Source organism: Mercenaria mercenaria, chromosome 4 (genome assembly GCF_021730395.1).
Source record: "Mercenaria mercenaria strain notata chromosome 4, MADL_Memer_1, whole genome shotgun sequence".
In the NCBI taxonomy this organism is placed as follows: Eukaryota; Metazoa; Mollusca; class Bivalvia; order Venerida; family Veneridae; genus Mercenaria; species Mercenaria mercenaria.
In genome coordinates, this window is record NC_069364.1 from 49501339 (window position 1) to 49645517 (window position 144179).

Consider the following 144179-nt stretch of genomic DNA (forward strand, 5'->3'; position numbering starts at 1 on the left):
AGTGGAACAGGCGTACAGAGAGGCTCAGTTGTTAGAGGAGATGGAGTGGGATACCGATTCGGTTGAGGAATATACATCGGAAGTGAGTAAAATAGGTGCAAATGTTAAAATGAAGCTAAAATATTTCCTTTCTTAGTGCATTCCTTTTCTATCTCAGAAGTTACCAGTGTTTCATTTGTTTAAACAAATGTGTTTAAAAATGTGTAAAGGAACTTTGCAAAACTAGATTTTTCTCATCGATCGACTTTGTTTATTTAGATTCGTCACGAATAAAAAAAATGTATTAAACTTAAATAAACAATCTTTTCTAGATGCTAGTCAGATTTGGGTACATGATCACATATTTAACCAAGAGTGATCATAAAGTACGATTTCGTTCAGTTAATTGCCTTATCTATTAAATTTCTTTTTTATGTCGTTTTAATATGTTTTAGGAGGAGCCAATCTACTGGGAGTTTGTCAAACACCTTGTTAAGAACACTGACGGCAGGATAATACAGGACCTTGAACAGGAAGAGAATTATATGATTGCACGTTTCGATTTTCATTAGACATTTGTTTTCCTTTTTGATGAACATTGATCAAATTAAAGTTTTGTCTGAATGTCTAATGGCTCATTTTTCCGAATCCTAGCAATATGTAGAATCTAGTGTTTGTTTATTTTGGGTTTAACGCCGTTTTTCAACAGTATTTCAGTCATGTAACGGCGGGCAGTTAACCTAACTAGTGTTCCTGGATTCTGTACCAGTACAAACCTGTTCTCCGCAAGTAACTGCCAACTTCCCCACATGAATCAGAGGTGGAGGACTAATGATTTCAGAATCTAGTGTTTTGAATTTCAAACTCGCTGAAACAGTAGCAAGAAAGTAGAATCGCAAAAAGTATTAACCGACTTACCTGTCCGCTTGCCCCCTTCCCACGAGTCTCCCAAACTAAGAACAGAGTAACCAAAGCTATAAAATCAACATTTGGGATTCCATTGTAATCTGTCTTTTCTGGACTGCGTTATTATGAAGCAAACTCAGTGGCGCTTCGTAATAACATAAACGTACTGCCAAGGACTTTTGACATGTTGCGAAGTCCAAATATCATGATTGTCCAAATGAACTAAAGATTTTTCAGGTAAAGAAATAAACATAATATTTTCTACACTTTAAATGAAGAGAACACTGGACGCGTTCATCTGTATTCAATTTTGGAACACTACGTGTTATCTAGATTTCATATCCGTTTATTGTCTTTTATTAATATCACGGTGTGTTAATACTGAACTCATGGTCGGTGACGTGTTAGGCATTCCCCCGTTTTGACTCATCCAAATCCCAGGGACATTCCCACAAAGCAGCTGATACAAAGTATATATGGTTGACCTTACTTACGCCGTACACCATTAACTCCACGCCTGACTAATTTCAAAAATTGACTGCACAAAAATCAATTTGCTCAGTAGGGAGAGCGTTGGTCTACGGATCGCGGGGTCGCGAGTTCGATCCTCGGGCGGGGCGTATATTCTCCGTGACGATTTGATAAGACATTGTGTCTGAAATCATTCGTCCTCTACCTCTTACAATTCATGTGGGGAAGTTGGCAGTTACTTGCGGAGAACAGGTATGTACTGGTACAGAATCCAGGAACACTTGTTAGGCTAACTGCCCGCCGTTACATGACTAAAATACTGTTGAAAAACGGCGTTAAACCCAAAACAAACAAACAAAAAACAAAATGGCGGTTTTAAATATATAGATAAAGGAATCAGACTTCCTATACGTATGACCCTAACTACTCCTTAATAACAGTTACCCTACAACGTAAAACACAGCAGCGCAGACACTCACGTACAAAAGACACACACGCACATACACATGCTCTAACACGCACACAAAGCAGACACACCAGGACAAAACAAATAAAGGAACACAGTGGGGCACCGCCTTGGAACGGTTAGTGGCAAAACCACCATTGTAGAGTTTAAACCGGTTTATGGTGCGCAGCCAGTTCCACTCTTACCCCTCCCATCATGTTCCAAAGGCACGGGACGATGTAGCTATAATGTCTGCCTGCGATGCAATTATAATGTATGCTTGCGTCTCTGGAGAAAGGTTCAACATAAAGTTAATTTCATAACAATATAAAAACAAATCTGCGACAAGGGGTGCACAATCATGGTAATACTGTTCCCAAACCTGATGTAAATGTTCAATAAACAGAAAAGGGCTTTTTTTGGAAAGACTAACAATACAGTGGCGACAATTCCAACTCAGTATTACAAAACTTATCAGATTATTTGTCTTTATGAAGACCCACCTGATTCACTTCTTGCTTTTTCAAAGCTACCATAAATGCAAAAAAAAAAACAGCGGGACACTACCCAAGGCACACACGCGCGCGCGCACACATAAGCATGCACTCATAAGCAAAAAACAAAACAAAAAACAGTTGGGCACCGCATAAGAACGGCCGGCGGTCAAAGTAATGGTGGGCACGATACCTCACTTTGAAGACTGGGTGCAAATGCAATGGTGGGGATTGGGGAGCGAGGAGGAAGAGGAAATGAACGCTAACAACAAACAAGACAACGCAACACAAAATACGAGACGGACAGAAAAGAAGTTGAAAACAGGGGCACCGCCATGGAACGGTCAGTATAAAAGAAACTGGGTTTAAACGTGTTAAGGGCATGCAAACCTCGCACTTACCCTATTTTCAACAAGTTAGACAAGAGTGACAATGTGGGGATGGGGCAGCGAGTGACAAAAAAACCCAGATGAAATAAAGTAAAACATAAAACTTAGGGTAACCCAACCGCTCATCTCAATAGGTAAGAGCGTTGGTCTACGGATCGCGGGGTCGTGAGTTCGATCCTCGGGCGGGGCGTATGTTCTCCGTGACTATTTGATAAAAGACATTGTGTCTCAAATCATTAGTCCTCCACTTCTGATTCATCTGGGGAAGTTGGCAGTTACTTGCGGGGAACAGGTTTGTACTGGTACAGAATCCAGGAACACTGGTTAAGTTAACTGTCCGCCGTTACATGACTGAAATGCTGTTGAAAAACGACGTTAAACCCAAAAACAAACAAACCAATCTTAGGTATAATTACACCAATGTTCACAACAACTTGTTTGAAGTCAGAGCACCAAGAACCTAACTTTTAAGGACACGACTAAGCAAGCTGCAAGAGAAAATTCTACTCCCTCCGTCTGTTTATTGGAGGATTTAGAAGAGCATCAAGGAGTCTTACACTTTATTAGTCATCGCAACATCAAATAGGAAAGCGTAGCGACTAAATGCAGAAGGGCTAGTCACCAAACATGCACTGTGCTTAACGATTTTCGGATTGTATCCTCTTCTGATAATTTGTTAACATAATTTACGAATATGTGATTAAAGTAAGCATTATGTTTAATTTTCCGAATTTTATAAACTACATCGCAATACTATACCGGGGATGTAAGACCGAGTTTAAAGTGTTTTAAGGTTTGTGTTATTTTTCTTTAACCCTTACCCTGCTAAATTTCTATAATGGACTGGTCCATCTTTCAATTTGGACAGTACCATTTATCATTTGAAGGGGTGTTTACTGAAAATTTACAGACTGAATAGCGAACAGTGCAGACCATGATCAGACTGCACGGATGTGCAGGCTGATCTTGGTCTGCACTGGTCGCAAAGGCAGAATCATCTGCCGCCAGCAGGCTAAGGGTTAAAAGTTAGAACGATCTGTAGTAAACATTAGTGAAAGCTTTCCGTAGTTTATGATACCAGTTACCTTGTTATAATGATTTTTGGTAATATGCATTTGAGCAAGCTCGTGCAAAAAAAAAATGTTTCGAAATATAGACACCGTATGATGTCGCTCGAGAGATCCCGCCCGCTTAGCTCTGTAGGTAGAGCGTTGGTCTACGGATCGCGGGGTCTCGAGTTCGATCCCCGGGCAGGCGTATATTCTCCGTGACGATTTGATAAAAGACATCGTGTCTAAAATCATTCGTCCCCCACCTCTGATAATTCATGTGGTGAAGTTGGCAGTTACTTGCGGAGAACATGTTTGTTCTGTACAAACCTGGTACAGAATCCAGGAACACTGGTTAGATTAACTGCCCGCCGTTACATGACTGAAATACTGTTGAAAAACGGCGTTAAACCCAAAACAAACAAACTTTTTCATCAAGGTGAAGAAAAAAAAAAGAATGATATAAATCAGACGGCGATGGAAAAGATATAACATTTAATACCTTAGGTTATATTTATGTAATTGAGGGAAGACTATATATGTCATAGGTTTTCTCCTTACGGTGTTGATATTTTTCTAAATGTTACCATTGTAACTGAGATTTGGTTATAAGATTTAATTGTGAATTAACGAGAAGATATATCAAAACCTGTTTTTGAATGGGATGTTTTTTGCAACTTCGTAAGAATTTGCATTTGGTTGAATCATAAAATGTTACATTAAAGAGGTTATGCCCAAACTGTTTAGAAACACACCGCATTTAAAATTTAGTGTTCAACACGTTTACAACTGGACGCTACACTTTTCTCTTTGACTGTGTCTTTGACAGGTGGATGACTCAATAGTAGGAAGTTTTTAAATCCCACTGGGTCTGAGCAGTTTTGATACCTCTTTTCTCGGGCCCTATAGTGTGTACCTCTTGATGCTCTGTCTTCTGCAAAACATTGATAAGGTTTGCTTTTTAAATAAATTCACAGATTTTTATTTTACTTGCCATCCCTTCTATTGCCACTTTTTGGAGGCATGGCTCTACTTGTTGTATATTTATTCTTGTTTTTAGTCATTGTACGGAAGGTTTATAACCCAATTCCAACAAGCTTACCGTTGAGTTAACCCGTTAGCAGTTCCAGTTTCAACATTACCGGCAATCAGCAATATATTTGCCTTTCACCATTTTTGGAAGAGCCATATTTTTCTTCAACATGATGACGAAAATGTTTGACGGACACAGTTCACTTCGAAATATCACATATGCAATCCAAGTTATATATTGTATTGATACCGGGATAATCTAAAGGTTCAAAATACTCTCTCCTCCCCACTGTCACTCCCACCCGCGACTCTGTATTTCTTACAGGTTATCAGGTGGCTGGGGGAGGATTTGTTACGCTTTCTTCGTTGTTTTGTTTGCACGGCATTAACCTACGATTCACTTTTCATTTATTATCTTTTTAATCCCCCACCAGGAGTGGTGGTGGAGGTGGGGGTGGGGAGGTATAGGAATGGTCTCCGTCTTCCGTCCGTCCGTCCTTAACATATCGTGTCCGTTCTGTATCTCCTACATCCCTTGAAGGATTTTCATGAAACTTGGTTCAAATGATCACCTCATCAAGACGATGTGCCGAACCCATGGGTTTTGAGCCTTCCATTTATGTCTGCTCTGTACTTCCTAAACCCCTTGAAGGATTTTCATGAAACTTTGGTCAAATGGTCACCTCATCAAGACGATATGCAGAGCTTATGAGTCAGCCAGTCGGCTCAAGGCTGGGTCACAACTCGGGGTCAAATGTTTGAGCCTTCCAGTTTTTTGTCTGTTCTGTATCTCCTAAACCCCATGAAGGATTTTCATGAAACTCTGGTCAATTGATCACCTCATCAAGAGTGTGCAGAACTCATGAGTCAGCCAAGTTGCCTCAATGTCAAGGTCACAACTCAAGGTAAAAGTTTTGAACCTTCCATTTATGTCTGCTCTGTATCTCCTAAACCCCTTGAAGGATATTAATATGACTTGGCTGTAATATTCCCCTTAACAAGACAATGTGCAGAATTCAAAATTCACCCTTTCCAGCTTATGGTCAATGTCACAACCCGAATGTTTAATGATTCCACCCAATACCATCAACCCTTTCACTATCCATAACAGTGATGGGGGTGTAGCTGTCTTTCAGACTGCCTTGTTATGATTAAAGCTCACCGTCAAATGATTAATCCCAGCTACTGTTTATATTGTTTAAAATCACTGTTCACTGTCGCTGTCACAGCATTTTATTAATTTTCATCCATTTCATCACGAGGCCTCAAATGTAGTTGAATGCATTTACTGATGGGGCAATAACTACTAAGTTAGGGAGCCAACAATCCTTTGCAGGACATGCCTTTTCTTCATTCTTTTTGTACCTTATTCTTTATTAAATCTTCATTCTGTGACATCTTGTGGTTGAGTTATCAGACATAGTAAACAGTTTACACTGCATCAAAGTCGTGTGGCTCTACTTTGAACATGTTCGATATTTATTTTTTTTTTTTTAATTTCATTTTATTTTATTTTTATTTATTTTTTTTTGTTTTGGACTCCAAATAACTGCAGCACGTTCCAAATGTCTATTGAAATATTTATAAAACATGAAAACCATGTTACCAACGCGCATGGGTAGCCATTATAAGAGCTAGTTCGCTCTGAAAAGTGAACTGGAGTGATATATAGTAAAGAGCAGGCTTTTACATCTACATATTTCTCCCGAGCAATCGTTCCCGATTAAAGTCTGGTTATGTGCAGAGTTAAAACGGCATATGGAGCAGTATACAGTTTGCTAAAAGAATGATATAAAGTTTCCTTTTAAAAAGGAAATGCTTGACTGGTTTTGGCATAGTCTACATAACTGGACAAGTGGGGGTAGAAGTCATTACATAAGATTCTATGCAAAACATGATTGCGATTTTCTACTGGGAACGCCAGTCTTAACTTTAGAGGCAATGGAATTGAACAATTCTTGGCGTTTTTGGTTTTGAACTACTGGTGTCCAACCTCCATATAAAATTTTAAGGCTAGCGCAAAGCGTTCTAGTTATCGGGAGGAAACCAGTTCCCTTTACTAGGCCCCTGTTACTTTGACCCAGTGACCGCAAAAACAATAGGGGTTCTCTACTCAGTGAGACCAATTGAAGACTATGGGTTAAATGGTTCTATAGTTACCAGGCTGAAAGGTTATGGTCTATGAACCGTCCGACTGTCCAACTGACATGTGCAAAGCAATATACCCCCCTCATCTTTGATGGGGGTGGGGGGGGGCATAATAAGAATACACAAAACTCTAAGCCTTATGGTTTTGAAGGTTTTTAAAATTTTTACTTTTGTGGAAGAAATTATGGTTACCAATGCGTGGAGAGTTCGGCACAAGATTTTCATTACGTATGTACGGACGGAGGGCAGAAAAAGTTGACTTAACTGTTAGCTAGTTTCAACTGTTTTATTTAAATTTTCTATTCTGTGGTAAACAATCTTGTGTTGAAGATGGTAATCATATTTGTTTATTTATCTATTGTAAAAGATGGCAATAGTTAGTAGGTTTAATCAGAAATAAGTGTAACTGAAACTTTGTACGAGGGTGATACAAAAAATTCTAATAATGACTTTTCTGCTTGAACATGAAGAGATATATCGAATAGAAGGGCAATTAAAGCTATTGCAATGCATTGCATCCCTGCATTTTCACCAAAACTCACGTTACCTTGATGTGTTTTAGCCCGCAAAGAAAGCATTATGTTTTCCTTTGCGAATTGTGCCTTAAAATGAACTTAAAAGTCACTCAAACCTGTCCCGAAGCACTTCTTCTGCTCTTCTAAGGGTATGGTCTATTCCTTACAAAAGGGTGCACGTACGAAAAACAACCCAGATTTGCCGTGGCATTCACCAGCAGTTACAATACGAACACAGAAATATAAACACTGATATACAAAATACGGTGGTATTGTGAAAAAAACTGGTTTATTATACCTTGCAGAGCTACTTCCTTAACTTGTTTTAATAACACCCCTATAACAATAATCGAACCAACCATAATAGTCCTGTCAAAAATTGGCGGCAAAATGTCTTTTGAGACACCTTTTGGCAGGTTACATCCTTTCAGGGGGTGTTCTCTAACAAATTCACAACTGCCCGTTAAATCTTTTTAACAATTACTACAATGGATAAATGTAAACTCAATCATGAATAATGTAAACGTCAAAATTGAGAAGTTGTCAGTTTATCGTACAGACTTACGTTTTATAGTTATATTCATATTGCTGTATACCCCCATTTTAATAATAGACAAACAAAAGAGCAACTGCAAGGCTGATCACTACAAAATAGAATGTAAGCCTCCGCGGGTCTAGTCACAAGTAGTCCAAATATAAATAGTACTAATCTTTTTTCCTTTCCTAGTGCATTTTCTCGACAGCAACATGCTTACTTTTAGCGTACCGCGTTTCAGTATGTATCACTTTGCATTCTCTTGAAATCGGCATGTTCCTATCGCATGCTAGGTAAAAATGGCGGCGTAAGAATTTAATGTCTCGAAAAGAGTAATTGAAAGAAGCGAAAAGTAGTAAATTCAGCGGGTTGTATTTAACGCACTGTAGTTTTCTTATATAACAGTTAACACTCCCTTTTCTTTTTGTTTTTGTAAAGTTGCGATCTAGTTCTTTATGGGAATATAAGTCTCAGAAAATCTGATATGCTAGAAAATGTCGAAAAACCGTTATGAAGTAAGTGGATTTTATATGAAATAAAGAACAGCTGGATTTAGTGGTGTTCAGCTGGTAAGGGGCAATACATGGTATTTTGTCAAACTCCTCGAAAATCAATGAAAATGCCATTAATCTATTCTTTTTGATGTAAAACGGTGACAAATGGCTGAAAACTCTTGAATTTCTTGTGATTTTGGAATTTAGATCGAATTTTCGACCAGGTGGCTCTATTTTGGTCCGTTTAAGGACCTAGTAAATGTCTTCCTCGCATTTTAGCACTACAATTGTCTAAATATTATTGAAATTAGCATGTTTCTGTATGAAAAGGACAAACATCGTAACAATTAAATGGATCTTGAATGAAAATTCGACTAATGGTAAAATAAATGGAAAAATTGCTTGCACAGGGCTAAATTCCGCGTATTTTTAGGGATGGGGTGACCTGTAATGAATTGTCATTTCTTTATATTTTCTCAAAATTTTGCAACAAAACTGAGCAGAATCATTGTAAAATAGGTGTACCTTGAGAATGAATGCAAATTCATGGAAAAATCAAACAAAAATTTTTTCTTATAGGCTGATCACTACCAGATAGAATGTAAGCCTCCGCTGGTCTAGTCACAAGTAGTCCAAATATAAATAGTACTAATCTTTTTTCCTTTCCTAGTGCATTTTCTCGACAGCAAAGTGCTTACTTTTACCCTACCGCGTTTCAGTATGTATCACTTTGCATTCTCTTGAAATCGGCATGTTCCTATCGCATGCTATGTAAAAATGGCGGCGTAAGAATTTAATGTCTCGAAAAGAGTAATTGAAAGAAGCGAAAAGTAGTAAATTCAGCGGGTTGTATTTAACGCACTGTAGTTTTCTTATATAAAAGTTAACACCCCCATTTCTTTTTGTTTTTGTAAAGTAGCGATCTAGTTCTTTATGGGAATATAAGTCTCAGAAAATCTGATTTGCTAGAAAATGTCGAAAAACCGTTGTGAAGTATGTGGATTTTATATGAAATAAAGAACAGCTGGATTAAGTGGTGTTCAGCCTGCAATCGGAAAACTTCCAATATTTCCGCATTGTGCAGCTTACGTCACAGGTCACTCGTTCCTGTAACCAATCACTGAATTCGTAACATATTGATCTTGGTTTGCGGCAGCTTCCCGGCTTTTCGTATCATACTGTCACACACTTGGGTACCAAAAAAAAACAAAACAAAGACAATACATAGGCACAAGCCCGTTTAGCTTAGTAGGGAGAGCGTTGGTCTACGGATCGCGGGGATCGTATACGGATCGTATGTTCTCCGTGACGATTTGATAAAAGACATTGTGTCTGACATCATTCGCCCTCAACCTCTGATAATGCATATGGGGAAGTTGGCAGTTACTTGCGGAGAACAGGTTTGTACTGGTACAGAATCCAGGAACACTGGTTAGGTGCCCGCCGGTACATAACTGAAACTGTTGAAAAATGGCGTTAAACCCAAAACATACAAACAGAGGTGTCATAAGCTGCTGTCTGACCTATTTATTGTTTGTTTTGACATTTCGTTTTATGAAGCTAAATGAATATTTGTCCTTTTAGCTCACCTGAGCAATGCTTAGGTGAGTTTTTGTGACCGCTCGATGTCTGTCGTCTGTTTGTCAACATTAAGCTTGTGTATGCGATAGAGGCTGTATTTTTCAATTGGTCTTAATGAAATTTTGTCAGAATGATCACCTTGATGAAATCTGGGCCGAGTTCGAGAATGGGTCATCTGGGTTCAAAAACTAGGTCACTAGGTCAAATCAAAGAAAAACCTTGTGTATGCGATAGAGGTTGTATTTTTCAATTGATCTTCATGATTTTTTGTCAGAATGATTATCTTGATGAAATTTAGGCCAAGTTCGAATATGGGTCATCTGCGGTTAAAAACTAGGTCACTAGGTCAAATCAAAGAAAAACCTTGTGTATGCGATAGAGGCTGTATTTTTCAACTGATCTTCATGAAATTTTGTCAGAATGATAACATTGATGAAATGTAGGCCGAGTTTGAATATGGGTTAAAAAACTAGGTCACTAGGTCAAATCAAGGTTAAACCTTGTGTATGCAATCGAGGCTGCATTTTACACTGGATTTTCATTTATTCTTCATGAATTTTGATCACAATGATTGCCTTGATGAAATGTAGGCCGAGTTTGAAAATGGGTCATCTGAGTTCAAAAACTAGGTCACTAGGTCAAATCAAAGTAAAACCTTTTGTATGCGATAGAGGCTGTATTTTTCAATTAATCTTCATGAATTTTGGTCAGAATGATTGCCTTGATAAAATCTAGGTCATTTGGGGTCAAAAAGTAGGTCACTAGGTCAAATCAAAGGAAAAGCTTGTGTATGCGATAGAGGCTGTATTTTTCAGTCGATCTTCATGAAATTTTGTCAGAATAATTGCCATGATAAAAGCTAGGTCAAGTTCGAATATGGGTCATCTGGGGTCAAAAAATAGGTCACTAGATGAAATCAAAGAAAAACCTTGTGTATGCGATAGAGGATGTATTTTTCAACTGATCTTCATGAAATTTTGTCAGAATGATAACCTTGATGAAATGTAGGCCGAGTTTGAATATGGGTTCAAAAACTAGGTCACTAGGTCAAATCAAGGTTAAACCTTGTGTATGCAATAGAGGCTGCATTTTACACTGGATTTTCATAAAATTTGGTCGGAATAGTTGCCTTGATGAAATCTAGGTCAAGTTCGAATATGGGAAGTCTTTGGTCAAAAACTAGGTCAAATCAAAGAAAAACCTTTTGTATCCGATAGAGGCTGTATTTTCAACTGATCTGCATGAAATTTGGTCAGAATGATAGCCTAGGGCCATCTTGGCCCTCTTGTTTGTTATATTGCTTAATTTTTGGGTCCAATTTTTATCTTCTGCGGTTGCAATCCTGGTCAGATGTTATTAATACCCGCCCGCTTAGCTCAGTAGGTAGGGGCCTCCGTGGCCGAGTGGTTAACTTCAAATCACTTGCCCCTCATCGATGTGGGTTCGAGCCTCACTCGGGGCGTCCAAATCTTCATGTGAGGAAGCCATCCAGCTGGCTTACGGAAGGCCGGTGGTTCTACCCAGGTGCCCGCTCGTGATGAAATAATGCACGGAAGGGCACCTGGGGTCTTCCTCCACCATTAAAAGCTGGAAAGTCGCCATATGACCTCTCATGTGTCGGTGCGACGTTAAATCCAACAACAAAAAAAGCTCAGTAGGTAGAGCGTTGGTCTACGGATCGCGGGGTCGTGAGTTCGATCCTCGGGCGGGGCGTATGTTTTTCGGGACGATTTGATAAAAGACACTGTGTCTGAAATCATTCGTCCTCCACCTCTGATTCGTTTGAAGAAGTTGGTAGTTACTTGCGGAGACCAGGTTTGTACTGGTACAGAATCCAGAATCCTAATCAGCTGTGTTTTGACATGAATACATGTTGTAAGGGGGTAATAGCCTCATTTCTATCAAAGAATGTCAGGAAGTTTGAGACTATAATGTACTTCACGAGCTTTGACGAAATACAGATACTGGTCGGTAATTGTTAGGTATAGCCTTTGGATCTTTCCTATAGGCTTATAGATAGTCTTACTGTTGATTTATAACTTTAGCGATGTGATATGGATCTAGAAATCCAGAGTTTGAGCCATTGAAGGGACCTAAGAATTTTCTTCTCCTTTTTTACTTTAGTGTAAATAGTTTAATGTGTTGGTCATTAAACGTCTGGGTAAAGTACAAGTTGAAAATCACTTTTCAGTCGAATTCGATTATTTAAAAGGAGAGTATCATACCAAGAACGTAAACATCAATTTACGTTCTTATGCATAAGCAGCATTTTGATATTTTTTAGAATTTACAATAATTTGATTAGGAAAGGGGTAGCAATTTACAGGTGAGCACACTGTTATAATTTGATAATTCATATATTATCTCATACAGTGTTGAACACTAAACACGCGATGTGTCTCTATACATATCTATTCATGTTGATAGTGTTTATAATTGTTTCATTGTTTTTTGTTTTTTGTTGTTGTTGTTGTTGTTGTTTTTTCAATCGTCATCATCTTCAGTAATCGCCTCACTCTAAAAGAGTATACTCGCGATTTGTAGTATACTCGCAGCTGGTTGTAAAGCGTAGAAGAGCGTATGTTTATTGTAGTCTTACCGACTCAAAATAAATCTTATCTTTAGCTTATCTTATCTTGTTTTAGCTTATCAAGGTATTCTGTATATATCAAAGTGGTATCATTCTCTTTCAATTTAGAACGTTTGTTTGATATGCTCTTGTGGCAGGAACGGTAAGAACAGAATTCCTTCTGTAGCAGTATGTCCCTACTTCCTGTGTGGAAAGAACTAGATTCTGAAATGAACGAAATGTTGATGCCAATATATGATATCTGTATTAAAAATACTCATAAAGAAAACAACCATCTTACATTAATACTATGGGATTACATAGAGCACTTACTATACTTAGTCATATCATTAATCTTTCTGCTTAAAACACATTGGATTAATTATGTCTCTCACCACACAGTGGTGTGGGAGACATATTGATTTACTCCAGTCTGTGTGTCTGTCTGTCACAAAGCTTGTCCGCACTCTAAGTAGAACATTTCTCATCCGATCTTCACCAAACTTCAACAAAATGTGTCTGCCAATAAGTGCTCGGCCAAGTTCGATAACTAGCCAAATCGGCCTAGGCACTTCGGAATTATGGCCCTTGAATTACCAAAAACACTCAGATTTCTTGCGCAGCTTTGCCCCCAAACCGGCGCCTATACTACTAGTAGTATAGGCGTCCTTTTGGCGTCAAGAAAGCGCATGCACATGTGGATTAAGTAAACAGTATATAAAGACTGACTTACTTTTTAGATGATTAGGCAGTTGTGGGAGACATGCGCTTTTCTCAAAAGCATCTCTAGTTTGTAAATGTTAAGCTACATGTTCGCATTATTTTAAAACTGCCTGTCCCCAGCGGAACGCACAACCACGGATGCCGGCCCCCTCAAACACGTAACGCACTGCCTTCCATAAAGTCTGTTCAAAATCAACCACGAAACCCTCTACAACGCACTGGCCTTTCAATATTCGACCCACAGCCAGAAGAATACAAAACCAATTACTGAAAGATAACTGTATTTTTTTTTGCTCACTAAACTATACCATCTTCAATTCTTCATATATTTATCTGTAAACATGTAATAATCAAAAACGATTATTAAAAGATAACTGTATAAAGAATGAACCATACCATTTTTATATATTTATATTGTTTATTTCCAAATATCTTACCTGATTAAGAACCTTGACGTAGTCAGCTGTTGATCTCCGTGACATGAATATGTAGACAAGGGGGACATGTTTGCTGCAATCAACACGGCGCACAAACGCATGTATCCATGTTCTATTTCATTCAAAATAAGTATGGTCATAATTTTTGTTGAATAAATTTTGCTTTATTTAGTTATTCAGTGAAAAAAATAATCATGTAACACTAAAATGAGTGTTTGTTGAACTATATAGGTAAACATTATAACTAAAGAACAAGCGGAAAAGTCCAACAGGAGAAGCCACATTCAAAGAACACAGCTGCACATAAAGCACTGCACATGAAAAAGTTGCATTTGTAAATTTAAATACATTCACATCGACTAAGCACTTGTGAAAAAGTACACAGTGTCTTACGGTAAGGGTCAGTGTTGATATATCTGCTGGTCCTTCGGGAGCATGGGGTACATACAATTTTATAATTATGGTAGAATCACAATTCAGCCGATATATTCGGCTTTATCGGTGTTGCGCGTTTCATTATCTCTCGTGAACGGACCAGTCAAACTAATTCTACTATAATTTTACTTCGTTGCTTTCTATGCTTCAAAACATTTTATGCTATCAATACGAGTCTTGATACCAGTCTCGAAATGACAACTTGTCGTCGGTGTATGTGTCATGAAGGAGATCAGACCAAACCGACAAATGCATATTCAGTTTTGTAAACCCAGGCTCTGATCATTCTTACCAAGCGTATCAGAAAACTTCCTAAGATCTTCTACCAACATATCTTTCACCTCCTCATCGCTATGACAACCAATGCCAGCTTCTTCTGATACCATCTTGCTAGTCCTCTAACGAATTTGTTGACTATTGCCGGGCATTTGAACATATTGATGAGCATATCATCCACAAATACGTACCAACACAAATGGTAATGCACCCTAAAATTTAAGACAAAATTCACCTGATTGTTTGTTTCCGTGTTCAGTTTGTTTACCCTGAGACCAATAAACATGCGTCTGTTCTGGTGCTTATGTTGCAGAGAATCAAAGTATAATCACCTGCTAAATTATTTAATCTGTTATTTGCAGATAGTTTACGTCACATTAAGATTAGATAAATTATCCTGCGCATTAACGGCTACCTACTGTTCTTCATCAACCTTGCCAAATAGTTTAATGCAGATTTCTAAATTTCGATGTCATGGAATGTAGAACAATATCATTTCTCTACAAAAAAGAGCTGCATTAAAATACGAGTATTCACAAAAGACGAAGCATTTGAAGAAATGTATTCATTACAATTATAACATGATGGCTTACCAGTATGTGTGTTCCTCAAGCCATGTCTGTATCTCAGTAGCCTTTTCCTTGTCCTCCATGGGTAGATGTTCATTCAAATCCTTATTCCATATTCCCGATAAGTACTTTATAATCATCTGTGAGCCAGCCATCCTCTTACCGTTGTATTCTATCCAAGGTAAACACGATTTATTGTCTGGTCCATTTTCATGATTTTCATCCAACTAGAGAGTAAATAATGAATACTATATGGTCTTTCATATATTGTTTCATTAGAACGTTAATACATTTTCAACAGTAAACGCGAGTTCTATAGGCTGATGTGTTTTTTTCCCATCGAAGCCACTCCTGTACCATTTAATTCAATAATATGTATTCCCTCTTTCGCGTGTGGAATTGGAATAAAAACAGTTTTATAATTGTAAGAATACCAAACATAAAAAGAAAAGTTATATAAACAGTAGAAGGTTGGTTTTTCCCTGAAAGCATATTCGAACAGCGAATCAATTACAAAAACAGATGTTGTAAGTGAATGATGGAACATGACAAAATGCCATTGTGAAACTGGACTTAGAAAGAGCATCATATTTAATACGCTTATTTACTAGAATTGTTCATGCTATCACCCGTATCCAATTTTGACTTGTGACACGTTCTGGTCGGGAGTTCTATTCCCGGCAGGATCTATTATCATCAGAATCACTTTACAACTATGTAGCCAGTTGTTTTAGACCTGTTTAACGGGCAATTTAAACCTAGATATTGTTGCAATATCCTTAACTTTGATACTATTAGTGGAGAATAATACATATGTAGTGTAATAAAATTTTACATTACCAGATATGGAATTTGGTTAATTCTAAGGTATGTCTCTAGCTTCATGGAGAATGGATCCATGTTTGGGACAAATTTCACGCGTGGCCATGTGTGAAGAATAACCGTATTGTATGGATAGTCAACGCCACATACCCTGTGTAATGAATAAATTCTAATTATTAATATTAAAATGTAATATATGAAATACGACTTACTCGTAACTTGCTTGTAAAAGGCTTTTTTTTTTGTCTATAAGCACTGTTATTGTCTGTGTTTGCTTTGGCTTGTCAATTGTATATTCCTTACATATCTTACATATCTTAAGCAGTGTTTCCAAAATTGACAATCCATAAAATAAACAGCGATGGAATCGTTCTTTTTTTTAATCATCTTTATTTAGTTTTATTTGAATTATTTAGAGTGGCTCACATATTAAAATGAATAAAAAGAGTAAAAATATAACTGATATAGCTCCGACCATATATGAGTTTTACAATTTTAAATGACCTATTGTGTTTATAGCTCGTATATCATGTGTTTTGTGTCATATAGTGGATACCGTTGTGTTTCAATGTAAGTTCGAAATATCGTTCTCTAGTGATCGTCAAGTGCAATGTTTTTAAGTATGATACCAGTGACAAACAAATTTCATTGAGGTAACGTAAAATTCATTTCACTATGTCCAATTATTTGTTGAAATATGTAGTAAATAATCATATTCATTGTGACCACTTTACCAACAAAAATTATTAATATGTCACATTCTTGAATTAGTTTCCACTAACTGATAGAGTTGTGTGCTATTAGACTTAATGTAAACTATATGTACTTTGATGGACACGCTCTATGCTCCATTACCTTTACCATGCTTATTACTGAAAACTTGTTTATGTTTTAGTGTATACAAAATATATAGTAATGTTTCGAGGTCAGCGATGTTTTTGTACTTGAGTGTTCTTTTGTATGATAGTGATTTTTTCCTAAATAAATCATGCTGTTTCCCTAATTGGCAGACGAGTCTATAAATTCAACTCTCAAGCGTGAAAATCAAACTAGCGTCAAATTTAGTTAATTGTCCTGCTTTTGGGTTAACATTGTTGTTAAACATTATTTGTAAACACATCGGAGACTTTCCTGGCCCCTTTCATCTGGAAATTATTGTGTAGACATCAACTTTTAAAGAAATTTGTTGATATGTCTCATTCAGCAGAAAGTTTAATTTACTAGGAAATAATAGTAATTATTATTGTCATACCCGCTTTTAGTTCACCATTGCGGAGCATTACAAACAGTCACAAGCGTGTAGTTTAATCTATTTTTAGCCATGTTGTAGTAGTTTTTACACTATCATGGTATTGATAGTCGCAGATTTCTTATGCTTATAGTTACGGAAAATAATCTTTGGTTTACGTAAGTATTTCAACAAAATTGTTCTGTCGCAACTTCCATGGTTGAACTGTCGCGATAAAAGAACGTCATCATCAAAGGTACTTTTCAGAATACTTAAAGTTATCTAATTTATTCTTAGTTTGTGGTCTTAACGATGTTTGCAAGATGATTTAGCGATGAACAGGCTTTTCATTATGAAAGCAGTTTCATTGTCACATGTTTGCAACGTAACTGATATCAATAAGTAAAACCGAGTAGGCGTAAGATAGCTGTAGGGTATACAATGTATTTGAAACTAAAATTTGTACCATAAATGGTTTGGAAGTGGAAATATATATTTTTTTTATTTTACTTTTAGAGACAGGTAAATGAAGTCAGATCCTACTCCAATGTATATATTATTACTCTTCTCGTTTCTTCGTAGCTAAGTTAAACATAAACGTTTTTAAAAAGTGGACTTTTTCTTAAACATCCTCTATAAAAAATTGGAAAGTAGATTTACACAAATTAATTTCACAAATAACAGACTATTTTTCTCTACATGATTATGTAAACATATACCTATTTTTGTACACGTGAAGCAAAACTTGAGAAAAAAAATGTTTTCAAATTCCTATAAAATGTATAAAATTTATACCTGTTAGGCCAGCATTACAAATAAGTAACTCTGTGTAAGGCTGACCGAACAAACATTTTGAATGACATGAAAAATATTTAAAACCGTTCGACATATCTAACATTAGCACATATTAACAAAATTGCATTCTACTGGTCCAAAATTGTTTGAAAAACAACACAGTAAAAGACAATCTTGAATATCAAATATCGCTTTATTCTCGAAAATATTCAAACGTATGCATCAAATATAAAACTTATTCTGTCAGCCTAAAGACTTCAGTATCACTTATCTCCATACAACAAACTTTTGAATTAGTTTGAAGCCAAATGAGTGAGGCTATTTCTAACAAGTACAAAAGTTGCTGCAAGATGCAGCAAAAGGAAACACCGCGCCAAACAAAGCAGTGTATGTAGTACTGATAGAACAGAAGATGATATAACGATACTTGTGTTTTTCTTGCAGACCCTAGACAAACAGACATTCTGATGAGGTTTCATAAATGTTGGAGAAAAACATTGTCTTTATAGTTTGTGCCGGATTATTATTGTTGTATTTAGTGACCTAAATATTGACTAATCATGACCCATATACGAAACTGACACCTAATTTTTTGTATATGGAATCAGACAGGTCTAATACGTATCAGTTGTTCGAGATGGAATGAAATGTATTGTATACACAAGGCTGTGCTTAATTCAGACTTACGTAGTTGTTCATCCGGAGTTTGAGTTTCAAACTTCTCTCAGATGTTATCAAGACCATTATTCTGATAAATGTCTAATCAGGAATGTGGGCTCTATAGGATACTTTTAAGTTAAAAAATTAGGAAAGACTAAGATGTACAATGAATGAAACACAACAAACATCATTTTATCCCGCCTAGGGGCGTGAAACTAACAGTTTAATAGGACCCAAAAAATTATAACACAAGTGTTATATGTTGATGATTACGTTGTTGTATTTACATATATGATATTGTTGCTGTTGTTGTTTTCTTCACCTCCTCCTTTGGAGAACAGTTTCTGGATACGCAGCAATGAATATTGACTAAACATTTCGCTACTTTAAACACCTTTACAGTCATATACTGATCAACTAGTATTTTTGGAAAGACAAACGGTCAGTGTTGTGCAATCCGCCACCTCTCAAGAAAGACCATTGTTCTAATATTGCTAAAGAACCTACACTGAGATAATAGAGCAAGGATACTTTAAAATGCAGGTCACCTTGGTTCAAAGGCCAGTGTTTTGCCTTATTGTTAGATGACATTTGTTAAAGGTTTTACTATGATTACACGTATCAAACATCAAACACATAAATGCTTAACTTGAAAAAATAATCAAAGTAGATCTATAAAACTAAAATTCTAATATGCTTTTCTCTGTTAAAACACACTTACGCTACAATGGCGTCACGTTAACGTGCGGTAACGTCAGTGTTTTTGTTGCGACCAAGAAAGAACGCTTCTATATTTTATCTACTGTTTTAGATTAAGGGCATATTAGAATCCAAATAATTTATAGCAAAATCGTGTTTTAATACTCGGGTGGTATACGTCGTACAAATAATTTCACTCGGACTGCGCCCTCGTGAAATTATTACGCCCAACGCATAACCGCCTATCGTGCATAAATACTGTTAAAACACTTTATTTTGCTGTATAAATTGTGTCTTAGAAATAAGACACTGTTTATGGATGTATGTGTTCCAAATGTACCTACTGTGTAATAAGGTTGTTGTTCATTACCGGAAGAGTAAGGTTAAAAATTCTAGTTGATAGTAACAAACAGTATAAATTCGATCGCGTGTTTTGAGCCGTGACTAATTTATGCAGGACAATTGATTAGCCAAAAAAGGGTAAGAACATAATTTATGTAATACATAGTAATTTATAAAGCGGTACAAGTTATCGATGAACGTAATCGAATGCATGGCCCAAAGGATATGGCGATGGCTTAACAAACTTGCTTTCCGAGGTTCGAGCCTTGACCAGTAAGTTCATACTTTTTATTTTTTTTTAATCTTTTGTTTCAATAAACATTGCACGAGAAAGCCGTGCAGTTCATTGAATCAATTAGTTAATTATGTGCTAGCCAGTCAAAAATACTTGCCTGTTAGTCTTAGTTACCTTGTAATGGCTTCAACACGTTACAAATATAGTGATGATTAAAAATATAGAAACAATGAAAAAATAAGTCAGACATTATTATTAAAATATATAAATTGGTTTTCAAAATGAGTCTTCAAAGATTCTTGACTAAAATAAAATAAAAGTAATGTATACTAAAGAAAAACTATGGCAGTAATATGGGCTTGAACTCGCACCTCAACCATTGTAAACGCTCTACCAACTGCGCCAGCGATATATCAAGTTCAATGAAAACAAAACATATATATCTCACTAATGGGAATTGATTGAAACTTAATACAATTGTTCACTGTCATGATCTGACAATCGGTGCACATGTTCCATAACTGTACTTTGCATTTTTACAAAATTATGCCCCTTTTTAGCTTAGCAGTGTTTTTGGTTAAGTGTTTGTATATAAGCTCAGGTATCTTAGTACCCACTTATGGGAATGGATTGAAACTTCACACAGTTTTACATTTGCATGAGCTGATATGCATTGTACAGGTTCCGTAACCCTGTTTTGCAATTTTACAAAAGTATGCCGCTTTTTTTACTTTAATATTCATTCATTTGACAAGGCTGTCGAATAGTCGAGCATTGCTGTCCTCCGACAGCTCTGGTTAACTTTATTTGGTCACAGATAGATTCAAAATTTCCGTACAGCATCTTATATTCAAAATTTTCCTACAGCATCTATCTGCAGCTAGTCACAGATGGATTCGCAGTTTCCTCATGCTTTTTTATTTTATGTAAGTAACCTTTTTAAGTTATGTCAACATAAAAGGATTTTAATAGTTTTATGTCGGCGACTTAGTCATCTTACTAAATATAAAGTTTTAGAATAAGTAAATGTGTCTCTTATATTTCTGTATAGAAAGGCATACGTATTTTTAAAATATTGCAATATTGTAATGTTTTATTATGCGATACGTATGAAGAGACATAAAGAAACTATTTGACTTGACTTGACTATCAACTTACTCTGTAGAGATTTTTCATCCAGATATGGACCGAATACCGATTTAACCCAATTGAAAAAGTGTAGCTCAAAACACGCGGTGGAACTATACATTACTAATATTCAATTGTTGTTAAATAGCGCATTTTAATATCCCTTTTCGTTTTACGTTTGTTAAGTTTAATAACGGTCCATCCGCCCTAGCAATACCATGAAGACTACGGTTCAGTTCAGTTCAGTTGTTTAAGTTTAATTACGGTCCATCCGCCCTTTCAGTCACAATGAAGCATATAAATGCCACGTAGAGTATAGACCGCGAACATGCCCCTTTTCATGTTCTTAAAGTGTGTTTTGGTTCTAATTTAGGGGTATTGATTACCACTAACCAGGAACCGCATACGCATCGTAGAAGCCACACCTGTCGCGGTCGTTGATGGAGCCCCTTGTCTTCGGTCTGTTCTGTGTCTACCAGATTTCACCCTCCCCTCTAAGAGACGCACGTTGAGCGTATCTTCTCTTTTGAGGCTTGGGCCGCCGTCTGTTTGGCATCTATCTCAGTCCACGGCAGGTGTGGTTGTGTTATTGCCACTTGTAGATCACACAAACGTCCCATCCGGAGCCACTCGTTTTGGAATTTGGAAAATGGTCTAAATTGTATGCCAAATGAGAAGAAGATTTTACTAAAAAAGTTGCCAAAATTTGAAGTACAGTAGATAATTCATATATATATATGAGATAGATATATTTATACTAAAAAGTTGCCAAATATTTATATATATATATATATATATACTTAAAATTTACTTAAAATTTACTAATATGTATTTACAAGATATGAAGAAAACCGAAGACAACACAAGAACTGAGCTTGAAACAAAAATTTAATTGGATTTATTTTATGTTCTGAAGTGAATAGGAGCCTGTTTTAATCTATCAATGAATGGTGTATTTTCTTTTATTTTTCCTTATCCCAGGTGTTTTTGTAATGTCAGGGCTATTGCCAAATAGTTATAGTGTATAAACAGATTGTAGCACCTGCACTTTTTCTATATTGCCTACCATTTTTCTTCTTTGCGTTGCAGTTTGACCAAAATTTTGTAACGACAGGCTGTATTTGGATAGCTATTTATTTCATATATGCTTTTATATAGGCTCCATTTTTGATTTTTGCAATATCAGAGTATTTAACTTTCGTAATTTGCTCTTAATATTATTATACATCGTTTTGTCTTTTGGTGACAGGTATGCATTTTCTTCTTTTTGTTACAAAAATGATCTAAATTTCTTTCAATGACCTACTTTCTGAAATATTCTGCTACTGTCTTCTGATTGGCTGAAAAAATTACTGCCTTAATTTGATTGGTTCTTACTATTGCTTCAGTACTGTGTGTCTTCTTTACATTAAATCGTTATTAAAATAAGTTATATACAACATAGGCTTGGCAAGATGATACTCTACTGGGTATTTGTTATAGGTGCCTTTAATTGTACCTTAAAGGGAGCAAACAGTCCATGGTGAGAGCCCAGTTTCATATCATCTATAATGTTCAGTCAGTATCCAGCTCATAAGTGGGTTTTTAAAGCTAAGGGGCAGGGTATCACTGTCACAGTGGCACTTTTCCATATTGTCCTTCAACTGACTGAACATCTGCTTCACCTGTTTTATCTTGCTGTAAAAAATAAAGTATTTACTCGGTGCAGTCAGACAAGTTAATCTAAATTACATCAAGTATTCTGGTCGGGAGGTACGCCACATGGTTGGGTTTTGTTGCCATTTTTACTTGGTTCGGGTTATCCTGCAGACCTATGGAAACCATGTATTGTACCATCCATCATATGCATCTGGCATCCAGCTCATACGGAGAGGATCAGGGAACTTTGTTTATTATGAATTATTGGTCTGGGCGATATGCTTGGGACTTTATGGCATATTAACAGACCTGTCTTTCAGCCAGATGCATACTTGACCTTACTTGGTATATTACTTATGCTATGTTAAATATTGTGTGTGTGTGTGTGTGTGTTTGTGTGTGTGTGTGTGTGTTGAGTTTGTTTATAGTCGCCACCGGTTGATACCATATGGGCGACTGGTTCTACAATTATTTCCCTCCTCCTTCGTAACATCGTCTTTTCTTCACTCCCGTTAGTTGTATCTACGTAATTATGTGGACTACAATTATGTTGTGACATCTGTTATGTGGTGCCTTCTTATGTTGAAATCTGCGTTGTTATGTTGAAATCTGCGTTGTTATGTTGAAATCTACGTTGAAATCTGCGTTGTTATGTTGAAATCTGCGTTGTTATGTTGAAATCTACGTTGTTATCTTTCTACAATTCAGACCTCCTTCCTTTTATGCTATATTAAACGTATGGTCATCCAGTCTGCATCCTGTCGCTATGATCTGTAGTATGCCTCGGTCGTCCGCATCATCAGTCGTCTTAGTGCCCCTCTCGAGTCCCTGTTGAGTCGACAAGCCCGCCTACTTCTGGTCCCGTGCCGGGTATCCGTCAAGAGCCAAACTTGACAACAACAAGAAGTACAACCAGTGTCAGATCCGGTAGGTTGGTTAAAGACAGTGTAAAAACAAGATAAAAACATGCTGTCGACGTAGATATCCAAATGCATAAGTCCCAGTTGGGTGCAAACTCTTCTGGTTCTCAAGTCGTGGCGCGGCTCATCATGTAGACCATCGACGAATACGTTGTACACATCGGCAGGATGCATTCCGGATGATTGTTGTTCCCTTTTTACGGCCACACTCCCCGGTTTTAGTCATGTGGCGCTAGCTAGGTCGACAATATACAGACATTATACATGACCCAGTTAGCGCCATATGTGCCCTCTCCACGACGTGCACGCACCGGGGAGCTCGGAGAAGTGTTAAATATTAGTTTTGATTTAATCTTTTATTCTGTTTTCTTATATCGTGTTGTAAAAACGAGTTGAGCTAAGGCCAAAAAACGGATAGTAAATCTACAAATCACGACAAAGATGACAAGATTATTTGCCATGTTTGGCTTGAAAATGTAAACAATCTGGTAAAATAAACTTGGTACTTTGATCACGTTTTTTGTTATAGTATATTGATCAATTCCATCAATATTTTATTTTCACAATGTGAGAGGACTTTCTTATCGAATAAGTCCTTTGAATATTATTACCCGTGTCTGGATATGCCAGACCGGTATGCCATTTTCTTCATTTCGTTTAGTGCATTCTTTTTGTAGACTTAAACTAAAAAGCTAATATTTATTGTATGGAGTCATGAAAGTTCATTTTCTTTTTTTCAATTACTTTCTGCACCTTTCATATTATGAAATATTTGCATGTTTTACCACCAATTCGATGGTTTTGGTAATTTAGCTGAAAAAAATAGGTTTTTGGTCGGATGATACTAGGCTAGGTGGGGTGTTGTTGCCATTATTTGAGGGAGGGGATGCCTTTAGTCCTCTGGGACCTTGCTTTGTATCATCCTTGGTATGCATCCAACACCCAGCTCATATTGTGATCTATTTTTAGATTGGTAAGGGATATATTAGGCTGTTGGCAAAGTGTGGGGCCTGTCTTTTCTGTTGGATGCATACTTGACCGTACCTTATTAATTTTCCTTTCTTCGAATTGTTTGTATTTATATAATTTGCAAAGAAAATCTAATTAATATTCTATATAGTATGCTGCTGCCCTTTACCTTAGTACGTTGAGCTTAAGCCGAAAAACGGATAGTAAACATATCAATCACGACAGAAGAGACAATCAGAGATCTCTTTCCATCTGCCGTGTTCGGTATGATAATGTAAACATTGGAGATAGAATTGCGTCTAAATCTGGGTATCATTATATCGGTCAATTTAGATTGTAGTATTTGATTGATTCCACTAATATTTCAAATATTCATTGTCTGTGTGTTTTTCTACTAGGATCACTTACTAAATAGTTATTCTTACAGCTAATTTAGCCAAACTGATACCCTTTTTTCTTCTTTCTGTTCATTTTTCGTTGTACATATCTGTACATTTTAGGGATTGCACAGACAGCTTGATGTAACTGTCTTATGTCTTTATGCCATTATTAAACTAGTATTGTTTGTTTGGTCTTATAAATAAACAAAATTTTAAGTTATTACATAGTTTTGAGGGTTTTTTTCAGTAAAAAAGTAAGGTTTGGTCGGATAATATTCGGCTAGGTCGGTTAACATACTACCATTATTTGAGGGGTGAGCTGTCCGGGCTTTTGGAGACCAAACCTCATATTATCCATGGTATGCATCAAACATCCGGCTCATAGGGGGGATGGGCAGGGATCTATTTAATTGTGGGGTTGGGGTGGTTGATAGGCAGTAGACTGTTGGCAGTTTGTATTAGACCTGTCCTTCAGTTTGATGCATACTGACCATTCCTATATTATTATTGCTATAGTTTTACATAAACAATCCAGAAACAATTTATTCTCTGTTCAGCAAGAGATGTTTGGAAACCAGAATGACCTACTTTGAACATTTTACATAACGTTCGATTTTCATTGGTCGCTGAAAAAGCAGGTGCGCGCAGGTGCGCGCTAACTATGAATCCGTGTCGAATCTTAAACGAAAGCCCAACTTTAACTTTTATATATTTTCTTGTATCTTTTATGCACCCCCACCCTTTATTACCTACAACACTGTAGCTATTTCGATCTGGAAAAATGAGCACATGATATTGATAACGCCTGTGAAAGAAGAGATCATATACCCAAAATTCTTGTTTTCGTTCAATTGCACCTAAATGTGCATATTGTCAGTAAGTGAAGTTTTTCGTGGTCTTTGTTTTTACCACTGCCCCATTCCGAAATGTTATTAATGTAACTTGTGTAAAAAAATGTACGAGCAGATATATAGTTTCGTATAATTGTATACGATTTTCTTGAATTTTGATTCATTTGGATTGTTTATTATCCACCCGAAATCTACCCTATTCTGGCCTTTTTTATCCGTATACGTTTTCTTTATGTACTGGAAATATTAAGTTTTCCAATTAATTTATAAAATACTTGTGCAGATTGACAAGTATGCTTTTAATAGAAATATAGATTGTATGATTTCTAATTACATTCTACTAGTGACCCGATTGCTTGTGTTTTGTTCATCCTGGCAGTTGTTAGTTAAGGCCATATTTTGTATTCATTGTATTGTAATACTATATATCTATGTGTAACTGAGGAGGCAATTCTCATAAAACCTATACAAGTAATAGAGATTGGGGTTTATTATTGTAACTTGTGTTACTGACGCCCTTTACCCTGAGAGTATATTGCTCCTAGCGTAATATACCAGTGCTGTTTGCCTTACATGGTATCCTCCTACTGGGAGGTGCAGATAGGAACTTAACCCTCCTGGTTCTTGACGTTTATCGATAATTTCTACTGTTTATAGGATGTTAAGCTACATTAGATAGGAGTGGGTAGTGCTCGCACATGCATCACCTCCATCCGGTCCGCGCTTTTGCTGTTATTGCAAGAAGGTCAATCCGATTTTGAGCTGTAGTTCCTTTATATACCACCGAAGTAGGTCAATCCGAAAAGTTTCTCCAAATGTGTGTGAGAAAACAGAAAGTGGTTGTAGATATTTGAATACAGCCACTATCTTATAAGTTCACTTGATCTGTAGAATTAATTATTTATTCAGATATAAGGTTAAGAAGTTTATTATAATTATAATATTTTAGCTTTAACTTATAGTTTTAATAAGTGTGAAGTGAAGTGGGAATACACAGATTTTGCCGTATAAAGCTTCAGTACATAACAATATAGCTTTTTAAAACATGAGCACACAAAATTTTTAGATTTAATCTTTGTGTGGGATACTTTCCCACCTTATTCTCAATCAACTTCCAGCCTATCGACTGGTATTTAGATTGAGAATTATGGTACACACCTTAAGCACATAACAGCATGATGAAAAAAAAATAGAGAGAAAAATAGAATATATTAGTGTATAATTGTTAGTTATGCTCGCCCATATGGGAATACCCGGTGGCGAGGGTAAATAAACGCAAACACACACACACACAATCCGAAAAGTTGCAATTTTTGGGCGCGGACCGGATGGAAATAAGTCAGGTGCTCTTTACAGCTATGAACAGATATGATGTTTTACTTTAGAATTTCCAAAATTTGAAATTACTGCCCTGAGTTCATTATTGAATATTTTCCGGTGAAATTTTTCAACATTATTTGCTTTGGACCAGTAGGGTTATATTGGTATATCAAAGTTTGCCGAAAGTCAAGGGATCTCCAAGCCTCCTTATTTTTTGCAGGGGCTGTTTTTTTGTACAATTTCATCAAAATAAAGTGCTTATTAGCGCGTTTTTTTTTTGTTATAATAATTAAATGGATGTTCTAGAGCTTTGGATTTCTTTTTGTCAGTCTGCTCTAGTGTTCTGCCTTGTGGAATGTTTACTTATTTTTGTTCCTTTTTCTTTTGTTTTCGATTAGGGCAAGTTTGTTCAGTCCACGTTGGGTCTATTTTTTTTTTTTTTGGCCGATTTTTTCCTATTGGTATGTCTTTATGAGAATTACCTCCCTTTGTTAAAATATACATACGTTATTTATGCGTTACATATTAGATATTTACATGCAATTTCTTGTATATACAACAAAGTTATATAGAAAACAATAATAAATGCTATTTACAACGTATTTGGGAGGCTTCACTGGTGCGGGACTCCTGTTTTAAAGCTATTTAGTATTCTTTGCTCCCATTTAAATGAAGGTCCCCACCTATTTTCCGCTCTGTCTGTTATTTCCTCTCCTCCTATCTAGCTCATTATTCATTTAAAAACAGAGTTAAGTTCGGACCCGAAAACCAGGCATCTCCGATTAATATAGGTAGTTTAGTTGCATGTTTTAATTCTGAATTGTCAATACCGGTAACCGGGTGATCAAAGCCAAAAGGCAGCCGGACAGCACGGCCTGGCAAAAGGATTCGCCCCGTCCTTAAGGGTTCGGGATAGCCATGATTAGCTTTTCCTCCGCCCGTCCACGCCGCCACACCGCCCCAAGGGTGTAGTACTGTAGTCGACACATCCGGTTGGATTCACCCCGGACCTTAAGGGTCCGGGATAGCCATGATTAGCTTTTCCTCCATTTGATATCGCCCCAGTACCACCCCGACGCCCCCCCCCCCGCCAGCCGGTATATTTTAGCCTAACCTTTAATTATTCAGTTTATATTTTGCCTAAGTACCCAATTTTTTTAATATAATCAAATAGAGCTGTCCTAATCTGACTTGCTTTCTCTATGGGGGGATCTAGTAGAGTGTTAGTGGTAATATTGTTTTGACCTAGTCTTAATAGTTCACTTTCAAGGTCAGACCTCTGAGTAATGAATCTGGGACATCGAAATATTACATGTTCGAATGTCTCCGGTGATAGGCATTGATCACAGTTTTTATATGGACAGGTGACCATCTGTTTTAAGTTTATATTCATGTAGTACTGCATTTTGACCTCTACTTTGATATGCTATCATGCCCAGACCAGTGATAATTTTTTGCGGATCTTTACTGCCATCAGTATAGAACTGCGTGCAATCATAGTAGTGTTGTAAAATGTGCAAGTTTGCTGTAATAAGACTGTCTTGTTTATCATCAGTTTTATTTATTTTCTTTGTGAGACTGATATCTATGGGGATGGGTGTAACCTTTTGTATTGTGTCGTAATAGGGCTGTTCAATCTGAATATTGTTCAAATTATATTCGTTTTTCAATTTTAATATTTCCTGTGCGTATGGTAGTTTGAAGTTGGGTTTACGATGTGTTCGGTGTTCATAAGCTGGGTCTTCAACAGTGTCATTGTTGATTGGTAACCTGATTTTTTTGTCTTGATGACCGGGCCCAGTACTTTAACATGTTTTTCTCCCGCTGTAGATTTAGTGGTAGTACCGCTGTTTCTACATATAATGGTACTGTTGGTGTGCCCTTATAGCATCCAGTGATGAGTCTTAGTGCTGTGTTTTGTATGACCTGTAGTTTTTTTTAACCTGGTGTCAGTAGCTGAATTGTATATAATGCTGCCATAATTGATTTTGCTTAGGATAAGGGCCTGGTAGATTTTTTTCAAACAAGATTTATCTGTTCCCCAACTTTTACTTCTTATAGCTCTAATGACATTTAGATCCTTTTGACAGCGGGCAATTAAATCTAAAATATGTTCCTCCCATGTCAAGAATTTATCAAAAATCATGCCTAGAAACTTGGCTGTTGGTTTGTATTGAAGTTGATGGTTATTAAATGTGAGTTTTGGAAAATCTGCCTTGTTTTCGGGTATTCTGGTTCTTTGTTTATGTACTAATAGAACCTGTGTTTTTTGCGGATTGACTATAAATCCCCAATCTTTGCTCCATTTATTGATTGCATCAAGAACCAATTGTGTTTTATTGACTGCTTCTTTAGCAGTTCCCGAGATTACCCAAGTGGCGGAATCATCTACGAACTGAGAGATATTAGCATGATTAGTGCTATGTCTAGAATTGAGTTTCTTTATGCAATCATCAAACGTGTTCATCAATAAGCTGAAAATTATGGGGCTTAATACGCTACCCTGAGGACAGCCATTAACCGTTTCTACTATTTCTGAAAAGGTTCCGTTAAATTTGACTTTTATTAATCTGTTTTGTAGGAAGTCTTTAACCCATCTAAGCATTCTACCCCTTATGTTAATTGATTTGAGATATGTAAGAGCCCCTCCATTCCATAATTTATCGAATGCGTTGCTTAGATCGAGGAACACTGCTAGTAAATATTTGCCTTGTATTTGGGCCCGCTTGCAGTCTGCTTCTAATCTGGTCAAGTTGTCTTCACATGAGTGATTGGCCCTGCAACCAGATTGGTAGGGGAAAGAACGTTTTCTTTTTCTAGGTAAGAGCACAGACGTGGTTTTATCATTTTTTGCATTAATTTTGTAAAAGTTGACGTGAGTGATATTGGTCTGTACGAGGCCGGGTCATTTTTATCTTTGTTAGGGTTAAGAAGTGGTATAATGATTGCTTCGCTCCAACTACTGGGTGTTTTACCCTCTTTCCAGGATTGGTTAAATAGTTGTAGCAGTGCAGCCTTTGATTCCGTTGGGAGATTTTTAAGGATTTTATAGGGAATAAGGTCTTCCCCCGGGGCCCCAGATTTACAGTTAGTTAGTGCTCTTTCCAGTTCAAATAACGTGAAATCTGCATGATAGTGTATATCTGTGAATTGTGGTTCCTTCTCTATAAGTTTATAGATGACCTTATCTTCAACTTGCTTTCTATTAATGAAGGTTTGACTGTACCCTTCATTACTACTTGCCTTAGCATATTGATTGACCAGAGCTTCTGCTTTTCTTTTGGGTCAGTTATAACCGTGTTATTGATCATGAAAGCAGGGCATGATTTCGGTTCACTGCCTTTGACTTTTCTTGTAAAACCCCATAGTTCCTTTGAATTAGTTTTGTGGGTTATTTTACTACAGAATTCTTCCCAAGATTCTCGTTTAGCTATTTTAATAGTATTTTTGGCATCACGTCTGGCTGTCCTCCATAGTTCATATTTAAGGGGGGTTTTGTCTGCTTTATAGTTCCGCCTGCATTTTTCCCTGTGTTTAATTGCCTGAGTGCAGTCGGGATTCCACCAATTTTTCGGCGTTTTAGACTTGACCGTTTTGGATTTTGATTTTGGGATAGTTTTGATTAAGATTCGTTGTAGTTTAGTTAAAAATTCGTTAAAATTATCATCTATGGGAATGTCTAGAATGTTATAGCTTAATTCTTGTAAGCAGAGATGCCTGAATTCCGACCATTGATTGTCCTTCGCCTTATCTACTAACCATTTTTCAAGTAATATTATATTTTCCGGTTGTAATTTAGCCTTTATTTCTGTGATTATTGGTAGATGGTCACTGCCAAATGTGTTATCTACCACTAGAAATTCAGATTTATGGTGCAAATGTGCTGAAATTATTGATAAATCTAATGCTGAATCTAGTTGGTTTGCACATTCTGCTATTCTTGTTATTTGTCCATCATTTAGAAAGTTTAGATCATTATCATTCATGAAATCTATTAGATCGTCCGCCTCAGCATCACTTCTGTAATCACCTTCTGGGTTCCAGCAAGTGTGTTTTAAGTTAAAATCTCCCGTAATTATCGTGTTTTCATCTAGATTAGTAAATAAATTTGACATATCGGTATACTTGTTACTTCCGCTGTTTTTAGCGTAATAATTGTAAATATGATATTTTTCGTTTTTGCCTATAATAGTGATTGCTAGTGTTTCCGCTGATGCACTATATCTAGTTGATTTTTCTTTAAATGTGATTCCATTTCTCACGTAAATGCACAGACCTCCTGCTGCTGAGTCTTCTGCGCCCGGACGTAATTTATTGATTGGTTTCTGGTACCCCTTAAATTTGAAAGGCTTACTTTTTGTTTTTAGTTTTGTTTCCTGAATACATACCACATGTATCGGATTTTCTAAAGAGTCTAAATAATTTTGTAATTGATTGCATTTCACAGAGTGGTCGGTTATTATACCCCTGATATTCCAAGACATGATGCTGAGGCGGGATTTGTTACTTCTGTTTATTTGTCTGTTTGCCTCAACATCATTTACCGCCATTATTAATACTTAGTTACAGTGTACGGTTTATTTATATGAATTTATTGTATCAATATTCTAGTTATTATTGTTGAATTTCCTTGCCCACTCGCGTCTTTCATTTACTATGAAGGGGTCAGGAAGTAGAATCACCCTGCCTGATTGATAGACAGGTTTAAATCCATAGGGCGGTGGTATAGGTGGTGACTGCCTTTTCTTATGATGATTATGCCTAACTTGCTTTGTTTCAGGTTTAGTGTGTTGTGCCTTATTGTGTGGTTGTGCAGTTACTTCAGGCTGATTGGTAGATTCATCGCCTTGTTGTTCCAAAGATGGCTCATCAGCAGTCACCTGTTGCTGATTGGCCGATTCGGTCGTTTTTGTTATGGTCAATTTTTTTTTCTTAGAATTTCTTTGACTTCATTCTCAGTTTTGTTTGCTAATTTTGGAGCTAATTTGGATATGAAGTCCTCTGTGTTGTTATTGGTATTGATCGTCATAGGTGTTGGTTTGTCATGCTTAATCTTGGATTGGTACTGAGCATTAATGTGGGAATTTGTCTTATTAATTTTAAAAGTATAATTTCTGTATACTGGACAGTTTTTGCTGCTTGCCCAGTGCATTTCTGTGCAATTAACACACCTTTGCATGTCCTTGTTACAGTTTGTAATATCATGCGGTCCTGAGCATTTAACACATTTTGTCTGATTTTTGCATTTATTTACTTTTTATGTGCCCGTGCATTTGACAGTTTGTGCACCTTACCGGGAATAAGAATGATGGCGATATCTGCACTGGTACCCCACTGGCGTTAATTCTGATTGGAGTTTGAGCCTTATGAAAAACTATTGTAACTTGTTTATTATTTCTATTGTTTATCATTGGTAGAACTTCATTGACCTCCGGATTTGATAGAAGTAGGGTTTTGAAGTCAAGGTATGACATGTTATCCGGTATTTCTGCTCGGCCTCGGGCATTGTTGTTAAGTTTGGATTTTGCCTGTTTCCTTTCTGTAATTCTTATTGCATATTTTCCCGAGTCAAAGTTCGTGGCCATTAGCTTTTTATTATCTGGAATGGTTATAAATGCATATATTCCCCTTTTCTTCCCTAATGTCCTTACAGAAAGATTGTCCTAACTGTCTTACAAAGGCCCTCCCTATTTCCTGCATTTTTGCCTTGGCAATGCCCCCACCCATGGCACTTATGATCATGGTGATCCAAACTATCCCCATTGCATCCGTTTTTTTTTGTTTGGTTTTCCCGGGCTGACCGGTACTTCCTGGTGTTCAGTGTCTTTTTTAACTTTCTTTGTTTTTTCCACTGTTTTCCAGTTTCCCGGCTCTTCCGGTACCGCTGGACCCTTTTTTCCATCTGATTTCCGGTCCGTTGGCCCTGTTTCCGGTCTCCCCCATACTTCCGGTAGACTCCCATCTAACAGTACAGACTCATTCACCGTGCCGGTGTATTAGGTCCCGGAAGATTCATCCTCACTGGAGGATACGTTAACCAATGTTGTAGGATGTCTGTCTATTGGGGTCTTATCTAATTTTATAACTGAAATTTCTTGGCTTTGATCAAGAGATATTTCCTCTGCGAGGAAATGGCTCTGCTCTGTTAATGGCGATTTGCCTGACTTTTTTTCGGCGAACGCCGTCTAAATTCGTTTTCGTTACCTATGCCACGTGACTTCAGTTTGCAAATCAAACTACTTGATAAAGCATTGTAGATAATTTATCAAAATGGAAGACTTATGCAACACTCTGCCTGATTGGACGAGAGTGTCAATTTCTTTCACTCTGTTGATTGTGCTACGCTGAGTGAAATGTAGACAGAGCGTTTATCCTAAATGACGCTGTTCACAGTTTTAAAGCTAACTTTGGCTCAGTATATTTAGCAGGAATATTGATATATTTCAAAATGATAAGTACGTTTAATAAATATGATAAAAACTTGTTCAAATACCAACATATATCAAATTAAAGAAAGAGCTGAATACGGTCTGCGTATCACATGAATAAGGGTGTGATAAGAGTCTTTTATGTAGAGAAGTGCTTTTTAAAAGATTTTCCTTGTTACAATTGTCGTCTGTATATGAAAAGGTTTCTTGCTTTTGTGACTTATTCAGATTGCATATTAAAATGAGTACTTGTTTGCTTTGATATATTTGTTATAAATTATCTAACTGATTTATTATATATGAATATTTTTCTTTAGTAAGGTATGCAAATATTGAACTCAGTTGAAATCTATTTTATTATATATATGCTATATAATGACTGAATCTCATTACACTGAAATGAATGAACGCTGCATACAGTTTATATATGTGATATGACTACGGTCAAACTTTACTTATGAACTTTGTTCAGCTGGGACATTTGACCCTTTTAGGGGCCGCTAGAGCTAAATCTAGAAATGCCTTTATACAGCGTCTCATGAACAGCTTGGTGGATCTTTGTCATACCTGGTCTGGAGCATCATTATAAGGTCCTCTTCCAAATTTATTTATATAGGAACTTGGGCCCTATTAGGGACCACTATAGCTAAAAGTAGATATGCCTTTCTTCGCATTAACAACTAAAATGTAATGGATTTTTATCAAACTCAATGTGTAACAATATCGTAAGGTCTCCTGCTATTTTGTTACAAATAGGGATAGGGACCAATTTAGCTAAAAATATAAACACGTTTAATGACCTCTTCTTATGAACCGCTTCATGAATCTTCATCAAACTACTGCTGTAATTATTCGTCTAATGATAAACGAAACAAAATTGCAACCCTGCGAAACCTTTGCGAAAACTTAAAAGAGAACCATTTAAATTGTTAAAGTGCGGTTAAAGTTTTGCAATTTGGAAAATGTTAGATGAAAGATGAATGTTAAATGAAAAATTCATAAACTTATTTCCTTATTACAATTCGCCGACCATCATTTTTAAAGATATTTCTTGTTGTCCTTATGTTTTTGTTTCCTTCTAGGAGGTAGTATTGGTGTGCTTGTTACCGGAGGGTTCATTTTGTGGTTCAGACCTAAGGATATCTATGACTATTGATCTATATGAAGTGATTTTCTGTTAGAGTAATATTTGATCAGTCTATTCCAATTTATAATATTTATCGAACAGGTTTTTCTTATATTCGGTCAGCGTTAATTTTTTGTTTAATGCCAATCCTGGTATTGTTGCAAAACCGGATTGACCTACTTTATTTTGTAAACAATAAATATTATTAGCCAATCACAGGATAGCAGGTGCCCGCGAGGAGATTCGAACCCTTTTAGATTTATTACTTATCCGATCTGGTCTAAACTAAATATCTGAAAGTACTTTCACTTATGAATAAAGGTTATATGGAATGGACTGATCTTGTATTAGTGTATATAATTTGTAATTTACCTTGCCCTTTTCTTAGTTCTTTTCTTGATCTTGACCTTTTTCTTATTTTCCATGTACTAATAAATTTTGATAATGTGGCAGTTGACCCCAACACAATCAACATTGGTTATTTTCCAATACAGGTAAATCCAACGACTGCTTTACAATAGATCTGTGACGGATTATCTTTGAACACCCCTGGACTTATTGGACTCAACTGCCACATTATCAAAGCTTATTAGTAGACTACGTTTCATAAGCAAAGTTGACCGTAGTCATATCACGTAGATAAGCTGTATGCAGCGGACCTTCGGACCATGTAGACTACGGCGAGAGTAGTTGATTTTATACCAGTAAATCAATACAAAAACACACAGGTCTCCTTGATCTTATTTCTTCCTGTTAATTTTCATTTTCTAGCTATGATAATTATATTTAACGAAGATTCAAGACTAACATAAATAATAGATACAGTTTTTCAAATAAACAATTCAGATACTTCATTGCTTAATTACTTCCCTTTATTCTTTTTTTTAATAAGAGTTTTCTTGTGGAAACCTATAACTATCTATGTAGTGCATGTTTTTAAAAACCTGCTCCAGTCCTACCTTTTAACCTTAAATTGTCACAGAAAAAGCATGAAAATCCTGAATGAACAGTGACGCCTGTTACGATAGAGTCTATTTTGTATAAAATTCTAAATAAAATACATGTGGTTTTGCCTGCTAACGTGCGGCGCGTGGCCGTTAGCTGTTACCTATTGTAATCATGGGTCGCATACACATAACAGAATTTGAATAGCCAGGGAGCAGGGCTTTAAGTAGAAAGTATGTACCCTAATTATGACGAGTCTACTTCGATTGTATTGTTTTAGTAAACGTCACTTCCGTGATTGCATATAACGTTACTTATGTATTTGTTAGCCCGAATAATTGCATAATATGTAGTCTAAGAATAGTGTATGTGTCTTGATAAAGGCCACGGGGCGAAGCGTTGTCGCAATTAATGATAATAAAAATTATGATAAATGATTCCCAAAGTTTAGTGTAAACTAATTTACTAATATATAATATCAATTAAGATAAGACAATAGAAAAGTTTAAAAATTAACATAAATTAACTTTAAAAAGCAGTAATCCGGAACTTGGTTAGAATAAAAGCTCTATACCTCCTATCATAGATAATTAATGTGGCAAAAACAATATCACCAATATAATAAATCAATATTAAAAATAAAATAGAAAGTTCAATTATTACACACGAAAAAGGAAACCTTCTTTCTGGCGCATTCATCAAACTGAAAACGAAAGGAATTTCCAAAGTGATGCCACAAATTGCTTTCTTTTCCGCACTTTGATTTCTTTCCTGCTTCTTTATTCTTGCGAAACGTATTTTTCCCGTTTGCGTTGTTAAATCTTATTCCATATACATGTATATTGGCCAGAGCAGACATTTAAATAAAAAATTGAAATTTTGCAAATCGAAAGGAAAAAATCTTGATTTACGACATACATTGCCCACTGCCCTCAAATACTGCACTTTTTAATTTGGTAAGTTACACTTGACTGAGCAGCTGACCTAGAAACCTGATGTAATATTACAATAGAAAGCTGATGTAATATTTCAAGCTGTTCAATCAAACTCCTTGATCTTGGAATACTTACAGGATTGACCAGGTCAATGTCTTATTGCCGTATTTACTCAACTGAAAGTGGTAACGGATTTACTTTGTTGTTGGATTCAACAATTTATGTTAAATAACTAGCGTAAGTACTTACTTGACATTTTTTGGCATTATAAAACAATTTAACATAGTTCTTTTTCAAAATTTTAGATTTTTTTGTATTTTGGTACAGAAATAAACGCACCCTTAGTCGACGAAATGCCCCACCTGGAATGAATGGAACAACTTATTTATTATCCTATTTACCTCCCCAGCATCCAGTCTAGACCGATACTGTTGGAAACAGTACCAAGTAAATTAAATAACACAGCACTGAACACCAGTCGGGTTATTAGCCACAACTGGGAATCGATCCGGATGTGGGAATCGAACCCGGATCGCTGTTGTTGTAGTCCAAACTGCTAACCAATGCGCCACTGATTCCTTGATTAAACAGGGGGAATACGGAATGTCAATAAGGTAGAATGGTCTTGTCCTTGTGTCAGATCCTGGGGTTCCACACACTGATGACCAACAGACCTTGCAACAAAAATTTTACAAGATGATCATTATATATTTATATAAATGTGCCCTAGAAGACCTTTCTAACGTAAACGTAATTACGAAACGGAATACTGAATTCGTAAAATTTTAGGCTAATTTGTGGTCTAGGGGAGACAATTTCATCCAATAGTAATACAATAGTATCTCCCTTAGACCATTATTTGAAAATAATATTTACGAATTCAGTATTCCGTTTCCGATTTACGTTTACGTTAGAAAGGTCTAGTAGGAACTTTTGCTATGCTTTAATTTGTATGAGCTTACGAGTCATCAATATGTAATATATCTAGCACTGTTACCGTAAACTCGGTTTATAGTTTACAATACAATTACACCTGAATCAGACTTTGTCGAAATACCGATGATTGTTTAAACGTGTTTCTATTTATACTGATAAGTATATGCGTTTAAAGATTTGGCAAAACTTTTCAAAATGAATATCTTTCTGTACTTTCGTAACAAAATCACTAAGATTATAATTGTTACATTTGTTTATGTTAAATGCGCATGCGTGAATGCCCCTACATATTCTGAGAGCGCTTCCCGCGCTAGTCAGTCGGCCGCGATCATTTTGAATAGGACAAGTATATTCGCGCTGGGGAAAATATTTCATGATGGACCTGTGAATTCTTTACTTGTGGGTGAAACAGGTCTCATAAGCGTAAATACGACTAGCTTCTACTGATTATAAAACATACCGTACGATTTGTTGTGAATTAACTGTTGTTGTACTTTTAGTAGTTCAACCGCCACCCTTGTTTAAGAGCAACATTTAAAAAACACGTTTTTTTTTTCAATCCTCAAGTAATAAGTAAGTAGACTCGCCCAGTTTAATCAATCTAGACGCATACATAGAGCGCTTACTTCACCTGATTTACATTCGGAACATTTTCACGCGTTTAGGGCTTTATCGTATGTTTAACATGGGATTTTTGAACCGTCCAAAGATGTTGGAAATGTTTGTCTGATTGTTTATTATTTTTTTAATAAAAATGTTACAGCTTTCATTTTCTACCACTTTTTTTCCACCCTTGCCTGAAAAAACAGTAATGAGTTTGTACACTGTTCAGACAATTGTGCTCTGTTGAAATTTAACCAAACACAAGTTTACCTGCATAAACAGAAAGCATGATATGTCACCATGCGCGGATCCAGGGGGGAGGCGGGGACCGGGGGGGGGGGGGGGGGGGTTCGTACCCCCTCTGGAAAATCTTTAAAAAAGGAAAGAAGACAAAAAGGAAAGAAAATGTTTTTCGAAAAAGGCAACATTAGGACTGCATGTAAAGTATATGCGGCTGCTGCTACATACGACCCCGACATAATTCACATTATTTATCTAAAAGAAACTAAGAATTTTGCCTTCAAGAAAGCTTGATTTTATCATTTTTCCCAAATTTAACAGGTTAGTCCATAAAACTGTCCCAGAATGCAAAAAATGAAGTGCTAAATTTCAAAATTTCCAGGGTGGGGGTGTGGGGGTGGGGGGGGGGGGGGCAGGGGATTGGACCCCCTCTGAGAAAATTGGCTGTGTCCGTGCATGGTCACTATACCTGTCCAGTACTGGACATTATGGTAAACGCTTCTTTCCTGCACAAATGACAATTTCGCAACTTCTGTCCGGTTTGTACAAATTTCTGGCCGCGATAAACCATTTGACTTGTTACAGTAAATAGTATAGAGTAGTTGTGTTCTGATCTCTCTCCCACGAACTGTGGACATATCCTAATAACGAAACAAAAATCAAAGTACAGAAAGTTCAAGACTGCTACTGCAATTATTAAACATTTAAACATTACCATTACGGGTCCACAATCTTAATATACCCTGAATTCTAATATGCTTGTCTCTGTTAAAACACGCTTACGCTAGAATGACGTCACTTTAACGTGCGGTAACGTCAAAGTTTTTGTTGCGACCAAGAAAGAGCGCTACTATATTTTATCTACTGTTTTAGATTAAAGGCGTATTACAATTGAAATAATTCATAGCAAAACCGTGTTTTAACACTATTGATACACTCGGGTGTAGACTAGCTCCTAGACTATGATATATCTTTTTTTACATTTTTATGATTAAATGTAGTGAACTGAGCCAGTCTATATTCTATGTCCAATATCATAGTCTAGTACAATCCGAAAATTCACAAACCTGATTTTAGGTTTGTTATCAATCAATGTCAAGAACTGACCACAGCCTTACTGATAGAGATCAGTGGTTTACTGCCACATGTTTATGTAACTCATTGATACCAACTGGTAGCAGGGATTTACAACTGCAGGGGTCAGCTGAGTTGAAATTTTATGAGAAATGAATTTCATTTCTCTGTGCTTGGTACTTTAAGTGAGATTGGAAAATCTGAAAGATACACATTTCCTATGGCTTTTGCAGTTTTGATAAACCTTTTTTTTACTAGCAATATTATTAAACATTATACAATGTGGACCTGTGACGAAGTTTGTAAAGCTCTTTCCTTTTTATTGAACAACATTTACATCAGGTTTGGGAATGCAGTTTTTAGACAAGTAGTTGGTATTCCCATGGGAACAAATTGTGCACCCCTTGTCGCAGATTTGTTTTTATATTGTTACGAAAGAGACTTTATGTTGACCCTTTCTCCAGATACGCAGGCAGATATTATAACTGCATTTAATAATACATCACGCTATCTGGATGATATTCTTAATATGGATAATCCGTTTTTTGGTCAATTGGTGGGTACTATTTATCCTAGGGAGCTTCAGTTAATTAAAACTAACAATTCGGATACTGATGCTTCGTTTTTAGATTTACATCTCACTATTTATGACAATATTATACATACCAAAATTTATGACAAGAGGGATGATTTTAACTTTAGTATTGTAAATTTTCCCCATTTGGATGGGGATGTACCTCAGGCTACATCTTATGGGGTATATATTTCTCAATTAATTCGGTTTGCCAGAGCGTGTAGTCATGTCAAGCATTTCAATGAACGTAATCTATATATTACAAGTAAACTTCTTCAGCAAGGCTACCTTTATTACAAATTGCGTAAATATTTTGCTAAATTTTACTATCGTAATTCTGATTTAGTTTTAAAATTCAATAGTAATTTAAAGACACTTCTGCGAGAAGGTATTTCTAAACCCGTTTTTTTTTTTTGGGGGGGGGGGGGGGGGGGGGGTGGTTTACAAACTTCGTAAGATCTTGGGTCATGGTAATTTTCCAAATGTATTTGGTAAAATTATAAAACGTTTTATTAAAAGAGGTTACGACCCAACTGTTTTGAGACATACCGCATGTTTAGTGTTCAACCCGTTTACAGTTGGACACTACGCTTCCCTCTTTGATTGTGTCTGACGGAAGAGGGGGAGGATTCTATGATAAGCAGTTTTTAAATACTACCAGACTGAACTGTTTTGATATCTGTCTTCTGGCTTGTTTCGTCGGGCCCTTAAGTGTGTTTCTCTTGTTGCTCTGTCTTCTGAAAAGGCATTGAGTACATACGTTTTTGGTTCTAAAGGTTTGCTTTTTATATTTTTATACACGAGCATTTTTGTGTTTTACATGCCATGCCTTTTTGTTTCCATTACGTGTGTTAGAGATTCACCTGGAGGGGATTACTTTTATTTACACTGTCCCGTGTCTTTGGAACATGGTGGGGGTAAGAGTGAGGTTGGGTGCGCACCATAAACCGGTTTAAGCTCCCCAGTGGTGTTTTTGCCACTGACCGTTCCAAGGCGGTGCCCCACTGTGTTCCTTTGTTTGTTCGTTTTGTCCTCTTGTGTAGGCTTTGTGTGTGCGCGCGTGTATGTGTGTGTGTGTTCCTTTGTTTGTTCGTTTTGTCCTCGTGTGTTGGCTTTGTGTGTGTGCACGTGTGTATATGTGTGTGTGTGTTTGTGGTGTGCACGTCTGCGTGCTGTGGGTTTCGTTTTGGGGAGGCTGCGGTTTTGGTGCATGGCATTCCCTGTTTGATATTTGTCTCTGTTTTTTTGTCATAAAATGGATATATGGAATTAACTGTAATTGAACAATAAAGGAGTAAAACAGATGCCCCCACCCCCGAAACTGCTAGCGGGAAAGTTAGCATTTGTGATATTTGTATGTTAAAAGACGGGATAAACATATAATATAGTGGTATCACCTCTTGGTGCATAAATGAATATCCAGGTTCAGGGCTAAATAAATGCATATTAAAGTGTTGTATTTGAAGGACAGTGAAACAAAAGTACAGACACATAAATCTGCAGTCTTGCTCTGAGAATATTCGGACAGAATGCTTTCATTTCTTTTTATCCTGTATTCTGTTAGTTAGAAGGTATGTGGCTTTTCTGAATCATCTGGTGCTAGAAAATGTTTACTTATTTGTGCACAAAAAAAGTAATAAGTAACGTACGGATTTGATATGATTCAGACATTTTTCAGAACCAAAACTTATATGACTTGTTTTAGCTTTCTAAATCATACTCAACATAAGTGTTTTCGATTTACGAATTCATGTGGTGGTATTTCATCTGTTATTTATTCGCTGCCGAATAAGTAACAAGTAACGTGCGGGTTCAATATATATTCAGACATTTTCAAAATCGTTTGTATAGGACAAGTTAAGGGCTCCTAATTCATGCTGATCATAAGATTTTGGACTGCATTGGGTGCTTGTACATGTTTTACTTATTCGTGCACAAGTAAGTAATAAGTAACGTACGATTTGGATATAATTCAGACATGTTCAGAAACAAATTTATATGACTTTTTATAGGTTACTTAATCATGGTCAACATAAGTGTGTTCATATCTACGAAAATGTCAGAGAAGGTTACTGAAATCTAGCAGGGGCTTATCAGCTAGGCAAATAACCTGTAACTGTTAATATCCCATAAATCTCCATGGCCTGCTGTGCTGCTCGACATCCTCTCATTAATTGGCTGCTGTTTGACCTTATCTTGACCATATGTTTTATATCATTTTACTAATCATAGCAGAAACAGGTCCAATATTTTAGGGATCCTGGAAAACCTGGGATGGGCTCATGGGATGGGCTCGTGGGATGGGATGGGCTCATGGACATGGGCTGAACTTATTTGCCCCTAACATTTTCTCAGATTCTCGAAGGTTTCTAAGGTGAACAGTTCTCTATAAAATAAATGATACTCCTGGCAATTCATGCCATACTGTCAATAAGATCTGGTCGAGAGTAACAAAATGGGTTAATGTCTAATTCTATAGGCTAATAACAGTAAATGCATTTTCTTATTATTGTTATCATTATTATTGTTAATTATCTTGATCCAGTCAGTAGTGCACTTAATAAAACAGTAATAATTTTAAAGTAATATTATGAAAAATAAAAACAGCTAGAACAGTAATAATTTTAAAGTCATATTATTAAAATTAAAAAATATATACTTCTTGCATGTGTATTTATAAGTGATACTTTTATGAAATACAAGTAGACTTATATGGTAGAAGAAATGTATTTGAATATAAAAACAAAACAATTCGGTAGAATGAAGAATTATGAAGATAAAGGGTAGAATTACATGTATATATGTCACAGGGAGAAAAATGATGAAGTCAGCAGTTGACCTCTAACCCAAGTCAGAGAATGAATCTATAACATTAATTTGTTTGATGAAAATTAATTTTGAGAGAAAATATTAAATGGAACTTATGATAAATCATTTCTGAAAAAAAAGTTACTGAAAATAAAAAGAAAACAATAATTGACAAATTTCAATATAAAAGGATGACAGAAATGAATTTAATATAATCATTAGACATATTATAACATATAAAAAGGGAGATTCTCAAACATATGGCAATTTTCAATTTACTGGTAATAGATTTTGATGTTTACATTAACACAAAGTGGAAAATAAATGACCATATTTTGTTCTAAATATTTGATTTTTAGTTCTATCTATTATATTCTTGAAACAAAATGTATCTTGCTAGACAATTGGCAGCACAGTTATTTTCGAGGATGTTTTTTTAATACGTGTACAATAAATCTAATAAAATTAGTATTTGTCTCTACCGGTTTAACCAGAGGGTTTTATAGTTTTAAAACTTCCATTCGTCTGTCTGTCAATGCTTTAATACGAATGGATTAGTGCTTATGTTGTTACCGGAGACAATACATAATCAATTCCCTAATCCTTATTATGTGACTTAAACTTCTGTTAGTTGACCCGCCAGAACGTTCGTCAAATTATTTCAATAAGTGTACAAAAATGGATAATGCAATAGCTTGAACTTGTTTGATGAAACTTTTTATATTATATTAAAAAAAAACATCAGGTGATAATGCAATGACATTTTGTTTTTGCCTACTTATGCAAATGTATGAAACTATATCCTGAAATGACTTAAAAAGTATATTGTAGGTTATTGTAACTTGCTACACTAATCAGAGGCACGACATTTAATTTTTGCAATTGCTGTGCCTTGTCAAGAGAAAACTTTAATAAAAGAGCTCTTGCAATAAATTGAAAAACATTTGAGGTAGATCAATTAAGGGACCTTTGTTTACAGATTGGTACACACGTAAGGCATTTGACCATTCCTGTGGGAAAATTATGAAATTTGACAAAGGATCATGCGAAGATTTTAAAAGTATTTTTTGTTGTGTATATATATATATATATATATATATATAGTTAGGAGATATTGAGAAGATAGTGGCTATAAGGATCTTACTGTTTGTGTTAGACCAGTTTTCCCTACCCGAGGGTCAGTGTGGAATGAAAAGAACAAGTGTTAGCGAGTTTTTTTACCAAAACCGTCCAGAGGGTGGGAAAACAGCTGTCTTACACAGGCAGCATGCAAAATCATTTTTCTTGCCTATCACATTCAAAATAGATCGTTGTGACAGGTAGGTTGGGGTATTTCGTTGCATTATTTTTATAGTTTTTGACTTCGTAATAATGCCAGTACTATGTGACGTAACAAAGTGCACGCTATTTAGACAACGTTTTTCCCAGGGAAAGACAGGATATTTATCCCTGGCGCGTACTCAGACAAATGTATACTTTCCCGCTTTGTTGGCAAGAAATTTGAAGGTCCACTTTTCGAAGAAAAGAAAAAGAAAGAGCTTTCTACTCATCTGAACGTAGGCATCGCGTCACTGTAATGTTTTGCATAAAGTTGTGCGTGTAAGTTCAGGTAATTGGTCGAAAGTTCACACATGTCTTAAGTGTCATTATGTTAGGTACTGGCAAAGTCCCAGAACTGTTAGCTGTATATCAGCAAATTTATGCCCTTTTTTGTACTTTGCAAGTACATATCTCTGTAACTACTAAAGATACTTTCAGTACCGCAATATTTACATACTGATGAGAGTATGTGCCAATATCCACCAGTTTTATGACATAAATATTATTTAATGCAGCTTTCAAAGAAAATACTGGAAAAGCAATTATAGTATTATATCGAAGATTTTAACTTAGTGTCCAATCAAATTATATTGGTATTAAACGCATGCAAAAACTTATGGTCTAATGCTGTAATTTGTCTATAAATGTTTCTTCTCCACTTCCTTACAACATGCTTTTTGGTTGATCACTACTACAAAATAATAGGGAACCGATCCTACCGATCCTACCAATCCTTCTACAGTAGCATGCGATGTACAGAGTGAGATATAGTATCGAGTTAGAAAAAGTGTACTTCCGTAACGCGCACAGAAAGTCTGATTTTGGATTTTTTGGAAGTATACGTTTTTTTCATGTGCCTAATAAGTATCCACATTACTTGTCTGAACCGCAACGTATTGCATATTAGTACAAATATTGGCAGTGTTGTTTTTATTCCAAAAATCTACCCTTAAATTGACAAGGAACCGATCCTGGGTGAAACGTTGGAAATCAGGTTTGATCCCTCTACGGTAACATGCAATATACCGAATGAGATATTTACTATTGACTTGAAAAATGTGTCCTACGGTCCTTGCCATCATTAGACAGTTCTTTTCAAATGGTATCGGATGAGTTGAAGTCGGATCGATCCCCGATTTAGGCAGTGCTCTTTTTCATATTATCTTAACATGATTGTTTTCTTTTTTAAAGGTCCAGTTACACTTAGAATGAACTTACAGAACATTATTTGTTGTTAATAGTTTAAAAATAAAACTATGTTTTATTTTACTCTTAAACATGTTACCATATTTTTTTGTGGCATTTTACTTGTTTCTACATTGAAAACGGAAGACATTTCAGTATTCTTTTTTTTTTGTAATATCATTGAAAAGATACTGTCCTATATTTCTGTTGTATAATTTCAACTTAAAAAGTTACACTGTGATTATCTTCTGAGGAAGCTTGCTAATTTTTTTGTTACTTATTCGCTTTTGAATAAGGAATAAGTAACAAAATGAAACCAGTTACTTATTCCTTATTCGAGTTTTTTCATTTCTCGGAGAAAACAATATGACATGAGTTCAGAACACGTTTAGTAGGTCTTAAACTGAATAATTAGATCATGCTGAAGAAATAGTGAAAGCGATGACACTTTATTTTGCTGTAAATTTGTCTGTTACTTATTCGCGTTTGAATAAGGAATAAGTAACAAAATGAATCCAGTTACTTATTCCTTATTCGAAGTATATCAGCTCTCGGCGAAAACGATATGACATGTGTTCAGAACACGTTTTGTAGGTGTTATAGTGAGTAATAAAATCAAGTTGAAGAAATGATGAACGAGATGAGGTGTTATCTTAAGTTCATTCATCTTTTACTTTTCCAGTTCTAATTATTCGACTTCTGCAATTTTCTGATGAAAGAAAAATGTCATGTGTTCGGAACACGTTTTCTGGTTTGAAAAGTGTGTTATTAAATCATATTGAAAAAAAAGGTGAACGTGATAAGACTTAATCTGGTGTTTATTTTTCTGTTACTTATTCGCGTTTGAATAAGGAATAAGGAATAAGTAACAAAATGAAACCAGTTACTTATTCCTTATTCGACTTATAATATTTCTTGGCGAAAAAAGACATGGCATGTGTTCAGAACACGTTTTGTAGGTGTTATAGTGAGTAATAAAATCAAGTTGAAGAAATGATGAACGAGATTAGGTGTTATCTTAAGTTCATTCATCTTTTACTTTTTCCAGTTCTAATTATTCGACTTCTGCAATTTTCTGATGAAAGAAAAATGTCATTGTTTCGGAACACGTTTTGTAGGTTGAAAAGTGTGTTACTAAAACATATTGAAAAACTGATAAAAACTGGTGAACGTGATGAGACTTAATCTGGTGTTTATTTCTCTGTTACTTATTCGCGTTTGAATAAGGAATAAGTAACAAAATGAAACAAGTTACTTATTCCTTATTCGTCTTATAATATTTCTATGCGGAAAAAGACATTGCATGTGTTCAGAACACGTTTTGTATGTCTTATAGTGAGTACTTAAATCATGTTGAAGAAATAGTGAACGCGATGAGACTTTTTGTTGTTAATTTGTCTGTTACTTATTCGCATTTGAATAAGGAATAAGTAACAAAATGAATCCAGTTACTTATTCCTTATTCGACGTAAATCAGTTCTCGGCGGAAACGATATGACATGTGTTCAGAACACTTTTTGTAGGTGTTATAGTGAGTAATAAAATCAAGTTGAAGAAATGATGAACGAGATGAGGTGTTATCTTCAGTTAGTTCATCTTTTACTTTTTCCAGTTCTAATTATCCGACTTCTGCAATTTTCTGATGAAAGAAAAATGTCATGTGTTCGGAACACGTTTTGTAGGTTGAAAAGTGTGTTACTAAAACATATTGAAAAAATGGTGAACGTGATGAGACTTTTTTTGTTGTTAATTTGTCTGTTACTTATTCGCGTTTGAATAAGGAATAAGTAACAAAATGAATCCAGTTACTTATTCCTTATTCGAACTATATCAGTTCCCGACGGAAACGATATGACATGTGTTCAGAACACGTTTTGTAGGTGTTATAGTGAGTAATAAAATCAAGCTGAAAAAATGATGAACGAGATGAGATGTTATCTTAAGTTCATTCATCTTTTGCTTTTTCCAGTTCTAATTATTCGGCTTCTGCAATTTTCTGATGAAAGAAAAATGTCATGTGTTCGGAACACGTTTTATGGTTTGAAAAGTGTGTTACTAAATCATATTGAAAAAAAAGGTGAACGTGATAAGACTTAATCTGGTGTTTATTTCTCTGTTACTTATTCGCGTTTGAATAAGGAATAAGGAATAAGTAACAAAATGAAACCAGTTACTTATTCCTTATTCGACTTATAATTTTTCTAGGCGAAAAAAGACATGGCATGTGTTCAAAACACGTTTTGTAGGTGTTATAGTGAGTAATAAAATCAAGTTGAAGAAATGATGAACGAGATGAGGTGTTATCTTAAGTTCATTCATCTTTTACTTTTTCCAGTTCTAATTATTCGACTTCTGCAATTTTCTGATGAAAGAAAAATGTCATGTGTTGGGAACACGTTTTCTGGTTTGAATAGTGTGTAACTAAATCATATTGAAAAAAATGATGAACGTGATAAGACTTAATCTGGTGTTTATTTCTCTGTTACTTATCCGCGTTTGAATAAGGAATAAGGAATAAGTAACAAAATGAAACCAGTTACTTATTCCTTATTCGACTTATAATATTTCTAGGCGAAAAAAGACATGGCATGTGTTCAGAACACGTTTTGTAGTTCTTAAAGTGAGTAATTAAATCATGTTGAAGAAATAGTGAACGCGAAGAGATTTTTTTGTTGTTAATTTGTCTGTTACTTATTCGCGTTTGAATAAGGAATAAGTAACAAAATGATTCCAGTTACTTATTCCTTATTCGATGTATATCACTTCTCGGCGAAAACGATACGACATGTGATCAGAACACGTTTTGTAGGTCTTATAGTGAGTAATTAAATCATTTTTTAAAAAATAGTGAACGCAATGAGACTTTTTTGTTGTTAATTTGTGTGTTACTTATTCACGTTTGAATAAGGAATAAGTAACAAAATGAATCCAGTTACTTATTCCTTATTCGACGTATATCACTTCTCGGCGAAAACGATATGACATGTGTTCACAACACGTTTTGTAGGTATTATAGTGAATAATTAAATCATATTGAAGAAATGGTGAACGAGATGAGACTTTATATGGTATTAATTTGTGTGTTACTTATTCGCGTTTGAATAAGGAATAAGTAACAAAATGAATTCAGTTACTTATTCCTTATTCGACTTTTGTCATTGCTTTGCGAAATAAATATGAGATGTGTTCAGAACACTTTTTTGTAGGAGATGAGACTTTATCTGGTGGTAATCTGTCTGTTACTTATTCGCATTTGAATAAGGAATAAGTAACAAAAAGTACCTAGTTACTTATTCCTTATTCGAAAAAGGAATAAGGAATAAGGAATAAGTAACCATCTTTCTCGTCATTCCTTCCTGCACAGTTTTAATTCAGTGTTTTGTGGTAGCCAGCTTTTCTGTACTTTCAGTACTTTGATTAATTAGCTCTGACAGTGTTCTTTAAGAAAATGTAGATTAAGCAACCCTTGTGAGTTCTAGAATGGATGAATTTTCTCCCAGCTTGTGAAGTAATATTTCGCACATGCATACTCTACGTAGGGCAAAAGACCTGACCGCAGAATATTGTAAACTACCACATTTCAATCAATTCAGTCAGTATGGGTCTGTATTATATATAAATTACCAGTGCACGACAAAGAAAAAGAATATTATGTATTGCTTTGCAGATCCAGAATTACCTTGCTTTGGCTAATGCGCTTATTATAACTGATAATAAGGGATTCATAATGAACAGGCAATAAACTATGATTCAGCCTTATTGGCCTCTCATTTGGCGAAGTTTAGGTTAAGAAAATGAGAAATTGATACAATCCATCATTTTTAAGGACATTTCCTAACACGATCTGACAGATTTCAACCTGTTGCAATTAGCTTACATGAAAATATCATTTAAAAGTCGCACTTTAATTGATACTATGCAAATCTTACGAATTTAGATTTTTTTTCAATATGAATACCATTTTAAAATGCTCATTAAAGTTCCAAAGGATCTTCTTATATAATAGAGTTTATTTACAATTTTCGGTATCGCGGTGGTATGTTTATTTTTGACTGAAGGGGAAAAGTCAGAAAGTCACATCTTGGATGCTTCAGTAACTTTTAAGACCTGGTCCAATAATTAAGGTGACACCCTCGAAATCACAAGCAATTTTATGTACGGTGTTCCGTTAGGACCATCGAGATTTTTATTCCTGTACCCCATACCTCAAAAGTCGAAATCACGAATCTACGATGATAAAAGTCAAAACCAGGATGGTGAAAGTCGAAATCACGAAACCACGATGGTGAAAACGCGATATCATTTCAGATTTCCACCATCGTGGTTTTTACCATTGGACTTTCGATTTTCGACTTTCATCATTCTAATTCGACTTTCATCAACCTAATTCGACTTTCATCATCCCTAATTCGACTTTCACCATCGTAATTTCGACTTTCAACAGCGTGATTTCGACATCATCATGCTTTCGACTTTCGATGGGTCGAAACCTTGATGATAAAGTCGAAACTACAATGTTGAAAGTCTAAATTACGATGACGAAAGTCACGAAAGTTTTTTATCATTGTGGTTTCATGATTTCGACTTTCACCATCGTAGCTCCAAGTTTTTACTATCGTGTTTTCGACTTCGATGGCGTTCAGAAATAAAAATATCGATGGTCCAAACGGAACACCGTAGTTATTGTCTTCATCACCAAGGTAGTAATTATGTAATAAATTCCGTATATTCCTAAAGTCAGCAACTTCAGTGACAAACGCGTCCGTTAAAAATTCGTAATAAATTATCATTCAAATCGGAGAAAAATATATGCTACAGCTATCTAAAGAAAGAATCTCTTCTGATAGATAAAACAAGACCTATCACTAATGGTGATGAATATCCCAAGACAGCAGCTTATTGTCAGAGGAACAGGGGTATTGAAAATATGATACATTGCATTTGTATAATGTACAAAAGATGCACACAAAATATATTGTGTAAAACTGTATAAGATCTCCAGATTTCATTGCTGTACCTTAAAAAGAGGAAAGTAGGTCAGTATGTCAAAAACAAGGTCACTGAAAGTCAGTTTTGAGATGTGTGTTCAAAACTGTACAAGTGGTCAAAATTTTATCGCAATATCTTAAAAAAGAAGACAGTAGGTCAGTAGATCAATGGAATAGTCAAAGGACCATGTAATCACTAAAGGGTCATCAACTAGTTATTATGTAACTTAAAGCATGTGAAATATGTTAGAAAATTATTGAAGTTTTTTTTCCCCAATGTAACTCTACTGTATTCATATTTGAAAACAAATAAAGGACCATAACTTCGTGAAAAATCATTCAACGTCCTTCGCACATGCAAAACTGCACTTAGTATCGATGATAATAATAACAAGGTTTGATAAAAGTCTGGCAAACAATGACTGAGAATTAGGCGGACAATTTTTTTCCATATACATATGAAGAAAAAAATAATAAAGGACAATAAATATGTGAAAATCATTCAAATGAAACGTGCACAACTAGGCTTGGTACTGATAATAATTACAAGGTTTGATGGAAATCCAGCAAATAATCGCTGAGAATTAGCGCGGACATTTTTTTTCCATATACATATAAAGAAAAAAAATAACAAAGGACCGTTACTAAGTGAAAAATTATCCAAATGGAACCCGCTTCGCACATGCACAACTTGGCTTGGTACTGATAATAATAACAAGGTTTGATAGAAATCCGGCAAATAATTGCTGAGAAATAGCCCGGACAAATTCGGTCTACAGACGGAGGGACCAACGGACGTACGGACCGGAATCCAGTATAGCCCCATAATACTATTATATGGGGTATAGTGAAAGACAATGTGACATTTTCAAATGTAAGGAACAAGTTTTATACCTGTTTTGTGAGTGGATCTAGTTTTTTTTAGAATGCTTGAGGACGGACCAAAAAAAAAAAAGAAAAAATGCGGAATCAGGTAAGATATAATTAATGACATATCCATCTTTAATCAAGGCTTTCTGTACAATAAATTAAGTGATCAAAACTTTTTTATTGTGGCAATACAATAATGATGTTTTAATGTAGATTTACTAATTATTGTTGAGCGGTCTTTTTGCCACACGCAAAATATGTATGCGCATTAAAATAAAAACACCCAGTTGAACAATAGGACAACCAACAGTATTGTAATTCTGTCTATAAGATGACGTTTATATGCCTACAGAAACTGCTGATACAGGGTAGGTAAAAAATGGCTTGCGATCGGCAATTATTTGCTTTTGATTACTTCCCTTAGATATTTCCTCAGTGAAATGTAATATTTGCTTATATTCTTTTTTAATTTTTATATTTGTCCACAAGTTTGATAGGAAAAATGACTGTATAAAAGTCTTCAGATTTTATACTTACACACAAACTGATTTAATATGTATTTCTGACACTAAGAAAACTACAGCAAAAAAGTTCAAATCGATAAGACTAGTATTCGCAAACAGTTATAAATTCTGATTTTGTTTTTAGGACCGTTTTAACCAATAATGTGACCAAAACGCTTGAAATAAACTACGAATTTATATCTGATTTTTTGTTTTACATTTCGCATTGAGAATTGCTCTAAATGTTTTTTTTTCTTCTTCATAATTTACTTCATAAAAACTACTGTTTTATGTATAAGTTTTACTTGAAGGCTCGAATCGGTAATTTATACTTGATCGGAGCCTTTAAATTTTGTATGGACTGTCTGTTCGCACTAATTCATATTAATTTGGTTCTTTATCTCAAACAGCCTATAATAATCATGAGAGATATGATCCATTTAAAATAAAATCTATTAAGATATTAAAATACTTGGTTACGCCTAAGTTTTCTGATAGAGATTAAAGAACTCTTCAAATAAATGGAAATGAAGTTTTAGTTAATCTGGCCCACTAAGGATAGCGAATTGGTTAAATTTACTAATTTTGGTACAACTTAGTATCACACTTTCTAATATTTTCGTTGTTGATTTTCATTCAAGACGGCTTAATCGGCTTTTAATCTGCGTTTACAACTTAAGAATATTATATATCATCATTAAGATAAGTTATGTTAAATAGCTGCTAGACGGTAAAACTATTTTGATTTTTCAAAGTTGGTACATTTTTTAAATGTGAAGGAAAAATTCTGAGTTTTTTTTTTTTTTTCGTGGCTTTTTTTTGTGTGAAACGGATACATTCTATAATAAATATTTTATATTACTATCGCAATTATTGGCGCACGTTTGTTTAATTAATACAAGTTGAATAATTAACAGTATCGCCAAATTTAGCGGATATTTGGAATAGTGAGAAAATAGGAATAATTGTATAGGATATATAGCGCGTGCTGAGTGACATCGATTTAGTGCCAACCTATCGATTATATTATTCTCATATTGGAAACTGGAACAAATATGGCAGTCACGTGTTTTCTGGGGAGCAAAATATAGCATATTGGTTTAATATTCTTTGTGCATTTTTTGTAAGAAGAAATTACGAGGGATTACGAGGAATTAATAAAATGCATGCACGTTCTGGCACGCCAACAAATGGAGATAGCTTTACTAATTCCAATTTCTAAACATATGCGCTGCCAGAAAACGTCTGAGAAATCGTTAAGTAATGTAGTAAACATGTTCTGTTGTTAGCAGTTGTAGCAGTATTTTATTTTCTTGTTAAAAAGATTGCAGGAGTGACACATCGTGTGGTTTTTAGAGTGTATTTCACCATTTATTCGAAAATTTTATGTGATTTAAACCTGTGTGCTTCAAAATATTGTGTTTTAGCGTTTTAGAAATGAGTCATTTGTGAGTAACATAACAACGAAAACATTGAAAAGAATGGATGTAACGTACTCGTTTTCAAAGGCCCCGTCATGGGGTAACAATGCACGTGCATTCCTGTCTCAGTTTTCGGACGTGTTTAGCGCTTTTGGGAAGTACATTGCACCCTCATACAAACATGACCGATGTGAAAGGTAAGTTGCAAATGAACAATTCTTGTGAATTTTTGATACAGTACGACCTCTGTATAGCAGCATGTATAGGCGGTAGACTGAAACCCAGTTGTACTAGTAAGAAACAAGGTATCTGCTTTTATTTGGCGACAGTGTGGTGTCTTTAATAGAGGTTGAACTGTAAATATACCCTCAGTATTGTATTAAGTCCAGTCAGGGTAACCTTTGGTTATCCTTTAGGACCACATCGCTGGAGAAGCAAATTTTAGTCATTTTAGAGTTTCAAATACTACATATTGGTGTCACGTGAATTTAAGATGCATTTTACCGACTATAACCGTTGGCCTACTTATAAATGGAGGCGTGGGAGTCTAACTCGCGACTACTGGTCTCGTAGTGAAGTCCGGTGCTACTAACCCACTCATAGACACCAACTCTCTGGACGACATTTACCGTAACCATTATATATGCATATATTTACCCCCACCCCCTCCCCCCCCACACACACCCTTTAGGATTATCAACTATATATGCATTGAATTGCACGCATGCTTATAACCAATTTGTTTAGTAGGACTACGTAAATGGACTTAATATCCGCTCTAACACTGAATGGAGGGTTTGGTCATTATTGATCTTTCTATTATGTTCATCAGTGTACATGCTGCATCTAGATGTACATTATTACCAGTATGCCTGCAGTGTAATATGTCACAAAACTTGGAAGTAGCTATAAGAGAATACAAACTAAAGATCATACTCAGGTACCCGAAAGCTATTTATCTGCGAGAATCAGGTTACCTGTAGATTTAAAATGACGACGACTATATTAACTTATACAGTCAAACCTGTCTATAAAGACCATCCTTGGGAGAGCCAAAATGTGGTCTTTATTGGGAGGTGGTCTTTATTCACAGGTTAAAATACACTGTAAAAGTTAAAATGGGAAACAAAACATGTGGTCTTTAGAGCCAGTTGGTCTCTGTTCAGAGGTGGTCTTTAACACAGGTTTGACTTAAATTTAAGGCGTGCGCAGTGATCGCTCCCGGCCTCGTGTATACCTTTGTTCCGCTTTAGTACCAGTAGAATCTGTCACCAAATTAATGTTCAATCACCAAACCATAGCCTATGCAGAAATATTTTGAGAAGGAAAGTACGTGATTTAACTCTCCATATAAAAGGCGACGAATGAAATTATTTGCTAGGTTGGGTAAATGTCGAATAGTAATTTTTTGCCCAAATACCAGTACCCGGCCGTTACCCAATATATATTGCAAATAAATTTATTTGTTCGCAGTTCCCTTCACCTTTGTGCTTTAGAACATATCTGCAAAAACCGGTCCGCGATAGCCATCTAAATATTATATGTAGGCGTATGCGAAAATGCATTGCAAACTCTTACTTGTCTCCAATTTGAACGACCTTGTGATATGCAGCCCATGTATTGTTTTTACTATGAATTAAATTGTAATCCAATGCAAGTAAACATTTTGTGCTAGGATGTTTTTGTTACACACGATGGGCCTCGAGGCATACAGTCACTAAATAGGAAAATGGCGCGAAAAAGAAATGGTAGCATGATGACGGATTCAAATAATCCTCAGTTTCTATCTATCTACTTTTGCCCTGTAGGGCTATTTTCCTTATTTCCTTTGCAATATTTTGCTGAAATCACATGACAGATATATGCTTGACATGTAGGTAGATTCTAGCATTTTCATAATGAAATAATAACATGACAGAATACACTACCTCTACAATTTGGGGTCTCATTTTTAGCTGATTTTGCAGTTTGTGTGTTTGACTGAAAATATTTTTCATGCATCAAACATGACCCCAACTTTTCTTTTGATTTTTATTCAGCACTAACTATATTCTGAATGAAAATATCAGTTACAGACATTTAAAATGGGTCCTGATGTGTGCTGCGGCCAATGGAAATATGTCAATTTTATAGTGAATGAAAAAACAACAGCTATTTAGTGCGTTGTAACCGCGAGATACTAACCATTTTCACGTTACTAATATTATTATGATAACACCGTTTCAAATAGATTGGTACCCAAAATATTTACCTGAGTACAAACAAATTACAATTAAACATTGTAAAGCGGTCAAAATGATAAACGTCATCTGATTTCGTCGTAAATCAAAACATAAACAATTGTGAAACGAATGATTTTGACAATATTCTGCTGAGTTAGTTATCAGGATGGGCTCAGATATTGAACAGTAATACATTTTCCTTGGAAACTTGCTATTGTCATTTGTATTAACTACTGAGAGTTTGCAATTGTCAGATAAATAGTTCCATTTTTGTACCCAAGTCTGTTCGTACCCATATCAGTCATTAAGATAGAAATAGGCAGAGGTCGTTTAGTTTATACACAGGAACCTTAAATTCTATCCATAAGCCACCGCAAGTCTATATATTATAAAAAAGAACCCCCTTTTAGCTTATTCTACTCACCCTGGCGTCGGCTTCAGGCTCAGCGTCGCACCATGGTTAAAGTTTTACATGCAAGTACATATGGCTATCATTTAAAGGCTTTGAAACTTCGTTTTTCTAGGTCAATTACCAACCTCACTGGGTCAAGTCCCATAACTTTGACCAAAGAAGTATAAAATACACAGAATGGCAACTGGCTGTAATCTCGCGTGATCTCGTGTCAGAGCGTGAATCGGCGTTATCTTAGTAAAAACAAACATCGGCGAGCATGGAGTTACAATTTGTACTTTTAAAACTACATTTAAAATACATGTTAGCTTCTAAAACAACATGAGTTTAATGTGAAATAGTCTTAAGACACCAAGTACTCGTTTCTTACCATCCAAAGAAGCGTGGTCAAACGATGATAATTAATTTACTGATGAATTATTGCTTTCGCATACAAAATGGCGCGTGGAGAACGCGTCACTTCCGGTAAACGAGATCTCATTCAGTTGTCACGTTTTTTTGGTGAGATTTGCTCTATATGCCTTGCAAGTTGCCGATCTATTTATTTTTATAGCTCTTTGCTTTGACATGTAATTTGGCCGAATTATGCGCCCTTTTGGACTTAGAAAATCCTGGACCTGGTTAAAGGTTTACATACAAGTTTCTAGCTCCAAGACTAATGCAGATATAGAATTGAAACTTTACATTTGTCTTCGGGGTTATGAAACTAGATGATAGTATCAAGTCCCATAACTCTGACATGCATTTTGGCCAAATTATGCCCCCTTCTGGACTTAGAAAATCCTGGTTAAAGTTTTGCATGCAAGTACATATAGCCAAAGAGCTATAAAAATAAATAGATTGGCAACTTGAAAGGCATATAGAGCAAATCTCGCCAACCTCCCGTGACAAAAAAACGAGATCTCGTTTACCGGAAGTGGCGCTTTCTCCGCGCGCCATTTTGTATGCGAAAGCAATTATTCATCGGTAAAATAAATATCACCGTATGACCACGCTTCTTTCGGTGGCAAAAAAAAAAACGTGTACTTCGTGTCTTAAGACCATTTCACATTAAACTAATTTTGTTTTAGAAGCTAACATGTATTTTAAATGTAGTTTTAAAGGTACAAATTGTAACTCCATGCTCGCCGATGTTTGTTTTTAGTAAGATAACGCCGAATCACGCTCTGACACGAGCTCACGCGAGATTACAGCCAGTTGCCATTCTGTGTATTTTATACTTCTTTGATATAGCTAATAAAAGGAGAGATCGCCGTGACGTCACGTGTTAACATCTGTTTATCTGGTGGTTGGCAAAACAAATGTTTTTAACACCGTTTGCGTATTGAATCAGAATTTTTAATTTTTAATAACTTTTTTGTTCATTTATGGATTTTCAAAATTCAAAAAGATTTGAAATACTAACAATCTTCATATTTTTGTCTCCAAATATCTTTTTTCAATGAATAACCGTTTTAAATGACATATAATTTTAAAAGCGGCATGGTGATTTTCACAACCTTTAGAAAAACAGTGCAAGTTAAGCGTTCATAATTAATCCATTTTTATTTCAAAATAACAATTAAAAGTAATCAATAAATTGCTTGTTTTATAACCTTTCCATTGATCAAAAAATTATTTATGTAATTTGTGTTTTAAGAAAGTTTAGACCATTAGAAAAACATCACTGTTTACAAAAAACATGGACAATCGGCTTCTGCCCACCCGATCACTGTCTTACCAGTTCTAAAAATAGAAAATACACCGGATTTGTATACAAACACGATCTCTCCTATACTTAAAGGCATATAGATTTGAAACTTATTTTTTCTTTTTCTAGGTCAGTTACCAAACCACACTGGGTCAAGTCCCATAACTCTGACATGTATTTTTAGCTGTTAAATAAAGCCCCCTTTTGGCCTTAGAAAACTCTGGTTAAAGTTTTGCATGCAAGTTTCTACCTCCAAACAAATGCAGATATTGAATTGAAACTTCACATGTGTCTTCGGGGTTATGAAACTAGTTGATAGCATCAAGTCCCATAACTCTGACATGCATTTTGGTAAAATTATGCCTCCTTTTGGACTTAGAAAATCCTGGTTAAAGTTTTGCATGCAAGTATTACTTAAAGGCATATAGATTTGAAACTTATTTTTTTCTTTTTCTAGGTCAATTACCAACCTCACTGGATCAAGTTCCATAACTCTGACATGTATTTTGGCCAAATTATGCCCCCTTTTGGACATAGAAAATTCTGGAAAAAGTTTTACATGCTACAAGTTCTGGAAAAAGTGTTATATGCTACGAGTTCCTATCTCCAGAACTAATGCAGATATTGAATTGAAACTTCACATGTGTCTTCGGGGTTATGAAACTAGGTGATAGCATTAAGTCCCATAACTCTGATGTCAACATGCAATTTGGCCAAATTATGCCCCCTTTGTGACTCAGAAAATTCTTGTTAAAGTTTTGCGTGCAGTTACTGTCTGCAAAACAAATGCAGATATTAAATTGAAATTTCACATGACTTGTGCCTTTGGGGTTATAAAACTAGTTGATTGCATCAAGTCCCATAACTCTGACATGCATTTTGGCCATATTATGTCCCCTTTTGCAATTAAAACTTATGGTTAAAGTTTTGCATGCAAGTTAATATCTCCAAAAATAATGCAGATACTGGATTGAAACTCTATAGAAATTTTAACATTTAGGGTAATATTCCTGCTTCTGGAACAGTGATTCGAATAGTCGAGCAGTTGCAGTCTTACGGGCAGCTCTTGTTTATACAGGGGGTCTTTTTTATAAGGCATGCCTCGTTTGCTCACCTGAGCACAAGGTGAGCTTTTGTGATCGCCCTGTGTCCGTCGTCATCAGTCGTCCGTCGTCAGCAATTTGACTGTTCACACTCTAGAGGTCACAATTTTAGCCCAGTCTTAATGAAACTTGGTCAGAATGTTACCCTCAAAATCTTGGACAAGTTCGATATTGGGTCATCTGGGGTCAGAAACTATGTCACCAGGTCAAATCAAAGGAAAAGCTTGTTAACACTCTAGAGGTCACAATTTTGGCCCAATCTTAATGAAACTTGGTCAGAATGTTACCCTCAATGAAATCTTGGACGGTTTTGATATTGGGTTATCTGGGGTCAAAAACTAGTTTGCCAGGTCAAATCAAAGGAAAAGCTTGTTAACACTCTAGAGGTCACAATTTTGGCCCAATCTTAATAAAACTTGGTCAGAATGTTACCCTCAATAAAATCTTGGACGAGTTTAATATTGGGTCATCTATGGTCAAAAACTAGGTCACCAGGTCAGATCAAAAGAAAAGCTTGTTAACACTCTAGAGGTGACAATTTTGGCCCAATCTTAATGAAACTTAGTCAGAATGTTAACCTCATTAAAATCTTGGACGAATTTGATATTGGGTCATCTGGGATCAAAAAACTAGGTCACAAGGTCAAATCAAAGGAAAAGCTTGTTAACACTCTAGAGGTCACATTTATGACTGTATCTTCATGAAACTTGGTCAGAATGTTAACCTTGATGATCTTTAGGTCAAGTTCGAATCTGGGTCATGTGGGGTCAAAACTAGGTCACTAGGTCAAATCAAAGGAAAAGCTAGTTAACTCTCTAGAGGCCACATTTATGACCGTATCTTAATGAAACTTGGTCAAAATGCTTTAGGTAATCTTTAAGGTAAGTTTGAATCTGGGTCATCTGGGGTCAAAAAGTAGGTCACCAGGTCAAATCAAAGGAAAAGCTTGTTAACACTCTAGAGGCCACATTTATGACCATAGCTTAATGAAGTTTGGTCAGAATGTTAATCTTGATGACCTCTAGGTCAAGATCGAATCTGGATCATGTTGGTCCTGTTGGATCAAAAACTAGGTCACCAGGTCAAAAAATCAAAGGAAAAACTTGTTAACACTCAAGAGGTCACATTTATGATTGTATCTTCATGAATCTTGGTCAGAATGTTAACCTTGATGATGTTTAGGTCAAGTTCGAATCTGGGTCATGTGGGGTCAAAACTAGGTACATGTAGTACCTAGGTCAAATCAAAGGAAAAGCTAGTTAACTCTCTAGAGGCCACATTTATGAAGTATCTTAATGAAACTTAGTCAGAATGTTTATCTTAATGATCTAAAGGTCAAGTTCCAATCTGGGTCATGTGGGTCAAAAACTAGGTCACCAGGTAAAATCAAAGGTAAAGCTTGTTAACAATCTAGAGGCCACATTTATGATTGTATCTTCATGAAACTTGATCAGAATGTTAATCTTTAAGATCTTTAGGTCAAGTTCAAATCTGGGTCATGTGGGGTCAAAAACTAGGTCACCCGGTCAAATCAAAGGAAAAGCTAGTTAACACTTTAGAGGCAGCATTTATGACCATATCTTAATGAAACTTGGTCAGAATGTTAATCTTGATGATCTGATCTGTAGGACCATAGGTCAGGTGAGCGGTACAGGACCTTCATGGCCCTCTTGTGATAAATAGACTTGTGGATAGAATTTCAGGTTCCTATCGTTTATGCATTAATTTATTTTGGGTTAGATGTGTCGTATAAAAGACATGAAAATTGGTACCAGTAGCTTCCACAGCATTAAAAGAGAAACTGGCTTCTCTTCTCCTATACCCTTGTGGTGAAGGATTCCATCAGGAATGAGATGTTGAGAGTGACTGATATAAGTTGAGCACCTACATATCCATATGATAAAAAATCCTACCGATACAACAAAAATTTGTTTTGGTGGGGGCTCCAAAACAACAAATGTGAAGTTTCATTTAGGCACATTCAAAGGACAAAATCACGCCAGAACAACAAGAAAGCATGCTGGTAGTCAAGTCAGTTGTTTTTCATAAATTGTTCTGGCATAACAGTGCTTTTCATACAAGCCAACAAATCAGAACAAAATAGCAGAAATCAGCCACCATGATAAAAGTGGCATAACATGCATTCTTCATGTACAAACAAATATGCTTTCCATTCAAAGTGTCATCTTTAGTTGCTGATAGTCTTTTTCCTGGAATGAGTCACAAGAGTAATGGTAAAAATACTAAATAGTTTCCATAAAAAACATATATATATATATCATGTATATAGTTAACAAATCCTGGCATTACGTTTAGCAGTCAACAACTTACCATTAGAACAGTAATGGAAACATGTGCACAGCTGTCAGCTAGTACTGACAGATTTTCAATAATCTGTTGCAGATATCAGCATTTTGTGGCACCTGCAGAAATACAAACATTTTTACATTTCTTGAAATGGCTTGCTGTCACTGAAAGTGAAGATTGGGGAAAAGTTTCTAGTAAATCAATGAGCATGCACTGAGGCAGTTTTCTTTGTAAATTATGCAGTAAGATGTGATGACTTTACTGTCCTATTTTTGTCACTTAACCGTTCCTAGTTAGCTTAGTAATAACAGTATAAGATTAGAAATTGGTAGGTTGCCAGTTACGATTGACAGTCAATATAAAAATCCTTGGCACTTTGATAGAAAATATTATAATAATTATATATTTATGAGTAATTTTTCATTCATCTCTGATTCTTGTGGGAAAGTTGTCAGCTACTTGTAAAGAAATTTGAGCACCCGGGTGTGAATCTCAGAAACACCAGAACTCAAGGTTAACTTAGCACAGTAAATATGTGGTAAACTGAAATACTGCTGAAAGACACATTAAGCCATGTTCAACAATTTATAACTCATTAACTGGTTCAGTTGTGTTGCAGCTATCACAAATTTCCTGTGTTAATTGATAAAACTAATGATTTATATATGCAAACTAAGGTTTTGATGATATATTAAATTATCTTAAAATTAACATTCTTTTACTTTTCATACCTATTGAATTGATGAAAAGAAAATGCAGTCTGGATATCAATGTAGCTGATTGGCTTCTTTCAGTTTGTTATAATTTACTGTGAAATCATTAATATTCGTGGGGGACTAATTTTCGTGGATTTCGTGGTTGAGTGAATCCACGAAATTTAATCCCAACGAACAAGTAAAATTCCTTTTTATTTTATGTTCAAAAGTTGAAATCCACGAATTCATGTCCCCACGAAATTGCCGTTTTGACTAAAACCACGAAATTTCATGCCCACGAAATTAAATGATTTCACAGTATATAATTGACTAATGAGATAAATTTTAAAACTTACAAAGCAGGAACATTGGATAGGCTTATAAGTAGTGCTTTTGACTAGGTTAGATTTGAATGTAAGCATACATGTGTAAGTATATTTTTGTTTTCAGATCAGTTCAGATGAGGCTGTATTCCCTCAACAAGCGGCAGTTTGTGATGGTGTTTTTCATTTTCTTCATATGCTTTGGAATCACGGTGCTCATTGGAATTGCAGGTGAGAGATAGTTGTGGAGAAGTTGTTCGAACTGAGTAAGGGTAATTTTCTGTAAATGAACAATTAAGTTTGTATAGGTGAAAATTTCTTTTTGCAAGTTTTGTTTTTCTGGCAACATTTTAGCCCAATAAAATTCAGTGTTGAACTATAGATTTGATGTTGTTGTTGTTGTAGTATAACACAAACTAGTTATAGACCATTGATTTATATAAGGAGTAACTATCATACAGGTCTATATTCGACGCATGTTTACTGAGCTAATATGTCAAAAATTTGAAAATATAAAGCTGAAAATTAATTTCTAATGTCATGTAATAAAACACTTGGTGAATGGCTTGCTGGTCAATAGTCAAAACTTTTGACCTTCGTACCTTGGGCAACAGTCTCCACTGTTGACCCGCAAGCAATTCAATTAATGTATAAAAAGTACAGAAATAATTAAGTTCTGAAGCAGTACTGTTGCCAGATTTACATAAAAATAACAGTACAACATTCATAAATAACAAATAAATCAGAGAATTTATCTTATAAAATAAATATACTTGTATAAGCTGATATTTCTGATGCCGACATGAAAACTTGAAATTGTGATTTTTCAGGTCCTCCTATCATTAGTACAGTCACTCACAACCTGTCAGCTCTAACCCAGCCAGATAGTGGTCTCAACATGAAGGTATTGTCTCTACACATTCTACGTTTTACTGTATATACTTGACTTCAAGGCGAGTCATTTTTTTCAGACAGGGTACAATCAGTTTGGGATTAAAAGAGGTAAAATTGGGGTTGTTTTATAGGTAAAACAGCTGAGAGAAGTGTTTTATACAGCTGGAATCTCATAGCATAAACTTTACATTACTGGAACCTTAATGACAGTCTGCAATTTCTTTTGGATTGTGTATTCTCCCTATGAAGTTTTCAGCATTCCCCCGACAGGTACAGAACAGTCCTGTGATTGTATTGGCTTCATTACCAGAGAGAGAATGCTGAAATATCAAAGGAAATTTAAGTATGTGATTACACAGAAATTGTTGATTGTCTTTATGGGTGCACTACCTTAAAATGAGCCGCGCCATGAGAAAACCAACATAGTGGCTTTGCGACCAGCATTGATCCAGACCAGCCTGCGCGGATCCATGCTGTTCGCTAACAGTTTCTCAAATTACAATAGTTTTTGAAAGCGAACATAAGCTAGTCCAAAATAAGATGAATATTTAAAAGTTAGTGTTAGATTTTCTTAGTAAAAATATACATTACTATAGAGTTACATGCATTAACCCTTATCATGCTGTATTCAGTTGGTCCTGCCTTTGCATCCATGCAGTCTGATCATGATCTGCACTGTTTGCCATCCAGTCAATACCTTTTTTGGTTAATACCCCTTTTAACAGTTAATGGTATTGTCCAGATTGAAAGATGGACAAGTTCGTTATAGAAATATAGTAGAGTAAGGGTTAATGAGTTAATTTTTTGATTTCTGTTCTTCAGCTTTGAAAGAAGATTTTTATTCATCTAGGTGGATTGGCATATGTTATGATTTGGTGTTTTAGTTAACAGGTTGCTAAGACTTTGAAGGTGACGACAAGCTTATAAAATGCACAAGCTTTGATGTTAGGATGCTTTTGAACCTCCTGGGAAAAAATCTTAAAAGTTCCTGTCATTTCTTAATCATTTAATTTAGGTATGGCCCAATTAATTGATATATGTCAGCTGTTTTTTTTTCCAAAACTAAAACAATTACTTCTAGTTAGCTTCAGAAGTTAATGAAATGCCATTGAGATTTATTATTTATGAATTGTTTTCTTCCAAAGAATTGGCCCTTGCCCCATACACAGTTGGTAAACTTCTTACCACATTATGATCCATTTCAATTTTACTTGCTAACTCTAGTTTAAGAATGGTTACTGATTGCTGCTGGGTACCTGGTGTTAACCCTTAGCCTGTTAAATTTCTAAAATGGACTGGTTCATCATTCAATTTGGGCAGTACCAATTATCATTCAAAGGAGTGTAGACCATGAATCAGACTGCACGGATGTGCATCTTAGTCTGCACTGGTTGCAAAGGCAGAATCACTAAAAAATAGGCTAAAGGTTAAAGGATAGGAATAGGGAGGTGGAATGAGATGTGTACAAGATGCAGGTTCTTACTAGTCAAAATGGCTGACCCTTCCAAGACATTGTTTTGTTGTCCAACTTTGCGTCATTTCTCTGATATCATTTGCTTTACTAAATAGTTATTTGATTTTTTAATCCCCTGCCACAAGTGGTGGGGGTTATAGGAATGGTCTCTGTCCGTCCTTCTGTCTGTCCGTAACACTTTTGTGTCCGCTCCATATCTCCTAAACCCCTTGAAGGATTTTCATGAAACTTGGGTTAAATGATCACCTCATCAAGACGATGTGCGGAACCCATGAGTCAGCCTTGTTGGCTCAAGGTCAAGGTCAAAGGTTTGAGCCTTCCATTTTGTGTCCACTCTATATCTCCTAAACCCCTTGAAGGATTTTCATCAAACTTGGGTCAAATGATCACCTCATCAAGGCGATGTGCAGAACTTATGAGTCAGCCATGCCGGCTAAAGGTCAAGGTCACAACTAAAGGTCAAAGGTTTGAGCCTTCCATTTTGTGTCTGCTCTGTATCTGCTAATTCCCTTCAAGGATTCATATGAAACTTGAATCAAATGATCACCTCATCAAGGCGATGTGCAGAACTCATGAGTCAGCCATGCCGGCTCAAGGTCAAGGTCACAACTCAAGGTCAACGGTTTTAGCCTTCCATTTTGTGATCACTTTATATCTCTTAAACGCCTTGAAGGATTTTCGTCAAAAATGATCACCTCATCAAGAACTCATAAGTCAGCCATGTCAACTCAAGGTCAAGGCCATAACTCAAGGTCAAAGGTTTGAGCTCTGTATCTCCTAAACCCCTTGAAGGATTTTCATGAAACTTTGGTCAAATGATCACCTCATCAAAACGTTGTGCAGAATTCATGAGCCAGCCATGTCAGTTCATGGTCAAGGTCACAACTAAAGGTCAAAGGTTTACCCTTTCACTATCCCTAGCAGTGGTGGGGGATTTAGCTGTCTTCCAGACTGCCTTGTTCTGATTTATTATTTCATCTCATGTTTAAATTATAAATACTTGTCATGAAAATAAACATGTCTTGCATCCCGGACATTGTCAATAAACTGCATGTTTTGTGCTCAGTTCTGTAGAAAACCTAGATTAAGATCTACCACTTACATATTTGGTGTGAAACAAATTGACCAAGAATGGGCTTGAAACTGACCATAGGCAAATATAAAAGTGGGTGACACTAACCTTTACCTTTTGTTTGGCACTGAGAGAAAAAAAGTTAATCTAGCAGTATTGGGCCATAGTAAGAATAGACAGACCTAATGGCTCTTGATACTGCCCAACAGCATTGCTGACCTTTAAACAGTACTGTAACCACAAAAAAACATTTAAATTACCTCTTACTGGGCATCGAGAGAAAATTATTTTGACCCAGTTGTATTGAGCTGAAGTAAGTACAGACAGACCTAATGATTTTTGATATTGCCCAACAACATTGCTGACATTTCTACAATGCTGTTGTGACAGGAATCCCCTTGATGAATAATTTCTCTCAATTTCTGCTGTAAATCTCCAGACAGGTCGTAAAATGTTATTTGGTATATTGTCAGTTATTTAGAACTATTTAATAAAACGAACAAGATCTCTGGAGTTTGTTGTAAAAGCTTTAAACCACTTTTTGTTCCTCCTCTTTAGTCTTGTCACTTCGAAACAAATATAAGACGCACCAAGAGAAAACCAACATAGTGCATTTGCGACCAGCATGGATCCAGACCAGCCTGCGCATCCGCGCAGTCTGGTCAGGATCCATGCTGTTCGCTTTCAAAGCCTATTGCAATTAGAGAAACTGTTAGCGAACAGCATGGATCCTGACCAGACTGTGCGGATGCTGGTTGCAAATGCACTATGTTGGTTTTCTCATGGTGTGGCTCATATTGGCTTATCTTTTATTCATGGCTTTTGTTGCTCGTTTTTGGTCAAATCACTTTTACGATTGCCACAAGGGAGTCAGGGTAAACTTTGTTTTTACAGAGTAAAGTCATTCCATCGCTAATATATAATGCAGGTCGTTGTATTAACAAAGCTGTATAATTACAAAGAAGGGCTGAGAAATCTTGTTCTTTATTTATATACAGTTACAATAGTTTCGTGCTCAACCCACAATTAAGGCCAAACTTGGAAAAGCAAAAAGGTCTTTGTCTGTCCACTACATTAACATACTTGTCGCAAGTCCATGCAGCGGGTATTTCTTTACAGTTTTGAATATACAGCAAATGTTTTAAATCATAAATAAAGTAAAGGGGTTTTTATAGACAGGTGGTCTCTGTTCACAAGTGAAATTTAACATCTGTTTTGACTGTACTTCGATGCAGAAGTTATATTTTCAAACTATGTCCTGTTTCTCCAAAATGTGTCTAAAGTCATTCATTCTTCACCTCTGAATCGTGTAGGAAAGTTGTCATCGTTCTTCTTGGTAAGAGCATGTCAGTACTCATATACTAGTCAATTTAACAGACCTCTGTTTTGTGTAACTGAAAAACTGCTGGAAATGATGATAATCATTGCCAGACAAAACAGTCAAACAGGCAGAAATCGACCTGGGTTAGTGTAGGAAACTGTTAATCAATCTATACCGATTGTTTTGCATTTAAATAAGGTTCATTGCTGACTGTCTAGAAGTGTAGCAACTGCATTATTGGAAATCCACAGGGTAGCATGTTTATTCTCTTCATGTATGGAAATCCACAGGATAGCATAATTATTCTCTACATGTATGGAAATCCACAGGGAAGCATAATTATTCTCTACATTAATGGAAATCCAAGGGTAGCATAAATATTTTTACATGTATGAAATTCCACAGGGTAGCATAATTATTCTCCACTTCAATGGAAATCCACATGGTAGCATAATTTTTTTTTACATGTGCATAATTATTCTCTATATGAATGGAAATCCACAGGATAGCATAATCATTCCATACATGAATGGAAATCCACAGGGTAGCATGATTATTCGCTACAGTTAATTGTAGTAATTCGAGACAATATCTAAATTCATTTTTGGAATAAATTCAAACTGTTTAGAAAAAGATCAAGAGAGCCAAAAACTGTGAAAAATACTTTTTTCAAAAGCTGAACAAAATACTTAATATTTTAAGAAAATGAATGAATTCCCTTTATGTAACTTTGTTTTAAATAACTAAACACTAGCAAATGGCCCACTGGAGAGTATGAACATCCTTTATAAGTGATGCTTTTGTAATCTTGATAACTAAATTTAGACTTTTACAATTAATAGTAAACTGTTGCTTTTAACAGACCAACAGTAAGAATGTAATATTTAACATAAAGAGAGATCGGAGTAGAATCTGTTATGGAACAGATATGCAATGGAAAGATGGATTAAATATTTATAAATTTTGCATGCCTTTATAAAAGACTGAAAGTTTCTTAGAAATTTTTTTTTTAATTGGATTTATTACATTGTTAAAATTATTTCTTTTGTTCTTGCCTTCTAACATCATCTTGGGCATAATTGGTTAAGTCTGTTACACTCATTAAAACTATTGATCGTTTCTCAGAAAAGATTGAAGAGCTCGGTCATAGTTGTTTCTTAACAAAGAATGTTGTTGGTGTTTTTTTTTATCAGGACTGTGCATGAATTGCTGTACAGGGAAATTCATTTAACAAAATTTGTAAAGGCTTCAGAACTCTAAAAGCTTGAACATAATGAAATATTGATGAGCAAAGCTAGTAATGTAAAGAGCGCTTAATGTGTAATAGTTTAATCATTCTCAAGTGATGACTGTCTTTTTAGCTCAATACTCCACAAGTTATATTATGTGATTTAGCAAAATAATAGTACTGTAGCTAAATTTCTAAAATGGACTGGTGCATCATTCAAATTGGGCAGTACCACTTATTATTCAAAGAGGTGTTCACTAAAAATGGACAGACTGAAGAGCGAACAGTGCAGACAATGATCAGCCTCAGTCACCTCAGCACAAAAATAGGATAAGTGCTTCATTACATTAGTGCATTCATGCACTTTCTGCACTGAGCTGACAAAATGTTGCCTCAGATTTCAAGTAACTGGAATAATTACATCATTGAGTTAAAGCAACTTTGAATACGCTTCAAAAGCTTGTATAGTTGAAGATTATGAGTGCAGAACCCATTCCAAGATTTATACTTCCTTTGACGATTTTTCTTTTATTGATCATCAAAAAAAAATGTCACAGGTTGTGAAAAATATGCAGCCAGACTGACATTGGACTACCATTCCAATTTCCTGTGGGCGGACCTGCACTGCTGCTTTCAGTACATCTTCACAACTTTACCTTTATAGTGAAACAAGTTTAAACCATGACATGATACTACAATATTTATGCTATTTTTAAAGGAGAAATTATTGTTCTTTAATTAAATAAAGTATGTTTTTGTTTACAGACAGGTCCATTCACACTGAAATCACCGCCATTGTCAACTTTCCATCAGCAGTTCTGGTTGATTGCACACATCATAACAGATAATAAAGCAGGTAGGTATAAATAGAGAACGATAAAGAAAACATTAAATATGGATTACCCGATTTCCCTTTTCTGAATAGTAACATTTAACATGTTATTGTTACAAATACCATGCGAGAGTAGTATTAATACTAATAAGCTTTGATAATGTGGCAGTTGAGTCCAATAAGTCCAGGGGTGTTCAAAGATAATCCGTCATAGATCTATTGTAAAGCAAATATTGGATTTACCTGTATTGGGAAATAAACAGTGCCGATTGTATTGAGGTCAGCTGCCACATTATCAAAGTTTATTAGTAGAACCTTGAACTGTATTTATTTCTTAGGACTGTTTAATTTGCTTTAAATCACACAGTCATATATTGTACCTCTGTTTCCACAGGAACAAAGATAGAGCAGTCATTTACTGTAAGCGTTTTCATTGGTGGAATTAAAGGTGAAGATGAGAGTATTATCCAATCAGAGAACCCGAAACTTGATGGACTGTCTCACAATAGAACAAGGCTATTGTCTTGCAAAGAGGTAAAAAATTTATGAAATCAAGCTTGTGTTCTTGTTTTCAGTATTATTTTCTCATATTTCAAGGCTTTATTTTTAGCTCACCAGAGCACGAAGTGCTCAAGGTGAGCTATTGTGACCGGTCATTCTCTGGGTTCGTCAGTGTGCGTCGTGTGTCGTGCGTCAACATTTGCCTTATTAACACTCTAGAAGCCACATTTGTGATCAAATCTTTATGAAACTTGGTCAGAATGTTTGTCTTGATGAATTCTAGGTCAAAGTTAGAAACTGGGTCAATTGGGGTCAAAAATTAGGTCACTAGGCCAGATCAAAGGAAAATCTTGTTAACACTCTAGAGTCCACAGTTTAAGTTTGAAACTGATGAGAATTGGTCAGAATGTTTATCTTGATGACCTCCAGGTCAAATTCGAATCTGGTTTATGTGGGGTCAAAAACTAGGTCCCCTGGTCAAATCAAAGGAAAAGCTTGTTAACACTCTAGAGGCCACATTTGTGATCAAATCTTTATGAAACTTGGTCAGAATGCTTGCGAAGTTTGAATCTGGGTCGTGTTCGGTCGAAAATAAGGTCACTAGGCCAGATCAAAGGAAAATCTTGTTAACACTCTAAGAGTCCACAGTTTAAGTTTGAAACTGATGAGAATTGGTCAGAATGTTTGCCTTGATGACTTCTTTTTCAGATTTGAATCTGGGTCATGTGGGGTCAAAAACTAGGTCACACGGTCAAGTCAAAGGAAAAGCTTGTTAACACTCTAGAGGCCACATTTGTGACCCAGTCTTTATGAAACTTGGTCGAATGTTTGTCTTGATGATTTCTAGGTCAAGTTTGAAACTGGGTCATGTGGGTTCAAAAATTTGGTCACTAGGTCAGATCAAAGGAAAATCTTATTAACACTCTAGAGTCCATAGTTTAAGTTTGAAACTGATGGGAATTGGTCAGAATGTTCATCTTGATGACCTCCAGGTCAAGTTCGAATCTGGGTCATGTGGGTTAAAAAACTAGGTCACGCGGTCAGATCAAAGGAAAAGCTTGTTAACACTCTAGAGGCAACATTTGTGACCCAATCTTTATGAAACTTTGTCAGAATATTTGTCTTAGTGATCACTAGGTCAAGTTGGAATCATGCTCATGTGGGGTCAAAAACTAGGTCACCTGGTCAAATCAAAGGAAAAGCTTGTTATCACTCCAGATGTCACATTTGTGACCCAATCTTTATGAAACTTGGTCAGAATGTCTTGATGATCTCTAGGTCAAATTTGAAACTGGGTCATGTGTGGTCAAAAATTAGGTCACTAGGGCAAATCAAAGAAAAATCTTGTTAACACACTAGAGTCCCTAGTTTAAGTTTGAAATTGATGAAAATTGGTCAGAATGTTTGTCTTGATGACCCCTTGGTCAAGTTCGAATCTGGATTATTTGGGTCAAAAACTAGGTCAGTAGGCCAGATCAACTCTGGTGAGCAATATAGGGCCATCATGGCCCTCTTGTTTTACTTTTGGTTTTTCTAAATTTTATTTACAACCTGTGCCAAAGATTGCAGCCAGAATTGAGATTGGTACACATAATAATGTACAATTGTCATACAGTTCTCATTCAGTTAAATGAATAATTCAGAACTTCTGATTCTCTAATGATGACTTGTAGCCAAGTACATAGTTGAGGAGCACAGTATCTTTGTTCACAAAGGCATCTGATTCAGTGTGATTCAAGAAGTTGCAAGAAAGCAAAACATTTTTAGTTGTATTATAGGTTTAGCTATTTCACTCACCTAAGTGTTGCCATCTGCATCCATCATTATCCCCATTTTGTTTTGTGTGTGATCTTTGAATGGATTGAAACTTCACACACTTATGCACTTTGATGATCTGACTTGCCTTGCTCTGGTTCTATAACTTTATCTTAGGGAAGGGATGGTGTAGGGGAGGGATGGATGTATACAGGAAGGGGTGTGTGTAGGGAAGGGATGGATGTAGGGAAGGAATGGGTGTAGGTAAGAGATGTAGGGAGGGGATGGGTGTAGGGAAGGGATGGGTAAAGGGAAGGGATGGATGTAGGGAAGGGATGGGTGTAAGGAGGGAAAGGTGTAGAAAAGAGATGGATGTAGGGAAGAGTTGGGTGTAGGGAAGGGATGGATGTAGGGAAGGGGTGTGTTAAGGGAAGGGATTGATGCAGGGAAGGGTTGGTTGTAGGGAAGGGATAGGTATAGGGAAGGGATGGATGTAGAGAAGGGATGGGTGTAGGGAAGGGATGGGTGTAAAGAAGGGTTTATGGGAAGGGATGGGTGTAAGGAAGGGATGGGTGTAGGGAAGAAATGGATGAAGGGAAGGGGTGTGTGTAGGGAAGGGATAAGTGTAAGGAAGGAATGGGTGTAAGGAAGGGTGTAGGGAAGGGATGGATGTAAGGTATGGGTTTAGGGAAGGGATGGTTGTAGGGAAGTGTTGGGTGTAGGGAAGGGATGGATGTAGGGAATGGATGCATGTAGGAAGGGATGGATGTAGGGAAGAGATGGTGTAAGGAAGGGATGGGTGTAGGGAAGGATGTAAGGAAGGGATGGGTGTAGGGAAGGGTTGTGTGTAGGGAAGGGATGGGTGTAGGAAAGGGATGGATTTAGGGAAGAGATGGGTGTAAGAAAGGGATGGGTGTAGGGAAGGATGTAAGGAAGGGATGGGTGTAGGGAAGGGTTGTGTGTAGGGAAGGGATGGGTGTAGGAAAGGGATGGATTTAGGGAAGAGATGGGTTTAAGGAAGGGATGGTAGTAGGGAAGGATGTAAGGAAGGGATGGGTGTAGGGAGGGATGGGTGTAGGAAAGGGATGGATGTAGGGAAGAGATGGGTGTAAGAAAATGATGGATGTAGGGAAGAAATGGTGGTAGGAAAGGGATGGATGTAGGGAAGGGACATGTTGAAATTTCTCACCCTCAGTTGTCTTGACCCAGTGTTAGTTTCTGGCTATGTCTTTGCATAAGTTGTTTTCTTTTGTGATATAAATGAAAAGTTTCATTAAATATAAGGCATATATTAGTAATGACCTTTGATTGTATTTTGACTGTTTATTTTATATACATTTTCTGAAGTTTCACACCTTGTATACATACATGTGTGTACTTTTCCTGTATTGCAGGAGTGTAATGACCTGATATTGTTACACCTTGGCTATTTAGACTACACATATTACATCATAAACATAAACTTCCATGGTCTGGAGCAGCAGGCACATTTCAATATCAAAAATATCATCTTTTACGTAAGTATACATGCATTACAAGTATAGTTATTGGATTGGCCCAGACTTTGATAATTCTGTCAACTCAGAACCCTGATTAACCCATGTCCAGTATTTTGGCACAGTTGTTTATGGGAAAAAAAGATACTACAAGATACAAAGTAGATTGAGGCTTTTATTTGAGTCACACAATCATGTCCAGTTGTCCATCTGTCCAGCCATAATTTTTGACAGCTTGATATCTTCTTAACTGCTGGGAAGTTTGTATAAACTGGGATCACATCGCACCTCATCTAGACCATGTGCAGAGCACACAACCCAGATCACCAGGTCAAAGGTCAAGGTCACACTTGGAAGTCTAATAGCTTAACTTTGTGTAAGCTCCCTATTGTCTCAAGCATTCTGAAGATTTTTTATAAACCAGCTTCAGTTGTTTACCTCATGCACAACCAAGGTCACTAGGTTCAAGGTCAAGGTCAAACTTAGAGGTCAATATTAAAATAGATTGTATTTGTGTCCATTCCATATTGTCCAAACTGCTTGGTAGATTTTCAAAAACTAGCTTATCTCATCAAGATGATGTGCAGAGCACATGACCCAGGTCGCTAGGTCAAGGTCACACTTTGTGATGGAAGATCAAATGCAGGTAATTGTGTCAGCTTGATACTGTCTAAACATTACTATGAATTCCATGAGATTAGGATTATTTGTAAACCTCATCCAGATGACATGCGTAGTGCATAACCTAGGTCACTAGTTTCAAGTTCAAGGTCTCATTTAGAGGCCAAAGATCAAATAGCTTAAATGTATGTCTGTCCAATATCTTCCTGACAGCTGGAAGGATTTTCATGAAACTTATTTGATAATCAGCTTTCTTGTCCTTATTAAACAGTTTTCATTTAAATTTGTTTTATCACTTGATACAGGTAACAAGTATAATTAATAAAACAATAACGAAATATACCGTAAATACCCATGTATAATGTGCACTCTGATTCAAGCCTAAAATCTTGAGAAAAAACTTTCTGTCAATCCAGAAGGAAAGACAACAGAGCTTAAAATAGAGTAGAGATCTAATCATCCATTGTCATATAGATCTATGCCATACATATTGTTGGAATGTTTTTGTAATTTTATATCATTTCAGTTCAAAAGCTACAACACAGCATTTACAAAGCTAGAGATTTGGTTGAGGTTCTCTTTTCTTGTCTTCACATTTATAGCTACGGTAAGACTGTAAAATAATTGTTACTAAAGCACCAGATATATTTCACATACATACATAGAGTTCAATGAAATATATGCATTGAATCAGAAAGAATGTCTTACTAAAGAAGTAGAAACTTTAATCTACTAATTTGAGAAAAAAAACCTTTTGGCAGTAATTAGCATATGCAAAGATGTCAGATAAATAAAAAAATATACTGCAGCTTACAAATCACAAGTATACAAGGTTCTAGATTACATAATGCTTAATAATCATTCTTATTTACTGGAATAGGCATATTTTGAATTTTGTCACTGAATTATTTTTAACATAATTATATAAATAAAAATATAAACATGTTTGTGTAAAACTATTGAAGGTCAACCTTCTTTCTGGCTGTAGATGAAGTAATTCTATGTCAGTTTTATTTTGCATATTTGGGATTTTAAAAATTTAAGATTTTAACCTGGTTTTAACCTTGAGTAATAAGCCAATTAATGTTAACAAGTGTTTTAAATCTATGTTTTGCTCAATTTGTGAGTATGAACAAAAATAAAATGGTCTGGAATATTCCCAAAAATGAAATCATTCCAAATATAATCAGGAATGAAACTATTGCAGATATTAAAATACTTGCAAAATTAAACACCAATGCAATATTAGAAAAAATAAAATGCCAACACTAATATTAGCAAAAATTAAACACCAATGTGAATATTCAGTAGCAAAAGTTAAACCATTGCATATATTAGCAAAAATAAAACACTACAAAAAAGAACCAATTATAAATGATTTGTGTTGATATTATACATGTACATGTATATATTTGTTTGTTTGTTCCATTCAGATTATATTATATATTTCAGTGTTCATTTGCTCATTCATTGAGAAAGTTTTCAATAAGAGACTGGTCTATAGAACAAAAATGGATGTCAGTACTTATGCCACTTCTTCTTCTATATGATGGTAATACTTTATTCTTTGTGCATACAGTCAGACTTCGATCACTCAAACTCCATTAGTTCAAACACCACCCTTAGCTGGAACTAACCCTCAGATCCCGGCAAAATTCTTATAAAATAATATAGGGACCTCCATGGCTGAGTGGTTAATGTTGCCGACTTCAAATCACTTGCCCCTCATTGATGTGGGTTCGAGCCTCACTTGGGCATTGAATTCTTCATGTGAGGAAGACATCCAGCTGGCTTACGGAAGGCCGGTGGTTCTACCCAGGTATGATGAAAAAATTGCACGGAGGGGCACCTGGCGTCTTCCTCCACCATCAAAGCTGGAAAGTTGCCATATGACCTATCATGTGTCGGTGCGACGTTAAATAAAAAAAACAATTATAAAATTATAATTCATTCTGTTCCAACGCTAGAAATCGAATTAGTTTTACCTGTCCAATCATGTTCGCATAAATGAAATTTGAATGTATCTGTATTGTGTGTAGAGCCCAAAAGACTCAACTGATTCAAATTTGATTTGATATAACTTCACATATAGAGTATAATGGAGAGGCCTCCTTGGTAGAATTGTTAAGGTTGCTGACTTCAAATCACTTGCTTCTCACAGATGACGGTTTGAACCTCATCTGAGGCAAAGAACTCTTCATGTGAGAGAGCTGTCCAGCTGGTTTATGGAAGGTCGGTAGTTCTACCCAGGTACCCACCAATGATGAAATAAGGCCTGGAGGAGCACCTAGGGTCTTCCTCCACCATTAAAGCTGTGAAGTTGCCATATGACCTATAATTGTTTTGATGCATCCTTAAACCCAGCAAAAAAAGAAATAAAAGAGGATAATGAGTCTGACTTGCAAACCAGAGATTATAGGGGGAGTCAGTATTGAAGGTTCAGTTACCTTCAAAACTGAGTTGACATTGATATGAAAAACAGGCTTTAGATAGTGAAGTAAAATTACCAATTTGACCTTGTTGGTAATATATCTATACTGTGGAAGTTACTTACATTTTGCAGGGCAAATATTTTATTATGATTGTTGAGTTAATAAAAAATATAAAAAAGGAATCTTTGTTTTAGAAAATTCTTGATATTTAGAGTTTTTCTTGTGTTAATGTTTAATATTAGATGTATGGTAAAACATTCATATGATATAAACATTTCAGATCCAATATTTCCTCTAACTTTTCTTGTGGATAGTTGGGTACCTGGGATGCTTGATGGGGTTTTCCAAGCATCATTTCTCTGTGGCTTGTTACTTTTCTGGTTGTGTATATACCATGGAGTTAGACAGGTGAGTTGATATACAGGATGTTTAATTTGTTATAATCCCTAGTGTCGTTGACCTGGGAGGCATATAGTGTTTCAACAGTGCATTCATTTACTGTTCTCTCTATCCATCTGTCACATTTATATACTTAACTCCAACAGTTTTTTTTTCAGTTCAGATGAAACTTGGTGTACATCATCAGCATGAGTGAAAATGTACATTTTTCAGGATTTTAATTTCTGATTGCTTTCACAATATTACAGCTACTAGTACCTTGTGTACTGAACTCCTACAGTTTCAGTCAAATTGAAATGAAACTTGGTACACTTCATAAAAATGAAGTGGATATCTGTAAATGTTTTGGACTTTCATCATGACAGATTGTTTTTGTTGAAATAAGACCCATTTTTAGCTCAACTTTTTAAAGAAAAAGTATGGCTATTGCACTCCCTCAGCATAGGCGTCACCGTTGGTTAAAGTTTTTGATAAAGTCAAATATCTCTGTTACTATCGAAGCTTATGACTAAACTTAAAATATTTATTAGCTATCAAAGTATCCACCAGGAGAAACAATCCCATACTCTGATTTATATTTTGACAGAGTTATGCCCCATTTTAACTTAGATTTTTTTTTGTGAAAGTTTTTGATAAAGTCAAATATCTCTGTTATTATCAAAGCTTTTGACTTGAAACTTAAAATAGTTACTTACTATCAAAGTCTACATCATGCAGGAGAAACAGTCAAAACCTAAATTTGATTTGAATTTCGACAGAGTTATGCCCCTTGTTAACCAGAATATTTTGGTTCAAGTGTTATGAAGTTTTACTCTAATTCAGTCAAGCACTGAGAAAAGTTGAGCATGCTGTTTTGTGGACAGCTCTTGTTGGTCTTCATGTTTTGTTGTCTTTCAAGCATAATTCAGTGTTGACATCATTCTTGTTCTAGATTTTTCCCAGAATTTAAGGTTTGCCATTGTTTCATTGAAACTGTTTGTAGTTGTTACTTCACTTGAAGAAAATGTGGGAAAACTCTTTACAGTATTTTGGTGCTGCTATTTTTCTGTCAGGTATTTTGAAGAAAAATGTCACGCATCCTGGCTAGAGATAGATACTGATTAATAGTTTGCTGTAACAGTTTCTCTTTCTTATTTCAGACTGACAGAAGATTTTGGAAGTTTTATTCACCCAAGATATTAATAGTGGGTTTAATATGGATATCTGCAGTCACCTTGGCTTCTTGGCAGGAGTACAATGAGCTACAAGACCCTACATACTTCTATAGGCTTGACACAAGTAACTTTATGGTAGGTATAGGACCCTACATACTTCTACAGGCTTGACACAAGTAACTTTATGGTAGGTATAGAACCCTACATACTTCTACAGGCTTGACACAAGTAACTTTATGGTAGGTATAGAACCCTACATACTTCTACAGGCTTGACACAAGTAACTTTATGGTAGGTATAGAACCCTACATACTTCTACAGGCTTGACACAAGTAACTTTATGGTAGGTATAGGACCCTACATACTTCTACAGGCTTGACACAAGTAACTTTATGGTAGGTGTAGGACCCTACATACTTCTACAGGCTTGACACAAGTAACTTTATGGTAGGTATAGGACCCTACATACTTCTACAGGCTTGACACAAGTAACTTCATGGTAGGTAAAGGACCCTACATGCTTCTACAGGCTTGACACAAGTAACTTCATGGTAGGTATAGGACCCTACATACTTCTACAGGCTTGACATAAGTAACTTTGTGGTAGGTACAGGACGCTACATACTTCTACAAGTTTGATACAAGTAATTGTAATGTAGGTATAGGATCCAACAGGTGTACATAAGGATTGACATTAGTGCCTTTTGGTAGGTTCAGGACCATACATACTGCTACCCACAGTGACACACTAGTAACTTTATAGTAGGCTAAGGACTCTACATGATTTCAGAGTAGACCAATTATGATTTAATATCTATGACTTATAGATGCATATTTAGTAGACTTCACACCTACAGTCTTTTTATGGGCATTATAGTCTACAAAACTTCTTATACTTGAGAAGCAAAATCTTACATACTGACTGAGGCATGGTTCTGCAAACATCTGATTTTGAGTAGTTATTAGAGGCTGATAATGTCTTCACATGAGGATACTATGAAATCAGTTTTATTTACTGAGTCTAGAAGTTTGCCATTTTTGAAATCATAGTTGATATGCATATTAGAATATTTGTGATATATTGCAAATTTATAAAAATGAAAACTGTTTATAAAAATAACAGCACCTTTGGGGGGTATTATTTTTTCGAAAAAAAGCCAGCCAGACAGACAGACAGGGAGTGTGCCAAAAATCCCTTATGAAAATGTCAAATTTATTAGTATATTATGAACTACCATTTGCTAGGAGTATTTGAAGGGTTAGATATTTCTAAAACTGACTCTCACATAATCATTATGTGAAATTCATGTGTTTACTCTCTTGCAAAAATGTATATATTTTTCTTTTTTTCAGGGATTTAAGATATTTTTCTTCATAGTTGGAGGTATATATCTGCTGTACCTGCTGTATTTGTTGGTCAGAGCGTATGCTGAGCTTAGATCCATGCCATACTTTGGTAAGTACTTCACTCGAGTTCCTTTTAACCTTTACCCTGCTAAATTTCTCAATTAAACTGGCCTATCATTCAATTTGGGCCACTTATGATTCAAAGAGGTGTTAACTGAAAATTAACTAACTGAATAGTGAACAGTGCAGACCTTGGTCAGTGGCACAGATGTGCAGGCTGATCTTGGTCTGCACTGGTTGCAAAGGCAAAATCACTGCCGCCAAGAGGTTAAAGGTTAATTTCTTTTTTTAAGGTACAAGTTTCTGTTGTCATGTGGTTTAGGTTTTTGACTTTCAGCCGTTCGTGTGACGTTAAACCAATAAAAAAATTAATAAATACAGTCATTGTTTTGATTTATTCATATCCTTAATTGCTATGGTCACATTGATCAGGCATTTTACTAATAAATTACCTAAGTATATTTTTAGAAGAAAAAAAATAAAGCTTGTATCACAGGACAGAAAATATTTTTTGTCGAATTGGAAGGTACACAACCAGTGTTTTACCATCTAAAAGAAAGGAATAAAATATGTATTTGAAATGATTTCATGAAACTTTCATAAAAGAAATATGATTTTATTTTGTCCACTTTTAAAGTATGCAAAAAGAGGTATGATTAAAAGTAACAGTAATTTTTTTCAGGCACTATTAAAGTAAACAGCAATGCCTACAAGATATTTTCTTGTTTTCAGATTTACGGTTGAAGTTCATGACATTTCTAATGTTGATAGTGTTATCAATAAGCATAACAATCACAGTATTACGGTTTGGGCGTGCCGCTTTGCAAGACAATTTTGTTGCGGAGTTATCTACCCATTATGAGAATTCGGCAGAATTTGTAGCATTTTATGGACTGTTGAACACATACATGTATACAATGGCATTTGTATACTCTCCGTCACCGAATGCAGTATTTGGTAAGTATTTTGAGGGTGTTTTAGTTTAATCTTTAACCTTCCATAGGGGGCCTCTGTAGTGGAGTGGTTAAGGCTGCTGACTTGAAATCCCTTGTTCAAAACCTTGCTTCTGGTGTAGATGAAGCCAACCAGTTGGCTGATGCTAGGTTAGTGGTTCTACACATGTGACTGACCATACCTTAAATGATGCCAGGAGGGGCACCTGTGGTCTTCCTCAGCCATGAAAAGCTGGAAAATTGTCATATAAACTATAAACACAAATAAAATACACACACTGTTAGCCAAAGAAGGATGTTAAACGGCTTGTCTTTTACGCTGAAGGAATTTAAAAGAAATATTTTGTCACCTGATATACTTTGAAAAACACCCTTGTTATTAAGTGAAATGAGCCGCATGATGAGAAAACCAATAAAGTGCGTTTCCGACCAGCATGGATCCAGACCAACCTGTGCATCTGTGCTGTCTGGTCAGGATCCATGCTGTTCACTTTCAAAGCCTATTGCAATTAGAGAAACCGTTAGCGAACAGCATGGATCCTGACCAGACTGCACAGATGGGGAGGCTGGTCTGGATCCATACTGGTTGCAAACGCTCTATGTTGGTTTTCTCATGGAACGGCTCATTTATTTTTATTCATGAAGATGCAGAATTAAGATGCTTAAGCGATTAAAGTTTGACTTTCTACGTAGTAATTACCTCCCATAGTGACTCATTAATCAGAGCTGTCACAAAAAGACATGTTCCTGTGACAATCAGAAGACAGTTGCCAAGAAATTCTAGTCTTTTTTTTTCTCTAGAAAATACGTTTAAATAGTTTAAATAATTTAAATAGCTGGTACTGAAAATCAAACGTAAAAGTTGATTCATCAAAATTCTGCTAAAATGTATGTGGTATCAGAGGGCTCATAAGTTACTGTAAGGGGAGGTCACTGCCATGGACATTTGTATAGATAGGTACAGAATTCAGGAACACTGGTAAGATTAACTGTCCTTTGTTTCATACCTTAACTACTGTTGAAAAATGGTGCTAAATCCAAAACAAACAAACATACATCTTTTCTGTTTACAGAAACTCATTTCAAGGACAACCCAGGTCTTTCAATGTTGAATGATTCTGATGAAGAGGTGCATTATGGGTAGGTATAGACTTCAGTAGAACCAAAGCCATTTAAGCTGTTTGCTTGAAAATAACTTACGTTTTATTAAGTGATGGGGCTTCCATGGCCAAGACATCTCTTGCCCTTCATAGTTGAGAGTTCAGGCCTTGACAAGATTAAATTCTTGCAGATCAGAAAACAATCCAGCTATCTTTTAAGGTTACCATCAATTTTCACAATGGATTTAGAAAGAACATTCTAGCTTTCTCAACTATTTAAGGCAAAAACTCATAGAGTTACTTTGTACCTAGCGGAAGAAAGAATTAGCTGGTGGTTGCAATGATTTTTCTCTTCTGTATCTTTAGTCTGTCCGTCCATCCATCTGCCGCAAATCTAGAACCTGTGATAACTTGAAAAGTATTCAAATGGTTCATAAATCTTGGTATGTATATAGAGGTTAATATGTAGATGGTGCAAGAACATGCCTTATGCTTATAAGCCAAAGGACAAGGTCATTATTGAAAGTCAAGTGAAAATTTTTCTGCTCCATAACTTTTATATGCATTGATCGAGTATCTTAAAGTTACACACAAACGTTCCCCATGATGAGACAATGTGTCAACGCATGATCTATGCTTGTCGGTAATGATCAAGGTCAAGTAAAAATTTGTTTCTGCTCCATTACTCTTAATTGCATTGAAGATTATTTTAGTATTACACAGAAATGTTCCACATGATTAGATTAAGTGTCATGCTCATGACCCATGGTTTTGGTCAAAGGTCCAGGTCAAGTAAAATTGTTTGTTTTTTTCACCGGTAGGGGACTTCTGTATTGCCACTGCAATACTCTGTCACTTGTCATTAATGTTTGTTAATTTCTGTTGTACAGAATTGATTGTCCAGATATTCAGTTCTCTAAATTCCTTGTCTGATATGTTCTAACATTTTATGAATTGTTTTCAGATCTGATACAGAGAGCATAGGGCTAACAAGGGTGCGGCCGAATGCTGTAGGCAAATACGACAGTGACTAGGTTAGCTTTGTAGCTTTGTTGCTCTAACTGTTCAGCTGTTTGAACTCAAACTGAAACAGTGTCATACACAAACATAGTTTTGGTATGGCACACTATCTGTGATGATGCTAATAAAAGTGGAACACTTAGAGAAAGTCTCTGTGATGACGATGGAAGATCAGAAGAAATCCGGTTGAATATTTATCAACTGTTTATCTTATTTTTTTGCTTGATGTAGTTCAAGTTTCACTGAATGGATACAAGCTTGCCAGTATGAGAGTTAAAGTAAACTGAATATTTTACGATAGACGTGTTGTTAGTTTAAAAGTTACTGTGAATTATTTTAATTTTGTGGGCACATTATTTTGTGATTTTGGCCATAATTGCTTTTTTGTGGGGATATGAATTTGTGTATGGGAATTTTGCTTGTTCGTTGAGATTTGATTTTTTGGATTATCTAAAGCAGGAAATCCACAAATATAAGTCCCCTTGAAAATTATTGATTTACAGTATACTTTTTATCAGCTGTCCACAGCTGCTTTTCTGTACAAAAGAGCAAAGTAAAACCTGTATATATTGATAAAAGGCTTAACTCTTAACATTTTTTAAAATGTATTTGAATTTGAAATTTACTTTAAAATGATTTATGTTATATTAAAATGAAGATCATAATATGAAAACATTGGAAAAGTTGCTGATGCAATAATGTTATAAGATCAGAGAGAAAATTTATACATTTGTCATGTTAGTGATTCAAACCCATAATGTCCCACCTCTTTCATTAGATTTCCACCAAGCTTCCTGAAATGTTTCTCACCACTCTTTTTTTTGCAAAAAGTTATCAAGACAAGTGCAAGACCAAATAATGGACAGCTGTGTTTGAATCCTACATTACCAATCCTTATCAAGGTAGTACACTGCAGTATTTTACCAAGGACATTATGAAAGACATGCATCTTGAAAGGTTCATAATACAGACAATAAGTCCAGTCTAAAAAAATAGTTACTTTTCAAGGGGGGAGTTCTGGGCAGTCATGGTCCTTTTATTTGAATAATTACTTCTAGATACTGGTAGTTTGATTTTGACTCTTAATCTAATGGTTTACTAATGGTAGTATGCTAATTATGATAGGTTTGAATTTTTACAACATACTTAATAGCCGGAGAAGGGATCTAATTAGTTCAGTAGATAGATATTGTGTTGGGAAGTATTGGGGAGCAATTTTCGTTTGATTTGAAAGTAGACTAGAGTATAGATGTGTATTTTTTAAAGGGGCACAACTCTACATCTATGTAAAAAAATTTGGAAATTTAGATTTTTTTCAGTATTTAGCATTTAAAAATTCAATATCAACTTGAATATTATTGAATTATGATATTAATATTTGATATCTATAAATAGAAGTTTGAAAGTTTGATATTTGTATGGAGGAATGCTGCTTTTAAATGGTTTCCAAAGCCAAACATGTTTTGGATCTGTGATAAGCATAATATATATGATGATGGTATACAATCACACAAAAATATATGCTTTTGATGTTTAATACTGTAAATGATTATTTGATATATGGAGGGAAAATCATTGTTACTTATCGGGGAATAGTATTCTTGGATTTTGGACCTTGAAATGAAAACCCAAGCAAAAAGTGAAATTTTCACTTATTTTTGTGATCAAAGAATCTCATCTATGTGTATGAAATTTTTTTTCTTGAGTCAAAAATGAAAAAAAAAATGCCATAGAGGTTGATTGATATTACAGTAATGGTCCAAAAGTAGCAGAATAGTTTACACATTTATAATTATGTGGATATTTGACATAAATTGTACAAAAATGAACATAATTGATGGTTTTAAGCATAATTATGTGATTTGAAAGCTATGAATAAGTCGAAGCTTATAGAGGCTTTATTGAAAGTGAGAATTCATTTAACATGATTGTGTAGTTAGTGCACATGTTCAGATGTAACTATGATAATTAATTGAAAATAAATTCTTTATTTAAAGAGGGTAAAACTTGTAAAGCTGAAACTAGATATCTTGAATATCCAAGGACTGAGCATTTTACTATGAGATGTCCGAATTTCAACTTGAATATGGTACTTTGTGTACGCATTTCTTGCTAAATGTTTTGCAGTAGCCTATATATATGCATGTACATGTAAATAGGACATATACATTTTATATACATTTTTAGAGTACTATGTAATTTAAAATGCATGTTTTAAAGTCTTTGTTAAATTTTATAACACAAGGTCATGCCCTTGTGAAAACATGACAGTAAAGTTGGTAGGCAGTTGGTAGTTGGTAGTTGAACATTCGAATAACCAACTACGTACTAGTTGCCAGTTGGTTATTCAAAATGCATTAGCAAGTCTGATTACCTTTTCAAACATAATGATAAAAAAATCATTCTAATCCTTTTTTTGTTATTTAATGTTAATCTTCATTTCTTTAAATGCATTCAGCAGTCTCAAAAAGTACCTGGAGAGCCAGATGCTTATTCGCGGTATGTTCCAGCAAAGCCTTTTTTCATACACAAATGGATAAAATCATTCAATGTAACATTTAATATGTTCTTTCATATCAATATCCGACACTTTCAACGTAAATATCAGTCTTGAAAAAACTCAGGAGAGCCAGTTGCCGATTCGCATGCGAATAACCAACTGCCTACTGGTAGGCAGTTGGTTATTCGACATTTTACAGAGAGTCATTTTTATGGTCGAAAATGATAAAAACATTCATTTTAATCCTTGTTCTGTTCTTAAATATGAATATTTATTCTTTTAAATGCATTCAGCAGTCTCCAAAAGTACCAGGAGAACCAGTTGCCAATTCGCGATATGTTTCAGAAAATCCTTTACTCAGACATAAATGGACAAAATCATTCAGTTTAACATTCATTTTGTTCTTTCATATCAATATCCGACACTTTCATCGTATAGATCAGTCTTGGAAACACTCAGGAGAGCCAGTTGCCAATTCGCATGCAAATAACCAACTGCCTACTGGTAGGCAGTTGGTTATTCGACATTTTACAGACAGTTATTGTTTTGGTCGAAAATGATATTAAAAAAATCATTCTTATCGTTGTTTTATTCTTTAATGTTAATATTTATTTCTATAAATGCCTTCAACAGTCTGAAATGCACCAGGAGAGCCAGTTGCCAATTCGCGATATGTTTCAGAAAAGCCTTTTTTCAGACACAAATGGATATAATCATTCAGTTTAACATTTATTATGTTCTTTCATATCAATATCCGACACTTTCAACGTGTAGATCAGTCTTGGAAACACTCAGGAGAGCCAGTTGCCAACTCGCGTGCGAATATCCAACTGCCTACTGGCAGGCAGTTGGTTATTCGACATTTTCCAGACAGTCATTTTTTTTTGTCGAAAATGATAAAAACATTCATTTTAATCCTTGTTCTGTTCTTAAATATTAATATTTATTCTTTTAAATGCATTCAGCAGTCTCCAAAAGTACCAGGAGAACCAGTTGCCAATTCGCGATATGTTTCAGAAAATCCTTTACTCAGACACAAATGGACAAAATCATTCAGTTTAACATTTATTTTGTTCTTTCATATCAATATCCGACACTTTCATCGTATAGATCAGTCTTGGAAACACTCAGGAGAGCCAGTTGCCAATTCGCATGCGAATAACCAACTGCCTACTGGTAGGCAGTTGGTTATTCGACATTTTACAGACAGTTATTGTTTTAGTCGAAAATGATATAAAAAAATCATTCTAATTGTTGTTTTGTTCTTTAATGTTAATATTTATTTCTTTAAAAGCCTTCAACAGTCTCATAATGCACCAGGAGAGCCAGTTGCCAATTCGCGATATGTCTCAGAAAAGCCTTTTTTTTTCAGACAGAAATGGATAAAATCATTCAGTTTAACATTTATTATGTTCTTTCATATCAATTTCCAACACTTTCAACGTGTAGATCAGTCTTGGATACACTCAGGAGAGCCAGTTGCCAATTCGCGTGCGAATATCCAACTGCCTACTGGTAGGCAGTTGGTTATTCGACATTTTCCAGACAGTCATTTTTTTGGTCGAAAAAGATAAAAACATTCATTTTAATCCTTGTTCTGTTCTTAAATATTAATATTTATTTCTTTAAATGCATTCAGCAGTCTCCAAAAGTACCAGGAGAGCCAGTTGTCAATTCGCGATATATTTAAGAAAAGCTTTTTTTCAGATACAAATGGATAAAATCATTCAATTTAACATTTATTTTGTTATTCAATATCAATATCCGACACTTTCAACGTATAGGTCAGTCTTGGAAACACTCAGGAAAGCCAGTTGCCAATTCGCGTGCGAATAACCAACTGCCTACTGGTAGGCAGTCGGTTATTCGACATTTTACATACAGTCATTGTTTTGTTTGAAAATTATAAAAGCGTTCATTTTAATCCATTTTTTGTTATTAAATATTAACATTTATCATTTTAGTAGTATTCAGTAGCCTTCAAAAGAACTAAGGGAATCAGTTGCCTTTTCGCGGTATATGTTTCAGAAAATCTTTATTTTCAGACATAAAACAACAGAAGCATTCAGTTTATGTTTTAATTTGTTTTATATATCAACATCCAACACTTTCAATATATAGATCAAACTTTGGAACACTTAGGAGAGCCAGTTGCCAATTCGCATGCAAACAGCCAACTGGTTCTGGTAGGTAGTTGGGTATTCGACATTTTCCAGACAGTATTTTTTTTGGGTCAAAAATGTTAAAAACTTTATTCTAATTCTTGTTTTGTTCTTTAAATGCATTCAGCAGTCTCAAAAAGTACCTGGAGAGCCAGTTGCCAATTCGCGGTATTTTTCAGAAAAGCCTTTTTTCAGACACATATGCATAAAATAATTCAATTTAACATTTATTATGTTCTTTCATATCAATATCCGACACTTTCAACGTAAAGATCAGTCTTGGAAACACTCAGGAGAGCCAGTTGCCAATTCGCGTGCGAATATCCAACTGCCTACTGGTAGGCAGTTCGTTATTCGACATTTTCTAGACAGTCATTTTTTTTATCGAAAATGATAAAAACATACGTTTAAATTCTTGTTTTGTTCTTAAATATTAATATTTATTCCTTTAAATGCATTCAGCAGTCTCTAAAAGTACCAGGAGAGCCAGTTGCCAATTCGCGATATATTTAAGAAAAGCTTTTTGATAGGCACAAATGGATAATATCATTCAGTTTAACATTCGACATTCGAGATAGTCATTTTTATGGTCGAAAATGATAAAAACATTCATTTTAATCATTATTTTGTTCTTAAATATTGATATTTATTTCTTTAAATGCATTCAGCAGTCTCTAAAAGTACCAGGAGAGCCAGTTGTCAATTCGCGATATTTTTCAGAAAAGCTTTTTTTCAGATACAAATGGATAAAATCATTCAATTTAACATTTATTTTCTTATTTAATATCAATATCCGACACTTTCAACGTATAGATCAGTCTTGGAAACACTCAGGAGAGCCAGTTGCCAATTCGCGTGCGAATAACCAACTGCCTACTGGTAGGCAGTTGGTTATTCAACATTTTCTAGACAGTCATTTTTTTATCGAAAATGATAAAAACATACGTTTAAATTCTTGTTTTGTTCTTAAATATTAATATTTATTCCTTTAAATGCATTCAGCAGTCTCTAAAAGTACCAGGAGAGCCAGTTGCCAATTCGCGATATATTTAAGAAAAGCTTTTTGATAGGTAAAAATGGATAAAATCATTCAGTTTAACATTTATTATGTTCTTTCATATCAATATCCGACACTTTCAACGTGTAGATCAGTCTTGGAAACACTCAGGAAAGCCAGTTGCCAATTCGCGTGCGAATAACCAACTGCCTACTGGTAGTCAGTTGGTTATGCAAGATTCCAGAAAAAAACAAACAAAAAACAAAAAACATTCATTTTAATCCTTGTTTTGTTCTTAAATATTAATATTTATTCATTTAAATGCATTCAGCAGTTTCCAAATGTACCCATTTTTTATGTATCAATGTCCAACACTTTCAATATATAGATCAGTTTTAGGAACACACTGGAGAGCCAGTTGCCAATTCGCGTTCGAATAACCAACTGCCTACTGGTAGGCGGTTACTAGTTTTCGACATCTTTTCAGGAAGTCAATTTGCCTACCAGTAAATGTATCAATATGGCAGTAAATCACCATTGTAAATATATTGAAAAACAATTCTGCAGGTGAAATTCAATAACACAGTATATTAGATGAAGGTAAATAAGCCTCAGGTGGCAGGTTGTGGTCATGACTGTTTGTTTACATAAAGTAACTTTATTTATCATTATTATTATTATTATTATTATTATTATTATTATTATTATTATGTATAACACTATTGAATATGCCATTGTATAGAGATAGGCGCTTAACCAAATTATCCGTTTCAGTTTGAGAGTCATAAATTAACCTGGCCAAGGAATCTGAGGTCATAAATCGGTGGCGTTAATGTGGATATTACGCATTGGAATGTTAAACAATGGTGCGGGCTCCACCAGTGCCAAACATCTGTAAAACTAGTTCATTTCAGGACAGGTTCAATGGCATAAGAAAAAAAAAGTACTTCTACGGTTCCATTAAATGTAATGAAAATTTTATGGACTGTTTTCTGTTATCAAAAGTAAACCAAAAAAAAAAAAATTATTTGGAAAAAAATAATGATCATTTATTGTCCGCTTGGTGTTACTGTAAATAACAAATTTTATATAATATTCTATCTGTAATCAATAAAATTTAATTGAAAATTTACATATGTTTGGGAATCCCTTTTTTGTATATTGAAATATGTTTAAATAATATACATTGTATCTAAATTAATTTCTATAATCTTTTTATATTTCTTTTTATTTTCATTCTTTATAATTGAGTTATTTCTATTTCATAATTTCCGTCAAGATTGTTTTTTATTTCCTAGCACATTAATGCTAAGGAAAATCGGTGTAGGTTCATTCTCTGACCTGGGTTAGAAGTCAGCGGCTGAATTCGTCATTTTTCTCCCTGTGACATATATCTTCATAATTCTCCATTATACCTGGAACAACTGAGACCTTCCTGATTATACCGAATTGTTTATTATGTTGATTTTCAAATACATATTTTTTCACTATATAAGTCTACTGTTAATTCATAAAGGTATCACTTATAATTACATATTCAAAAATGATATTCTACGTGTTTGTATTTTCAATATTCATTACTTTAAATTTATTACTGTTTTGATAAGTGTACAACTGACGTTACTGATGATAACAATAATAAAAAAAAACATATAATTTTCAATGTAAGTATTGTTATCTGCCTACTGAAAAAGACATTAACCCCTTTTGTTACTCTTGACAAGGTCTGATTGGTAGCACCATGACATGGATTCCCAGGAGTATCATTTGTGATTTTATCAGATGATAAAATTTGGACAGCCATTTTGATGCGAATAGCACATTCTCTAATCAGCCCCTGTGTCTATTTTTAGAATGACCTGATAAATCCCAGGTTTGTGGTTTTATGATTCGGACAAACATTCAGAGAGATGGTGTTATTTATATAGACTCAATGAATGTTATGTGATGGTTGAATATTGTTTTACACATTATTTTTTTCTGTTTAAGAACTTAAATGGATTCAGACATGTCCTAGAACTCTGTGGACTGAATTACAGAAACATTTACTTTACCTGATGTCATTATAACATGCAGTAAACTGTTTTCACACCAAATTAGATTACTAGTATATCTTATTAGTGTTGAAATTTAATTAGATTGACTATACTGAGAGCTATGACATTAGTTATAACAAATAATAATTCAGGAAAACTTGATAAATAAAAAATAACATTAAAAATTGGTTTTAACTAAGATTATCATAAAATCAAATCGCATATTGTTCTGTATTAGCTCTCTATCATTGGTGAATGTAAACAACAGATGACACCGATAGGAAAACAAACCATCTGTTATTGAAGCCTTAATTAGATTGAAATCTAAATCAATAAAAAAATACATATTAATATGAAAGTTTCATAATGTGATCTGTCAGTATAAAACAATTTTCCCTTTTTTAAGAACCAGAGTGGGGAGATCATGAACAACTGTCTTAACTTTGTAAGAAAATTATTTTTTTGTTTTAGCCAACTCAATGTGACCAATCCAGATGTTGAATGTTTGATCTCAGTGACAATTTGACTAGAGAGAGTAAATCAGAAATAACTTGTTCCCGATCCAAATTTTGTGGGGAAGTTGTATGACAATTTACATTACTTCAGAGGCTCATGATACATAGCCTAAATAATAATAATGCTGCAACAAACAATACAGAAAAAAAAACAAGTAGAATCGGTCAGAACTGTTCAACAAATGCTACAAATTTATATATGTAACAAAAATTAAAAACAATATATTTTTTTGCATTTTTTTTACTATCATTCAAGATTATATAAATAATTATTATGTGTAAAAGTTAAAAATTTAAACTTAATTTTCCATCTTAAACAAAAGTAGAGATTGTAACAAAATTCAATCCATTTATTATCATTAACAAATATCATCTAATAACATCGTGGAAAATAATAGTTTAAAAGTTGTCCAGCACCTTTACTAGGTGCATTCATTATGTAGCTTAAAATGGGCTATAAAATTAAAACCCATTAATTTTTTAAGTTATACTATCGTATATATATAAATCATGCAGATGTTCTTATTTTAACTGCCCATTTCGCCAATTGTTAAGACATTTTATAAGCATTTCTTTTACAAAGAATAAGTCTCATAAATATGTATACATGATCAATTATTACACTATATTCCATTTATGATTATATTAAAAGATCAAATATTCAACCATCTCAGTTAATATGCATACTAGTGCCTTAAATATAAACAAATTTTGCAACACTGGCCAGGTACATCATTTACTGTGAGATAAGAATGTGCAAATGCAATCCTTACAGTAATTAACTCTATGTGCTATAGAATTCTACTGTCCGAAAATCTCTCTGCCACGTGTGTTTGTTACTAATAATAGGGATGACCGCATTGAGTGTGACGTAGTGATACCTGTAATCTGAAAATGTGCTAAACTAAGCACTTGTGATTTAATTAATACGCATCCTAACTCCTGCTTATAACCTATTACCTGATAAAATATAGGATTAGATTTATAATTCCTAAAAGAAAAAGCCAATACTATTAGTTAAACTGAATGATTTTATAGTTTTTAATGAAAAACAGTATTCCTGAAACTAGGCAGTTTGTTATTAGCACACGAAATGGTAACTGGCTCTGTAGAATGTTTCGAAGACTCATCAAAATAGATTGATATGAAAGAACAAAATAAATGTTAAATTGAATGATTTTATCCATTTGTGTCTGAAAAAAAGCTTTTCTGAAAAATACCGCGAATTGACAACAGGCTCTCCTGGTACTTTTGGAGACAGCTAAATGCATTTAAAGAAATAAATACTAATATTTAAGAACAGAAAAAGGATCAAAATGAATGTTTTTATCATTTTCGACAAAAAAAATGACTGTCTGGAAAATGTCGAATAACCAACTGCCTACCAGTAGGCAGTTGGATATTCGCACGCGAATTGGCAACTGACTCTCCTGAGTGTTTCCAAGACTGATCTACACGTTGAAAGTGTCGGATATTGATATGAAAGAACATGATAAAATGTTAAACTGAATGATATTATCCATCTGTGTCTATCAAAAAGCTTTTCTTAAATATATTGCGAATTGGCAACTGGCTCTCTTGGTACTTTTAGAGACTGCTGATTGCATTTAAAGGAATAAATATTAATATTTAAGAATAAAACAAGAATTTAAACGTATGTTTTTATCATTTTCGACCAAAAAAAAGTGACTGTCTGCAAAATGTCGAATAACCAACTGCCTACCAGTAGGCAGTTGGTTATTCGCACGCGAATTGGCAACTGGCTCTCCTGAGTGTTTCCAAGACTGATCTACACGTTGAAAGTGTCGGATATTGATATGAAAGAACAAAATAAATGTTAAACTGAATGATTTTATCCATTTGTGTCTGAAAAAAAGGCTTTTCTGAAACATATCGCGAATTGGCAACTGGCTCTCCTGGTGCATTTTGAGACTGTTGAAGGCATTTAAAGGAATAAATATTAACATTAAAGAACAAAACAACGATTAGAATTAATATTTTATCATTTTCTATCAAAACAATGACTGTCTGTAAAATGTCGAATAACCAACTGCCTACCAGTAGGCAGTTGGTTATTCGCATGCGAATTGGCAACTGGCTCTCCTGAGTGTTTCAAAGACTGATCTGTATGTTGAAAGTGTCGGTTATTGATATGAAAGAACAAAATAAATATTAAACAGAATGATTTTATCCATTTGTGTCTGAATAAAGGATTTTCTGAAACATATCGCGAATTGGCAACTGGTTCTCCTGGTACTTTTGGAGACTGCTGAATGCATTTAAAGGAATAAATATTAATATTTAAGAACAGAACAAGGATTAAAATGAATGTTTTTATCATTTTCGACCATAAAAATGACTGTCTGGAAAATGTCGAATAACCAACTGCCTACAAGAAGGCAGTTGGTTATTCCCACACGAATCGGCAACTGGCTCTCCTGAGTGTTTCCAAGACTGATCTATACGTTGAAAGTGTCGGATATTGATATGAAAGAACAAAAGAAATATTAAACTGAATGATTTTATCCATTTATGTCTGAAAAAAAAAGCTTTTCTGAAACATATATCGAATAAGCAACAGGCTCTCCTGGTACTTCTGGAGACTGCTGAATGCATTTAAAGAAATAAATACTAATATTTAAGAACAAAAAAAAGGATTAAAATGAATGTTTTTATCATTTTCGACAAAACAAAAAATGACTGTCAGCAAAATGTCGAATAACCAACTGCCTACCAGTAGGCAGTTGGATATTCGCATGCGAATTGACAACTAGCTCTCCTGAGTGTTTCCAAGACTGATCTACACGTTGAAAGTGTCGGATATTGATATGAAAGAACATTATAAAATGTTAAACTGAATGATATTATCCATTTGTGTCTATCAAAAAGCTTTTCTTAAATATATCGCGAAGTGGCAACTGGCACTCCTGGTACTTTTAGAGACTGCTGAATGCATTTAAAGGAATAAATATTAATATTTAAGAACAAAACAAGAATTTAAACGTATGTTTTTATCATTTTCGACCAAAAAAAATGACTGTCTAGGAAATGTCGAATAACCAACTGCCTACCAGTAGGCAGTTGGTTATTCGCACGCGAATTGGCAACTGGCTCTCCTGAGTGTTTCCAAGACTGATCTACACGTTGAAAGTGTCGGATATTGATATGAAAGAACATAATAAATGTTAAACTGAATGATTTTATCCATTTGTGTCTGAAAAAAAGGCTTTTCTGAAACATATCGCGAATTGGCAACTGGCTCTCCTGGTGCATTTTGAGACTGTTGAAGGCATTTAAAGGAATAAATATTAACATTAAAGAACAAAACAACGATTAGAATGAATATTTTATCATTTTCTATCAAAACAATGACTGTTTGTAAAATGTCGAATAACCAACTGCCTACCAGTAGGCAGTTGGTTATTCGCATGCGAATTGGCAACTGGCTGTCCTGAGTGTTTCCAAGACTGATCTCTACGTTGAAAGTGTCGGTTATTGATATGAAAGAACAAAATAAATGTTAAACTGAATGATTTTATCCATTTGTGTCTGAATAAAGGATTTTCTGAAACATATCGCGAATTGGCAACTGGCTCTCCTGGTACTTTTGGAGACTGCTGAATGCATTTAAAGGAATAAATATTAATATTTAAGAACAGAACAAGGATTAAAATGAATGTTTTTATCATTTTCGACCATAAAAATGACTGTCTGGAAAATGTGGAATAACCAACTGCCTACCAGTAGGCAGTTGGTTATTCGCACGCGAATCGGCAACTGGCTCTCCTGAGTTTTTTCAAGACTGATATTTACGTTGAAAGTGTCAGATATTGATATGAAATAACATATTAAATGTTACATTGAATGATTTTATCCATTTGTGTATGAAAAAAGGCTTTGCTGAAACATACCGCGAATAAGCAACTGGCTCTCCAGGTACTTTTTGAGACTGCTGAATGCATTTAAAGAAATGGAGATTAATATTAAAGAACAAAACAAGGATTAGAATGATTTTGTTATCATTATGTTTGAAAAGGTAATCACACTTGCTAATACATTTTGAATAACCAACTGGCAACTAGTAAGTAGTTGGTTATTCGAATGTTCAACTACCAACTACCAACTGCCTACCAACTTTACTGTCATTGTGAAAACAACACATTTTTTACTTTGACACACAGAGAGGTAAATACCCATGACTACGACGTGCACTGATTTTATTTATGGCACTCAATTTTGAAGAACCGATTTATCAGCATTGCTGCAAAGGTTGTTGGTTTTTTCCTGTGAATTACATCATCTATAACCAGAAATCCATTTTGCTTACACAAACATTATCTTTTACATACTTTAGAAAGGAGTTTTGATTATTCATGATTTTAATTTTTGTGTTGGAAGTAACATATTGCATAAAATTTTTATGTAAGAAGTTACGCAAAGAAAATGCAATACTGTGTTTTACATGGCATAGAGCTGTTAAAGATGTTTTTGGTTTGTGTTTTTTATGATATCTCTTTACATTTGCTTCTTTTTGAAGGACACAAAACGAAAGAGGTTATATGTCATTTGTTATTGGGTTTTAATAGTGTCACTTGTCGGAAATACCAGGGTTCAGTATGATAAACTGTGGTGAGGGGGTGGGGCAGGGCTAAACATCAATAACTAATTTGTTTTTTTGACCACTTATTTTTTTGCTGTAAATGGACAAAATGATGTACTGAACTCCAACAGAAAGATACAGGGTAATCATCTTTTTCCCAGTGAAAGAAGCGGGTAAAACAAAGTGTTGTTGTAGATGCCTCTTGTTGCTCTGTACACTTTATTATAAAAAATTTAGACATGTGTACCTGGTTGTGGAAGTTGTTTGTTACATGAAAAAAAAAAAGAAACACATTTGAATTACATGTAAATTATTTGCATATTTTATCTCATTTTAAAACAACTTAGATTTTCTATACAAAAAGCATTCCATACTAGTACTACAAAATTAGTGATCTTGGAGAAACTTGTAACAAAGACATAAAAGCCCACTTTTTTCACATTCTTATGTTGTAACTAGGTTAAGTCCTCTTTCTCATGACTTGCATCATACCTATGTCTTTAGCAATCTACAGGGTCATCAATTCTTAAAGCAGTCTTTTGCATGATGTGACTTCTATATATTTAGCAATCTTCAATACATGTACTTGAAAATGTGTTCACTTTGATTTCACACTTTAGTCAGCATGAATTCCACAATATGCAGGGAGAAAATGCCAAAACTAAATTTGTTATTATTTTATGCTATTTATTACTGCTTTTTTTAGGAATCATTACCTCATATTTAGTTCATGTTAGATATTGTATTCATGCTAATCCATTATAGGAATTGGAATTAATTTATTGCAAAAAAAACTGTTGGATTTGTGGGACATTGTATAATAGTTCCTAGTATTTTGCCACATCAAAAGGACATATTTAAGCTAATCTATGTTGTGGCTATTTTATGGACATTTTTGGGATTCCATTTTCACTGTTTTTTTCCATCTTAAACATCAGCATTTTTTTTTATACTGAAAGATGTTTCACATAGATCTGTTTAGAAATGCAATATTTCAAGTTAATTGATGTATTCACTTCTTCTTAAGAGAGGGTATAGCTTTTCATGTATCTTTCTGTGTAAGTTTACTTGAATAGTGCACTTCAGCAGATGCAGGGATACCACCTACATCCTTGTATCTTTCATGAAGAGTGCACTTTTCAGCAGATACAGGGATACCACCAAATTCTGAATATCCTTGGTAAGAAATATAAAAACATAAAAATTCCTCCGAATTTGGTGTTGTATTTAGTAAAAAAAGTCTCTCAGATTTGTCCATAGGGCAATTTTTCAGGCTTTTATAAAATTAGATTATGTTCCCTGTGTTAAAATTTAACGTCTATTCTCTTCTGTAAAAATTGTGAGCATTTTGGTCCTCCAGTTTGTAAAAATGTGATAGAACATGTTGGTATTTCTTTGATAATTGATTTAACATGCAGTTTATAATGTTGTTAATTGTACATACATTCTAGTGTTGTGATAGAATTTTGTTCCCCACCAGTGTGTTTTATTTTCTGATGTCTTCATTTTATTTGTTTGACTGTACATAAGTTGTTATATATTTACAAAATCTATAAATTATTTAAGTCCCATCTAGTGCAATAGTAAATGTTGTTGGTTCTTATTTTTGTTGAAATAGTAAAGTTTTATATGTTCTTGTCTAATCCATTTTGACAGATTGGTATTTCAATCTGTTATTATTGTACCTGTATATGATTGTGTGCCAAGATGCTTTTAAAGATGTGTTATGCTCATCTTTTGCTAAAATGTTATGTCATTAGATATTGATTAAAATGTAGAAAATCCTCATTCAAAATATTTGTCTTGGCTAAATCTAGAAACTATTTTCAAACTAATTGTATATGTAAAGCTTCAGTCAGAATTAAATGTCATAAACAACAGACATGAGCTAAAACATTTCCATTTCGTTAGTGGCATTATGTGTTAAAACTGTGTTTTTATTACTTCCTTGATTTTTACATGTTAAGTGTAAAATGTTATTGTTTATACATGTAAACATGTTTATTTACCAGCATAGTGATTTTTTTTTTCAAATGTGAATTTGGGCATAATATATCTTTTAAGATTTTTTCTGTTACCTTATGTGCACTGATTAGTGTGTTAAATTGTGCACATATAGTTCAAAAAAGATAATAAAAGCAACTTGGCATTACTTTTTTGAATATTTGATTATTTTTATTTACAACACAAGTTGTTTTTTGGTTCCTTGGAACAAATTTTCAAGCCAGTAAGATAAGTCAGACTTGTCTGTAAAGATCGGACTTGGGAGAGCTGATAAGTAGTTATTATTTATTTTATTCACAGGTTAAATTTAAATTGGCAATGAATCTATTTGTCTCAAGAACCAAGCAGTCTTTTTTCACAGGTGGCCAGACAGTCTGTGTTCACGGGTGGCCGAATGGTCTGTGTTCTCATGTAGTCAGATGGTCTGTGTTCACAGGTGGCCAAATGGTCCTTCATTCTCTGTTCTCAGAGGTGTCCAGATGATCTTTGTTCACTGGTGGCTAGAAGGTCTCACTTCACCAGTGGTCAGATAATCTCTATTCACTGGTTGCTGCATACTCTTTGTTCACAGGTGGCAAGATGGTCTCTGTTCACAGGTTGCAAAATGGCTTCAGTTCACAGTTAGTCATTGGCACAGGAATGACTGTATTTTTTGTGCAACCAAGCTAAGTTTCTTGCACTTTAATATCAGCAAATAATATGAGTGGTTCATATTTTAATTGTAGCAACACAAATCTATTAGCCCTGATTTACTTGTGTTATTTTAAATGACAAATGTTTTAGTAGTCACTCTGTTACTGTTTGCTTCACATTTTCTGTTACAAAATTTGTGTTTATTTCTTTATTTCTTTATTTTTGCAAAATGGTTGTAGGGACTTTTTATCTTTAAGATATCTTAAGTCATATTCTACAAAAATATATAAATTTTCAAAAGAAAATTCATGTCCATGAAAATTTTTAAACTTTCAATCTAATCTAAAGAGTTAAAAAAAAAGGTCAAAAAAGATGTTACAGCAAATAACATGAAAAAGATTTGGGACAATTACTTAAAATGCAGAATTTAATTTTAAGAAAAAATCATTTTTATACATTCTGCCTTTTCTCAATATTGGACAGGTTTTCAAAACCCAAAATGTTGTTGCAGAAATTGTGAGTCCAACGTTGTGTAGTACAATTATGTTATGATAAAAGCATATTTTAGCAAATAAAAGTAAAATGTAGTAATGTCTTGATGATTAGTGGTTTGATCAGCTTTATTACAATGCTTGGAGGCGAAAACAGTGTGTAATTTTGCATTTAGATGGTAAGGACGTTGGCATGGCAGTATGAAGTGAACACACATTAACATGATGAGAAATAGCTGTATAAATATCATACCTTTGCCTCCAGTTTACATGCCTTCATGTCATATTTATGCCAAACCATGTCATTGTGTTTTAGAGTTGATGCAATGTAGTATTGCTCTTAGCCTCAAAGGGACAAGACCCGAGAACACAGTGGTAAAGTGCAGTATTATATTTTGTAATACTGCCCTTAGGTTGATAGCCGTAATAGAACGCTCTAGTGTTGGATGTTTGTCCTTGAATATACATTCCTGTAGTTCTAAAATTTTGAAAGTCAGTTTTGGCCACTTTTTGTGTAAAGTAACAGCTGAATAATTTTCCATATATATTTGTCTGTTTCTTGTCCACATTTTCTTTAAAGAATATCTTCTACCAAACCACTAAGCCAGTGGGCTAGTTTTCTCTATATGGCTTTATGGACATTTAAAATTTTACTCTGAAATCATATGTGCCTGATTTCAAAAAAATTTCACAGCTATGTTCATTGGGTGACCCTCTACCGAATTCCTTCAAGCCATGTTCATTTGCTAAAAAATATGGCTGCCACAGGGCAGGGATAGTTTTGTCTTTGTGGCAAACTTCACAAATATTCTCTGAAACTGCTTCCCCGATTTCAAAATAATTAGACAAAAATGTTCCTCAGGTGACCCTCTATCAAATTCCTTCAAGCCATATTTGTTTGTTAAAAAGCGTAGATGCCAGAGGGCAGGGATATATTGTTTTAGCTCACACGTCGTCCGTCATTCGTCCGTTCGTCCGTCTTTAAACTTTAGCTTGTGACCACTCTAGAAGTCACATTTTTCATGGGGTCTTTATGAAAGTTGGTCAGAATGTTCATCTTGATGATATCTAGGTCAAGTTCGAAACTGGGTCAACTGCGGTCAAAAACTAGGTCTTTAGGTTTAAAAATAGAAAAACCTTGTGGCCTCTCTACAGGCCATACTTTTCAGTGGATCTTCATGAAAATTGGTCAGAAGGTCTAAAAATAGAAAACCCTTGTGACCTCTCTAGAGGCCATACTTTTTAATGGATCTTCATGAATTGGTCAGAATGTTCACCTTGATGATATCTAGGTCAGTTTCGAAACTAGGCCAGTAGGTCAAATTGTAAAAAAACCTTGTGACATCTCTAGAGGCCATATTTTTCATGGGATCTGTATGGAAGTTGGTCTGAATGTTCATCTTGATGATATCTAGGCCAGTTTCGAAACTAGGCCAGTAGGTCAAATTATAAAAAAACCTTGTGACATCTCTAGAGGCCATATTTTTTCATGGGATCTGTATGGAAGTTAGTCTGAATGGTCATCTTGATGATATCTAGGTCAAGTTTGAAACTGGGTCAACTGCGGTCAAAAACTAGGTCAGTAGGTCTAAAAATAGAAAAACCTTTTGACCTCTCTAGAGGCCATATTTTTCAATGGATCTTCATGAAAATTGGTCTGAATGTTTACCTTGATGATATCTAGGTCAAGTTCGAAACTGGGTCAACTGCGTTTAAAAACTAGGTCAGTAGGTATAAAAATAGAAAGTGACCTCTCTAGAGGCCATATTTTTCAATGGATCTTCATGAAAATTGGTCAGAATGTTCATCTTGATGATATCTAGGTCAAGTTCGAAAATGGGTCATGTGCCACAGTTCTGTTTTTAGTCGCAGCACATGATGGTTAGGTATTCATTAATAATGACTATCAGACCGTAGAAGGAAACTGTTTCTATACCCTTGATGATATTTTGTCAAGATTTTGACATATGACCCGCTTTTAAAGGGTTTGTCTTAGAGGTGGCTGTATCTTAGATTTGTTGACAAACTCTGTTTCATGTCATTTGTTTAACTGCAGAGTCGTAGTGCGCGCGCGTGTGTGTATGTCTTTAAGCTTCTATATTGGTGACTCTTCCAAATGACTGTTAGTAATTTTTAGTGAGAGAATACTGCAAGATACAGAAGACGCTCCATTCCAGAAGCTTTCCTGTGATTAGCGTGCCGAGTGTAAAGTACCCATATACTGGTCTCTAATGTCAATGTTAATATTTTTGTTGCAGGACGAGGGCTCGAACTCACGATCTCTGGTTTCGTAATAGGACAATATTATCACCGGACCACTGCCATGATACTAAAACAAAGATTACTACTACATGCTGACAAAGACTGATATATAGCGCGCACTACCACTTCCCTGTGCCTGTGTCATTTACACACATCGCACGTTTTCAGGTAATCGATACAGGCAAAATAGGTATTGTTCTTGTATCGATAAAGTACACAATCTTGGTGCATGATTATTTGTTCATCGACAAATACATTATTACTCTCTTTACCCAGTTAGTGTAATTAAGTTTTGCTACTCAGTTCAATTAGGCAACTACAGGTAAGAGGATACGAAACAGGCTATATGAATTGTCTAAGTCAACACAGTCCAGTGCAACTTCAATCTGATGCTGATGAAACAAGTCGAAATATTACCCGGAAGAGTTTATTTATCTATTTTTACTGGATGTATTTTCTTGCCAGTTTTATTTACAGTGTGTTTCAAAACAAAATCTACATTGACATCAAAGTAGAAGATTCCTAGGAATAAATTTAAAAGTATGAAATGAGATAGAAATAACGATGTGAAAACATGATAAAGTTTCCTTTTAAAAAGGAAAGGCTTGGCTGGTTTTGGCATAGTCTACATAACTGGACAAGTGGGGGTAGGGGTCATTACATAAGATTCTATGCAATACATGATTGCGATTTTCTACTGCTGTTCCCATGGGAACGCCAGTCTTAACTTTAGAGGCAAGGGAATTGAACAATTCTTGGCGTTTGGGTTTTGAACTACTGGTGTCCAACCTCGATATAAAATTTTAAGACTTTAGCCCAAAGCATTCTAGTTATTGGGCGGAAACCAATTTCCTTTACTAGGCCCCTGTGACTTCGACCCAGTGACCGCAAAAACAATAGGGGTTTTTCTACTCAATGAGACCAATCATCATATGAAGTTTGAAGACTATGGGTTAAATGGTTCTATAATTATCAGGCTGAAAGGTTATGGTCTATGAACCGTCCGACTGCCCTACGCAATTTTTTCTAAGGGTATGGTACATTCTTTAGAAAAGAGTGCACATGACCTTGGGCTTTGATATATATGAATGATTGAACAGGCAGAGAAGATTGCCCCTATTGATGTTGGGGTCACTCTGTTAAAGGTCAAGGTCACAGGGGCCTTAAATGGAAAATTATTGCCGATCAATAACTGGAGAACTACTTGACTCAGAATGTTGAAACTTCATAGAATGATTGGACATGCAGAGTAGATGACCCCTATTGATTTTGGGGTCACCCCATCAAAGGTCAAGGACACAGGGATCAGAACATGGAAATCCATTTCCAATCAGTTACTTAAGGACAATTTGCCCGAGAACCTTTAAAATTCATAGGGTAATAGGAATTACATAGTAAATGATCCGTATTTGTTTTGGGGTCACTCCATCAAAAGTTAAGGTAACAAAGGTCATCCGTCCGTCCAGATTTAGCGTCGGTATATCAGCAAAAATGTATATAAAAGCATCGCTCAAATGCCCTAAATTAGCTATAGGCTATATCGCAATAGCATAATTATTACATATATATAAAATATTATATTGTTATACACATCAAACCAGCAGTCCGCTATATCACAGTACAAGGGCACAACTCAGTTATGCACATCTAAGTAGCACCTTAATATTACAATTTCCACGCCGACACCCTAATAGTACAGTCTCGGAGGCTCTTAAAATATTTCGGGTACTCAACAGACACAGATAAATGGATACCAACAGACTCAAAAATATCCCGAGACGGCTTCCATGAACAACACTAATGTTTCCACAAGACTATTCGCAAACCCGTCGTTTAACCGCTGCCTCAATCTCAATATTTGCATCAATCAAACGGTCATTGTAACCTGTGAAATAAAAGGTTCAGCGTCACTCCAAATAATTTGACAGACCGCCACTTTAAAACCATAATATGCTGCAAAACTTGTCAAGTTAATTGCAAACTGATTTACAGAGAAATGAGGAATAAATATATCGTTCGATAATGACCAGATCCCTCCCCTTGCGAGTGCAGCTGAAAGCGGCGTCCTAAAGTAAGGCCCCCAATTCCCTTGGACAATACAGAACATTTATCATCAAGACCTAGATTATGCGGTATAATTCCTTTATCAATCATTACAAAAATGGACCCGGCCACCAGTGACAAGTCAAACTTTTACAAATACATGTACTCGGCTGCTTTATGTATCTCAACGGTTGGTATCCTAAAAATCACAAATTCTTGTCCAAAATTAAATTGATGCAGCAAATGTTTCCGTTATCAGCAGTAGGCGGTCACGTAACCTACTAGTCAGTATGCCAAATGCCAATTAGCTACCCAACCTAAAATTATAGTATACACAAAATGTTTTTGCATAAAAAGGTTCTACAACATGTACCTTCATAGAAACTGCATGATGCAACTTTGTCACCATTGACCATTTTGAAATGTTCAAGATGGCCGCCAAGATGGCCGCCAAAATGCAAAATTGACTTATCTCTAAATTATAGAAGATTTGGACAGGATTTTTAATGTATGTATTCATTTTGTTGCTAGAGGTAACTAAATAGATATTAATGTATATAATAAAAAAGAAAATCATTCGAAAAAGTTCCAAAATGGCCGCCAAAATGGCTGCCAAAACGGAAAATCCCTGTATTTTTACAACACTTTATTTTTTTTCAGTAATTTTAAAACAAACTCGGAGGTGGATAAAATGGGTGTTCTTAAAAAGTATTACAATTTGAACTAAAAACATATATAAGGACATGGTTTGCTACTAATTAACAGGATATACTCAAGGACTTTAAAACGCCTCATCTGGGCATTTGTAAAATTTGATTCATGAAGATACTAGTAATTGTAATTTTAAGAGGTATAATTCATTAAGATATAATGGTGCTAAACGAAGCGTGACTACTGTTCATGAAGCTCATATTCGGATAACTTTTATTCGGATATCTGTTCCCGTCGCTGAATAGGAATAACAAATACCTGTTTGTCTTTATATTGTTAAAGATAAACAAAAATGGCCATTTTGTCCAATGGTAAAAGGGTTAATTGATTTTTGCACGCCAATGTAGGTGATGTTGACGTTATATTAAACGGTAGCTTGGTTGTGTTAAACAAGAAACCCTAAAGCCACAGTTTGTCCAATATAATTTTGGTGACTCTCCCATAACGATACAAAGGGTTGGGGGTTGATATTTTCGATTTATAGCGTTTTAATATAAGATTTTAAAAAAACGCCTTTCAGCAAATGTTAGGAAATTTTGATGAATACGTTGCTAATGAGCTAGTTATCGATGCCAACATGTTTTATAAATGCGCTCTGTTCATTTTGTATAAGGTGAGTTGTAGAACAAGCTTCACTTACATAGGCGGCAACGGTCACGCTTCAATACCGGATCAGATTAAATGAATACAAAAATACGTCAATACATCTTGCAAGAATGAAATAAATGTCATATATGGACGAGCTTGGGTATATCAAGTGCCACCCCAAATTTGCTGTATTAAATTAACTTATTCTTGTGCTGTCTTAATATTAGAACACTATTTTTCAAACATGTTATATCCAGTTTGACTTTCCAAAACGCTATTGGGCGATAGGCATTCAGTTTTCGAATTCGCTTTCAGAATAACTAGAATCATCATCTGCAACACTGAATATTCCGCCAGTAGACTTCGTCCATCTATATTGAGTGTACAGGTTTTATGGCAGTTACAAAATATTGTGCAGGCGAGGAGAGCTACAAAACAATAACACCTGGATGTTGCAAATGGTTATTCTGATGCACAGTCACAACATATAAGGGAGTGGGGTGTGTTGTCTTCCGGAATTGTCGTCAGTACAAGCCTCCTATAGTTTGGATCATTGCTCAATCAAAATCTGGTGGCATCAAAAAATGAAAGGTCTGGGTCCAAAGCAATCTTCAATATGCATGTTTGTATGTGTTCCTCCATTGTTATTCTCATAGAAAGAATCTTATTAAAGTGAGATTGATTGTAGTCTGTGCATCTTTTGAATAGTTTTCTTATCATATCTGATACCCAAACATCATAGCTGGTATACATTCAGCTCCATTTTTACACTAACGGGCTGCAAAACAACACAGCTTCTCCAAAAACTTGTTCATATCAGCATAGACGTATCCATCTTTGTTCAGACTGAACTGTATTATCAGCTATTTGGCAACGGCTGTTTTTCCAATGCCACTTAGACTGGAGACATTTTCGCATCCAGACAGACATAGCATGAGCAGCAAATAACTAAGGCGTTATAGCTGAAGTTTTTAAGTACCTTACATGTAGCTTTAGATTCCACTATCGTCCACTGAGCGCCAATTCCTTCAATCAGTATTCATATTCTGCTCCCTGCATCCTGCGTTTGTCAGGCTCATATGTTATGCCTGTGATTGTGTCATGGTATTCAGTTTATAATTACCAGACATAAATTCCATGCACCTCAAAGAAAAAGTCATGAGGTTACCTGCAAACACAAGCATCTTAAAGATATATATGGAAGTTGTCACAGTAGATTTAATGGCAAGTAAGGAGGAAGTTGATGTCATAATTCCACAGCAGTTGGTGTGTGAGCAGAATTGTGACAGTGAACCTGTGATGACACATCCAGATTTCTTTTGTTGATGCACTTTTACGTTTTGTTGGTGCACTTTCATACATTAAAGGATTTGTCATGCTCTTTGCTAATAAAGTGTGTTCAGCAGACAATAGTGGATATTGTAGCAACATGTAAGACTATAAGGATCTTATATGACTGCCTGTGTAAGACAGGGTTTTCCCAACTGGAATGAAAACCCGAGCACTGCGTTATAAAACGACGCCAAATTATGACGTCAATATGCTCACATGTTCTCCAGCCCGTATTTCCCCGCGTGGTGGCAAAAAACTTTCAGTTATTACATTTCAGCTCTTAGCAGCTTTTACCCGGTCTAGATGCAATACTGTTGCCAAACTATGTGGCACCGGAAATGCAACGGCTGTCACACGGATGAAACGAGGATGCATTCTAAACAAACTTGGAGATGAAGATGGTATATAAAACAAGGTCGTTGGAGAAATTATCATTTTTTTCTGCCTGTTATGAAATGAAAGGGGCTAAAAGGTTGCCAGATACCAGAATTGAAAAACTACTCAAATGATGTCTAAACAACAAATGATGCCATCTACATTTGAATCGTTTAATGAAAATGTTACAAGCACACATATAGACATGTTCATGATCGAGTGGTTTGGACCCAGGTCCTTCAAATTTTGATGCTATCAGTTTTAGATAAAGCAAAGCTCCAAGAGGCTTGTACCGACGACAATCCTGACTGACAACCCCCAACACCGGCACCAGCTTTGTCCTAAAGTTAATCCTTTCTGGTTCAGAACAACCATGTGCAACATACCGCTGTCTTTCTGCGGATTTCCTCGCCTGTACAATATTATGTAACTGCCATTAAAACTATAGCTGTCTATAGATTGGCGAAGGATGTAGATGAAGTACTCAATGATGCAGTTGATAATTCTAATGATTCTGACGGAGAATATGAAAACTTAACAAATTTATACATGCCAATCGTTCAACATTTTGCTGATTGCTATTCTGAGGTGCATAACTGAGATATGCTTTTGTATTTGAGATATAGCAGATGGCTGTTTTGAGGTGCTTAACCGAGTTATGATTTTATATTATAATATAGCTGATTGCTATCTTGAGGCGCACAACTGAGTTTATTTTAGTATGATTTAAATGGTGCATGATTTTGGCGGGGGTTCTTTTTGCCTCGGGACGACGAAGTTGTTAGTTCATTGCTTTTTGTTTTTAAGAACACACACAAAACAACATCATTGCAGCAGCAACAAAAACAAATATTTCCCTTGGACATGGTCATCCCGCAGATCCCGGATGCCCTTTCAAATATAATAAATAAATAAATAAATAAATAAATAAATATATAAATAAAATAGCTATGGTGCTATTTTTCATTCATTACATTTCAGACATGGCGAGTTCAACAAGAGAGGGAGCAGAACCTTGATTATTAAAAGCGAATTTTAAATGTCACTTCTATCATGTTCACAAAGTAAACATTAACAGATTATGGCTCTTTCAGGGGTCACTCAAGAGCCGTAACTCTGGAACCAATGATTGGATCTGACGGATTCATTATGGAATCCCATGATCTATTGTTGTTAAAGATATTTACATGTTTGTTTCAAATCAAGCCATAGATGAAGTCTCTATATGGATTCAAAAACCAAAATAGCAAATTTTAGCCCTTTGGAACCCATGATTGGATCTAGCCACAGTTTAAAAGAAACCGAGATATTATGCCAATACAAGTTTTGTGCAAGTTTGATTAAAATCGATTACCAAATGTGGTCTCTATCGTGTTCACAAAAAAGTATGGACGGACGAAGGGCGATCACAAAAGCTAAGAACAAACAAACAAGAGTACCAGTGTTTTTATGCCATTTTTTTACATATCCCAACCAACACGTTTTTCCCTCTATTTTAGTGGTAACGGCGCAATTTTGCCCTCCTTACGGGCCAGCCACCATTCCACAAAAGCTTAAAAAACACTGGATACAAGAAAAACCAACTAAAAACACAGTAATAAGCATGCCCAAATAAAACTACTGATAATGACGTTGACAAGAACACGCAAATTAAAACAACAAAACAATATCAATATTAATACTGAAATAGACAATGACACTCATGCTCAGAAACACAGACAGAATGTCAAAAACACACAGGAAGAAACGGTGCAAACTCAACATGGCAATCTAGACGTAAACGCAACTCTTCGGGCCAGGGTGTCCCGCAGTCAACAGGGGAAGGTGACATCCGAGAGGACATCAGCCATCCTGACCACAAAGGGCAATGTCCAACTATCCGCGCCAGGTATAGTGCCGCAAGCTGATTTGTTCGCGTGTGGTGCTGCTCTGGGGTCATCGGTGCCTCAAAAACTCAAACAACGAATTGATAGAACTGTCAGACATTCTCTCGAAGAAAGATCATAGAGAACTTAACTTCAAAGTGTCTTCGCATGGCAGACTGTCGCTCGAATCCCCATCACCAAAGTCGCAGAACTTGAATTTTACGCAGTGGATAACTGCATTTTTAACATTCATGGTTGTTTACGTTTAAAAATGTCCATGAAATTTCTTGGTTATTGGTGTATCTTAACTTGATACGGGATCTGGAGCGGGTATATGGAGGTGAGATGACGAATTTCTATGACCGGAATTTTAGAGCTCATCGTCAACATCAAAATCTGCCCTGGGGTCAATCGCAATAAGAACTGAGGTTAAAGGCCACCACCTTGATCACAAGACAAGACGGTCAATTAAGAGATCTCAACCAACCAGATCTTGTTTCAAATATAATAATATAATAATGGTAGTTTTGACAAAAGCTGCATGCATCCACACGTGTTCGTTTTGCAGAAAAGCACACCCGGAATACAATTGCTTTGCCAAACAAAAAGCATGCGTTCCCCACCTCCACCTCCATCTACTAACTCCGGTCCAGCAGCTGTTGGGACCAAAATTAGTACTTTTCGTCCCAACACCGGTAAAAAGTAGTTTATTTGATGTCTATTAGGTTGGCTATCCAGAACAGGCAAAATCATTTCTTATAGATGGTTTCAGACAAGGTTTTAGGATTCCACATCAAACAGAAAAGTTACCTGAATCCACATCATTTCAAAAGGTTAAACACAGATGCAAGGGCCAACATTTCCATGCGGTGTAACTTCATAGAATCATTCACCGGTCGTTGTATGTTTTTTTTTTGAGGGATGAATGGATAAATTCGGATATATTGCTTCTAATTAAGTACGGATGCGGTATCGACAATAGGGGGTACGGCAGTTTTAGGGTCAGAATGGTAAGCAGAAGAGTGGCCAGATCACTTTCATTCTTATCATATTAACATTTTAGAACTGGTTCCGATTGTTATTGCGGTAAAGCTTTTGGGGGCTAAATGGTTAACCATAAAATAATATTTCATTCGGATAATGAAGCTACCGTTCATGTGATAAATAAAATTAGTTCTTAAGACAACATTTTGATGAACTAGGTTCGCCATTTAGTTCTTTGTCAACGAAGCACAATATTATTTGCAGGGCATTGCACGTACCAGGCCGAAACAATTTGGTAGCTGATATTCTTTCTCGTTTTGAATTTCAGAAAGCTTTCCAACTGGCCCCAGATCTGAAGCGCAATCCAGTTCCAATCCCAGAACATCTGTGGGAAATTTGACTGCAAAGGCCAAAAGCATAATTTCGCACGACATTAGTTAAAGAACAAAGAAACTTTAACTATTATACTGGAACCGTTATGCTGGTTTTTGTGAAGACAACAATTCCCAACACCACCTGCCAGTGTCAGTATCAAATTTGTTTGCTAGCCTCATTTAAAAGAGTCAAAAAATAATACTGTTGCCACACGTTCTTCAGCTTTAGCTTATATCAATAAAGCATTTGTGTATAATGACTTCAGTGGCTCATTCTTGGTGAAGCAATTCTCCAAAGGCGCAACAGATTTTAGTGATTCTGAGATGGTTGACTCTAGATTACTAATTACTTGCGAATTTTTGCTGCAGATTGTCGAAGCCTGATCTAAGTACCAAACCTAAATGCACGTATTGCTTTTGCAACCATGTGTATACTAGCATTTCATTGAATTTTGAGAATTGGGGAAATATGTGTAAAACCTGGTAAGATAGAAGACTCAGTCTAAAATTTTCTGATGTCAAATTAGTCAACATTGATGGGATAACTGTTGGTGTAGAGCTGCGATTACGGAAGTTCAAACATAGTAAACAGGCGGTTACTTTGTTTTTACCTGTGTACAAGTGCAAGTCGTGTGTATGTCCGGTAGCTGCCATCCAACTTTATTTGTCTGTTGCCAAGATTACGACAGGACCTTTTTCCAATTGGAAAGCGGAACAGTACGGTGTTCCGTTGGGGCCATCGCAGTTTCGCGTTGTCGTCCTAAGGGCGAAATCGCGAAAACACGATATTTTTACGCGAAAATGCGATATTTTGACGCGAAAACACGATGCTATAACGCGAAAACACGAAGCAAAAAATATCGCGTTTTCGCGTTGTTAATATCGTGTTTTCGCGATTTCGCCCTCGATCTGCCATCGTCTTTTCGTTTTTTCGCCTTCGTGACAAGTAGGGCGAAAACGCGATATTTTTTGTTTCGTGTTTTCGCGATATTGTATCGTGTTTTCGCGTTTTCGCCCTCTAAACTGCAAAGGCGAAAGCGCGAAAACACGATGTTTTAATATCGTAATTTCGCCTTTCGATTGGACTTGCGCAAACGCTTGCAAGACATTTCGAGAGACCGTAAAGTCGACCCCGATACATTTCAACCCCAACTCCTTGGACATTTCGACCCCTCCTTGGACATTTCAACCCCAATCTAATCCTTTTTCGTCACCTATTCTGTGACATGCATGGAGGTTAAAATATGTAGCAGCGTAGTTATTAATTCATTTTAGAGTTAATTGATAAAGATAATATGTATAACATGTAATAGAATGATGAAATCGGGATTGAGTTGATCTTTTCTTTTTTAATATTCAGATAACTGTTATTCAATATTATCCGTGTATATGCTTGCTCGCCTGTCTACCTTTTCATCAGTCAAATAACGTAGACTTTATTGAATGTGTTTTTACATACAATCTGTTTTATAATTAGAAGGCAGTCTGAAGGGTATACTTACGTACAAGTTTACAAGTATTTTATTTAGAGCAGGGAAATGTTTATAAATGTATTCCTCTTTTTTGTAAGTATATATATATATATAAATACTGTGTGAATCTAGGCGATGCTCTTGTTGAAACACGCACTAAGTGTATAAAACGGCAATGTTTAGCCGCATCTGCACTTAGAAAATGGTAACATACTAATAGAATAACAAATCAAATTATCAACTTTAAGATGTCATCGTCAAAATATCAAGTTAAGCCCCTCCACACACACTCCCCCCACCCCCCCCTCCCCAAAAAAATAACATTCATTTGGATTGGCGAGAAATACAAAGTCACACTTTTACATTGTTGTGAATTAAAGTCATACCGCTTCTCAAATAGCTACAAGGTCAGAAAAAGATAGAAACTGGTATAGTTTCCATACGGCGCTATATATAGTCAGAAAAATGCTTGCATTCAGATTTACAACAACATAAAAAATATTGAATATTTTGCTATTATGCGAAATAAAACTTGTTTTTACATTTTCACACTACTGATAGAAATAGAATAACCACCCAAATCGCATGAATACTGTATTTGCAAAAAAAATAAAAAATGTAAATACCACGTCGGCTTGAGTTTCGTGATCAGTCGAAAATAAGCCCAGTGTCATAAAATGCTCTCTCTATATTTTATCCATATATTGTGTGTCGTTTTGTCTGTCGTTTTTTCTGTCAGTCTCTCTCTCTCTCTCTCTCTCTCTCTCTCTCTCTCTCTCTCTCTATATATATATGTTTGTATGTCATTTACTACAGATGGAATCTGCGATAGATTGTCCTTGAAATGAAGGAATTTCAGATTGGGGCAAATGTTGTTTATTATATGCATGACGATATACCATGTACAAGTCTTTAATAAAATTCTGTCGAGCATTATTTAAAGGTTTGGACCAAAGAAGTTCCATAGAAGGAAAGTTAAAAAAGTAACATCATTTTCAAATTTAAAATGTGTTGATGTGTATGTAATCAGAGAGTATTCAAACGTTCTGAAAAAAATGGTAAAAGCGTGTATATATCTTTGTATATTTTATGTGATTACTTTTTTTCAGTGAAAACACATTTGAAATAGGACTAATTCTATTCATTATTTATTTGATTGTTGTTGGCGTAGTCCTAGCTTGTTCAATCCATTGCTAATCAATCATAAGTGCAGCAAAATTTGAATTTTGAACACATTTTCAATTCCAAGACAATGCCTGGGTACCGTTGTAAAATTGCATTGTTTTATAAATAAGTGACTTTAATTCTGTTAAAAGTCCAGGTCTTATTTGGAAAGATGTCGGGGTACTGGCAGGGTTATTTTGTTTTTGTAATGTTTGAATGAAATTATAACATTTGAATATGAAAATGAACAATTTTAAGCATGGTTCTACATAAACTAGTTCTGCACAATTTTATAAACCAAAAGTAATGAAGTAACTTCATTGTTCTGGATAACATAAAATATAGCCTAGACCCGTCATATATTTGTTGACATTTTGGTAGGAAACGTGGGAAGCAGCTTGTATTCGGTGAAGTCAAGCTCAATTTTAGTATGAGTAGTACTTCCGGGTCACAGAAGTGTGATTTTGATGTCAGTTTACAGTAATGTGACCAGAGAAATCTCTCTTGAAGATACATGACACCTACTTTTCTCTTCATTTTATATCAGTTTTATCATAACTCTTTAAAATGAGGTAAGGATTTGTTCTCTGAAATGGGTCTAGCTATGTTTGGTAGCTCTTTGAAAAAAGTCAGTTTTATATAGAGTATATAGGGAAAACTATTTAGGCTATTGTGACCTGTAGGGCTGACCCTCGATGTGCGCGAACACGCCCTAGATAAGTATACAAGACATTCTCATTTTCATAAATACGTCATTAGAATTCAAAATGGCCGCCGCACACGCGCACTTATTATGAATTCTTATATGCAAATGAGTTACTAATTATAGTAACTAGGTCATCCAAGATGGCGCCCGATTGTTTACACACAAAGTGGCCCCTATACTACTTAATTTAATAAATGCACGATTTTTTTTGAAAACATCAGGGTTATAAATCTGAGATAATTATGTCATTGATTCCGTATGATACATGTATATATACATGTATTACTGTATAATTTGTTAATTCATTTAAACAAGATGAAAGTAAATAGTGTTTTGTATTTTGCAAGCATTTATTTCTTCTAACTATTCTGTTTCAAGTATTATTTCCATTAAATTCTATAATTTCATAAATGCAGAAAAGACTGTTATTGTTTTTTGTTGTTAACTCCGGCGTTATGTAATTTCATTGTAATTAGCTAATTCATTTTAACCAGATGATTTTGGTTTTGAATAATATTGCAACAGTATCTAATTAAACACTATTGATGTTGAAGTAATTGATGTTGATGGCAGAGGTGCGAAAAATACATCACGCAGCGAAAATTTGATTTCATTCTACAACGTATTGTGGTCGATGATTGCCCAAAGTTCAATGATGCCGATTTGTTTTAATTCCGAAATATGAATTTAATTACTGCCAGTATATTTGATTACTGATTTGAGTGTTTCATGCCATGTTCTAAGATTTCCGCTGATCAGTTCGTTAACCAATAAAAATGTTACTAGTCAAGCGTTAAGTACACGTGAAATTTAAAGGCTTGAAAAAAGTCATTGTTCAACATAGTTGTGATATTGTGTTAAAAGTTTTAGATTTACCCTTTGAATTAAAAAGTAACAAATAATGGCACTTCGTCAACGGACGAATCAAATTTTGCATTTTCTTGTAAAATACTTGTGTGACGACAAGAAACAAATCAGGAGTAAAGGACTTATAAGAGCTAATGATGAGGTAATGAAAGAGTTCACTTCTTTGTCCTATATCATTTTCTGGGAGTTTTGCATAATATGAGCCGCGCCATGAGAAAATCAACATTGTGGCTTTTTGACCAGCATGGATCCAGACCAGTCTGCGCAACCGCGCAGTCTAGTCAGATATTTGCTGTTCGCTTTCAAGCCTACTGCAGTAAGAGAAACAGCGAACAACATTGATCCTGACCAGACTGCGCGAGTGCATATATAGATTTTTTTTTCAGATATCAGATTACGAGCTTAAAAATCATTATTATTTTTACAGCTTACTGTAATATTTTAGTGATCATGTGCTAAATGAGGCGTTAATTAACATACACATAGTGAAATTGCAAAAATATCGAAAATGCAATAATGTCATATTATTCATTTTATGTGCACCCATTTTTTTATTAATCAAACAATATTTCGTGAATTTATTACGTATTCATATAATTACTTTGCATACACATACCGACGAATATTCTTCCGGCCAATAATCGATAGCGTCAGATTTTCTATAGACTGAGCACCACTAAATCCAGCTGTTCTTTATTTCATATAAAATCCTATCACTTCATAACGGTTTTCCGACATTTTCTAGCATATCAGATTTTCAGAGACTGATATTCCCATTAAGAACTAGATCGCTACTTTAGAAAACCAAAAGAAAAGGGGGTGTTAACTTTTATATAAGAAAACTACAGTTCGTTAAATACAACCCGCTGAATTTACTACTTTTCGCTTCTTTCAGCTTCTCTTTTCGTGACATTAAATTCTTACGCCGCCATTTTTATCTAGCATGCGATGGGAACATGCCGATTTTAATAGAATGCAAAGTGATACATACCAAAACGCGGTAGTGTAAAAGTAAGCACGTTGGTGCCGAGAAAATGCACTAGGAAAGGAAAAAAGATCAGTATTATTTATATTTGGACTACTTGTGATAGACCTGCGGAGGCTTACATTCTATTTGGTAGTGATCAGCCTATAAGAGAAAATTTTTGTTTGATTTTTCCATGAATTTGCATTCATTCTAAGGGTACACCTATTTTACAATGATTCTGCTTAGTTTTGGTGCAAAATATTGAGAAAATGTAGAGAAATGACAATTCATTACAGGTCACCCCCATCCCCAAAAATATGCAAAATTTAGCACTGTGCAAGCAATATTTCAATTTATTTTACCTTCTTCATGGAATTTACATTTAACATCCATTTAATCGTTACAATGTTTGTCATTTTCATTCAGAAATATGCTAATTTCAATATTATTTAGACAACTGAAGTGCTAAAATGCGAGAAAAGACATTTACTAGGTCCTAAAACGAACCAAAATAGTGCCACCTGGTCGAAAATTCGATCTAAATTCCAAAAACACAAGAAATGTAAGCGTTTTCAGCCATTTGTTACCGTTTTACATCATAAAGAATAGAATAATGGTATTTCCATTCATTTGCGAGGGGTTTCAGAAAATACCATGTATTGCCTCTTGTAGGCTGAACACCATTAAATCCAGCTGTTCTTTATTTCATATAAAATCCACTCACTTCATAACGGTTTTTCGACATTTTCTAGCATATCAGATTTTCAGAGACTTATATTCCCGTTAAGAACTAGATCGCTACTTTAGGAAAACAAAAAGAATAGGGAGTGTTAACTTTTATATAAGAAAACTACAGTTCGTTAAATACAACCCGCTGAATTTACTAATTTTCGCTTCTTTCAGTTTCTCTTTTCGTGACATTAAATTCTTACGCCGCCATTTTTATCTAGCATGCGATAGGAACATGCCGATTTTAACAGAATGCAAAGTGATACATACTGAAACGCGGTAGGGTAAAAGTAAGCACGTTGCTGCCGAGAAAATGCACTAGAAAAGGAAAAAAATATCAGTATTATTTATATTTGGACTACTTGTGACTAGACCTGCGGAGGCTTACATTCTATTTGGTAGTGATCAGCCTCTATATAGAAATAAGAAGGGCATGTACACATTTTACTTAATAACAAAATTACTATCAGTGTCAATTATGCCAATTACAATGTATGTCAATTAAATATGAAACGAGAAAGGTTTCTATCGGCCATACAATATTGAAAGGCTTATCTGGAGAAGAAAAAAGTGAGGAACGCAAGGCATATAATTTTTTGTATAAATTATATTTTAAGCCTTTAGATAATAAATTGCCAAAAACTACGCAGCGTAACCAAATAAAAACAAATAAATAGATAGAGAATAAATTCAAGGTTCACCTAGGCCAAATTAAAAGCGCAAATTATGTCGTGAGGATTTTGTTGTACAAGAATGTTTTTATGTAAATAAAATGTATGCATTTTAAACGGAATTGATTTTTCACCGGATAACTTTCATGAAAATTTTGCAACAGTAATGACGGATTTAATAAAAACTAGAAATATATCATGATAACAGATAAATTTTCCATGAATGCAAGATAAATAACATAAAAATATTTTTAGTCAGTGCTTTAAACTGCCACAGCAATACGTATGTTTTCATGATATAAACTAACCTTTTTTGTGAAATTAAAAAAAGAAAAGAATCATGATTATTTTTTTTTTATTATGTGGAAATATAATTTTACTTTCGTGAAGATCGAAACTGGTTTCATGATTTTTTTTCAGTCATCATGAAAACCGTCGTTATTTACTTTACGATATTTATGAAACTTGAACATGTTCAATTTAAAATGTTTTTAAATGATTGTCATTTCTATACTATAATCTTAATGAATTAAGGCTGATAGAAATTGTTGATCCATCACGCGTATATATCCATTTGACTGGCCCCCAATTACCACTAAATAAGGACTTCTCTGAGCTCCCTGGTGCGTGCACATCGCGGAGAGGGCACATATGGCACTAACTGGGTCATCGCCCTGACTAGGTCAACGTCTGATCTAGTTAGCGTCACATGACGAAAACCAGGGAGTGTGGCCGTAAAAAGGGGACATCTATCGACTGGACTACATCTTGCCGGCTTGTCTTTGTGTTGGACCTTTCTTCTGCAACCGGGGTGCCGGGTCTGGTTGATCCCGGCCAACTCGATGCCGGATTACTATCCCTGAGGGACGTCCTGGATTTGGTAAATTTTCCGGGTACCTTCGGCTGGTTCATCGACGAGGTTGATGTTGATCCCTGTCCGCCGACTCGATACCGGAGCACCATCTTCGGCGTTTTCTAATCCTTGTACACCAGCTGGTTCATCGAAAAGGAGGAGCTTCGGGATGCGACATTCCGTGCAAGACATCGACAGGAGCGACGTACAACGCCGGGGCGAGAGGGCGGGATGAAGACCAGACGACCAGATCGTTTTAAAATGCAGATACATAACAGCGATGTCAACCATGTTAAGAGGATACACAAACAACTACAGACATAACATAAAGACGTAGATACAACATAACTGCAGTACTTAAAGATGATGTACAATAACGGGAGTGGACGAAAAAAGAAGTAGACGAGGAGGGGGAGGATAATTGTAGAACCAGTCGCCCATATGGTATTTACCGGTGGCGACTATAAACAAACTCAACTACACACACACACACACTAAATAAGGAGCGTTAAAACAACACAGAGATATACAACACTGATAAGCTATAAATGCGTTTTGAATATAATTATAATGCCATTTTACTTTTTATTATTATTGTACCCCCCGACAACAAAGTTGTAAGGGGGGGATACTGGTTTCAGGTTGTCTGTCTGTCTGTCCGTCTGTCTGTCTGTCCGTCTGGCCGTCTGTCTGTTTGTCCGTAGACGCAATCTTGTGCGCACCATCTCTCCTTATCCCCTTGACAGAATTTAATGAAACTTCACACAAGTGACCAGTACCAACAGTAGTTGTGCATAGGGCATGTTAGGTTCTTTTAGAAAAAAAATTGCAGAGTTATGGGACTTTGTTTTTTTGTTACTATACTATATACATAGACATAATCTTGTGCGCACCATCTCTCCTCATCCACTTGACACAATTTAATGAAACTTCACACAAGTGATCAGTACCAACAGTAGTTGTGCATGGGGCATGTTAGGTTCTTTTAGAAAAATTTTTTGCAGAGTTATGGGACTTTGTTTTTTTGTTACTATACTATATACGAAGACACAATCTTGTGCGCACCATCTCTCCTCATCCCCTTGACACAATTTAATGAAACTTCACACAAGTGATCAGTAACAACAGTAGTTGTGCATGGGGCATGTTAGGTTCTTTCAGCGACAAAAAGTGCAGAGTTATGGGACTTTGTTTCTTGTTAACATACTATGTACATACAGTCTGCATATGCAATCTTGTGCGTGCCTAATCTACCAAACCCTTACACACAATTTAATGAAACTTCACACAAGTGATCAGTAACAACAGTAGTTGTGCATGGGGCATGTTAGGTTCTTTCAGCGACAAAAATTGCAGAGTTATGGGACTTTGTTTCTTGTTAACATACTATGTACATACAGTCTGCATATGCAGTCTTGTGCGTGCCTAATCTACCAAACCCTTACACACAATTTAATGAAGCTTCACACAAGTGATCAGTACCAACCCTAGTTGTGCATGGTGCATGTTACATTCTTTTAGATAAATATTCTGCATAGTTATGGGACTTTGTTTTTTGTTACTATACTGTATACATACAGTCTATATACATACAGTCCACATAATTATGCAATCTTGTGTGCGTCAAATTGCAATGTACTGTGTCAGTGCATGCGTGGGGTACATTCATCACCTTTAGTGATAGCTCTAGTTATTATTATTTTGAAACAGTTTGGTGAAATTTGTGTAGTTATATTCACATGAATATGGCAAAATACCTCTACCACGCTGATTACCGATATGTTTTAAAAGAAAGAGAAAATGATCAATTTGACCAATGGTGACACAAGTCTCCCTTTTAATTAATCTGCTAACATACCATAATTTTCTATTCATTTAATTTCTTACCCTCCCGATATCTTAAGAATTACTTAACTGACTTTTTGATGTTTTGACAGGAAAAGCCAACATGTGATAAAAAGAATATTACATTTGTGACTTTCCACAGAGCCTGCATTTTATAATTTTATTCAACACATTTCATAAAACAAATATTGAAACGGAACCATATAACTTCATATTAGTCGCATTTCATCTTAATGTTTCACGACCATTTAGTGTAACTATTACGTATTAAAAACTATTACCCTAGGGTCAGTATCAAAGACTATTGCCCTAGATCCGAAAAACATATGGTCCTTTAAAGAGTGTTTTATTGTATTTATATCAGTAGTACACTTTCATATTCGAAATCTGACTTTAGTGTTGAATTAAAGACCGGTCGGTAGCACAAACTATGTACTTGCGATTTATACTAAACGAGTCATAAAATTAAAGTGTTCTGGACAGAAATGAAGAAATAAATATTCCGAGAAATGTATAAGGCAATATATGAAAGGAGGTACTAAGAAAGTACTTAAGCAATGTTTTCTTTATATTTTTATATAATATTCTATTAAAAATGCCTGATATATTGTCTGTTATTGAAAGATTCAATAAATATATACTACTTCAATATCTTAATAAAGACTTTAAAAGTAAAGCTGTTAAAGTTATTATGAATACTGCAAATGTTTCAATCTTGTAGTTGTAGTCTAAAGTACACATTTATTATCTCCACGAAAGATAACGTTTGATTTTGTATGACAAGCCCCAAGATTTATATTTTACTAAACATAACCAAGGTCACAGTTACTTTTTAAAGTGACAGCTTCACTGAACAAGAGCTGTCCGTAAGACAGCGCGCTCCACTATTCGGCGATTTGACAGTAAAATGAATGTATGGCTCAATAAGAGACCTCTACTTTAAAACGAAGGTACACCAAGATATAAAAAGACCCTACTACTCAGAGGGGTCGAAGGTCAAGGATGGAAGGGGTACTGGCATTATTTATGCTGTAGTTATATAAAAAAAAGCTGTCCAAGAAACTACATGCACATAAAGTATAAAGACTTAGCTAAACTCAAATTATGTTTCTATTTATTCTTCTATTAATTTTTATTTTATTGATTTATTTTATTTAATATATAGCAGATGATGATGATAAAGATACATTTTAAGTATCAAGTCATTATCCTATATTGTACTAAAGTTATATCTAAAAAGTGAAGATTTCAAAAATACAATTAGAGTTATGGGGATTGTAACCACACATGCAGATGATGATTATAAAGATTTTTTTTTATTTCAAGTCATTAAAGTACCAAAGATATGTCTATGAACGAAGCTTTCGAAAACAATTAACATGAAAATAATTCCAAGTTTAACAAATTTGTGACCTTGACCTTGGGTATAATGGGCCCAGCCTCTGCACATACTTTATTTGTATGCTGGACAATGTTTATTTGAAGTTACAATAAGATATAAGCAATAGTACCAAAGATAAAAACAAAGGTTGCCGAAAGACTTCAACCTTAAAAATAACCAAAGTATAACACCTTGGTGACCTTGACATTGGGTATAATGGGCCCAGCCCCTGCAAATACTTTGATTCATTGTATGCTGGACAATGTTTATATGAACTTACAGTAAGACATAAGCAATAATAACTAAGATATGACAGAAAAACAAAGGTTGTCGAAAAACTTTTACCTTAAAAATAAGCCAAGTATAACACCTTATTAACCTTGATCTTGAGTATATTATTGGGCCCAACCCCTGTGCATACTTTGATTGTATGCTGGGCAATGTTTATGTGAAGTAACAGTAAGATATAAGCAATAGTAACAAAGATATGAGAAAAACAAAGGTGGCCGAAAAACATTTACCAAGAAAGGGCACGCCGACGCCGGGGCGAGTAGAATAGTACCCCTATTCTCCGAATAGTGGAGCTAAAAAGTGGTTAAGGGTACTATTACATTCTGTAAATCAGTCTGAAGTTGACAAGATACCTAGCTCGCAGGAAATGGCTTCTTAAGGGATATGCAATATTGCTATTCATTTGACTCCAGGGGGCTTTGCCCCACAGACCCCTTTTAAGGGCACTGTCATTGACTGACGGGTGAGCTTGACCCCTAAGCAAATTTTCCTCTTTTTTTTCACAAAAACGCATTATCACTCCTTGGGAAGTCTTTAAGGATATCTGAAACATCAATACAAAAAATATTAGTAAATCTTTTAAAAGTATCATTACACTACAAGTTTTATGGTGTTGTTAGATACACTGTAAACAGATATTTAAATACTGAGTCTTCTTCAGCCAGGTTTTAGTGTATATTAAAGCTAACTTCTGTAAAATGATACGAAAATAGGAAATAAAGAACAACCTTTCCTAGCCCTATGTCTCTAACATTTTAGGCTAGCATGTGCATAGGGAGCTAACAGGTTAAAAGCAACACTCTACTACAAGAGAGTATATCACATAAAGCATTCTGTAAATATGCAATTAGAAAAGTATGCAGATTGTGCATTTAGGAATTTTCATATATCTCGAAACTTTGTATGAAGTTCTTTAAATAAAAAGTTGGCTTGAATACAGAAAGAATGTTAGAATCTGCACCCTGCTTGATTTTATGTAGAAATTATCCATGCTCCTTTCTAAGATATTTTTCATAAGGAAAAAATCTGTTTCTGCTATTTTTCCTCCTCCTGAGGTCATGTGTCATCCTGGCAGTTCGTAAACCAAATAATAAAAAAACGGCCTAGCGGGTGGCCAGTTAGAAAAAAAGCTGTCAACATTGTCTTCTGTATTTTTAAAAAAAAACCTTTTCCAAACAAAGCAAATTGTTATTATGTGATAGCAAACCTGTTGGAGTTATGTGATACCTCATTAAGTGTTACAATAGGGGAAAGATGTATGATTCAAAACATTTCATGGGAAATCTCATAAAATCAGATTTTCTAGAAATGATGTTGTCAAGTAAGTAAATTTATATGAAATAAAGAGTAACATAACATTAATGATTTGTTAGTTTCCAGTTTCCGAATTGTACACACAGTGTAAACATTGATGGTGTAGACTTATAAATATTAAAGTTGAATGCACATTAATAGCACTTAAGTTTTAGAAATATGTTCATAGGTGCCAAACGCACATTCGTGCCAGGTTCTATTATTATCTATAGTACCCACTAATGGGAATGGACTAAAACTTCACACACTTCTTCACTGTCATAATCTGACATGTAATACACAGGTTACATAACTCTACTTTGCATTTTTACAAAATTATGCCCCTTTTTTGACTTGGCAGTTTTTGGTTAAGTTTTTGTATGTAAGCTGGTATCTCAGTACCCACTAATCTAATGGGAATAGATTGAAATTTCACACAAGTGTCTATTTTCATGAGCTTATATACATTGTACAGAGTCCATAACCCTTCTTTCAAGCTTACAAATTTATGTCCCTTTCTCGACCTATATATTCATTCATTTGACAAATCAGTTGAATAGTCGAGCATTGTTTTCCTTGTTGAACGTTTTAGTCTATGGCTGCCTTGCTTCTTGAACAGATTGCATGGGGTCAGTGAACAACCCCAAGTATCTTTGAGGTCATCTGGTAATGGTCTAGGTCAAACACTGGAAATTACATACTAGTATCAAGTTACTTTTAACAGATCATCATGGGTACAGGGTGCATATATCCTAGGTTTTTGTTAAACTGAAAATAACCGAAGTTCTGTTTGGATATATCACCGACATGCACCTTTATGAAATGATTGGGGTTCACAGGCATATTTAAATTTTACAGTTAAAGATCAAAATCAAGAAAAGTGTCATTAGAATTCCACAAAATTAATTTAACAAAGAGTCCCATTCATTTTATCGTAAGATTGAATAATTATATATGGCCTGTATTGACAGGAACCACGAAACTAAAACTGCACTTCTTGTTTTTTCAGCAACAGGTTCCAAAAACGCAAGCAGTTCCCAGTCCACCAGTTGCTCTCGGTCAGACTGCAGCCACTCAATCCCAGTCTGAAAAGTTTGAGAAATACAAGCTGATACAGCAGCAGCTGGTGTTACTGCTGCACGCACACAAGTGCCAGCGCCGTGAACAGAATAATGGAGAAGCTTGTTCTCTTCCACACTGTAGAACATTTAAGAATGTTTTAAATCACATGACAACTTGTAATGCTGGAAAATCATGTCATGGTAAGGTTCATTTTATGAGCAGTGAAGTACTTGATTGTCGTAATTCTTTCAGTAGTTAGCTACATTTAATATTTCTGGCTGAGTGAAAGGTTGAAAAATCTTTGGTTATTATGATCATCAAGCAGGCTTCAAGCCGGAACATCTCTGGATTTAAGTTAGTATTGCGCAAAAATTTGAGACTAGTTTGAAATGAGCCTCAAAGGCCAAGTATAAAAGTTTTAAAACAGAAAGTACCACACAACTGTGAATCATATCTGTGGTAATAATTTGTATGAAGTTTACTTAAAAACGTGTGTATCTTTCAGTTGCACATTGTGCGGCATCAAGACAGATCTTAACACATTGGAAGAATTGTACACGGCAGGACTGCCCTGTGTGTCTGCCTATAAAATATGTACGTGATCGTCAAAAACAGCGAGGCGGTAAGCTGAATATCGTGTATCCAACATAACAACAACTCAAAATTGTTGATCATATTTAAAAGATTTTAGATTTTATAGGAATAATAAAACAATGAAATAAGGTATAGCCCTGTGCGAAAAAGTGCAAGATGTTTTACCTATATTGATGTTTGGTTGCAAGTCAGACTTAAATGTTGAATTTTGACCAAAACACTGCATATGCGGGCTACAGCGGTTCCTGAGACTGCCTTGGCTGATGCAGATCTATACATAAATTGGCTGAGTTATAAACAAATGAAATGGAAGTTGTTGTTATAAGTACTAATGACAGAAAATTTAAAGAATCTTTAATTGGTAGGATAATGGCAGAAATTATTTTCTCAAACAGTACTTTAATTAAGGAAGTTATTGCTCGACATGAATTTTTCTTTGCAGTAAGAGAACAAAACTCGAGCTCTTGTTTACAAAGATGGCTTATCTTGGATTGTTTTAGTTCCTTACTTTAAATAATGCAAATATTATTAATGTATTTTAATATTTCTTGGCAAAAGCTAATATTTCAGCTACTATTGTTTGCAGCATGGCTTCAGCATGCGAATACTATTGCAAATACTGGGCTTTCAACAGATACCGAACTTCAAAGAATTTATGCTGCCCTAGTGCTACCATTCAATAGGAAACAGACGTCTAGTCTTCAAGCTAATCCAAACAGAGCTCCAAATAATAGCCAAGGTATGTGTGGTCTGTTAAGGTATTGATACAGTCAAACTTTATTCGCTTGAACTGGGCGGGGGCATTAAAATTTGTTCGAGTTATCAGTAGTTTTGACCATGGAACAATTACATTATGCTGGGATTTTATTTTTTGTTCGAGCAAAGGGTGGTGTTGTAATTATCCAAGTTCGAGTGAACAAAGTTTGAATGTATGTTCCTCATTGTTAGTATGTTTAGAGAATAGTGATCATGTTTTTGTTTGCTTACTTGGCATATACAATAGGACAAGATAAAAAGGTTGTTTATCATATGGAGTGTTGGGACGGGGGTGGGGCGGGGAGGGGGTGGAAGGGGAAAAACGTTACAAATATTTTAATTACACTAATAAAATAACACTGACATTAGCATGGCATGTTGACGGAATTGACTGTTTCTTATAGGTGAAGAAGGAAGAAATTTTGAAGTTTCAGTAAGAAAATTTAATACCTGACACATTAAAATTGTGTGTCTTATTTAATTGATTATACTTGTTTAATAAAATTGACAAAATGCTTGACAAAGCCTTTCATTTTAAGATTTTATGAAACTCGTTTAATTAAGTTTAAAAGACGTGTTCTCTTCAGCTTTTAGGAAATATCTTTATAAATAAAGGCCAGTAGGAAAACTGAAATAATATTGTTGTGTAATTGCAGTGAGTTTAGGACTGAATACGGCAAGTCAAAACACAGCCAGTCAGTTGTTGGTTAACCAGAAAAATCTGATGAATTCTATACTGAACACAAGCAGTGCATTGTCTGGTAATGATGGTCTGCAGATTATTACACAACTTGCACATAACTTGTATTGGCATAATATCTCGGTTTCTTTCGAAAACTGGCCAGATCCTATCATGCAGCCATATAGAGACTTCGTTTATGGTTTGATTTGATACAAACTTGCAAAATATCTTTAGCAACAATAGATCTTGGATTCCATGATGAATCTGTCAGATCAAATCATAGGTTCCGGAGTTACGGCCACTGATTGACTCATGAAAGAGCCAAAATTTGTTAATTTTTACCTTGTGAACACAATAGAAGTGACATTTTACATTTGATATACATACAACATAAGTCACAATAAGATCTTGGTCCTTTCAAAAACTGGCGAGATTTCATCATGGGTTCTGGAGTTACTGTCTCTTAAAGGGTCAAAATTTTCTATTTTGGCTCTTTTAGCCATACAGAGGTTTCATTTATGCTTTGATTTGATCCAGACATGCACAGAATGTTTATCTTGATGATCTCTAGGCCAAGATTGAAACTGGTTCATGTCGGGTCAAAAACTAGGTCACCAGGTCAAATCAAAGGAAACGCTTATTAACACCTTAGAGGCCATATTTTTGACTACTATATCTTAAATAAACTTGGTTAAAATGTTAACCATGATGATCTTTAGGTAAATGTCAAGTCTGGGTGAGACGGGCCATCTTGATGATTCCTATGCCAAGTTCAAAACTGGGTCATTTGGGGTCAAAAACTATGTCACTCAGTCAAATCAGAGGAAAAGCTTGTTAACACTCATGAGGCCACATTTTTGACCCTATTTTCATGAACTTGGTCAGAATGTTTATGTTGATGATTCTTAAGCCAAGTTTGAAACTGGGTATTGTGGGGTCAAAAACTAGGTCACCCACTCAAATCAAAGGAAGAGCTTGTTAACACTCTATAGACCATATCTTCTTGAAACTTTGTAAGAATGTTTATCTTGATGATTCCTAGGCCAAGTTCGAAACTGGGTCATGTGGGGTCAAAAATCAGGTCACCACTCAAATCAAAGGCAAAGCTTATTATCATTGTAGAAGCCACATTTATGACCCTATCTTCATGAAACTTGGTCAGAATGTTTATCTTGATGATTCCAATGCCAAGTTTAACAGTTGTGCAATATAGGGTCCTCATTACCCTCTTGTTTACCGCTTACCACAAAAGTCAAAAGTCGAAATCACGAAAGTCGAAACTACGATTGTGAGAACTCAATACAACGGTAGTGAAAGTAACGAAACTGAAATTAAGTAAAATCTGGTTCTCACCATCATGGTCTTTATTTTATACTAGTAGTTTCGGCTATAACATCGTAACTTCAAATATCGACTTTAAACGTAGTGGTTATAACTTTCGCCATCGTCGCTTTTTATACTCTCGCATTCCTGATCAACGGACACCATTCCTTTATCTACTACAGTAACTAATTAATTTTTATTTTGTATTATTTATCTATAAATTTATTTGTAAATTGGTAGCTGTCTTGAGATCGGGACACAGATGTACTTATAGACCTGAATTTTAATGTTGTTTTAAAAGAATACAGTTGGATTTTTAAAATTATTCAATTTCCTTTCTGAAAATTCATTCAAAATTCCATCAGTTTGTCTAATCTCAGGAATGCTATGTAATTTCAGAAATAAAAACCGCAAACAAATCGAGTAAAGATTACACGTAATTATTGAAGTTAAAATATCATAAATATTGAATTTATGCCTATTACACAGCATATAAATCTTAAGTAATTGTTTGGAATTACGAAACTTCTAAATTTTAATTACTCTGTAAAATGAACAGTCGCCTCTGCTAAAAAGGGTTGGTCGTTACCTACCAAGTTTTACTTAAAACTTATTAAATGTTATGAAAAAAATCTGAAAATTCATAAGAAGAGATAACACTTTGTGTTGTTAATTATGTTTGAACGTTTATTATCTGCTGCATTCTTTCAAATTTTCCTTGTTGAAATATGACGTTATTTTATATGTTATTCATAAAAATCACAAAACGAATTATCTGCCAATCCTACGTTTGCTGTAAAGTACCGAATATAACCGTGAATATCAAGCTAGTCATTTGAAAAACAACAAAAGAAAAACACCCGTAAAATTAATATATTTTTCGCTATTGAAATTTTTACTATTTATCTTAAGGAATCTCATGGATATCACTGTTTTTCATTCAACTTCATCAAATACGCAATGTAAATCAGAAATCTGTTCACAAATTTGAGAATATCTTAGTGTGTTTAGCTGACAGTAAAATTTTACAGACATTAAATTATTTTACACGGAAAGGCTATAGAAAAAGACCACAAACATCGGTCAAATACATGCATACATTTACTACTACTAAAAGCGAATATTTTCTTTTTATTTTCTCAACCAGAAGTCTGATTAAAGGATATTCTTTTATTTTATAACAAAAAGGTTTAAACGTATTATCAGATAATCAACCCGCGCTTACGAAGTAAGAAATCCACAGTCGCGTCGTGACGCACGCTGGACGTCGTATGTTGTTTTTTTTCGGTTATTGATGATTTTAAAAGTTTTTTTTACAAAAAATCCTCCGTGAACACATACCTTTTTTATGTCATTAATTAAACGAATAGACATTAAAGAATGAGATATAACAGAATTAAAACTTTTCACCGTCGGGAAAAAAGATATGTGATGAGATATGCAAACTAACATGTACTTTTGAGCTCTAATTACGCCGCTCCGAACGGGCGAGTTTTTGAAATATTTGTTTAAATATACTTTGAAAACAATTTGTGAATATTTCACAACTTCCAAAATGAAGTCTCTTTACGAATGTGTAGAAAAAGTCAAATTCGGGTTGATTTCACATACGTTATAGCGGAATAACTAACTTTTCTGTGAGAAATGCAGGTACCGCTCTTTGTATCAATAAAAGATGGCAATTATGCAAAAATTGCTGTATTTTCTGAAAATACAGTCTTCTGTCGTTATTCAGCTACAATTTCGTTTGTGTGCGTTAAGTCTAATGTATGAAGCCACCTTAAGGAACATCGCTTCAGCTTTTTATATATATTTCAACAATATATAGCCATGAGAATAATAATTGCAAGTACAATGATTTTTTTCCCATAAAATTGAAAGATGAGGAGTACTACTGTAAGTATTTTAAGCTATATAAATGCAAATAACACGAACATATTACTTACTTTAGAAATAAAACATTTTGAAGCTAGAAATAAAACATTTTGAAGCTACAGTAAACGAAAAAAGTAATTTTATTAAACCCTTTCCAAAGCAATTACAACAAAAAGCAAGATATGATATATTTTAAACATCTCTGTTCCCATGCATTGCCAGCTTTTATAGCTAATTTTACATTGTAACCTCCTTTGTCTGACAATCCGTGCATATCTGGAACGCTTCCCTTAGGCAAGACCACAGGATTAACGTATTTTATTTATCTGCTACCTGGTGAATCGATATTCAGTCAGATATTCGGTCAATGTTGGGTGTAAATAACCAATATTTGGTTGCAATAAATGGCAATGCAGTGTTGAAAATACATGTACGGTGTACGGTGCAGTCCCAAAACTATACCAGACTTAATACACATGAAAATAATTAAACAAGTCTGTTTTAATTATTTCATTTTTTATTTCAAACCAATAAGTTAGAAAAAAAGTTATTACATTTTAAAAAAAAATCATTTTCTATTTATTTCTATAGTAGCAAAATCAATCGGAAATCGATAACGCCGATAGCGTATTTTCAAGGGAGACAATTTCATAGATAAGCCAGCGATTTGGCTATGAAAGCTGGCAATGGTTACTTTAAACGTTCAGAAAAATAGGGTACCATGTAAAGTGTTCTATATTCTACTATGTTGATTACTAACAGAATGGCACAGAAGCAAGCGAAAACCCCATTATCATACACAGTTGTTAAAAAATGAAAAAATACGTACCATGGAAACTCGAGTCCCGCGACGTATATGTTTTAAGCTTAATTTAGAAAGCTAGCGCGAATACTAATAAAATTATCAACTACGCAGACTTCTACGGATATCAGAAAAACCGAAGTACACTGGAAAGTGTTAAATATACGTATTTGTCTTCTTCTTCCATTATAAAATACCTTCTGGGTCGTGTACTTCAAACCTTGATAAAACTTGTACTCAAGGGGACAAAGATAAACTTTGGGGTCGTGTACTTCAAACCTGGATAAAACTTGTATTCAAGGGGATAAAGATAAACGAACTTGAGATTGTAGCAGCTAAAACATTTATTTACACGAAGGAAATAAGCAACCTACCTCCTCAAAGGCATTGAACTGTCCGAAAGGTAGGCCCCTTTATGCAGTCTTTTTCCGTAAATCGGTATACTGACAAATACATGTATGTAGTGTAATATATATATACATGTTTTATATGCTGTTCAATTTTCATGTGAAACAACCCTTTCTTTTTTATTTGGTGTTTCACTTAGCCGAGAGTTATGGCTCTTGATTGAATAAAAAAACTTAAATGACCCAACAGTTTGTGTCGCACATATGATCATATCTCAAAAAGGTATTGACCAAGCGTAGTGAAACATTATAGCAATGATTTTCAGCAGGTGAAGTTGTGCACATGTGGTTTTGTTTAGTATTAATGACCCGCAAATCATTCGAAAAGTATGCATGAATGCATTGAATGGCCTAAAATTTTGTGACTTATATATCCCAAAAGACCTTTAACCTGATGTTATGAAACTTTAAAGAATTATATCAAGCTTGTGAAGTTATGCTGCAGAGAGTTTTCTTTTTTTTGGCAGGGAGATTTACACTTTCCTTTCAAAACAAATATTTATACAATGTATATATTTTACTCTTTTTTATTCAATCCTGTATCTTATGTTTTTGATGAAGTTTCGATGTATCCCTACCCCACCCCAAACCCAAGTTAATGTGACCGAATTGAGACACTAAGTACATGGTGACATCAGTGGCCAGTAGACCAACATCTAGATTTCTTTAAAACGATAACATTTATCAAAGAAGCGTATATTTATGTAAAAGACACTAGGCCTTGTAGAGAGGATGAAGAACTTTTGTTCGTCTAAAATCATATCGGGAGATATATGTTCTTAGATAATTTAGTAGCCACACCGCTTGTCATTTGTAACGGAATTAAGAAATTACATCAGCATGTAATCTCAGAAGTCATTCATGTAAATTTTCTCCTAATCTGTAAAATATGTTAGATAAACTGCGCTAGTTACGACTTTATTATTTTGATATAAAACAGGGGGAATTTAGTTGTATTTATATCATAATAAAAATAACTTTTAGATATATTTACAATTTTCATATTTTATATAAGTTTCTATTTGAAAAGAATTAGAATGAATTCATTAAAAATGCAAAATGTCAGTCAAAAACCGAAGTTTGTTACGCATAGTGTATTTCAGCACATTTTCATATTCTTTGAAATCATTAATATTCATGGGCAACTGATTTTAGTGGATTTCGTGGTGGCACTAATCCACGAAAAGAAATCCAGTTTTCAACTTTCTCTGTAAGATTTGAACTCCACAAAACCGTATCACAACGAAATTGTATTCGCCGAAACCATGTTATTCTATACCAACGAAATCGAATGATTTTAAAGTATTTAGAAGCGGCATTTTCAGTCATTAATGATATCTTTCCTAACTACGATATAGCGAGGTAGTACTTTTTAGGTTAAATTGTTTTTGTCAGATTGATGAGGAAATAGTCGCCAGCAGTCAACATGTGCAAGTTTGTGGTTATCACTTCCAGACGTTGCAGGTACTTTTGAAAGAAAATTACTGATGATGTCTCCAAAGAAAACGTAAGTGAAGTTCTTAGGAAAAATGGAATTCTCAACTTCGACTTTGAAGTTTTAGCAAATGGAAATGCAGGTGACAAGACAGTATCTGAGACAGTCCTTTTGAATTCTTTCCCGGCACTGGACTAAACTGAGGAGCCTTATCTAGCAAGTCGTTTTGGAAAATATAATAGCTTAATCTGTAAAACAGATCCTTTGGAAGCATAGAATGCAACCAAGCAGAAAAATAGCAGACTCGGTTTGATTGAGTCTTTTCATGAATAAAACTTCATGTGCATATTCACCACTATAGGGAAATGCGACCCGTCAAGTTTCAGTCAGATTGCACAAGTAGCACCAGATTTATGGCCCTTAGTAGTTTCTAGCTTTAACTATATAGGGTGCTATAAATATGGCAATTTCTGCTTCATAATTTGTGACATATTTGACATAGACCCTTTGCGATTAAATGTTATCATGGCATGAACAGAGTCTATTTCATGTCCGGTCCAGAACTTTGTCATCCATCAAAGGTTCACAATAATGCTTGGCATATATGTTTCCATTTATCAAACGACGTGTCATTTGCAACAACCAGAACCCTAGCTCAAAGGTCAAGGTCACACTTGGAAGTCTAAGTTCAATAGGCTTTTTTCCCGTTCGGTCCACAACTTTGTCATGCAAGACATGATTTAAGTATTAGTTGGTATGGATACTCTTCTGGATGAAGCTAAACCCAGACCCTGTTCAAAGGTCAAAGTCACACTTGGGGCTCAAAGGCTAAGAAGTTTTTTCTTGGTCAAAGCGCAAGTTCACACGAGGTCAAAGGTCAGTGGTCTTTTTTCCTATATGGCCAATGACTCTGTCATCCATTAATGGATTTTAATATTACTTTGCACAATTGTTTCACATGATGAGACAACGTGTCTTTATCACCAACCCTAACCCTAATTCAAAGGTCAAGGTCATAATCAGAGGTCAAGGGTAGTTTTTTTCTTCATTTCTGGTCCGAAACTGTCATCCTTTAAGGGAATTTATTATTACTTGACACGTGTTCCCCATAATGAGGCAGTCTGTCATGTGCAATACCCAGACCCCTATCTCAAAGTTCAAGATCACATTGAAGGTCAAAAGTCATTATTGATCTTTTCCTGTCCAGACTGTAAAAATATAATAAAAACTCATGTGTCATATGGACCCAATTAAAAAAAATGTTGGTGTATTTTTTTTTCAGAATTACCTCCATTTAATATAATGCTTTCTTTTATTTTAATTGCCGTGTGGCAGCTGTAAAAAGTCTCCCCCGTACTTGAATTCATTGTTGTTATATTTTCTGATCCTTTCGGATCATGGAGTCCATCCAATAGATGTGTAATAGAGTTCCGCTTAAGCCTGTGCTAGAGGCATGAGAGATGTTGCACATTTTATTATTTTATTACCTCTCATGAACAGACTCATTAAACCGAGTCTGCTTTTATTCTTTATTTTGGTTGCATTCTATGCTTCCAATGGGATCTTTTTACAGATTTTATTTCTCATATTTTCTGTCCAATTTTAAAATGAAATTTTATCAAAATTTAAATTAAATATGATTTTATATTTACAGATGTTATAACCCTTACGAAATTGTCAAAAGGCTGTGAACATGCCACGAACATGCTGCGAACATGCCGCGAAGATACCTATTCACAGGAAGTATTCGCAGGATATTCACTGCTACCGCGATCATGCCGCGACTGGTTTGATACTAGTTCGCGGGATATTCGCAGGAAGAACAATGATCACGGCATGTTCGCGAGAAGAACTTAGAATATTATAATCTTTTGGTAAACTGTTACTGAAGGGAGTTTATAAGAGCAGGTAATTGTAGATCAGTTAATTTGTAACATTATCTGTAAGGTCACAGTATGAGTCTGATAAGTTAATTACAACCAGATATTCTGGACATGTTTAGAAGGAAATCTGTGTGCATTACAAACAGTTTTCATAAGTGATTCTTAGAGGCTGATAGGAATATATACTTTTCTGTAGTAAGTCAGAAAATTTATGTTTAATATCTATACTCATATATCTCAGTAAACATAAGGAATTTTGAAAATGAAATAGATATGCTTAACCTTTTGCAGAGCTGTATCAGATTATCTAAAAAGAAATATAAAACTAGCTTATTTTGACAATTTCTAAGCTTCATAAGTCTGATAAAACATGTAAAACTATGACAGATTTGTAGTGATAATATAACTTATAAGCAGTGTGAAGAAAAACATTGGGATAAAATGAATACATGCACTCAGACACTGTTATTCAAATGACAAGTAACAGTTAAAATTCAAACATATATTTTATCATTAAAACTTTGTTTAAAATGCTCCAAATATGATATGAAAAAGTTCAGACATTGACAATTTGAATTTGTTATACTGTAACCTCAGCTAGTGTTCAAGTTTATTAAATAAATTTATAGCCCTGATTCCTACTAATTTATTTGTTTTTGCACTTTTTCTGTACATGCTTTTTTGTACACAATTTCTGTAGAGATGGTTTTCAGCTAGTTTGCGGCATGTTCGCAGCAACTAGTTCACGGGATGTTCGCAGCAACAAGTTCGCGGGATGTTCGCAGCAACTAGTTCGCGGGATATTCGCAGTAACTTGTTCACGGGAAGTTCACAGCTACTTGTTCGCGGGAAGTTCGCGGCAAACTTGTTCGCGGCAAAACGTATTTGCATGTGAAAAGTGAACACCAAACCATCCCGCGAACAATTATACCAATTGTATCAAAAGTGTTCGCGGCATGTTCGCCTGATATTCGCGGCATGATCGCAGCAAGTGTTCCCGGCAAACTATAAGATTTCCGTAAGGGAAGCAATCATCAATTGTAGATTTTTGTATATGCAAATTTTAATCCAAATATTGTGTTGTAACATATTGTATATTTAGTACACTATTGTTTATCATCATATACAGATATCTGTTCATTATGTTATAATGCTGTAAAAAATTATAGTTGCCTTCCAACAGGGGGCTTTGTATTGCATGGCAATACTTATTCACTTGTTTATCTTAGTTTTTGTTGTCATATATATTTTTCAGTATTACTTTCATTCAACATAGTTAATTATTTTATTATAATATATCTTTTCTATTTTGTCACAAAGTAGGACATGAATTATAGTAAAGGAGATGGAGAATTCAACTAAACATGAATTGCTTTTGAGTGAAAGACGTCGTGAGCCATTCAAAATCATACTAGTCTGTTTAAATCAAATTAAAGCAGTTTGAAATTGGAAAACACCTGACCAAAGAGGCTGCTATTTTAGTTTTCTCGACGTCAGTTACACGCTGCTGAACTGTCTAATTAGCTAATATCATTGTAAATAGATGATCTAGTTTCTTCAGTTTTTTTGAGTTTTGGATGAACAATATTTTTTCATGTTTTCGTTCTAGATAGTTGAATTAACGAACGTATAACGTGATGACGCGTCCATCTGTATGTCTATCCGTCATAATCTGTGTCCAGAGCAAAACTTTATCACAATTAAAGGTGATGATTTTAAACTTGGCATATAGGTAGATGGCTATGATACATTGTACAGAGCGGTCAAAGATCAAGGTCACAAATTGAGCTAAAAGGTAAAAACTTTTCGTCATATTATGTGTTTGGAGCAAACCTAAATAACTATGCAAGGTATAGACTTCAAACTTTACATGTAGGTAATTGGTAACGATGCAATGTGCAGAGCTCATGAACTTGGTCTGGTCAAGGTCACAAATTGAGCTATAAGGTCAAATCTATTCGTCATATTTCGTGTCCGGAGCATATATTTTTTACCATTCAAGATACTGACTTCAATCTTGGGATGTAGGTGGGTGGTGATGAGACGATGTTGGATTGCATGAAACAGGTTAAAAGGTCAATGGTCAAGGTCAAGTCTGCCCATCGTATTTCGTTTCAAGAGATATTAAAGGTATTGACTTGAAACTTGGAATATACGCAGGTGGTGAGACAATGTGCATTACAACTCCATCCCCCCATTAACCGCCCCCAAAAAATCATTAGGTTTCTTGCCCTTCAGTATCATGTCATCACCACCGCTGCCCCTATCCCACCCTCCCCTATCTACCCCCGAAAATCTTTAAATTTTGCTTTGCTCCTTTAAATTTTAGTTAAAGTGAAGTTAATCCGCTGCTTTATGGTACGTTGTCTTGACAGTCATTTTAGCTCACATGACCTTTGCCCAGGATGACGTATAAGTGTAGGTAGTTGATCCGGTGTCCATCGCACTGTGTCAATATTTTTATGACACATCTTCTCCATTGAAACTACTGACATTCTTGTGCGGACCTCTCTCATGTTTATTCAGATGTTCATATCTGTCCCATTTAGAGGCCACAAGAGCTAAAAGTAGAAAACAACTTTAAACGACTTTTTCTTATGAACCCTGTATGTATTTTCACCAGTCTTTGTCTGTATCATTCTTGTATAAACTTATCTCAAATTTATTCAGAAGTTTCAATGCGCATTTTAAAGGTCGTCAGAGCTAAAAATATAAAACTCTTTAATGTATTTATCAAACATGGTCTGTAGAATCCTTCAGTAGACTTCTTTCATTTTTTTCAAACGGTTCTGTTTTGTCTCATAGGGATCGCCAATGCCAAAAATAGACATACCTATAAATTACTTCACATAAACTTCTAGATTTATTTGCACTGGTGTATGGAAAGTTCGGTCTAAACTGAAAAGTAAATCAGCATTAAAACATAGAATTTAAGACATTTATTCATATGGTGATATGTTGACGTAATGCTTATACTGAAATTTGATTAATTTCAGATTTTCCTATCAGAGAAAATGCAGATATTTTTTCTCGGAAATTTGAAAAATAAGCTTCTTTAATTGATTCTGACATAAACATTTTATGCCCGATCTTTGATTAGTGTTTGTACAATACCAAGTAAACTACTATAAATTAAAACTGAACAAATCACTTCTACATATGTTGCAATCTGTGTGTGCTGTTAAGTCTGCAAGTGGCCCAAGACCTTAAAACAAATTTTCCTCATGAACCAAATGGTGGATCTTCACCAGGCTTGGTATGTAGTAGCATCGTTTTATAAGCTTTTCTCAAGTTCACCCAAAAGGTTTTGTTCGACCCATTTCTAGCCAAGGTCAGATTTGTTCAAATAGTTTCGTTTGCTCCATTTCAGGGGCCACCAGAGCTAAATTTCGTTTAAATTGTTCAGGTTTATTCCTTTAAGGGATAACCATAACTTCAATGTCTTCTTATCATGAACCACTTGATAGATGTCTGTAGCATCATTGTATGGACATCCGTTTAGTATGTTCAAACGGCTTCACTTGATCCCTTTTATGGCCCACCAGAGCTGAAAGTAGGAAAAGAGCCTTTAAACTACTTCATTTCATGAACCGCTTGACTGATTTTCATCAAGCTTGATCTGTAACATCCTTGTATAGACTGCTCTCAAATTCATTCGAATGGATCTGTTTGGCCCCTTTTAGTGGCTACAGAACTATTAATTTTTAACACAAAATTGCAAAACTGCACTTTTTATGCTTTAAACAATGCCAGTGAGTGATGTTAGAAATCAACTTACTGGTTCTCTAAAGGCATAACCCCCTTATTTCTATTCATTTTTGACACGAAAATAATTTCCGAAAAATCACACTAATGTTTTGAGCATGTTACCGGAAACATTTTCTAACGCCACCGCATTCTCAATTCTAAGAACAGATTTTGATATAATTTCGCAGAAATTTTCATTGTGTTTAATTAATTTGTTTTTTTTATATAAAACCAGTGTCATAAGAGTTAAAGATAAGAAAATCTTCAAACGACAATCAGGTCTGCTTTTAGAAGTTTAAAAATCATTTCACGATGACCGTCTATCAAGGTTATTCAAATTATTTTGAATCATTAAAACAAAAGACATTGCCTCAGGTGTCACTTTATATATTTGTGTTTACCCTTTTTCATAGTTTGTTGGTTGATTGGCTCTTCTACCAAATGTGTTACCTCTGTGAGCTGATAAATTTCAAAAATGTATAAAGTTCGAGATCTGTAAATTATGAAAGTGAGGCAATAATTTACAGCGTAATAAAATTATTTTCGATGAAATTCACGTATCTGGCAAGCTAAAATGTTTTCACTATTAAAAACACATATATCTATCCTATATCAGGTTCATGGCGTGTTTTTAAACATAGTTCTTCTTTTTTATTTAAGAAAACGATTCCTAACATTTTAAACTTTAAATTTTGCCTTAAAATGAAATTTTGTTTCAATTAATACACATGTATTGATTGGAAAAGACTTGGATTTGCAAAAGAAATTATAAGATGCCATATATATACGTTATTGGGATTGGCATACTTCTTAAGATAAGGCAGATTTTATACAACTCTCTGTGGGGTCATCAGGCTTATATAATCATTAGATTAAAATTAAATCAGAGGTACCCAATCAAATCGCGCCATTTATTGCACAATAATGAGATGTCCATAATTGTATTCTAGTGATTTATTCATATGACGTCATAACATTATTCTAGGAAGAAGAGTTTACATGTTCGAGTTGTTCTCTGTTACCTATTCCATAACTGTATATGTGATTCATCAGTTATTGTGTATAATTAATGTATACATGTATATAGTTATGCTTGAAGTGAATTCAATGAATAAAATGTATGGGTTTGGTTAGCGTAAGAGATGACAGTACAGAAAGTGGACCAGATCAGTCGCAGCAATTGGCTCAAATGTGCAATGGATCCGTCCAATAGCCATGTGGTAGTTATGTTAGAAATTGCCAGTTGTTGTTTTTTAGATACTATATTTATTATTATCAAATTATGTTGCTTTTGTTCTCACCTGGTTAATATATTTCATGCATAAATAATTTACGGTGACTGCGCTAGAGTAGATTACTCATATTTGCTATTACTTTTGAATTTGTATATAATTATGTCTAATGAACAATTTTTGATAAATATATCTTGATTACATTATGAACCTTAGTAATACGTACTTCACCATCAACGTCATAATTCTTGGTTTTCATTTTACTTTTTTTTAATTTCTAAATTAAATGTACACGTTACACAGAATGTAAAATGAAAACCAGCAATTATGATAAAAAACAATCCTTAATGACATAAGAATATTGATGTTGTATTTTGAAAAGGTAATATTAGAGGTTATAAGTATTTGTAAGTGGTTGAAACGAAAGTTTTATAACCCTAACAACTCTTTTTACAAATAAGTATTGCACTTCTAAAAAGCAATGTTATCTGTTTTGTCATTATGAAATGAAGTACATAAAAAATCATAATAAGATAGAAGAAAATATGTTAACAAAAAAAAAAGAGAGAGAGAAAAGTTAAATGAAACAATATAATACTACGAGGGAAGATCTAGAAATACTAAGACTTTTACTTAACTAAAAAGCAACGAATATACTTAATGAAATTGTATATGTATCATCTATAGACATTACCAATTCAGTGCGTCAAATTACGCAGATTTGTCGAACTCAATGTGTAATAGATTTTGCATTCGAATTATAAAGGAACTTTATATATTTTGATATGCTCCGCTTTAGCGTTTTCTCGTTACTTTGACGACCGATGATGGGTAGTGGTAAAATAGGCCAGCAAGTATCGAAGAGAATGTTAATCATTTTCAATGCCCTACGTTATAATAATTAGATGAAAAGTCTTAATAATTCTATATCACCTCTTTTAGGCAGTTAAGACTGGATCTTTTCGAAGAAAAACACATGGTTATTAAGTACAATTAGTGGTTTGGAACTAAAAACAAATATATAGATTGTAATGAAAAAATGAATGTCTAGATAAACACGATAAACTGTCAGTACCCGAGAATGCCTAAACCACATGAAAAACACTATACTGATGTAAGTCAAAGGTTATATCCGTCTAATTGCATAAATGTTGTTTGTTTAAACGGGTACAAAATATTTGCAAATATATCAGTTGCGCTGGCAAGAAGTTCCTGCGTGGTTTAAACCCGTATATATTACAGAGCTTATTAACCTTATTTGGTCACATATAGATTCAAAATTATCGTATAACATTTTAGACACAAAATTTCCCTACAGCAATTATCTGCGCCTAGCCACAGATTCGCAGTTCCCTCGTGCTTTTCAGTTTTATACGTTTTTAATTTTATGTAAGTAACCTTTTGAAGGTATGCCTACATATAAAGATTTTAATAGTTTTATGTTGGTGACTTAGTCATCTTAATAGATATTAGGTTTTAGAAGATGTAAATGTGTATAGATCAAATAGTCTCTTATATTTCTGTATAGAAAGGCATACTTATTTTTTAAAATATTGTAATGTTTTATCATGCAATACGTATGAAGAGACGTAAATAAACTATTTGACTTGACTTGACTATAAACAAACAAGAAAAAACATTTAGTTTTTAAAGCGACTAACCCATTCATCGTGGTATGAGATTTAAAAATAAAATCAAACTTTTGCTATATCCGCCTATATATACTGCATATTCGATGTTCTAACAATGTATTTTTCATCAAATTTTGTTAAAATCGTTTTCTTAATAAATTTATGATAAAAACATTCGTCTACAATTTCTGATAAGGGTTTCCTGGTTTATAAAAAATAAACGGAATACCCAGTCAGCACCTTGCAAACATCACGTGTCAGTGAGAGAAAATATCACCAAACATGATTATCAATGGAGCGAACACGTATAGGTATAAATAGAGAACGGTAACCAAAACATTATCGGAAAAGTCGATTATGTCTTTATTGGTAATTCCGAGTTTACTTCATGGTAAATCAGCGTTTTCTTTATAGTCAATACGATTCAAAATTAGTACAACTATTTTGTCACGGATAATGGTTTTACTACCCGATTCCCCTTTTCTTAATAGTAACATTTAATATGTTATTGTTACAAATACCGTGCGAGAGTAGTATCGCACAATATCATGACGTTTTGAAATATAAACAAACAAAACAAGAACATAAAATGAAATCAGTACACTTAGTACGTTTACGATGCAGTCAGTGAATCATCGTTGGCCGAACGGTTACGGTATTTGTATGATACATTTTCGTCGTGAGTTCGATTCCCAGACCCGTAAAATTTTGTCTTTAGACTATATTTCATTTCTTTTACTTCAGTACGAGTTAATGAAGACAAAACTTGTTAGTTAATCTAGTTCTAACATGTTCACTAAAATTATATATGTCACAATTGACACGTACTGGCAGTAATTATGTTAGATAAACTCCATCTTTTATATGATCTAATGTTTTTAAGCTTTCCTGTGATATTTTTGAAGTTGCAAGGATTAGTTTTATAAGTTTTATAATATAACAGTCTTACACGTCACTTTAATAAAAGTATTGCCTGGCAATAATTTCAGGATCGATTGATTTAAAGATACTACTAATTTTATATGAAAATAAGAAACAAAACTGTCGCGTTTCGTTCTATATTTATCAATGTTTTCAAAAATAAAGCATTGCAATGGTTTATAAAAGTGCATGAGAAAAACTGCTAACACACGAATGTTCCCGTAATTTATTTCAAAAATCATAAATCACAATATGTATTTAATTGCTTACAAAACGTTTATTTTTCTTTCGTTACAACACATATAGTGAATGTAAAATTTGTTTGTTAAGAACACACTTTGGGGTCAGTTAACGTTTTTTTTGTGTTTATATATATATATTTTTTTTCATATAAGTTCACCGTAATTTCCTCTATCAGATGCCAAAAAAAAAGTTAATTTAAAGGCTCAGTGCATTTTTGACATGAGTTTCTGAAAAGAACAGGCTTTAAATTTAGTCACAATGTTTCTTGACCATCAGCTTAGCATTTGATTTCCGGAATCTCAATAATTATAATGGGGTCATTCAAGGCTCTAAAGAGAGCGTTAATATTAATCTGACTTACATTGCCTTGATGTGATCCAAGAGCTTATTCAAATAGAGCTGAATAGATCAAAATATGAATGCGTCATTTCAGTCATTACATTACTTAGTTAATTCAGTTCTTTTTTCATAAACATGTGTGGTAAACCTGGATTTTGGCAAAAATTATTTTGCTTTTTGTGAATTTCTTCATGATTTTACTGTTTTACACTGTTTTGACTTTTAGGGCAGGCATCTAATTACGCAAATTTAGTATAAGTTTCAAGTTAATCGGGCTAGTCAAAACACATTTCATATTTTTCCGACCCACAACACAGTTGCTGTAAAACAGATACATGTTCTTAAATGCATATTTCTATCTTACCAAGATAATTTTATCTTCAATATGTTGTAAATATATTTCTTGACATTTTTATAAAGTTTGAAGACAAGACATTGTGAAGCTTTAAAGTAATCTTGAAAAATATTCTATTGTTTACAGTTTTGCTAGTCAATTTCTTGTGTGGCCAGAGCAGACCAAAGGGGCCTCCGTGGCCGAGTGGTTAAGGTCGCTGACTTCAAATCACTTGCTCCACACCGACGTGGGTTCGAGCCTGACTTGAGGCGTTGAATTATTCATGTGAGGAAGCCATCCAGCTGGCTTACGGAAGGTCGGTGGTTCTACCCAGGTGCCCGCTCGTGATGAAATAATGCACGGAGGGGGATCTGGGATCTTCCTCCACCATCAAAGCTGGAAAGTCGCCATAAGACATATAACTTTGTCGGTGCGACGTTAGATCTAACCCAACAAAAAAGAACTGGTCAATGCAAATGAATTATTAAAAATGTTAAAAGATATTTTTCAGGATATAAATTTTACTGTCATGTTTTAGTTATACTGAATATTGTTGATTTTTAGAAGCCTTGTTCTCTTGTAATTCTTTAAAAATGGTCCTTAGATGTGAACACCTAATTTTTTCGGCCATATTGGATTTTTGGGGAGAAATTGTGTCATGTCTGTGTCCATTCTTTGACACTCAACTTAAGTACTTTCAAATTAATATTTGTAATTTGAAATCTAACATGATAAGCAAATAACCTACATACATGTAGAGCAAAACCTATCACGGGTTATTCTGCAATAAATTACCTACGCGCGTGCAATGACGTCATCCGATCCAGGTGCGTAGCACGGTCGTAAAAAGTATTCACCATTTTTTTTCTAACACAGTTGATACTAGTATGTCGTGTTAGAATCAAAATAACTAGTTCCCAATCCTTCGTGATATATTCTTACGCATAATAACTCAAAACACGGGTTATTCTACGATATCCCACAGTATTTTATGCTGGAACATCTATTTTTTTCAGGTCTTCAATGCAATAAAGGCCGAACGTAAGGGAAAAGTGAAAGTTTTTTTGTGGACTACCAACATTAGGAAAATTTGTTAAGAAAATGTCTGCTAATCATAATTTTGCATTTTCAAACGAAAACTTTTAAAAATATATTGTTCACAATGACTTCGTGTTTTGTTGATACATTGAAGGAAGTCTACTTTCAGCGAAAAGCAAAGTAGCTAGGGACTCGTTTACACAAAGGGAAACAATGACAAAAGAAGGAAAAAATAGTTTCATGCTTAAAAGAGTTCCAAAAGTTAGGACAATTTTTTGTTGTAAATTACAACATTATCACTGTTGGTTACGTACTGGAACAATAGTGTAAAAGTCGTCGATATTACTAACAGAGATGTCTTGGCAAAATGCCTTTATCTCTTCCGTCAGTTTATAGCTGAGCAAGTCAGCGATGGTGTTCAAACTTATCTGACGTTCCCAAAAGAACATTTACGGACCAGCGATGATTTGAAATGATCTGTTTATCCAGGAGCATATCCTCTTACAAAATTTTTAAATATTTAATTAAAAAAGCAACTAGGGTACTGGAAGTTATGTATCATCTTATTATGGGGTACATTTGTGCCATGTAATGTTAAACTTCACAGATGGCAAAGTTTAGAACCGGACAGAAAAAGGCCCTGTCGGCATTTGACCTCCAATTTTGACCTGGACGGGACTTGGGTTTTGTGCATGACATGTCGTCTTATCATGTGGAACATTTGTGCCAAGTAATGTTAAAATCACTAGATGAGTTATGGACCGGACATGAAAATGCAGGCGAACTGATGACGTAAGGACGGACGGAAGGACGGACGGAAAGGCGCAGTTCTTTCGACCAGTAGGGGACAAATAATTAAATCTATTCAACATTGCAAATAACACAACACATGTAAATTACTAAAATGATAAGTATCGTTAACAAGACCAGTGTAGTCTGCTAGTTAAGATGTCGGCCACACAGCCTTGGGGTCGAGGTTACACACTCTAACATGACACAAGAACTAGTTTTCCTGGGAACGGAATGAAGACTGGTTCAAATAAGCTAAAACCTCTCATCATAATCAAGCTAAAATGAATTAGTATAAGCTATATACAACTAAAGTTATAACACTTGGCCGGTAAATTATCAAATATATATACTAATAACACAAACAAATCATTGAACAGAGATTTATGTGACATACCGTATATATTTCCGCTTGCAAGACGCCTTAGCTTATAAAAGGCCGGACATGCAATCTGGGGTTTCTTTTTCTCAGCTTCTTTTTATCATTGATTGAAGATAGTAAGTTTGAAACATTAAGTGATTTGCCTGATCCCTGAAATTATTTAGCTCCTAATGGAAATCATTTACGAATCATTGGTACGCGAATCATTTAGGCAAGGTAGCCAGAGGAAAATTCTATACATATGAGATATTTGGTCTCACCAGTATACGTTTTAACAAAGGACATTCTATTTCGTTTGTCAGCTAGTCTAAGACATAGTCACCTTAAGGATAGGATCCATTTCATTGTTCAAGATACTAAAGGCGTAAGCACTTCCCTGGGTCATATAACTCGTATCCTGAAAAGGGAACTTTTCTATGATTTGAATTTCCCGCGCTACAACTGACATCAGAATTTTGCATTTATCAGCTGTTCAAATTTTCTAAAGAATTAACAATCATTATCTCTCACTTTGATTTACAGACATCAAACATCACGAAGTTTTAATTATTACAAATACTGACGGGGGCAAAATTCGAAGTGTACCCTGCTACTTAAATCAAATTAGAAATTATCATAAATTGAAAAATATAAAAATCGTTTAATTTTCTGTTGGAATGATATAAAAAGATGTTTATAAGTGTATATTTTGTAAACATCCGTCTTTCTGAGAAATGTTAAGTCTTGTCACAAAAATGTTTATTCGTTAAAAAATGCTGTTTGCAATGTGTGCCAAGCAAAATCAATTAATTAGAATAATGCTAGGAAGTAAATTGCCATGATCTGATAATGTATCTACGGTGGCATGCTTATGACATGCATTTATTTCTTTTAGATTAAATTATCTCGTGCGCACGACATCTTATGGAAATGTTTCACTGATAACTCTCAATATTACTAGTAAAAACATATTACAGTCAGTGATAATTTGTTTTGTTCGGTGTATGTAAAGAGAGTATCATTTCCTACTCTCACATATAAAGTTCAGATATTGACAAGCAAACCAAAGGAAGTGAAAATTGTGCTAATAAAATATTTAAACAAAATCGATACAAGACAATTATGATTTTTAGCTCACCTGACCATGGTACTATTCTGATCTTCATGTCTACATCTTTTGTCGTTGTCCATTAAGGTAGTTATGCACGTTTGATAACCGGAAGTGATGGTGTAACGTCAATTTCCGCAAAACGAAAAATAAAGCCTGGATTCGGTGTACGGAAATGAAAATCATTTTATGAACTAGAGCTGTTTTTGAGAAAAGTGCATGTCTCCTACAACTGCCTTATCATCTGAATATAATTTATCTGAGTCAACCATGCACCAATATATGTATCACTGGCATATGCATACAAAGTAATTTTAGGTAATTCAAGAGTCATAATTCTGAAGTGTCTGACCGAGGACTTACTAGCAAACAAATTTTGTCCAAGTTTGGTGAAGATCAGATGAGAAATGTTCGACTTAGAGTGCGGACAAGTGTTACAGAGCGATTTACGGTAATTCAAGGACCATAATTCTGAAGTGCCTGGGCCGATTTGGCTAGTTATCGAACTTGGTCGAGGAATTATTGACAAATACATTTTGTTTAAGTTTAGTGAAGATCGGATGAGAATTATTTAAGTTAAAATGCGGACAAGAGTAAAAGGCCAATTTTCGGTAATTTAAGGGCCATAATTCTGAAGCGCCTGGGATAATTTGGCACGTTATCGAACTTGGCCGAGGACTTATTGGTAAATATATTTTGTTGAAGTTTGGTGAAGATCTGATGGGAACTGTTCAACTAAAAGCGCGGAAAACATTTGCGACAGACTGACACGTACACACGCAGAGAGCAGTCGATCAGTATATCTCACACCACTGTGCGGTTGGGGACATAATTAATGGACCTTGTAAGCAGATTTATTACAATGGCACTGTTACTATCTTAATTAAGTTAGAGTGCGATATTAAAACATCTGACGCGTTATATAGATACTAATGCCTTAAAATTAGCGTGAAATGTGCGGCTCATTTTAATCATGGTCAAATATCTCAAAAATAAGCACACGGGCCTATAAATTTTATTTCACCAAATTATTGGCTATATGTTTATTAATAACTGTGAAAAATTACATTAAAATCTACATTGTAGAAAAATTTCTTTTCGCGAAAATGTTATAAAAGTTATTATTTTCCAATAGACTCCCATTATAAAAAAATGCCTAAGGTCTAAATTTTTCATTTCATTCTAGCAAAATATCAAGCACACGACCCTATCTTTTTTAATTGCAGAATTTTCTAAGTATATTCGGAAGATTTTTAAAACCAGAGTTTAATCGAATTCTACATTGTAGAAAGAATTTCTATACAAACGTGCAGAACTATCTGAAATGTGACTGTTAACAATATTGGCATTATCTTAACGAACCTTGGTCAGATGGTTTGATTCAGTGTTGTATTATTTTCTGGTCCTTTGGGATCATTGAGTCCGTTCAATATCTTTGTAATAGAGTTCCGCTTAAGCCGTGCAAGCGGGCGTTAGAGGTGTTGCACTTTCCATTACCTCTCATG

At 35.0% G+C, this 144179-nt stretch overlaps 4 protein-coding genes across 4 annotated transcripts in view; 2 read left to right on the forward strand and 2 right to left on the reverse strand.

The window, feature by feature from the left end:
• The window catches only part of LOC123553381 (uncharacterized), a 1503-nt gene extending 952 nt beyond the window's left edge, over positions 1-551 (forward strand). The window contains exons 2-3 of the mRNA XM_053542178.1: positions 1-82; positions 435-551. The exon at positions 1-82 is cut by the window's left edge and continues 167 nt beyond it. Coding sequence (XP_053398153.1) covers positions 1-82; positions 435-551 — 199 coding nt within the window. The remainder of the gene's footprint in view (positions 83-434) is intronic.
• Positions 552-15067: 14516 nt separating this feature from the next.
• On the reverse strand, positions 15068-21576 carry LOC128556621 (failed axon connections homolog). The gene is made up of 3 exons (XM_053542179.1): positions 21464-21576; positions 15888-16020; positions 15068-15274 (listed from the first exon to the last, which is right to left on the reverse strand). The coding sequence occupies exons 1-3, from the start codon at positions 21574-21576 to the stop codon at positions 15068-15070; spliced, it is 453 nt and encodes a 150-aa protein (XP_053398154.1).
• An 8622-nt stretch (positions 21577-30198) lies between these two features.
• On the reverse strand, positions 30199-31584 carry LOC128556622 (uncharacterized). Its single transcript, XM_053542180.1, has one exon. It carries the CDS (start codon positions 31582-31584, stop codon positions 30199-30201), a length of 1386 nt encoding a protein of 461 aa, XP_053398155.1.
• Positions 31585-52671: 21087 nt separating this feature from the next.
• On the forward strand, positions 52672-83845 carry LOC128556353 (transmembrane protein 181-like). The gene is made up of 14 exons (XM_053541110.1): positions 52672-53187; positions 61870-61973; positions 62573-62646; positions 68497-68587; positions 68958-69097; positions 72214-72336; positions 73463-73543; positions 74389-74488; positions 75649-75776; positions 76907-77056; positions 78275-78377; positions 79061-79285; positions 80355-80421; positions 81346-83845. Exons 1-14 carry the CDS (start codon positions 53051-53053, stop codon positions 81413-81415), a joined length of 1593 nt encoding a protein of 530 aa, XP_053397085.1. The 5' UTR covers positions 52672-53050; the 3' UTR covers positions 81416-83845.
• The last annotated feature ends 60334 nt before the right edge of the window (positions 83846-144179 follow it).

Excerpts from the sequence above, each read along its gene's own strand:
- LOC128556621 (XM_053542179.1), bottom strand. The coding sequence starts at position 21,576 with ATGGGACGTTTGTGTGATCTACAAGTGGCAATAACACAACCACACCTG. Across the intron at positions 16,021-21,463 it reads AAAGAGAAGATACGCTCAAC|GGTATGTGGCGTTGACTATC; the intron begins GTGCGTCTCTTA and ends TTCATTACACAG. Across the intron at positions 15,275-15,887 it reads TTAACCAAATTCCATATCTG|TTGGATGAAAATCATGAAAA; the intron begins GTAATGTAAAAT and ends TTTACTCTCTAG.
- LOC128556622 (XM_053542180.1), bottom strand. The coding sequence starts at position 31,584 with ATGGCGGTAAATGATGTTGAGGCAAACAGACAAATAAACAGAAGTAAC.
- LOC128556353 (XM_053541110.1), top strand. The coding sequence starts at position 53,051 with ATGGATGTAACGTACTCGTTTTCAAAGGCCCCGTCATGGGGTAACAAT. Across the intron at positions 74,489-75,648 it reads ACTTCTTCTTCTATATGATG|ATCCAATATTTCCTCTAACT; the intron begins GTAATACTTTAT and ends TAAACATTTCAG. Across the intron at positions 75,777-76,906 it reads TATACCATGGAGTTAGACAG|ACTGACAGAAGATTTTGGAA; the intron begins GTGAGTTGATAT and ends TTCTTATTTCAG.